Here is a 144179-nt window from a genome sequence, read left to right as displayed (position 1 = left end):
CTCAATTTTTAAAAATGTTAAAGTAAGTAAAACAGGGTAAAGGAATAGAGAGGGAAGCAGGGTTGCTGTTTTAGATAGGATGGTCAGGAATGATCTTATTTTGGGCAAAGACATAAAGCCACCCCTGCAAATCAGGGTGGAAGTTGGGGAGCAGAAAGGAACATTCCAGGAGGAAGAGCAAGTGGAAAGACTCTGAGTTACAGTCACACATGTTCTCAAGGAACAGCAAGGTCAGGAGCTTGGTTAAAGGAAGCAGCAAGGAGGTAAGACTGTGGGAAGCCAGGGTTCAGACTGTATAGGGTTGTACACTGCAGTAAGGACTGGATTTTATTATTTAAGAAGATTTATTTATTTATTTTAGTGAGAGACAGAGAGCAAGAGCAAGTGAGAGTGAGTGTATGGGGTGGGGGGAGGTGGGGTAGGCATGACAGAGGGAGAGGAGAGAATCCCAAGCAGACTCTGCAGCATGGAACCTGACACTGGGCTTGGTCTCATGACACTGAGATCATGAATTGAATTGAAATCATGGCCTGATGCACATTTTAAAAGGTTTGCCTCTGCTGCTTCAAGAGAAGCTATTGCAGTAATCCAAGCAAGAGAGATAACTTATGTTAGTCTAGATGGTAGGTGGTCAGATTCAATGTCTATCAAATCACCATGATGTATACTTTAAATAACTTAAAGTTTTGTATGTCAATTATACCTCAGTAAATCTGGGGGAAAAAAGCAACAGTTGAATGCAAAATATACTGAGGTTAGAGCCAAAAAGTTTGCTAATGAATGTGGGGTATGTGCACAAATGTGGTCAGAAATAGGCCTTATTGTGGATAATTTAAAGACAAACAGCTCAGGTGGCAAAACTCCAAGCAAAATAATCTAACTACCTGGGGGAAGGAACATTCCTGCAATGGGTATTACAAACTGTGCAACTGATGTAGCGTAAATTCTAGTATTTCCTGCTTTTATGGTTTGAAGAGCCTCAGCTTTCTCATCTGGGAAATGGAAATAACAGTACCTGCTCTATCTCTTACGGATTAAATAAATAAATAAAATAAACCAAGGTGCTCTGTGCACTGTATTATGCAGTACAGTCACACTACTATTATTTTCTTTGCAGGAAATGAATTTGCCAGGAAAATTTTTAAAGAACTACCAGGTGATCAAATCTTAGATGTAATAATGATTTATAATCCAGCTAAAAATGCTTGTAAAATTATTTACATACAAGGATGGTGATCATAGAATCCTTTTTTAAAGGTTTTTTTAAAAAGTAATCTCTATACCTAATATGGGGCTCTAACTCGTAACCCTGAGTCACATGCTCCACTGAATGAGCCAGCCAAGTGCCCCCAAATTTTTAAAAACAGCGAAAGACTTAAAAAAAAAAAAAAACAACCAATATGGGTGCCCATCAATAGGGACTACTATAGTCCGTCCTATAATGAGCTGTGACTGCTGCCCTTAATAAACAGAGGCAATGTTACATGCACTGGTAAGAAACAATCCTGGGGCGCCTGGGTGGATCAGGTGGTTAAGTGCCAGACTCTTGATCTCAGTTCGGGTCTTGATCTCAGGGCTGTGAGTTCAAGCCTGCATTAGGCTCTATGCTAGACAGGAAGCCTACTTAAATAAAAGATAAAAGAAATAATTTTAGGAGGTACTAGTAAATTAAAAAAGGACAGGTGCAGAATAGTGTGTAGAGTCTGCTTATATTTGAATAACAAAGATATGTACACATATACGTTTGTGTATATATGGAATATCTCTAAAAGGATACACAATTATCTCTTCCCTATATACCCTTTGTTCTGTCTGAATTGTGTTCCATGTGTTTATATTACTTACTCAAAAATAAAGTAAAATAAAATCTAACTACAGAACCTCAAATATCAGCAAGGTATGAAACAGAATGGGGGGGCGCCTGGGTGGCTCAGTGGGTTAAGCCGCTGCCTTCGGCTCAGGTCATGATCTCGGGGTCCTGAGATCGAGTTCCGCATCGGGCTCTCTGCTCAGCAGGGAGCCTGCTTCCCTCTCTCTCTCTCTCTGCCTGCCTCTCCATCTACTTGTGATTTCTCTCTGTCAAATAAATAAAATCTTTAAAAAAAAAAAAAAAAAGAAACAGAATGGGTAGTGGTTGTTATCTTTGGTATAAAAAGGGTTCCCCTCAACTAAGAAAAAGAAAAGCTTGCCAAAAGAAGCAGCTCCAAAGGGCACACGGGTGGCTCAGTGGGTTAAACCGCTGCCTTCGGCTCAGGTCATAATCTCATGGTCCTAGGATCGAGTCCCGTATTGGGCTTTCTGCTCAGCAGGGAGCCTGCTTCCCTCTTTTTCTCTTCCTGCCTCTCTGCCTACTTGTGATCTCTGTCAAACAAATTTTTAAAAAAATCTTTAAGAAAAAAAAAAAAAAAAAAAAGAAGTGACTCCAAGACTTGGAATAAGCATTTAAGCATTTCACACGAATGTATGTATATGTGTGTGTGTGTGTGTGTGTGTGTGTGTGTATGACCAACATTTTAAATGTTCATCCTCCTTAGAAACTGAACAAATTAAAACCAAATACTATTTTACCAGATTGGAAATTTAAAAAGTATTACACCTGACACCGGTGCCCATATATGAAAATCGAAATGCTTATGCTTTACTGGTGAGAGATGGCTGTTACCTTTCTAGCCATACATATATCAAAAGCCTTAAGACATGCACACACACCCCTTTATCTCACCCAGCAATGCCACATCTAAGAATGGAACCTAAGGAAATAATGCAACAAGTACAAAAAGATGTATGTAACAGGAATACTACTCACAGTTTTAATTAAAACAGCAAGTCATGGGAGGGAAGCCAATGTTTGCTCATAAAAGATCAGTTAATAAATTATGGTACAACCAAGTAGCTAAATTTAACTAAAAGTTAAGTTTCTAAATAACACATAAGTAATAAAAACTGTTCACAGTACATGGGAGAAAAAAGATCAGCAAAGGAGAACAGCATATAAATTCTGATATAACGGGTAGGGACAATAAATATATACCATAGGAGGCTGGAAAGATATATACCAAAATATTGTTTCTGGGGATAGATATAGGTGATTTTTGGCTCTTCTTTTTGCTTTTTGGTTTCTCCCAAGTTTTTATATAATAAGCATATATGGTTTTTAAAATGGGAAAAACAATAAATGGAGGAAATAATTGGGGCAAAAAAAACCCCCCCGTTATTTCTAAGTTACTAATGAAATCTAAAATCTATGTAGCGGAAGAAAACTGTGTAGGGGGAAAATTTTATACAGCAATACAAATATTTATCAAATACAAAAGGGTAGAAATATTGCTTTATTTGAGAAACTTACATCCAAATTACTTTTATGTGTTTAAAAAAGTCCTAACGTGCACCCAAGAAAACATATACAGATTCCACAATAATAAGAACCAAAAAATGGGGCTGACTGCCCCAAATGATATTTCCTAAAAGAAAAAAATGCAGTATTTAACTTTCCTTTTTGTGAGTCAGGGTATGTGAACTGCATACATCATAAATAAAAATTTTCTTACTTTACAAGGAGGAAGGACTGTGATCCTGTTTTTTATGCATATTAAATATGAAATACAAAATCCACTCTTCTGAACAAGGTAAAGGAAAAAAATTATTCTTTATCATTTCGGTTTTCATGCAATGAAATCCAAAGGTCTGTTGAATCCGCCTTTTCGATTCATGTATTGCCTATGATGAGAAGAGAAAACTCATTGTGTATTAAAAAAAATTCTGGACTCCTCTTATAAAAAAAAATAATATAAATCATCTTTAAATTGGCAAAGTCTAGGGCAAAAAGTATTCATGGTTATTTAATGCACATTAAGGATATTATGTCATTTTCAAGATAACCTAAAGCCTTTCAGATTTCTTTAAAATCCAAAGAGAAGGATAGAAATATACTTCCAAAATTATTTGGAAAGGTTCTACAGACTTTAAAAAAAAAAAAAAAAAGGTTTAAAATCCTTATTTACAGGTATAATAAGGAAATAGAGAAGAGCTCTAAAATAGGTACCCATCATGTAAATCTGATTGCATATTGTACTAGTTCTCCTCATTAAGACTTTCTTTGAAAATAATTTTATAAAGGGCCATTAATGATGATTCCTGTCCTCACCTTAACTCACAGCATTCTTAGATCACATTATACATATTCTAAGCTAATTGGAATACTAATCTTTTATCATTGGTGAAGGCTGAGAGAAAGGCATTTGAAGATGTCATTATGAATTCAGTGAAATTTCAGGTATGGATTGTTTATTTCTGTACTACTGATAAAATATGCCTTAATATACTTAATATACTCAACAGAAAAATACATTTGTAGCTGAAATCCTTACACAATCATTCTAGGTTAATAATTCAGGAGGGATCCAATTTAAATCTGTAAATGTAGTAAAATTAAAGCCCAAAGACTTGAGAATATGCTGTTTTGAAAAAAGAACAATGCTGAGTTTTAAAAAATTTACGCCAACAGTCTTCTCTGTAATAGAACTAATACTCTGTAATTAGTTCACATGTAAATTGGAAATTATTCTAACACACCAGAATATAAGCAAAGATCAAAACAAGGAACTATATGGAAACTGCTACATTTCCTACAAACACAACTATCTCATAAATAAATTCTTTCCCAAGTACCTAATTTTTATGATTAGTTCAAACATAGTCATGGGAGCTAAGCATACCTGTACTTCCTCTTCTGAGACACATTTATGGCATAGGCATTTACAGAACCATCCACCTTTTTCCCCTAGAGAAAAGCAATAAACAAATATAAAAAATGGGAAGGATATATTAAATGCCCCAAAGAGCTGGATCCTATAAACATACTCAAATGGCAAAATTCATTTAAGAATGGTGAAGCCCAATGAGAGAATTTTCAGATACTGATGATATTCCAAGAACTCCCATGTATTAAAACTCTGTTCCCATTTTTACAGTCACACATAATCTAACATATTCAAATATCCAAGCCAACAAACATTCATGGTATATATATATATTTCTATGCAAGGCATGCAGAGAAATAGGTTCTTAACCTTTTTTGGTCCAAGAATTCTTTGAAACCAAATACCACTTATGGATATTTTCCCTAGGAAAATTTAACTTGTAACCTTAGCTCACAGCTCAAATCAGAGCTGGAACAGTCACCATTCATTCAGATCTCCTTTCTTGCACAGGCCTTGAAATTTTGATTTTTCAATCAAGAATCAGAATACAGGGGTGCCCAGGTGGCTCAGTCGATTGACTAAACATACAACTCTTGATTTTGGCTCAGGTCATGATCTCAGGGTCATGAGATAGCCACACTTGGCTGAGGGTCTACTTGGGATTCTCTCCCTCGCCCTGTGCCCCTCTCCCTACGTCCCCTCTCTAAAATAAATAAATAAATAAATCTTTAAAAAACCCAGAATGCAGAATAACAGGTGTTAATGTTAAGTGTCACTTTTATCTTAGCCCTTCTTATGTGGCATCTACCTTCTTTTTCACTAACTCCTTTATGGGTCTTTTGATCTGGCCAAGTTAACTCATCATTTGCTGTTTCTCATGTCTAAACTGCCTTCTCTGGGGTGCTTGGGTGGCTCAGTGGGTTAAAGCCTCTGCCTTCGGCTCAGGACATGATCCCAGGGTCCTGGGATCGAGCCCCGCATTGGGCTCTCTGCTAGGCAGGGAGCCTGCTTCCCTTCCTCTCTCTCTCTCTCTGCCTGCCTCTCTGCCTACTTGTGATCTCTGTCTGTCAAATAAATGGATAAAATCTTTAAAAAAAAAAAATAAATAAAATAAACTGCCTTCTCAACCGTCATCCAAGAACCCCAACCATCTAGTTCTTATCCACCATTCAAGGGCCAATTCCAGTGGTTCAGCTGACAGAAAGCACCCTCTACCCTTCCCCAGGCTGTTAACTGTGCTTCCCTCATTAATACCTTCCATTTTCTACCTTCCATTTTCATGATGTATATACATGTTACTTTCTCTGAGACTGAAAGCTTCTTGATGGAGAGATACGGATATCAGTTACCTTTGCATTCTCACACCCTAGGCCACTGAACTTGCAGTGCTCAGAAAATGACTGTTAAATATATGAACACCAGAAATCAATGCCATCTCTTTCATACACATGTGACCTCCAATTCCCTCCCTCCCTCCCCCACCATTACTCATGGGAGTATCCCCTATCTGCATAGCACACTTACTAGGTATCTCTGTTAGGATAAAAAAAGAATTCTTTTCCACTGCCCTAAAGGAATGCACAGGTTGGGTATATATTTGAGGTGGAGCTAAAGTAAATGCACTTGGGGCTCAGTTGATCAAGTGTCTGACTCTTGATGTCGGCTCAGGTCATGATCTGGGGGTGGTGGGATTGAGCCCTGTGTCAGGCTTCACACTCAGTGGAGGTTCTGTTGGAGATTCTCTCTCTCCCTTTGCCACTTTCCTGCTTGCACTCTCTTCAAAACTGAATAAATAAATCTTAAAAAATAATAAATACATGTATTTGGTCTTACTTTTCTATTCCTGTTTTCACTATATTCTTGGGAGGGTGCGGAGAGTACAATTACTTGAGGTGTATAATTTTACCTTCCCAAAAAGAGAAAGCAGGCATGATTTCGAAAGACTGGCTTAGAAAAGAAAGTAATGATTCTAACTATTTTATTAAGTTCAATTCCTAAAGGATTATCGGTTTTTGAAAACTATTTGAAGAGTTGTACATTATTAGCGTGTTTTGATTTACATGCTGAAATAGAAAATTACCCACTAACAAACATAACCGAACTCTGAAACATTCTAGAATGTGAAAATTTAAGGGAAAGTAAGTGACCACACTGGTACATGAAAAAGTAGCACAGACCTATGATGAAATATCACAAGATACACCATTACTGAAAGGCAAATGAACAGAGAAGCTCTACAACTGATAGCCGTGAAACTAACTGCATATCAACTAGATTAACATCCTTGTAGATGTCCTTAAGGAAACAAATGACATCATTTGTTCTCATGGTAAGCCTTTATTTTTATGGGATGTATGAATTCTCACCTATTTTTTTCTTTTATTAAAGATTATTTATTTATTTATTTGACAGACAGAGACAGGCAAAGAGAGGAAGGGAAGAGCAGAGCACCTGATGTGGGGCTCGATTCTAAGACCCTGGGATCATGTCCTGAGCCAAAGGCAGAGGCTTTAACCCACTGAGCCACCCAGGCGCCCCTATTTTTTTCTTTTATAAATAAACACCTTCAGCACAGACTACATTTAAAAGTATGGCTCCAGGGTCATGATCCCACAGTCCTGGGATTGAGGCCCATGGGGGGCTCCCTGCTCAGCTGAGAGCCTGCTCCTCCCTCTGCTCCTCCCCACGGCTCATGCTCTCTCTCTCTCAAATAAATAAATAAAATCTTTAAAAAAAAAAAAAAAAGTATGGTTCCAGTTTCACATCTGATTCTCAGAATTTCAAACTTAACATCAAACAATAGAAACCTCTGCTCCAGCCCCAGCCCCCCAAAAATAATTCTGATAGATTCCCCTCCCTATTCTTCTAACAACAGCAAAATTACAGTTGCTTTACTTTGGAGATATTTTTGTTCACTCAGTGTACACATTAATAAACCATTTCACTTATAAACTACTCTTTGGCAAAACAAATAAGGATTTGGTGTACTCAAGGAAAAAAAACAGATACATAAACTGCATTAAATTCCAAAATGGGGAATAACCATTTGTGAGAACAAGAGCTCCTAATTTTCTTACCTCAAAACAGTCATGCCTGGGTATTCCTCTTAGGTTATATATACAATGTCATTTTAAAAACTTATGAGCTCTAGGGGCACTTGGGTGACTCATTAGGTTAAGCCTCTGCCTTTGGCTCAGGTCATGGTCCCAGAGTTCTGGGATCAAGCCCCAAATCAGGCTCTCTGCTCGGCAGGGAGCCGGCTTCCCCTTCTCTCTGCCTACCTACCTCTCTGCCTACTTGCAATTTCTGTCAAATAAATAAAATCTTAAAAATAAAAACTAAAATTTAAAAAAAAAGTGAGCTCTACACAATCACAACCATTAGTGAGAAACTTTTACAGATTCTGAGATTATCCCAATCCATTCACAAGATTTGGATTATTTTTGACATTTTTTTCTTAAGAACCTATTTCCATTTATAAAACTAAATGGACTTAAAATTCTAGAGAATGTTTTTAAATTATATTCTCAAAGAAAATATATATTCCTTCCACACATACTCTCTATTCTTACTAGCTCCTTCTCTCTCCTCTCCTCTTTCCACATCCTCTATCTCCCCTCCCCCCATTTCTCTTTCTTTCCCATCTCCCTATCTCTTTCTACGCTTTACCCCACCCCCAACCTATAATCCCTTCTCTTCATCATCATCTTCAAAAACCCTCCCTCTTTTTCCTCCCCCAGTTCCTTATTCTCTTCAGTATTATGATCAAGGTTAGCAAATTTCCTAGTGATTGGAAAATCACTTTCCAATTCTCCCCTCTTCTGAGCTTTAAGACATATATACAGCTACCCAATGTCATCTTCCTCTGCAGCTGAATTTCATTCTTGTTTAACAGCATTTCTCTGCCCTAGAACCCTTTCTTGGTTAATCCCATTTCCTAGTGTTTCAGCCTGTCACTTTGGAGTCCTCAAAGACTACTCACTCCCACCACCACCACCAAATCTGGCTCCTGAGTAGATTCAATATTCAGGCCTCAGTTCAGGCCTTCATCATCTTTCATTTGCATGACCCAGCAGTTCTCCTTGCCTCCAACCTAACCTGTCTCCTATCTGTCCTCCAAGTTGTCCTGGCTCATCTTTCTTTCTTTTTTTTTTTTTTAAGACTTTATTTATTTATTTGACAGAGAGGGATCACAAGTAAGCAGAGAAGCAGGCAGAGGGAGAGGGAGAAGCAGACTCCCTGCCGAGCAGAGAGCCCGATGCGGGGCTTGATCCCAGGACCCTGAGATCGTGACCTGAGCTGAAAGCAGAGGCTTAACCCACTGAGTCACTCAGGTGCCCCCTGGCTCATCTTTCTAAATGCACACATCATTGCTTCTGTTCCTCAGCACCTAAAGAATCAACTCTAAGTTTCTTAGCATGGCTGAGAGTATCAAAAGCTTCCACAATTTGCTCCCTATCCCACTTTCTTTTTTTTTTTAAGATTTTATTTATTTATTATCAGACAGAGATCACAAGTAGTCAGAGAAGCAGGCAGAGAGAGAGAAAGGAGGGAGCAGGCTCCCCGCTGAGCAGAGAGCCTGATGCGGGGCTTGATCCCAGGACCCTGGGATCATGACCCGAGCCAAAAGCAGAGGCTTAACCCACTGAGCCACCCAGGCGCCCCCCATCCCACTTTCTAACCTCATTCCTAGCCCATCAGCACCTCTTACTAGTCACTGAATTTGAAATTCCCACAACACACTATGCTCCTTCATGCCTACATACATTCTCATGAGCTCTTCCCTCTATTCAAATGATCTTCCTCCTCTTCATCTGATCACCCTGAAGATAAACATCAGGCAAACACTCCCCAAATTCTAATGGCAGCTTAGTGCTTCCTTCTCTATGCTCTCAATGCTCTTCACTTGAGTGAATGGAAGAAATTATGAGCAACAGTAAAATAATATGTTTAATTCAAATTGGAATGTTTAACTGGCTACATGTTTTACTTACTTTTGTGGAGTCAAAAGAGGCAAATCCCATTAATTTCATCATTTCTATTTCTTCCTCTGTTTTGCCCTCTAAGTCCTCCTCTGCAAAAAAATAACACAAAAATAAAATTTTTTTTTAACTCCTATCACTTTATATATAGACATCCCACCTTCCCGAAGTTTGTGGTATACCACTTTGCTTTTAGAAAAGACCTACATTAGGGGCACCTGAGTGGCTTAGTCAGTTTTAGTCAGTTAAGCATCCAGTTCGTGGTTTTGGCTCAGGTCATGATCTTGCAGTTGTACGATCGAGCACCATGTCGGGCTCTGCGTTCAGTGTGAAGTCTGCTTCAGATTCTTTCTCCCTTTCCCCTCCCTGCTTGTGCTTGCTTGCACACACACACTCTCTAAAATAAATACTTTAAAAGAAAAAAAAAAGACCTATGTTAGTACTTTTTTTTGCTAACCAAAAGAAATGTGAAGAGGATTTTTATTTTTTTTTTTTTTAAGATTATTTATTTATTTATTTGACAGAGAGAAATCACAAGTAGATGGAGAGGCAGGCAGAGAGAGAGAGAGAGAGGGAAGCAGGCTCCCTGCTGAGCAGAGAGCCCGATGCGGGACTCGATCCCAGGACCCTGAGATCATGACCTGAGCCGAAGGCAGCGGCTTAACCCACTGAGCCACCCAGGCGCCCCAAGAGGATTTTTATTTTTAAGAAAAAAGCAATTACTGTACTAATGTAGGTCTTTTTTGTTTTTTCTTTAAAGATTTTATTTATTAATTTGACAGAGAGAGACAAAGCAAGACAGGGAACACAAGCAGGGGGAGTGGGAAAGGGAAAAGCAAGGAGCCAGATGCAGGGCTCGATCCCAGGACGCTGGGATCATGAGCTGAGGCGAAAGCAGCCGCTTAACAACTGAGTCAACCAGGCGCCCCCTAATGTAGGTCTTTTTTAAAAGCAAAGTGGTGTACCACAAACTTTCAAAAAGCATGACTCTTTGCTTTATGCCATTTTAGCTTAGGAAAGGTTTCATAGGAAAGTTCAACTTTTGTACCCAGGGGTAGGGGCCAATGACATGGGACATGACCTGTATAAAAAGGGTGGTGGCAACAGATTAACAGTTATTTCAAGGTGCTTGGGTGGCTCAGTTGGTTAAGCTTCTGCCTTCAGCTCAGGTCATGGTCCTGGCAGGGTTCCCTGCTAGGCGGGGAGTCTGCTTCTGCCTCTCCCCTGTCTCTCCTCTCTGCTCATATTCTTGCTTGCCCCCCCCACTCTCTCTCTCTCAAAAATTACATAATATCTTTAAAAAAAAAGTTATTCCATCTCAGCAGCAGAGAACACACAAAAAATTAGCTAAAGACTTGGAAATTGGAAAAAAATTCCTCCTCAGTTTGGACACAGTGTAACTTAAGATGCCCAGAGGAAATATGCTCTCCATCCTCCATCAGAAGAGAATGCTTAAAAAAGGACATGCTTGGAGCGCCTGGGTGGCTCAGTGGGTTAAGGCCTCTGCCTTTGGCTCAGGTCATGGTGCCAGGGTCATGGGATAGAGCCCTGCATTGGGCTCTCTGCTCAGCAGGGAGCCTGCTTCCTCCTCTCTCTCTCTGCCTACGTGTGATCTCTGTCAAATAAATGAATAAAATATTTCCAAAAAAAAAAAAAAAAAAAAAAAGGGACATGCTTGGAGCCTTTGGGCAGGACCACTTTTAATGTCAGATACAACGCTACTTTTGAAGGTACTTCCAAAATAGAATATTCTCATTTTTAACTGTCCTTCTTATATCAAGAGCACCACAGAAAACCAGTAACTCACTAAGGTACAATAATAACAAAATCTCAATACCATATGCAATGAACACTAAAAAAACTAATACTTAAATGTCCCCAAATTATGCTTTTATAATTTTATCATGACTAAAGTTATATGAATACAGCTGTGTTTTTCCTACAGTTATTTATCTAATAACATTACCAGTAATCTGGCGTTCTTTGCTCTTTGTTTCTTTTGTTTCTTTCTTTTCCTCATCTCTTCTTTCTTTCAGTCGAGAAGGGGAAGGAGATGTGGATCTATGTCGTCTTGGGGACCTAATATTCAATAAGTAAAGATATCAGAAGCAGAGATATAACTGATGACTAGTGTTGACTGGCAAACATGTACATGAGCTCCAAAAAGGTAAAGGCTGAACAAAAGCCAGGTTCCGAGAATTCCATTCCCCATAGCAGAACAAGGAAGAAGGTTCTGCCTAGGCCCTCACTGTTAACAAAAAGCCAAAAGTGTAATTTATTGCTTTAATCATCAGTCTCAGTGCAGCCAGGGCTGAAAAAATTTTCTATAAGGCAGAAAAATAAGTTTCCAACAATTACAAACACACAAAAAAGTTGACTTAAACAGCAATTGATACTTAAGAATCAACAGTCCATTTCTAAGGTTCTTTCAAGATGTCACATTCTTGTTTATATATTTGAGTAAACCATCATCACCAAAAAGTTAGTAAAAACGAAACAGGGACACCTGGCTGGTTCAGTCCGTGGAACATGCGACTCCTGATCTCAGGACTGCGAGTTGGTGCCCACACTGGGTATAGAGATTACTTATAAAAATGAAATCTTAAACAAAACCAAAGAAATCCTAAAACCAAAAAACCCCAAAATACAAAACCTTTACTTCCTACTCCTGCCAAGCACCACGCTAGTGTTTTTCATGTATTATTTCTCACTGCCTCCTCAAGGCAACTCTATGGCATAGTGTGTGATTAACCCCGTCTTACCAATGTAAATGTTCAGTTTAAAATAAGGTGGGCTTAAGTTCCCCTCATTTCATCAAACTGTAAATTCCGTGTACGTGATAAAAACAAAACTAAGGGTAGCGACTAGTTTCTTTGGGGCTGGTACAACTTCTGGGTTGTTTCTGCACTCACCTGGAGCGTCTTCTGTGTGGGGATCGAGAGCGGCTCCTTCGCCGATCTCTCTCCCGGGACCGGGACCTTTCTCGGCGCCTGCGTTCTCGCTCACGGGACGTGGACCGGGACCGCCTGCGCTCTAACACAAACACACAAAATCTTTTTTGCAGAGGCAAAACATTACTTCAAATTTCTAGAGCAGCGCCGTCCGATGGAAATATAATGCCAGCCATTTCTAGGAGTCATATTGAAAAAATTAAAAGACACAGGTAGCATTAATTTTAATCTTGTTATTTGACCCAATATATCCCAACTATTCTCATTTCGCCATGTACGCGATATAAAAATTACTGAGATGACTTTTTTTTTGTGTGTGTGTGTGTGTTTAATAGGAAATCTGGAGTGTATTCTATACTTAAAAACAGCAGTTCCTAATTCGGACTGAGCACATTTTAAGTGCTCAATAGCAGTATGTGGATCGTGGCCTCATTCAACTTTGGAGTCTTGACTAGTTGAAAGTGATAAAAAACCAACCAGACGAAGAAGAACAGAGGGTCTAAGTGAGATCTCCCGACCGAAGTCCTGTTCTTTACTTCCCACTGCCTTATTTATGGGGGTGGGTGCCAGAAGATATCACGAGATACGCTCCCTGGACGCAAAATTCTAAATATCGCTTTCCCTATTACATAAACTGGGAAGGAAACGAACGATGAGCATTCAAGAACTAGCCATTACCAGACGCTGAGTGTTATGGAATGTGACATTAATTCTCAGGCCAGTTTTTAAGGATAGGTAGTACTACCCCCATGTCTAATTACGGTCATTCGGCCTCAGAAGGGCCGGATGACTTGCACAAAGCCACCCAGAAATTAAGTGAGGGAACCATGGTCTGATTCTCAATCCTTCAAGTATAAACAGGTTATTGTATGAGTCTGACGGAGAGTCCGCGAAACTCTAACTCAGAGAAGGGAAAACTGCCTTCACACCGGAGGGCTGAAAAGTACAGGGATCAAGTCTTCGTACCCCCCCCCCTTCTCCTCCTCAGGAGAATAAGGCCCCTTTCTCCGCTGCGCTCGTACTTGGGGTGAGAAAAGGGAAGGGGGGCCACGCCTCTGACCAAGGGCCAGACCAGCCAAATTCCTTCTGGACTCACCCCTCCGTGGGGAGCGGCTGCGACTGCGACCCATTCGTAATCTTCCTTCGCCTCACCCTGCCCCGGAAGCGACTGCGCAACAACTTCCGGGAAGATCGGGTACTGAGCTTTTTATCGCCGACTGGAAAACGTAGACACGACTCTGGACAGTTCCGGTTGTAAAGGAGGGAGGATGGGCTGAGCCCGCCTAGAATCGTGCAGTCTGCCGGACTGCCACGACGTCTGAGCGTGGACGTTGTCACCTGAGACTCTCCAACAAGCGCCATACAAGCTCCATAGCCCAGTTTTTGAGTCCTGCTTGCAGATGCTGCTTGCCACCAGAAACTGAAGCCAGATACCAGAAGCCATAGACTCCAAACAAGACCCCTTGACACAGTTTTCCACCGGTTTGGTTCAGTTCAGCCACGTGCTAACCCTCCACATAGCCTGCGGCTCACGACATCTAATTGTAGTAACAGAGAACACAGCTATCAGTGCCATGATAGATCTGACTGCACCCATTTTAAGGGAAGAAAAGATTGGCGCACTCATTCTGAGACGTCTCCTCTCCACACCCCCCACCTCAAAAGCCCCAAGGTCCACTTGCTTACCAGCCCCTTAAGTACCTTAACCCCATAAAACGCTGACCATGAGACCTAATAGGAAAAACGTGCCTATAGAACACGAGCTCCCCTTCTCTATTCTCTAGCTACTGAATAAATTACCTGCTTGCCCTCAAATACTGTTTCGTTATTTGGCAAACGGTATTGAGTAGGAAAAAGAAAGAACAAAACCTTCCATTTTGGTAACAAGATTCTGGTGAGAACAGAGTTATCATCTCTGCTCCTCTAGCCCCGCTTTCCCAGTGGCTTCCCATCTTTGCGTCCATGATGGGCTTTAAAATGTGCTATTGAAGGACATTTGGGTGGCTCAGTTGGTTAAGCGTCTGTCTTGAGTCAGGTCATGCATGATCCCAGGGTCAAGGGATCAAAGCCCACATCGGGCTTGTTGCTCAGCAGGGAACCGGCTTCAGCCTCTGCCTGCTGTTCTCCTTGCTTGTGTTCATTTTCTTGTTCTCTCTCTGACAAATAAAATCTTAAAAATAAATAAATAAATAAATGTGCTACTTGATATTATATAAAGGCCTGGTAAAAGCTGTATATATCCTCCACCCTGATACAGTTCTCATTTTCCCATTTTTCTTTCTAGTTCTTGCCCACACCCATAAAATATTTTATACCAAACCAATTCTAGACATACCATACACAAAGTTTATGTTCATACAGGGAAGCGCTAGGATGGATCAGGGGTCAGAAGGAGCAAGGGGAAAACATGGGTGAGAGCCTTTATTGTGGTTTTTGCATGCAGGAATAGCAGAGGTGGGGAAGCCTAAGAGGTTTTGTTTGTTAGAGAGGGAGAGGGAGGGGTGGGGTAGAGGAAGAGGGGGACAGAGAATCTCAAGCAGGCTCCGTGCCCAGCTCTCAGCTGAGTCTGATGCAGGGCTGCATCTCATGGCACTGAGGTTATGACCTGAGCCAAAATCCAGTTGGATGCTTAATTGACTGAGCCACTCAGGCACCCCAAGGTAAGAGATTTAAGAGGTAAGAAAAATTTCAGTGCGCTTTGGGACATAGGGGCTATCCCGAGTTGTTTGGTACCTGGTCCTGGGGTCATTAGAGCAGAGCAGTATTGCCTTGGCTTGTGAAACTTTGATAAAGAAGGTGGTTGCACACCTATATACCAGAGGATTAATCAGTGAAAAAAAACACAAGTCTGCTCCTGAGTAATTTGCAGTCCAGCGAGGGCTACACACACCTAAATAGCGTGCAAGTGCATCTATAGGGTAAGAATTAGATACTGCAGGACAGGTCCCTAACGGTTTCGAGGGGGAGGATTGGCAAGAAGTCTCTATGAGGAAATAATGACCAAACAAGACCTGAAGGAGTAGAAATTAGCCAGGAGAATGGAGTGACATTTGTGGGGAGAGATGGAAGAGATCGTCCAGGTAGAGACTGAATGTGTGAAGACAAGAAGCAAGAAAAAGGAAATGTAGAGGCTGGAGTAGGTTTGTAAACTGGGGTTGTGGTGAAGAGTTATTGTGAGACAAAGGCACCAGGGAGTCTTTGAGGGCTTTCAAGGATGGGAGGGAATCAGATTTGAGTTTATTCAGAGAACTACTGATGTGGATACTTGACTAGAGGGGGTATATAATAGGAGGCTGGTAAAATAATCTAGATTGGAAATTACTGGCATGTTCTAAAATGGTATCCGTAGGTAAGGTGGAAAGTGGCTCTATTTGAGAAATAGTTGCTAAAATGGGAAAAACTTGATGAGTTTGGATACAGATGATGGGAGAATTAGAAGATTCAAGAATGACGTTAAAATTGAATAGCTAGATGGTAGCATCACTTGCTAAGATTAAGACATACATGAAAAATTCAGGAGAAAGATGATGTCCAGATCTGGACATGCTAATTTGAGGTGCCTCTGTGAACACTCAGGAGGAGATGCCAACTAGATGTGTATCTGAAGCTCACTGGAGAGATCCAGGCTGGAACTACAGAAAAACAATCAATCAGAGGGGCGCCTGGGTGGCTCAGTCAGTTAAGGGTCTGCCTTGAGGTCAGGTCATGATCCCAGGGGTTTGGGATTGAGCCCCATGTTGGGCTTCTTGCTCAGTGCAGTCTCTGCTTGTCCCTGTCTTGTGTTTTCTCTCAAATAAATAAAATCTTAAAAAAAAAAAAAAAAGAAGGAAAGAAAATCATCAGAATACAGATGTTCATTTGAAGCCATTGGAGTACATGAAATCTCCTGGTGCAGGTTCAGGACAAAAAAGGGCCCGGAGACAGCCAGAAGAGACTAAGATGGGTCACCAAAAGAACACTAAGGAGTGGACAGAGAAACAGAATGAGCCAGGTGTGAAGTCAGAGAAGTTTAAGAGAAGGCTGCTTTTTTTTTTTTTTTTTTTAAAGATTTTATTCATTCATTCGACAGACAGAGATCGCAGGTAGGCAGAGAAGCAAGCAGAGAGAAGGAAGCAGGCTCCCCGCCAAGCAGAGAGCCCGATGTGGGACTCGATCCCAGGACCCCGAGATCATGACCTGAGCCCAAGGCAGAGGCTTAACCCACTGAGCCACCCAGGCGCTCCAGAAGGCTGCTTTTTAAGGAGGAGAAAGTAGTAAAACAAAACAAAACAAAACAAAAAAACCCTCATCTAACCTATAGAATTTAGCAACAAAGTCTTTGTTGACTCAAGTTTTAGTGGAGTTGAGTTGTGCATGGGTTTTTAAGTGGAGACAGAATTTGGAGAACCCTTATGAGTAGTTTAACTGACGCAGGGCAAAATATGGCAGTGGGTGGAAGTAAATGTTGGAAGGTTTTTCAAAGATGTTGAGAAACTTAACCACATTTAAATACTGGTATGAGGGGTGTCTGGGTGGCTCAGTGGGTTAAGCCACTGCCTTCAGCTCAGGTCATGATCTCAGGGTCCTGGGATCAAGCCCCGCATCAGGCTCTCTGCTCAGCAGGGAGCCTGCTTCCTCCTCTCTCTCTGCCTGCCTCTCTGCCTACTTGTGATCTTTGTCAAATAAATAAAATCTTAAAAAAAATACTGGTATGAATGAGTCAGAAAAGAAGTAAAGATACAGAAGAGAAAGGGAAAAACCAAAGGAGTAAGTTCCCTAAAGGAGATCAAACCTTATCTGAGGGCGCCTGGGTGGCTCAGTGGGTTAAGCCTCTACCTTTGGCTCAGGTCATGATCTCAGGGTCCTCGGATTGAGTCCCGAATCGGGCTCTCTGCTAAGTGGAGAGCCTGCTTCCCCCTCTCTGCCTGCCTCTCTGCCTACTTGTGATTTCTCTCTGTGTGTGTCAAATAGATAAACAAAATCTTTAAAAAAAAGAAACAAAAAACCAAAACCTTATCTGGGAAACGAAATGGTGTGTTTCCAAAAGTCTCCTTCCCCTTTAAATTGTGGGACAGAAATGGGTTGTGCTAGGGCTTCCTTACTTACTGATCAAACTGCCTTCTCTCAGGATGTAGGTTACCCAGCACTGTGTATCTCTCAGCACTGTACCTGGAAGAAAATCCTTTATATTTCTGATAAACAGTTTGAGGTACCCTCATTCCATTTTAATGGAATTCAAGTGGAGTAGGATCAACACTTGTGACCACACTTGCTTTTAAGTTCCCTCCCCAACCAGACAGTAGTTTTCCAATAAAGGCAAACTGTATTTAAAGTATGTGTATACCTTACATAAGAACCAACATTAGTAATCTGTGACTGTCCGCAAATGTACTATTCTCTAGCCTTGGTTAAATTTTGTTTTACTTTGCTAGTCCTATTTTTAAAAAATCACCAGCTTTTACAAAAGTATTGTACTTTATCATTACATGTGGGTGCATGCCGCTGAGTCAATAATCTTCCCCCTAAATTAGATGCAGTCAGACCTCTACTTAACAGTGATTGATGATGTTTGAGGCTTTTTGCTTTTATATCCCTGCATCTGGACCCTGGGAAAAATGTCAAACTCTCTGGCTGAGGAGGAATTGTACCAGGTCTTTTGTGTTTTTTAGGTTCACGTTGCTTGAAATTATGAACCAACATTATCATTTCAAGTATTTGATCTACCATTGGCACCCCGGCTCTAATAGCTATTATTAACATGGGTTCGTCTTTAAGGGAATATAACTTTTGACATAGTTTCAACATAAATAGTTCAATATTCTGGACCAACTATTCAACAGAACTTTCTGCAACAACAGAAATATTCTATATCTATCCCATCTGATACTGTAGTCACTAGGTACATGTGGTTACTAAGCACAATGTACCTAGTATACTGAGGAAGTAAATTTTAACTTTTATTTAATTTTTATTAACTTAAATAGCCACAAGGGCTTCTGGGTGGCTCAGTCAGTCAAGCATCTGACTCTTAATCTCAGCTCAGGTCTTGATCTCAGGATCTTGAGTTCAAGCCCTTAAAAATGGGATGAGTGCTGCATGTTCTATTCAAGTGATGAATCACTACGTTCTGCTCCTGAAACCAGTACTATACTCTATGTTAGCTAACTTGAATTTAAATAAATTTTAAAAAATAACCAGAGTGATCCTTGGTAACCTCACTTTTGCACTTGATACTGAAAATTATGGATATATACTGGTAATCCCATTGAAAGACTTAAAATGGGATAAAATGTGAGCCACTGAACAGTTACTAAAACTAGTGACTACCACTGTTCATTTAATTTTGACTGTACCTTGCTAAGTTTCAAGGGAAATCCATTTAAAAAAAGGTATTTTCATATTCCTCTTTGATAATTTAGCATGAGGCTCTAGAATGTTTTCTCTCTCTTTTTTTTTTTTTTTTTTTTTAAGATTTTATTTATTTATTTGACAGAGAGAAATCACAAGTAGATGGAGAGGCAGGCAGAGAGAGAGAGAAGCAGGCTCCCTGCCGAGCAGAGAGCCCGATGCGGGACTCGATCCCAGGACCCTGAGATCATGACCTGAGCCGAAGGCAGCGGCCTAACCCACTGAGCCACCCAGGCACCCCTAGAATGTTTTCTCTTAAGGACTGCTATTTTACTTTGAGTAAACTGATGCTAAAAACCAATTTACTGATAATAATTATTAATGGATAAATATAGTTTTCTAGCCTTAGTAACTGAAAAAAAAAAAGATCTGGCAATGGCTATGAGACAAAAGGCAGTCAAACAAAAGCTTTCATATAATGGTTTATATGATACTTCAGCTGATACTATTAATACTTTATGGAAAATATGCCTATTGAAAAGAATGAAAAGTTGCTGCTAAGGAAATAAAAACAAAAGCAAATTTCTACTATCAGTAGCTGACAAATTATCAATTTCTCTGATGAGAACACAACCTACTTGTGACTGAAGAAATAGCTCTTATTTGTGGATAAAATTCAAATAACCACATAATTCAAATTAAGGTTCTTTATATTTTTTAGCAAGGAACCTCTGATGCTAGAATAAGACAGAGAAAAAGCATCTCATGAAAGATACGTTACAGCCAAATATAAAAACAAGAAAAGCAGCCTCTTGATATAGCTGAATTATTGTATTTAAAACATTTAAACTAAGGGGCACCTGGGTGTTCAGTTGTTAAGCGTCTGTCTTTGGCTCAGGTCATGATCCCAGGGTTCTGGAATCAAGCCCCGCATTGGGCTCCCTGCTCAGCAAGAAGCCTGCTTCCCCCTCTCCCACTCCCCTTGCTTGTGTTCCCTCTCTCGCTGTATCTCTGTCAAATAAATAAAATCTTTTAAAAAAATAAAAAAAAATAAAATAAAACATTTAAGCTACAGTTTGGGGGTGGGAGAGGGAGAGGCATTTAAAAGTTTCCTTTAAGTCAAAGAGGATTAATTTTGAAAGGAGAAAAGCAACTTATGAACCTATGGGCAAATTACTGAGGATGAAAAACTATCAAATTCTAGAAGTTAAATCTAATTGGGAAAAAAATCTAACTAGAAAGAGAAAAACTCTGTTTTCAACAGAAGTTTGTTTGTTTGGTTTTGGTCCATTTTATATAAGAGCTTATTTATTCTTTTTCCAAATGGGTATTTATTATTTGTACAGACACATAGAAATGATTCCCAATTTTAAAAACATACTACAAATATACATTAACCACAAAAAGCATTTACTCTCACTGGAAAGAAGAGGAGCATGGCTATTTGCAAAATAGCAGTGAACACAAGAAGGAAACATAAATCATGACAAGTGTACATCCCATTTGTGACAAAAATAAGTTCTATTTTTACATTAATGCTTTACTGTAAGCTTCTATATGAGATCCTCTGACCTTATTTACATATACTCTGAAATTTCTATTAGCATGTATAACTCAAAGGCACTCAATTCAGAAGTTAAAAGGTCCTGAGCTTAAGTGGGAAATAGGATTCCCAACCAAAATTTGAACATAAATAATTCTGAAGATTAGAGAATATGAAAATGTTTAAAGTGTAGTATTTGATACATAAATAATCCATGACCTAAGAATAAAGTACAGAATGTCAAAAAAAAAAGACCATGTAAGGCAAAGAAATATCCTCAGGTTCCAACTGATTTTCTCCCCTATTCAAGTTCATTTGAAAGTCTAAAGCTGATTTTGTTAAAAATCCTGTAAAACCTAAATTAAAAGCAAAATAAAATAGCATGAAAATGCTTACGTTAAATAAAAAATTCCCCAGCTTTGTCTCCAAAACCACAAAAAAGTATTTAATGATTAAAAATAAGTACAGCTTGGAGGGATATCAGAATATGAGGAGGAATCATAAAGAGCATTTGAAAAAATTAAAGGACAGCTTTGAATGCACCAACTGAAAGAGGATTTATAATTTGCCATTCAATTGTTCCTTTAGCGTTCTTTTAGCCAAATAAAAATAAATTTACAGATAGGTAACTGACATTCACTAACATTAGGCAGGATCAAGGTTTAAACTAAAAATTAACCCTATATTGGGCTGCAATGTGAATTTACCTACAGCAATTTTCTACTGATGCTTAAAAATTAAAAGCATGAGTCAACATCTTTGTTACAAATGGTTCAACAGATATTTTCTTGGCTTTAAAATGTTTTTTTCATGTATGCATAGAAATGTGATGAGCATAAGAATAGTCTTCTGTATTATCTGTACAGTTCATAAGGCCTTTGTCATTGTTAGTCACCTTAGATGTGAATATCAGTAGGGCCATTAAATTAAAGCTGGCCAAAAAAGTTTTCAAAGTGCTACTGTTTCCAACTGATGAGATCCTCAGTTTTCTGCATTTTCTGGATGACGATTATTTTCAGTTCTTTTTTCTGGCGATATATACAAGAAGTTACAGCAGATGTATAAAGGGAAGATCAGAAGTCTGCTGTCCAAGTTCATCACTACTTGTTCCTATAAAACAAATGTATAGCTTTAATGACAAGACAAACAGAAAACAGAACACCAAACTGTTGAACTTAGTAAACTGCAGGAGATCCCATGGTGGTTAAGAGTTTGCATCTCAAGTCTCAAAGTCATTGTTCTAATCTTGAAACTCCCATCAAGTAGCTGTGACACTGGGCAAGTCAATGACTTGTCAACTGCAGCTTCCTTACTATAAAATAAATAAAACTACCCATCTCACATGATTATAGTGAGAATTAAATGAGACAATGCACACAGAGGACTCAGCAAAGCTGGCCAAGTATGAAATACTCAGTAATGGGAATTATTTTCACTACTGAAAAATTTCTATCAAGTACCTACATATTTTATGAACAGATATAGTCAAGAAATAAATGGCAATTTGGCTTCATTTCCTGATGGCCTTTAGGTAGAGCAAATAAATGGAAAGAAGGTGGGAAGCCATTATTAGCACCAACAAGCATGGTTCTCATGTTCCCACTCTTGTCTGAGATTTTCCACTGTCTCTAATGCAAACATATGATTTGTTTCTTGGAATGTAAAATACATTATCCTGTAAAACTTTCAGGCTCAGTTACATCAGTGCACAAGAGAATGCCCTGAAATCTCACGGAGACAGGATTTGATCCTATACCTGAGAGCCACAAATATAACCAACTCTCATTCTACAGATCTCCATTTGGAACCCTGTATGAACAGCATTTGGTGAAAAGAGTGAGCCTTTAGAGTAAAAGGAGCAGCACTGGAACTTCTACTTTTTGAATCCTTAGATAGATTTTCTGCAGTAATTTACATTAGTTTTGCCTTATTTTATGTATTTTGAAGAACACACTATTAAATATTAAACACTGTTTTTTATTTTTTACTACAGAAGATGCTCCTGCAATGGAGAGAGATTAACACACTGGAACATGTGAATGACTGATGTAGGCTTAATTGGATATGACTTCTGTATTGGGGGAAAAGCAAGAAAAATTGGATAAAGAAGGTAAGGAACACACACACATGTGCGTGTGGTATCTCCATATACAAGATAAACTGGATAAAGAGTGTAAGGAACACGTGCGCGCACGCATACACACACGCGCGCGGTATCTCCATATACCCCCAAACAGGGAAAGTGGTGTTTTAAAAAAAATGTTAGTGAATGAAAAGGGTGAGATGATGGGTCAAGTGAGGCAATCACCTGGGCTGATGGTATTAACAGGGTTAGCAGAGAGAAATGATGTCAAACATAGTTGGTCTTTAGAACCTTGAGTCAGCCTGGCCTAGACAAAGTCTGTAGCTACAACCCAGGTGAAGACACACTTACAAAATTTGTTGAGGACATTTGTTTTGTCAATTTGTGTATTTGATGATAAAAACCAAGATTCAGTGTTACAAAAAAACAAAAACTCCTAGGAAGATTCTAGTATTTCAATATAGTTAGGGCTGGGGGTAGGGGTAGGTCTAAGTGCCAACTTTTGGATAAGAGGGGAGCCATGTGGACATTACTTGAGAGCTGGAAGGACAAACTGATTTCTGAGTATTGGGTTGTACTAATTCCCAATTCCTATCCCCAAACTAGACAGATTTAATCTTGGCTTTATTAAACCTTTAATTCCACGTGAGAGCTCAGTTTATATCTATGTTCGCACTGAAGCACCTTAAGTTCCATTTTCTTTCCTCCACGACAGAGTGGAAGCTGAGAAGCCCACAGACAACAGCATCAGACAGAGTGGCAGCATCTTCCTAGGTTTCCATTTCTACTTCCAGACTAATTACTTCTCCATCTTCACAAATCCCTGCTTCTCTGAGGCTCACCACCTATTCTGTACTAGAGCTCCATTGCTGCTCCACATGCTTCATCTAGGTCTGAATTCTAGGATCTATGCACGTAACTCTCCACTGTAAGTCTTCACTTAGCTATAAAGCAGCTCCAATTCAAATCATCAGCTACTGGCTACTACCTCTTCTTTACGGGTCATCTCTTTCACTCTTGCAATTTGACTCTAACTCCCCATCCTAACTCTTGAATGTCTCACCAGGTTACTTTTTTTGCCCATCCCTCAAGTACCAGTGTCCCCTATGTTTCTGACCTGTTAGACGCCCTTACGTATTCCCTAGAAGGTATCTCATCCAGTCATTATTTCTTCCCCAGGCAATGCCTGTAAACCCCAGAAGCATTTATCCCCCACCAAACACACTTTTACCTCAATGCCCTCAAATTAAATATGGCTTAAACCGAATTCATCATCTTTTCACCCATACTTGGAAATGTTCATTTTCCTTCCTATAATTCAAATCAAAGGAAAAACTACTATAAATCAAGACAGTAGGAACATTAAAAAAAATATATTTTATTTTATTTATTTATTTGTCAGAGAGAGAGCACAAGCAGGGGGAGCAGCAGAGGGAGAAGAAGACACCCAGCTGAGCAAAGAGCCCGATGTGGGACTCAATCCCAGCACCTTGGGATCACGACCCAAGCTGAAGGCAAACCCTTAACCAACCAAGCACCCAGGCGTCCCTAGGAACTATCTTTAACTACTCTCTTACCTTCACACAATTAGGCACCAAATTCTATCAACTGCACTGCTTTATTTCTAGAACCCATCAACATGTCTTCAGCCCCACTGCTACCTTCCTTAAATTAAGGTTTTCATCCTTTATCTGGATTATAGCAATAGCTTCAAATCACCTTTCACCTATTACCATGTCTCTAATCCTTCACACACATTGCTGAAATCCTTCATCTAATGCAAATCTAGTTTACATAGTTCTGTAAGACAGCCAGCCATAAAATATACAAAAATCAGGGGTGCCTGGGTGGCACAGAGCCTACCACCCAGCAGGGACTCCAATGTTTCTGAATGAATAACTCAAGAAACACTTGAAATACAACTATTATCTTGGCCTGGTGTTTCCAAGTCTCTAGCTGCTTTGAGCCATGACAGAACTTTTTATGAAGTTCCAGGTAGAAGTAAAGACAGCCATTGCTCATGCAGTTCCAGAGGGTGCCAGGGGAACCACAGAGTTCTACTGAAGGCAGATTTGAATTTTTCTTATTATATATATCTACCTTCTCAAATATTATCTACCATGTGAGAGAGTCTGCTCTGTTGTTAGAACTGCAACAAGTGGAGGATCCTCTGTCAGAATGTGATTAAAGGAGTTCTCATACAGGCTATGTGAGGTTAGAACTATCACTTCAAGGTTCCTTGCAGTGCTAAATTCTGATATTCTGTCAGAGGCTCTTTGGTCTAAAGAAAACAGCTAATTTCTAATAATTTATGTGAACTATGGGCTCTGAATGCCTTACTAAAACAGTATGTCCCTTGGAATAATGATTAGTTTTAATAGAAGTAAACTTCCTTAATATTTTTTAAAGATTATTTATTTAGGGGCACCTGGGTGGCTCAGTGCATTAAGCCTCTGCCTTTGGCTCAGGTCATGGTCTCAGGGTCCTGAGATCAAGCCCTGCATCAGGCTCTCTGCACAGCGGGGAGCCTGCTTCATCCTCTCTCTCTGCCTGCCTCTCTGCCTACTTGTGATCTCTGTCAAATAAATAAATAAAATCTTAAAAAAAAAAAAAGATTATTTATTTACTTGGGGGGGCGGGGAAACTTGCGAGAGCACTCGCTCATGTGAGCAAGACACAGCATGTGTTCCCCCGAGGAGCATCGGGGAGAAGCAGAGGGAGAAGGAGACAGCCCACTGAGCAGGGAGGGGCTGCGGGGCTTGATCCCAGGACTGAGCTGAAGGTGTTTAACCGACTAAGCCACCCAGGTGCCCTTAAACTTCATTAATATTTTAACAGCTCTCACATTTCTTTTCAAAAATGGTTTCTTTTCTCATTATGACATTTTGGAAGTTCAGCATGCATGTGATATATGAAGAAACAAATTAAATAAACAGCTTTAGAGAGTGTTTTGGGAACATTACAGATGCTTGCTACTTTAGAAATCTTTTGTGCTAGAGGACAATGTTCTCTTTAATATTCAGGAACTATTGCAGACATACTGGATTATCTTCAAAGTGTTTGCTATTAATCTATAAATAAATGCACTTATGAACACAATGGATAAAGCAATTAAGATTCCTAACTTTTTAAAGAAGTTATTCAGGATAAACAATTATTTACCAATTATCAGTTTTTCCCTGCCCCTCAAATCATATTTTGTTTTTTCTTTTTTTGTCTTAGCTCTACTTCTAATAAAATGGGGGCAAATTATGCATATGTGAACATGGTATTTCCATTTCTACCTTCAAAAAACTTTTCAATCAATCTGGGGGCACCTGGGTGGCTCAGTGGGTTAAGCCTCTGCCTCCGGCTCAGGTCATGGTCTCAGGATTCTGGGATAGAATCCCGCATCGGGCTCTCTGCTCAGCAGGGAGCCTGCTCCCCCACCCATCTCTGCCTGCCTCTCTGCCTACGTGTGATCTCTCTCTCTCTCTCTGTCAAATAAATAAATAAATAATCTTAAAAAATAAACAACAAAAAAACACTTTTCAATCTTTAAATCAAATGTTAATTCTACTTAAGAATTTTTAAAAGAGGATTCGAAAGACAAATCTTATAACCATACAATAGAAAAGTAATCAATAGAGCTTGAAGTCCGGAATTGTGATGCCACCAACTTTGGCTTTCTTTTTCAATATCCCTTTGGCTATTCGAGGTCTTTTCTGGTTCCATATAAATTTTAGAATTATTTGTTCCATTTCTTTGAAAAAGATGGATGGTACTTTGATAGGAATTGCATTAAATGAGAAAGGGGAACCCTCCTACAATGTTGGTGGGAATGCAAGCTGGTGCAGCCACTCTGGAAAACAGCATGGAGGTTCCTCAAAATGTTGAAAATAGAACTGCCCTATGACCCAGCAATTGCACTACTGGGTATTTACCCTAAAGATACAAACGTAGTGATCCAAAGGGGCACGTGCACCCGAATGTTTATAGCAGCAATGTCTACAATAGCCAAACTATGGAAAGAACCTAGATGTCCATCAACAGATGAATGGATCAAGAAGATGTGGTATATATACACAATGGAATACTATGCAGCCATCAAAAGAAATGAAATCTCGCCATTTGCGACAACATGGATGGAACTAGAGCGTATCATGCTTAGCGAAATAAGTCAAGCAGAGAAAGACAACTATCATATGATTTCCCTGATATGAGGAAGTGGTGATGCAACATGGGGGCTTAAGTGGGTAGGAGAAGAATCAATGAAACAAGATGGGATTGGGAGAAAGACAAACCATAAGTGACTCTTAATCTCACAAAACAAACTGAGGGTTGCTGGGGGGAGGGGGGTTGGGAGAAGGGGGTGGGATTATGGACATTGGGGAGGGTATGTGCTTTGGTGAGTGCTGTGAAGTGTGTAAACCTGGTGATTCACAGACATGTACCCCTGGGGATAAAAATATATGTTTATAAAAAATTAAAAAAAAAAAAGTAATCAAACATACCTGATCTTTTTCAAGTGTAAGTATTTGATAGCCAGTTGTTCTACTACATATTAATTTTCCACTACTATCAAAAGAGGCCAAACGTAATCTAGGATTAAAAAAAATACAAATTAAAAAACAGACATATGGTGCTCAAACCCACAACCTAAAGATCAAGAATCTCATACTCCGGGACGCCTGGGTGGCTCAGTTGGTTGGACGACTGCCTTCGGCTCGGGTCATGATCCTGGAGTCCCGGGATCGAGTCCCGCATCGGACTCCCGGCTCCATGGGGAGTCTGCTTCTCTCTCTGACCTTCTCCTCATTCATGCTCTCTCTCACTGTCTCTCTCTCAAGTAAATAAATAAAATCTTTAAAAAAAAAAAAAAAAAAAAAAGAATCTCATACTCCGAAACATATGATTTTTGAACCACAGATTAATTTAAACAAGACCTCCCTCACTTTAATATTTACTTTTCTCTTCCATATACTTTAATTTGATAAAAGATTTTATAAGTCTCTTCCAATTCTAAACTGATCCCCTTAGAGATTTGTAAGGTGTGCTATTATACATATCTGGGATTAATTTATCTGTGTCTTTTTTATTGTGGTAGAATATACATAAAATTTACCCTTTTAACCATCTCTAAGTGTATAATTCTCGGCATTAAATACATTCACACTGTTCTAAAATCTCACTGCCATCCATCTCCAGAACTTTTTTTATCTTCCCATCTGAAAGTCTGTACCCAGCAAACACAAACTCCCCATTACCCCTTCCTTGGTCTGGGACAACCACCATTCTACTTTCTCTATGAACTTGTCTACCCGAGGTACTGCATGAGTGGAATCACGTAGCATCTATTCTTTTGTGACTGGCTTATTTCACTTAACATAATGTCATCAAGGCTCATGTTGGTGCATGTGTAAGAATTTCCTTCGATTTCAAAGCTGAATAAAATTCCACTGTAGGTACAGACAATATCTACATGGACATCCTTGATGGACAATTGGGTTGCTTTCAATTTCTGGTCATTAAATAAGGCTGCTGCAAAAATGAATGTACTAATAATATCTTTGTCAGTCCCTCCGTACAATTCTTTTATCTATCTATCTGTCTATCTATTTATTTAAAGATTTTATTATCTATTTGAGTGAGCAAGAGAGCACACAGGGAGAGGCACAAAGGCAGATGGAGAAGCAGACTCTCCACTGAGCGAGGTTCTGACATGGGGCTTGATTCTGGGACTCCAGGATCATGACCTGAGCTCAAGGTAGACACTTAACTAAGTCACCCAGGTGCCCCCCTTCTTACAATTCTTTTGGGTAATACCCAGAAGAGGAATTGCTGGATCATATGGTAATTCTATGTTTAATTTTTTGAGGAAATGCCATTTCATTTTCCACAAAAGATACACCATTTTACATTCTCACTAGCAACGAACAAAGGTCCAATTTCTCCACATCCTCATCAACACTTTTTGTTTTTTTAAAAGATTTTATGTTTATTTATTTGTCAGAGAGAGAGAGACAGAGAGTGCACACAGGCAGGCAGAATGGCAGGCAGAGGCAGAGAGAGAAACAGGCACGCCGCCGGGCAAGGAGCCCGATGTGGGACTCGATCCCAGGACACCAGGATCATGACCTGAGCTTAAGGCAGTAGCTTAACTGACTGAGCCACTCAGGCATCCCTGTTTTGTTTTTGATAATAACCATTCTAATGAGTTTGAAGTGGCACCTCATTGTGACTTTGATCTGCGTTTCTCTAATGATTAGTGATGTTGAGTATCTTTTCAAGAACGATCCTTTCATGTTTGAAAAGATGTGTATTGGCCATCTGCAGATCTTCTTTGGAGAAATGTTTAAATCCCCTGCCTATGTTTGAATGAGGCTGTTTGCTTTTTTGTTGTGGAGTTTTAGGAGTTCTCCAGGTATACAGGATATTAGCTCCTTATCAGATACATGGTTAGCAAATAATTTCTCCCATTCTCTCCACTGCCTTTTTACTCTTGTTGATAGTGTCCTTTGATACACAAGAGTTTTAAATTTTGATGAAATCCAATTCATTTTTTTTCTTTTGTTGCCTATGCTTTGGTGTCATACTGAAGAAATCATTGCCAAATCCAACGTCAAGTTTTCCCCCAGGGTGGCTCAGTCATTAAGCATCTGCCTTCGGTTCACATCATAATCCCTGGGTTGTGGGATCGAGCTCCACAACGGGCTCCCTGCTCGCAGGAAGCCTGCTTCTCCCTCTCCCACTTTCCCTGCTTATGTTCCCTCTCTCACTGTCTCTGTCTCTGTCTCTCTGTGTCAAAGAAATAAATAAATAAAATCTTAAAAAAAAAAAAAAAAAAAAAAGCTTCCCCCTATGTTTCTTCCAAGAGTTGTTTTATAGTCTCAGTTCTTATGTTTAGGTCTTTGATCAATTTTGAGTTAATTTTTGCATATGGTGTAAGGTAAGTATAAATAAATATATGACTTTAAAAAATTTCCTCATAAAGCTATTTTCCAACTTGTCAGCATCCTCTCCAGTAAGATAGCCAGCTCAACCACCAGGCGAAATTGGACAAATGAAATCCCACAGAAAGTGAAGAACAATCCCAGACATGTTTTCCTAGAAAAATATTTTGCTGTCTTTCCATTCTGGACCTTTAATTTGCAAGAACAGCACCAAGGCAACAGCGTCAAGCCTATTATCCATCTTATATCATTTATATTCAGCCTATTCTTTCTGACACACTAGATCCAGACTTTTTGATTTTGATTATTACTAACATTTCACAGGAAAAGAACCTTACTGTTTTCCTGCACTTTCACATATACTGTATCTTACCAAAACTCTACTGCTGCTGGCATAAGTTATCAGGTTTTATTTTACTTCTTGTATTTTTTTCTGGAGTGAGGAGGCGTGGGGCAGGGAAATTTCATCCTACCTAAATGCTATGCTCCTTCGAGGCTGTAAACTGACAGATCCACTACACGGCTGATTCAGCGTATTGCGTTTGAAAATGATATATCGATTCGTGTAAGTTACAAGCAGGTCAAAGCCGAAGTTAAAACCTGTCCACCGCCAGCAGTACTAAGAAATACAAAAGAGAAAGATTTACTTCAGTTTATCATACTAGCAAGTCAAAGATAAAAAGTTCAAAATGTCTTCTCTTTCTTTAACTCACTTCAAATATTTCTCTCTCATGCTTACCTTTCCCTTAGGGCTTGCTTACCACACAGAATATATTTGTGAATATATATAAAGGTTTACCACATGGGTACAGTACATTTCAGAGCCAGAAAAGCAGCCTTTATGATCGACATTCTTTAAGGTATTTTCCTATTATCACCTCTTTGTGATGTTTTGTTATGTCTTCACACCCAATTCTATCGTAAGTAATAAGGCTTTTCACTGCAACTCTATGGAGGTATAACTTAGGGAGCTAGGAGTCTATAAGGAGGTAAGAAAGTCCCACTAAAACCCACCTTGCTTTAAAAATACTCTAAATTCCTTAAATAACTAACTGACACATACACATGGGTACTTTATTTTTTAAAGTTTATTTAGCAATCCCTATATCCAATGTGGGGCTCATGACTCTGAGATCAAGAGTTGCATGCTCTTCTGAGTCTGTGAGGCACCTAACAACTGAATTATTTTAAATACCAACATGGGGTCCACACGTTTGTTTCATCTATCACCCAATAGTTAATGCAATATTAAGCAAGCTGGTATAGTATAGTAAAGGAAAGTTAGAGCTTCAAGTGTTTGGTCGACATTCTGAATTACAACGTATGTGCCAAGTCCTGCTCTAGGCATAGAAGAACAGCAAGTTTTTGCCCTGGTAGAATGTGTATTTTAATATGTGTATATGTTTGTTTTGGGAAGGAATAGATGGAATGGAATGGAATGGAAGAGAACAAAACAGAATAAAATGTCAGAGAGATTGACAGGATAGGGAAAAAGGACCTAGCTAGGAAGCCTGCTGGTTCAGACAGGTGGTCAGGGAAAGCCTCTCCATGGAGATACTAGGTGAGCCGGGCACTGAGTCAACTAAGGGGCAGACCAGTAACTATCTGGGAAAAGGGTGACTTAGGCAAAGAGAACAATAAGAAGGGCTATGTGACTAGGGCAGTCACGTGGGTGGACAGAAGTTCAGAGTCGGTCAGGGGTCAGAAAATGTTAAGGCCTAGAACTCCAAAGTAAGGAAGAGCATGCATTTCTTCTAAGTGCAATAAGAGGCTGATGGAAAGTTTTAGGGAGGGAAGTAACATGATCTAACTTGCATTTTAAAAAGATGACTTGGCTGCTATATGGAAAACACGTAGGAGAGCAAAAGTGAAAACAGGGAGAGCATTATGAGGCTATTATCATAGCCCAGGCAAGAGATAATGCTGGCTTGGACTTGGATGGTAGTGGCAGACAAGCTAAGAATAGATTTCACAAGTAGAGCCCGGAAGAATTTTTTATGAACACCAGTTGTGGTATTCAAGAAAGAAATATCCGAAGTTTGGAGCTTATTCAATGATTAACAGAGGGGCCATTTATGGGTTAGAGAATTACTTGGAAAGGAGAAAGTTTGGGGATGAAAATCAGAGTTCAGCTTGGGACTATTTTATTCAGGATGCCACTAGGATTCTAAGAAAGATGTTGAGTGAGTAGCTACATATGTGAATCTCGAGTTAGAAGTCATCAGTGTGAAGTCATGGGAACTAGATGATATCACTTTGGAGTGAGCTTCCACAAGGAAGAAGTCCAAGCACTGAGCTTCTAGTCATACCAACATTTGCTGAGAAAGAGAAGGATCTAGACAAAGACTTACAAGCCACTGAATTGGGAAGGAAACCAGCAGGATATGCTGTCCTGGAAGTCAAATGAAGAAAATCTCTAATAAAGCGTGAGTGCAGGGGCGCCTGGGTGGCTCAGTGGGTTAAGCCGCTGCCTTCGGCTCGGGTCATGATCTCAGGGTCCTGGGATTGAGCCCCGCATCGGGCTCTCTGCTTGGCAGGGAGCCTGCTTCCCTCTCTCTCTCTCTCTCTGCGTACTTGTGATCTCTGTCAAATAAATAAATAAAATCTTAAAAAAAAAAAAAAAAAAGAGTGAGTACAGATGTATCACGTCACCAAGAAATTTTGGAAGACTAAAAGCTAACTACCTGACCTGGCAATGTGGAAATCACTGGTGACAACAGCATGGCAGTTTCACTGGAGTTTACTGTGATAAATGAATTAGAGTGAATTCAAGAGAGCATCAGAAAACAGGAAGTATAGACAAATATGGGTAACTTTTGCAATGAGTTTTTTTGCTTAAAAGAGATGCACAGAAATGGGAGTGGTAGCTAAAGAAGAACGTGGAGTCGGGGTGTGGTTCCAGATGGGTGGTGGTATGGTATGGTATATGCTCAATGAGAATGACCAAGTAGAAAAGAAAAACTGATGATGCAGGACAGGGAGGTGAAAACTGTAGGAACAAAGCTTCTGAATAGGTGAGAAGGGATGGAATTTTTTTATGAGGGGAGGGGATGGACTAGGACAGTAGCAGATGGTTCATCCATTCTAATAAGAGGAAGAGCATGACACACAGCTATAACTGCAGGTAGACTGGCAGAACTGCTGGGTAGAAGGATATGTAGATTCTCTTCGTATTGCTTTCATTTTCTGAGTGATGAAAGAAACAAGGTCATAGATAAGAATGAAGGTGGTGGCACTGTCCCTTTTAATGGTCTGAGAGGTACTCAAAGACTGGCCGATGAATTCACTAGGGAAATACAGGAGGATCCCCATGCAGCACCTGTTTGAAGTTTACAGTTACATTCAAGTAACACCTGGTGAGGGGTACACTGTTTTTCTTTAGTCATAGCCATCTGTTTGGAAGCAGACGTGGAGTGCGTATCAAGTCAGGATTTAATAAGAATTGGAGTTTAGCTAGCTGAGCTTGATGAGAGTAAAAAGAGAAGTTAAGAGTATTAGCCAGGGACCAATTTTAAGATGGAACATAAAATATAAGTCAAGTAAAGAAAGAAGTAGCAAGGTGGTGAGAGGATAATGGGAAAATGGTAAGAACAACAATGTATTGTGCACCCCACTGGAGTTAAAAAATTGCTGGGAGTCCAGGTTCTAGAAAGAGAGTACTAGAAGGAAAAAGAAGTAGAGTGTGAAAATGATGTGCTTGAAATGGTGATTCTGAAGGGGATGTATTACTTAGTAGAGCAAAAACTGAGGATCTGTGTCTAGGAAATGGGTACTGGAAGTAGGGTAGAGCAGAAGATCACTGTGGGGAGGAAGGTCAGGGAACAGAGATGCTGAAATCACCAAGATTGGTGACAAGAACAGTGATAAATACAGATAGTCCTGTGAATGATGGCTACAATAAGGGTCATGACTGGTGTAGCAGAAGCATGTGCTTCAAAGGAGCTGTGGCTCAATGAAGGGTGAGGGAGGAACAAGTTGTGGAAGCAGCAACAAGGAAGACACCTACATATTCCCCTTTCAGATGCTGCTAACATTTATCACAATTATGAATGCAAACATAATTAACTTCTAAAAACAAAGAAGTTACAATAAGGGAAAACTTAGGAGAAAAATAATGGTTGTTTAAATTAGGCTGAATTATTATTATTTTTTAAAGGGAGGGGGGCAGAAGGAGAAGAGAGAGAGAACCTTAACAGTTTCCATGCCTAGTGCATGAGTCTGATGCGGGGCCTGATCTCACAATCCTGAGATCATGACCTAAGCTGAAATCAAGTCGGATATTTAACTGACTGAGCCACTCAGGCACCCCAGGCTGAATTATTTTTTAAGATGAAAACTACAATTAGAGTGGGATTTTAAAAAATGTAGTTCATGTCCCATTAAAATCAATTTAATGAGTCACAATAAGCTTTTTAAAAAAATTAAATACAAAATGGGACCTTTGGACACAGCAACAGTTAAGCACTATTTCACAGTACTTTTGTTTCACTTATATACATTTATATATGGTGATAATGAAAAACAGAAGTCTAAATGTGGGTAGCAAAGGGTTTGAATGTCTTTGATTTAAGGTAACTGTAAAATAGAAAGAATCATTTTTAACTATGTAATAGCTCCCATATAATTTCTTACTTATCTTAATTTCTGGATTGCTAAGGGATCTTCTTCTTCTTTCTCGTAGTGGGTCACAAAAAGTTCAACAGCCTCATGCAACACAACTGAGCACCTAACTTCCTGTCCAGGAGATCAAGCTATAGAAACTACCAAAAAAGCTCTTCTAAGGTATGGCAGGTGTCATGATTGTTACTGAAAGACTGAAAGTGTATTTTGCACTAATAGTATTACAATTTGCATGAGAATGTTAAGAGTCATAACCCATACTTACTTCCCCATCTTTGGCAAGCTTTCTACCACACCTCATGCTATTTCCCTCTAGTTCTTCTTTATTGATTTCTTGAGGCCTAGAAATACACATAAAATGTGAAATCTCATAGAAAATAGGCAACTAATAGTTTAAAAATAATTGTTAAGTTTAAAAGAACAGAAAAACTTGCTAATAGATTTAAAAATACCTTTTTGTGTTATAGATATAATACGAATACATGGATTAAATCTAGCCTATTGCCTTTGCTTAAAAAAAAATTAACGTTTCACTTATTGCCCTGACTTCTAGAATACTTTTTATTAGGGCTTGGCCAAACCAGAGAAGAGGGGAAAAATGTCTATGAGAAACTGTGATCAAGGAAATAAAATACTCAAAATTCTAACTACTAAGTAACGTAAGTTAAAATCTATTATTTAAGATGTGACAGTTTCAATCTATTATTTAAGATGTGACAGTTTCATCTACCATTGGACATTACTGTTTCATATCCAAGCCATCTTTTACGTAGTATAACCATGCAAACTCAAGATTTAATAGAAACAGCTGAAGAACTGGTTCCCTACTTTAAAAATCTAGAAACCAATCTAGAAAAGCACCTTTGTTTCAAGTTATGAGAACAAAAAATGCATTATTATTATTATAGCTTGGAATTCCAAATGATAAAAGCAATACAATATATTCATCATATACAACATTTATTAAGTGCCTAGATACTGGGGACATCATCATCAACAAACTAAAATACTGAAATACAATATATAAAAAATACATAAATGTATATAAAACGAATAAAACATGTCCTTGATACCCAAGAGTTTAGTCTAGTAGAGAACTAGACATATAAGTAATAATTAAAATAATGTGGAGAGTGTTGTGATGTTAGGAGCACAAAGAAGGCAGATTTACTGCCTGGGATTAGAGGGGGCTCATCACAGAGGAGGGTTACTTGTGCCTGAAAAGGAGATTGTTGTTGTAGAGGTCAAGGGTGGGATTCTATGCAGGTGAAGGGCATTCCAGATAGAAGGTATAGTAGGTAAGAAGAATCTGGAGCATAAAAAAATAATAATGTATGAAGAATTTAGTACAGCTAGAGCCTAAGATGAGCACGTGATGGGATGAAGTGAAAGACATTTGGGATGGACTATGGATGGGCCCCTCATGCAATGCTAATAAGAGTTTCAACTTTTCCTGTAGATGGTAGAGAGTTTCCAGGCATTAGTTCTGTTACTTTCACATTTTTTATTACGAAAAATTTCAAACCTAAAAGTGGATAAAACAGTATAATAGGCTTAATGTTCTAACCATCTAGCTTCATTAATCTTGTTTCAGTTTTATTCTAAGCCCACTTCTCCCCATATCCCTCCTGACTGTTTGGAGGCTAATTCTCCAGAAATATCCTTTAATCTGTAAATAGTTCAGTATGAATTTCTTAAGAATGAGGAATTTTAAAAAATGCTTAGATCACACACAAAGAATAACAACTGTCCCTATCATCAGATCCTGAGACACAGTTAAGCCAGGAAGTGACACAATTCTATTTCTGCTTCAGAAAGATAACCTGTCGGCAGTGTGGAAGAGCATGGAAGAGGAGAACCTTGGATGTAGACTTCACTACATTATAACCTAACACCCCAGAAACACACTTTCTCACTTTAGTAGCCCTGCAGCAATGAGGAGGGGCTCAGTATCTATGAAACAGAGCACTTTGTCGCAGTGCTATACACCTACATACACTTCTGAGGGGAGGAAACCCACTCAGTCCAGCTCAGTTTCTTAGTCAGATTCTATGTTCAGTTCATAGATACAGATAAGGGAAAGGTTAAAAAATAAGAACACCTAACATCTAAAAACTGAATATATAAAAGAATGAGGATGATTTTGAAAATATTTCATATATTACAAAAGGCTTCATATCTGAATTTCATTACATAATTAACTTTCTTTTTGTTGTTTTTTGATTTATTATTTCTATTTCAACAATCTTACTATATTTATGTAGGATAAGAGTGCTGTGAATATATTTGGAAAAAGATCGAAAATAAATTATCAATAAAGCAGAAACCAAGAATCCTGGAAAATAACCTCATAATCATTACCATGAGTTTATATAACACTTTCATACAGTCACTGTTTGGATATAAACATAACAGGTCATATATTTTAGCAGGTCTTTTGGTGTATAAAAATGGGTTAAAAAGAGATTGGGGCAAAAATGTCACATACACTCTCGGATGGACTGTCTGCTCACACGGTCTATACCAAGGAGCCAGTATATAGATCAAATAATAAGTGTGGAAGCACGTCTGTGACCTGCAAAGCACATCAAAAGAACAGATAATCTGCTTTCCCTTCAGATGAAAAAAAGCACAGAAATATTTTTTCGGGGGGGGGGGGGCATCTATAACTGGATTATGTCAACTCATTTCAGACTCAAAGATCTTCAAAACACTTATTAGCTAATTAATAAGAATTAGAATTTTATAATACTACCACAAATAAAAGTAGCTTTACCTACATAGAAATATGAAAATCAGGCTTGGTGGAAGCATTATTCCAAGTTGTATTTCCATATGTTGAAAGAAAATCATTATACAACACTAGGTGAAACAGTTTATGAATTACTCAATTTTTACAAATACAGCAAATGACTATTCAAATGTTCCATTAATTGACCAGAAAGATTATTAATAATACTGATCATGTTATAGAAATATAAGAATAAAAATTGATTAATGATCTTCTTTCTACTTTAACATCTCTTAATTTTTCAATATAATAAATGCATTTAAAAATTCACAGCAGAGGGGTGCCTGGGTGGCTCAATGGGTTAAAGCCTCTGCCTTCGGCTCAGGTCATGATCCCAGAGTTCTGGGATTGAGCCCCACATCAGGCTCTCTGCTCCACAGGGAGCCTGCTTCCTCTTCTCTCTCTCTGCCCTCTCTGCCTACTTGTGATCTTTGTCTGTCAAATAAATAAAATCTTAAAAAAAAAAAAAATTCACAGCAGAAAATCCCTGTTTGGGATTTGTTTGCTTTTTACCAACAGTGTTATGATCGAACATACTTACCCCACCTCACTGTCTTGTTCTGCCCGGAGCATAGCAAGCCACTGCTGTTTGTACACTGAAGACAGCCATTCTAAAATAGAAAAATAAGCATAAAAGAATAATAATAAATATTGAAGAACATAAAGCATTTAAAAATTTTAAGAACTTGATAAAATTGTTCCCTTTTTTTTAAAAAAAAGATTTTATTTACTTATTGGACAGACAGAGATCCTAAGTAGGCAGAGAGGCAGGCAGAGAGGGGTTGGGGAGGCTTCGAAGCAGGCTCCCGGCTAAGCAGAGAGCCCGATGTAGGGCTCGATCCCAGGACCCTGATATCATGACCTGAGCCCGAAGGCAGAGACTTAACCCACTGAGCCACCCAGGCACCCCGACCATTTCTAAACTCAAGTTTAAAATAGCAATAGGGACGCCTGGGTGGCTCAGTTGGTTGGACGATTGCCTTCGGCTCAGGTCATGATCCCAGAATAAAATCTTAAAAAAAAAAAAAAATCATTAAGCCCATATTGTTATAGCATTTTATAAAATAAAAACTACCAGCTTTATTTATTGCTTTTTTTTTTTTTAAAGATTTTATTTATTTACTTGAGAGAGAGACAGTGAGAGAGAGCATGAACGAGGAGAAGGTCAGAGGGAGAAGCAGACTCTCCATGGAGCTGGGAGCCCGATGCGGGACTCGATCCCGGGACTCCAGGATCATGACCTGAGCCGAAGGCAGTCGTCCAACCAACTGAGCCACCCAGGTGTCCCTGGGCTTAATGATTTTAGTGTGGTAAAGGCTATTTTGCTCTCCTTTAGGATAAACCCTACTTAGATTACATGCATTTATTATTTTCTAAAAGATTTTATTTATTTATTTATTTGACCAGGGGTGGGGTGGGGTAGAGAGTGTACAAGCAGGGAGAGCAACAGAGGGAGAAGGAGAAGCAGGCTCCTCACTGAGCAGGGAGCCCAATGTGGGGCTCGATCCCAGGAACTTAGGATCATGACCTTGGTCGAAGGCAGATGCTTAACCTACTCAGCCATCCAAGGTGCCCCAGATTACATGCATACAAATTAGGACTTAAAGTTTTAGTTAAAAGTAGATTCTTGCATTTCCTTTTCATAGATCATATTAATTTTTATAAGAAACATACCTAAAGTAATATTTTCAGTTTTTATGTAACTTTTATAGAAAACTGAATAAATTGTTTTATTAAATTATCTAATTAGTGGGAGATAAATTATCAGATATATCATGCACACTCAAAATATAATTTTGGGGGGTGCCTGCATGGCACAGTTGGTTTAAGCATCCAACTCTTGGTTCCAGCTCAGACTGTAATCTCAGGGTTGTGAGAGAGAGCTCTACCTTGGCACTCTGCGTGAAGTCGGCCTGAGATTCTCTCTTCCCCTCCCTTTGGCCCTCCTGCCTATTAGCTCACTCTCTAAAATAAATAATTCTTTAAAAAATAATTCTGGCATATTAGATTTAGGCAACATATTAAAAAGAGATTTTAATTCAGTCTAAATGGAATAAAAGTTATAATTTTTTTCCTTTAATAAAGCAAACCATTTTTTGCACAAGTCTATGTAAAACTGAAATTTTAAAGAAATTTATTAATAATATAGGTAGACTTGGCTTAGTACCATATTTATTTATTTTATTTTTTAAAAAGATTTTATTTATTTGACAGACATAGATCACAAGTACGCAGAGAGGCAGGCAGAGAGAGAGGAAGGGAAGTAGGCTCCCTGGTAAGCAGGGAGCCTGACGAGGGGCTCAAGCCCAGGACCCTGGGATCATGACCTGAGCTGAAGGCAGAGGCTTAACCCACTGAGCCACCCAGGTGCCCCAGTACCGTATTTATTTTTCTTCTTTTACTTATTCCCAACCAAATGTTGTATAAGTATACTTGAAATACTTCAACACTCTTTTTTTTTTTTTTTTTAAGATTTTATTTATTTATTAGACAGAAAGCGATCACAAGTAGGCAGAGAGGCAGGCAGAGAGAGAGAGAGAAGGAAGCAGCCTCCCTGCTGAGCAGATAGCCTGACTCGGGACTCGATCGTAGGACCCTGAGATCATGATCCGAGCTGAAGGCAGAGGCTTTAACCCACTGAGCCACCCAGGCACCCCTCAACACTCATTTTTAAAAGTCTGGTCTAGAGGTAAAAATCCAGAAAAAATAATAGAAGGGAAAGTCAAGTTGGGTCCAAAACAATCCTAGTGAAGCATCTCAGAAAATAAATCAAACTTATTTTGCATATTAATAAACTGCATATGGCCCATTCAAAAAATAAAGTAAAAGTCTGGTCTAAAATAGTGTACTATTACACTTTAATCAGATTAAAGAAAACCCATAATAATATATAAACTTGGTACATAGTATACTTTTGTTTTTATTTCAATGTATACATATTAATAAAGAGGACTAGAAGAATTCATCAAGATACTCATTCTAGATGATGGGATTAGTTTCTCTTTGCTCATATTTAAAACAAAACAAAACTGTATCACAAAAACTAGAGTCATTTAAATAGCCTCGGTAGTGCCTAAAGGGAAAATACTCAATATAGAATGTGAACACAGAAAATTACCTATGTAGTATGATTTCACTTTGGTACAAAAATGTGTAATCTTTTTGGGATTAAAGGTAATTTCTATTCTCTTTTTACTCTTTTCTATGACATGTATTACTATTATAATCAGAAAGATAATACTTAAAGTCATAATTAAGTCATGTTCTCTTACCTGAAGGTACTAGAGAATCTTGTTCAATAATTCTTGCAGAGGCCAAATCACTGATAATATACTGTAACCTTAAATGTCTGAATACTGACACAAATGGTTTTCCTTGTTCGGTTTCAAGGAAGGTCATACCTTCAAAATCTATTAAAAAACAGTTTAAATTCAATAGGCATTGTTTTCAAATCTATTTTATTCCTAAATGTTTTTATGGGCAGGGAGAGATACACACACAGACACACACAGACACACACACACACGTGCAAGCACATGCTCATACACACAGATATACACACATGTATGTCGATTAGAACACAAATAAACTAGTTTTCAAAGATTATATAAACCTGTGGTATATGGATAAAAACTTAGAGATTTAGGAAGAAGCCCCAGGAAATTAATTTTGGTCCCAAGTGGCCTCTGGGCTAGGAATTCAGGTGTACACCTAGTTCTGGGGTTTGGAGCTTCCAGTGCCGCAGGTTTGGGAAAGGATGGTTTGAGAACAGTAGTTAGGATTACAGTATCTCTCTAGAAACCCTCTTCCCAGGGACTGAACACTCCAGTGAAACTCCAGGGCTCAAATGCCAAACATAATGGTCTTCATAAGATTACGCAGGACATGGATTTGTCTCTTGGGGTTCATCTAATTTTTGTTTTATGATAAACACTACTAGCTAATACATTAACTCTCTTAAAATACAAAATAAGATGCAAAGACACTATAGCCATTGATCTGCAACATATGTATTGAAAGAGCAACTAAAATATACCAACTAAAATCGAATGATATACTGTCTAATGGTATGCTGGAGATGGATTGCACTGGCTTATAGGAGCTGATGGGTGCATTTCATCTCTCAACTAGGCATTCAGTGCCAATAATGTCATAGTGGTAGCTTGGAACTGGCCACACTGTGAGAATTTGTATCATGGAAATTTTAAAACGCTGCAAATCAGGGATTATTTTTTTCAGAGACCAGTATATTAAGACATACATTCGTTATGCAATAACATTTTTTTTTTAAGGGAATAATAAACACAAAATTCAAGATAGTGGTTGGGAAAGTCAGAGAGACACAACAGGAAAGAAGCACAGGAGTAGACTGAAGTTACAAATGTTCTAGTCCTTGAAGATGAGTTTGTGGGGGTTCAATATATTACTAAAAATAATAAAAAAAAATGTAGCCATGCATGGGCTAAAAATGACTGTGAACTAAGAAAATCATGAACTAAGGATTATGATTTACCCACTTCTTTGCACCTGAAGTTCCTTCCCTATTATCTGTTTTAGCAAAATAAAAAATAAATACATTGCATGTTCCACCTCTATCCCAGTAAGAGTTTAATGGCAGTAGATCTTTATGAATTTATTCAGATCAGTCTTCTCCGAGAATCTGACAAAAATTATGGAAGTTCTCACCTTGCAAAACAGATGCAACACAAGCATACACATAAAGTTCTGCATACACTTTTGGGGGTTAGTTACAAACTGAAGCCTGTAGATGGGACCCCCCCTTTGTTAAGAACTGTTGCCTGATAGACAGGGTTAATGTGTTACAGAAAATTCAGTGTGGACAAACACCTGTTGGTGATAAAATAGGAAAGGTGATACTTTGGGGAGTCAAACTATGGTGTTAGTTCAAGGAATAATAATTCAGTTAATACATGCAAGGCATTTTTTTCTTATCCAGCTTTACTTTTCTCAATTTAAATTAGGGGCTGAATTAGATAACTGCTTGAAGTCTTCACCAGATCTAAAATTCTCTAGATCTACCAATAAGTTAGGACCCGATTTTAATAAATTTCAATTAAAAAGACTCTCAAAATAAGTGCTTAATAAAAATTTCAAGCATACCTTTTCTCCTCTTAGAAAACCAGACATCTGTCTCAGTCAACAGTTGTTTTAAAGATCCATTCCATGAAGGCACAAGTTGAAGGAACATCCACTACGTTAAAAAAGCAAATTTAAGAAAGAAATTATAAGATTTCATCATGTTCGGGACGCCTGGGTGGCTCAGTTGGTTAAGCAGCTGCCTTCGGCTCAGGTCATGATCCCAGCGTCCTGGGATCAAGTCCCACATCGGGCTCCTTGCTCGGCAGGGAGCCTGCTTCTCCCTCTGCCTCTGCCTGCCATTCTGTCTGCCTGTGCTTGCTCTCTCCCCATCTCTCTCTCTGATAAATAAATAAAAAATCTTTAAAAAAAAAAAAAAAAAAAAAGATTTCATCATGTTACGATTTTACATTCATACTGCTTCCACCTTAAAACGTAATATCTAAAAAAATTAATTTCTAGTACATGAAACTGAAAGAAGTAGGACTGTTCTATGAATGCTTACAAGCTTTAAATTCATCATAGCTCTGGGGCACCTGGGTAGCTCAGCTGGTTAAGCATCTGACTCTTCACTTCGGCTCAGGTCATGATCTTAGGGTTGTGAAACTGAGCCCTACATTGGGCTCCACACTGTATTGAGCCTGCTTAAATTCTCTCTCTTCCTCGCTCCTTCTCCCTCGCTCTCCCTTTGCCCCTCACTCCCTTTCATCATGGTCCAAAGTTCCACAGTCCTTTAGTCGTTTTAGTCGTGGTCCAATGATAAAAACTAAAACTGTGTGATAAAGAATAAATGAATTCCTGAAGTATTTAAGGCCTCAAACGCAGTATAGTTACACAATTAAAATGCTAAAGGTTTAATATATATTACATTAGTGATTTTACACTCATTTATTCTACTCATCTATTAACTCAATTTTGCTAAGTATCATTAAGGTTATAAAATAATCCTAATTACTTAATATTAATTTAATAAATAATTTGATAATAATTTATTTAAAAAGGAAAAAGGAGTTTCTTATTGTTTTATTACTGTTGAGGTAGTATACAGACCAGTTAGGGGCATGGGTTTTTAAATCCTTCCCCTGCCAATTACAGCTGGGCAAATTACTTGATTTTTCTGGGCCTTAATTTCTTCATTTATAAAATGAACATGATACCTCATAGGACATTAAAAGAATTATTATGTGTAACTTACTTTGATCGTGCCTGGCACACAGTAAGCACTTATCACTACTGGCATAAGAGCAATTACAACAATAGGAAACAATGAATGCTACCACTGGCTCAGAGACAGAAATGGCCTGTCTACCCCTCCAACTCAGTTACTAAACTCCCCTGCGGCGCGGGTAGGGGGTGGGGGTGGGATGTGACGAACACAACCTTTTTCTTCTTTTTTTTAAAGACTTTATTTATTTATTTGACAGAGATCACAAGAGGGCAGTGAGGCAGCAGGTGGGGGGCGGGGGCGGGGGAGCAGGGCTGAGTAGAGAGCCCGATGCGGGGTTTGATCCCAGGACCCTGAAATCATGACCTGAGTCGAGGACGGAGACTTAACCCACTGAGCCACCCAGGTGCCCCAAAACACAACATTAATAAAAGTCATCTCAACCACAAAATAAGCAATTGCAATGATACAACTTAGAACGTGTCTCATTCTCAGTTTTTTTTTTTTAAAAGATTTTATTTATTTATTTGACAGAGAGTATATCACAAGTAGGCAGAGAGGCAGGCAAAGAAAGGAGGAAGCAGGCTCCCTGCTGAGCAGAGAGCCAGCCGACACTCGGGGCTTGATCCCAAGACCCTGGGATCATGACCTAAGCCGAAGGCAGAGGTTTTAACCCACTGAACCACCGAGGTGTCCCTCATTCTCAGATTTTGAAGCTGTGTTAAATGGAGACTCTGTTGCTGGTGACAAAAGGCTAAAAGCAAAATTATTCAGTGGGAAAAGCAATGAACTAGGACTCACAAACCTGGGTTCTACCTCAAGTCTGCCACTTAGTAACTGTAAGAGTTCTAAGTCCTATCATCTACAGAACAAGAAAGATAGCTGATTTGTCACTTCAGAGTTGTGAAAATAAAATCACTTTAAAGATGTTAAAACCTTTCAGACAATTATCATATGATCTCTCTGATATGAGGAATTTGAGAGGCAGGGCAGGGGGTTGCGGGGGGGCAGGGAAGGAAAAAATGAAACAAGATGGGATCGGGAGGGAGACAAACCATAAGACACTCTTAATCTCATGAAACAAACTGAGGGTTGCTGTGGGGTTGGGGTTAGGGACAGGGTGGCTGGGTTATGGACATTGGGGAGGGTATGTGCTATGGTGAGTGCTGTGAAATGTGTAAGCCTGATGATTCACAGACCTGTAACCCCTGGGGCAAACAATACATTATATGTTAATAAAAATAATTTATAAAAAAGAAAAAAAAAAAGGATGATTCAAAAGTATGAAATGAAACATATGCCTGAAGTGCAAATAAGGTCTTTAAAGAATTTTACCATTTTCTAGAAAAAGTGAAAATTTCATCATGAAGTCATTAATTCAACTTTGAAAACATTTCTGAAAACCATATAAAACATTTAACATTTCTGACTATGTAAATAACATAACAGCATGCTTGTTGTTGAAAAACATGTGGGAAAAAAACAGAAACATACTTCTAGAATAGAAAAGTATGTAAAACCAAGCAAAGGAAATAGGATGCAAGCTCTCATGGCCCACAGCTTGATATCAACTGCAGACCCAACAGTAAGAGAGGTACCTTGCATTCCCAATAGGAAGAAGCCAACTCTACCATTTTAGTAGGAGAAAGGAAGAATTTCTTCTTGGCCAGCAACAAGCTCAGTCAATAAGAAGATACAGGCAACACACAACTCTAGCTTTTCTCCAAGGGATTTTGATTCATTCAAAGCAGCCCCTCCCAACTTCCTCTTTCTCTTGATAAAGTAGTGTCCCTCTCCCTTGAGGTCTGGACTTGCTTATGGTTTGTTACAGCTTACATGTCCCAAAGTCCAACTGCTCTACTATTCCCAAATAAATCCATTTTGCTGGTAAAATAACTGGCTATTGTACTTTAAAGGTTGACAAGTATAAAGAATGAAATTAAAATCACTCATGTTAGCAAACAAAGTTTTTTTTAAACATTTTGGCATATTTCCTTTAGCATTTCTTATATTTACACCATACCTTTATCACTGGACACCAGCTGTGTCCAGTTTTTCACTATTATAAGTAATGCTGAGGTGATGCCCTTACATACTATTATGTCAATACCTTTTTAAGAGCTGTGTACACATCCATCTCCACTTGCATCACAAATAAGTTAGATGAACCAATGAGCTGTTTCATGACATTTATACTAGAAAAGAAAAAGAGAGGTATAGTGAGTTTATCCTCATGCACGGCTAAAACATCTTGGTGGAACTAAAAAATTTAAGTCTTTCTTATGAAAAGAAAATGACATCAGTCTTTTTGCCCAACACAAAGAATCTTAGACAGAAATAACCTATCTGAGCACAAGTATATTTTAATTCAGAGAGAATCCTCTGAAAGGTCTTTCTTTGAACTGACAGGAAAACAAAGAACTTTGATCTGCTGATTAATCAAGTTAAAAAAAGGTCTCAATGAGGTATCTTTTGTTATGCCCTGATAGAGTGGCAGTGTTCCTATTTTGCCTTTCCGGCCCATTCATTGTTTAAAAAAAAAAAAAAAGGCATTCATCAAAATTCACTGAAACATCTGTATGTTCAAAGTAACCTTTAACATTGAGGGTTAAGAGAATTGCTTAGTCTTAAAGCATGTTTTCATCACTTTTAAAGAGCAATATCAAGAAATATGTATTAGTTTAAACTTGGTATCACCAGCTGTTTCTCCCCCTTCCTTTAAGCCGTAAAAACCAGAAGAACCTCTAGGTTTTTAAGATGGCCACTACAATTTATCTTCTTTTTGAAAGACCTCAATGAGAAATTTAAAAAAGGAAAAAGATTAAACTGTTCCCAATTCTTTTCTTTCTTTTTTTTTTTTTTAAGATTTTATTTATTTGACAGAGAGAGAGATGGAGAACAACCTGGGAGAGTGACAGGCAGAGGGAGGAGAAGCAGCCTCCCCACTGAGCAAGGAGCCAGATGTGGGGCTTGATCCTAGGACTCTGGGATCATGACCTGAGCTGAAAGCAGACACTTAACCAACTGAACCACCCAGGTACCCTGATGATTTTCAAACCAAACATAATGCAGAGCTTTGTTTATACCTTGCCATTATTAGGTAATGATTTTTTTTTGCAGAAAAACACTTCTCAAACTTTTTTACCCGTTACCTCGTAAGGGCAGAGGAAAGGAAAGGACCCAGGAATCCAGGAAATGGGTCTTAGTCAAAAAAATAACATTTCTATGATTTCTTGTATTTCATCTTTAAAGCTCAAAGAAACTTGAATTCTCTCTATTCCATATTGTATTTAAATGTAAAAATGTTTATCTTTTCCCCCACCACTTCCCTACCCACCCTTGCAAGAAAAACAACAACAAAAAAAAACAACCCACAAAAAAAACCCCAACAAATCAGTGAAGTTGACATCACAGGACTCATCTCTTCGAGAGCAGAAACCATGACATAATCACCTCTGCATCCTTCACAGCACCTAACAGAGTACCTTCGTATATAGCGGACATTCAAGAAGTGTTTGTTGAAGGAAGGCAGGAAGGAATTATCAGCCGATGTTATTCAAAAGGCCAACCTCATTGTGAATTTGACTTCATCAGGCCTAGCAGAAAGTTTAAAACAACTTCCTTAATTTTGCAGGGGTGCCTGACTGGCTCAGTTGGAGCATGCAACTCTTGATCTCAGGGCTCTGAGTTCAAGCCCCACACTGGGTCTGATTACTAAAAATAAAATCTTTAAAACTTAAATTTTGAAATGGTAAAGAAGGTTTTTAAACTTTTAGATTCTCAGCGCACCTGGGTGGCTCAGTCATTAAGCAGCTGCCTTTATATCAGGTCATAATCCCAGGGTCCGAGATTGAGCCCTGAGTTGGGCTCCCTGCTCTGCAGGAAGCCTGCTTGTCCCTCTCCCACTCCCCCTGCTTGTGTTCCCTCTCTGGCTGTCTCTCTTGCTCTCTGTCAAATAAATAAAATCTTTAAAAAACAAAAGAAAACACAAAAAAAACAAACTTTTAGATTCTCTCAGAGCATAGCAAAGGTAAGGTAACACTTGACATTTTTCTATAGTTTTATAGTAACAGTGAATTATTCAATCAAAATTAGTTAAAATAGTAGACATAATACACATATTATTTATGACAAATTCATGAAGCATTTCTTCAGTTCATAGATGTCAAGATACCTTTCATGAAATTATTCACTTTTCGTAAGTAATATATTTTTGTATAAAGCAAATGCATACTTTAACAAATAACCATTATTTTAGCGTGATTAATTACAATGTTATTAAAAATTAAAATACCTGAGTTCCTTAAAAAGTTCAACATTCTGGTGAGTCATCAAATTGTTGAGAAGCCATTCTAGGCACCTGAAATTAAAACATGGCATTATTTATTATATGATACATAAAAAAAATCCTGTGTTTATGTCTTATGTAGTAGGACTTACAGTTAAAATAAAAACAATTAGTCTTGCCAGAACATGCTCAAATTTTTAAATTTAACAACCAAAAATTTAGTATTGTTTTTGTCAGCAGTTATTAAGGAAATATTCTCTTTATATTAATAAGAGCATTTCTAATTAAGAAAACATTTCAAGTTGGTGTTACATCATTTATGCAGGGGCCTTCACACTTCTATTACTTTCTTTCTAATTTGAAAATGGGTACTATAATACTCAGGAGTTAAAAACATTGCCAGTAGGTGTGCTGATAAATATGTCTATGATGCCTATTACTTAAAAACTATTAATAGAAAATACATGGAGTGACCAGAGTTTTTCTAAGCCACGTATAAGCATGTATAACCCACCCATGGTCATTTACAAAGACAACACTTTCAAGGAATTTACTAATTCATCCAAATGTAAAAAAGAACTTTTTATAACAAAATTCTAGTCCCCTATTTTTTTTTCTTTCTTATAGCTATACATTCTCTTAAGAAACGAAAGCAGCCAAATTCCCACAAGTGGGATGGGAGGAAAAATAAAAAAGGTAACTCACTTTTTCTTTACAGAATCTAATCCATAGGTCCCTGCTGATGTGTAATAGCCACATACAGTTTTCACATTAATTGTTTCCTTCATTGTCTCACCACACTGCTGTATTAAACCATCCTGTAAATATAAATAAGCACTGGAAAGGCCCATTTCACGTGGGAAAAATTAGCTCTGAATATGTGCTTTTACATATTAAAAAGTAAAAAAAAAGAAAAAAAAAGGAAGAAGGAAAGAAAAGAAAGAAAACTCATTAAGTGCAGCAAGCCTAAATTTTTAAGTCCAATAAAAATATTGAAAAAAAAAAAATCCAGCAAGTATTCAACTAAATACTTGGAATTGAAAAACAGAATGGAGGGGGTAAAAGCAGTAAGGCAGTAAAGTAGAGCTGAATATTGCTATTCTCTTTCTTTTTTATTCTTCCCCTCTCTGGGAACTTTGCAAATTTAAGCAGCATTATGTCTGGTTTGCCTGTTCTTTTAAAATTAAGATCTTTTAACATACTCAGGTGACCATGTGATAGACAAGTAAACAGTATGAATCATCAGAAAGTGTTTATTAAAGTATAAAATACTTATCAACTTCTAAGAGATGCACCTAAAACAAATACATTACTATTTACACTAAAATATTAATCTGAAATGTTTATATGTAAGATTTCAAATGAACTAATTTTATTCAATATATGGAAAGAATGTCACTTTTTACCTAAACTTCTGAAACATATTCATCATGCAAGTATATTATTAAGTTAGTACGTTAAGTCATAAAGATGATGCAGAAAATAGGTTTATGATAAAACCAAAAGGACTAATGTTAGAAAATAAAGTGTACTTGTTAAAAATAAGTACTGAAAGGATGACAAATTTAAAAAATTAAATGATCCCAGCTAAGTATATTGAGCAAGCTATTTACTAATACTTCAAATAAATAAGTATACAAATGTCACAGAAAAGGAAACTTAGTGAACTTTTTCTAAAGATCAAAATAAAATACTGACCGACCTTAAGGATTTTAAACTTACCTGAAAGTTATTTGAGACTACTCCCCTCTTAACCTCCTCCACTTTCCTCTTAACACCTTGTCACCAAGTCCAGTGGATTACCCTTGATTAATCTTTCTTTGATCCCGTTTTTCCTCCCCATGCTTATTGCTACTGCCCTACTTGAGACGCTCACTTGGACTACTGCAATAAGATTTTGTCTCTAATGTACTCATTTTTTTTCAATACATCCTTTACGTTATTTCTGAAGCATTCTTTCTAAAACTTCTGAAGTAAACTTTCTAAAACTTTTTGATTTGATCTAAAACTTTTGATTGTTCCCCTTTTCCAAAAGGGGAACATGGGTGGCTCAGTTGGTTGGGTGTCCAACTCTTGTTTTCAGTTCAGGTCATGGTCTCATGGGTCATGGGATCAAGCCCCATGGGGTCCTGTGCTTAGAAGAGAGTCCGCTTGAGGATTCTCTCCCTCTGTCCCATCCCTCACTTGCGTACCTACATATAAAGTCTAAAGTATAGAGGGATTTTCACAGTCTGGCCTCTGTTATGCTCTCTGCAACCCTTCTTTTATTGTGCTGGAGCTTCTTATCTCTGTGCTAGAGCCATGTTCCACTCAGATTCTCTGATCCTCTACTGTTTCACATCTCTTAGTATTAATTTGCTCTGTAGAAAATGCTTCCTTCCCCTCTTTTTTGCAAGATAAATACGTTTTCAGTTTTCAAAACTCAACCTCCTCCTTTGTACCACCAAGCTAAACTAACCACTCCCTCTGTTCATCTGCTAAATCCTACAGAATGTTTATTATCGTATCTATAATACTGGGCAATTCTCACTTTATCTTTGGGTCTATTTATCAACACTCCCTCCCCCATTTCACACACACATTATATTGTGAGTTTCCTGAAGGCGGGTACTATGTCTTAATTTACCTTTAAATTCCTATGCCTAGTTTGACACATTGCTCAATATACTTCTGTTGAAAGAACAAATCTGTCATTCTACCAATGGATTATATATATTTATGTGGTTTACCACAATTATTTCATAATTAAGAAAAAGTTGACAAAGTGGGCACTCAATGTTTTTCAAACCCATGACCTAAATAAATTTGTAATCGTAAGTGATCTGCTTAATAACAGTCAAGATAAATCATTAATGAATAGAGATATGTAAATGGACTTAAACAAGTAAACTCTTACATTATAGTAATTCTAAGGTATCTACACTGAAATAGCTTGCATTCATCTTACACAGACGGGATGACCCCCTGAGTTATAATAAATCGGTTTTCACTGAGCATTTTACTTTATATTTTTGGGGGTTAAGCATTTTAAGTGACTTATCACAAATGACATATTTACACATTTCATTTTTATTTTTAAAAATTATAAAAAGCTAAGCTTTTTGTTTTTAGAATAGATACTTTTTTTTTTTTTAAGATTTTTTATTTATTTATTTGACACAGAGAAAGATCACAAGTAGGCAGAGACACAGGCAGAGAGAGAGGAAGGGAAGCAGGCTCCCTGCTGAGCAGAGAGCCCGACACGGGGCTTGATCCCAGGACCCCAGGATCATGACCTGAGCCAAAAGCAGGGGCTTTAACCCACTGAGCCACCCAGGTGCCCCTAGAATATATACTTTGAAACAAAGATCCAACTGTGATCCTTTCTTTAAAGAATGTGCATACTCACCAACTGCAACATACAAGCTGCTGCCAAAATGGCAATAACTCGACTGGGCTTTATTAAGACATCATCTCTATATAGCGACCCAAAGGCAACCTGCAGTGCTGAAAGCCAAAGTAGACCCAGGGAATGAAATAACAGTGACATCTATAAAAGTATTACAAAAATAACAATAATGACCATCTTTATACTTGAAGACATATATCAAAATGTAGTATATACATAAAAGGTTAAGAGAAGTATCACTATTTAAAATGCTAGGAACGGTAACTGATTAATGGTGCTAATTTAATAACAATGTTACAAATTGCCATTTATTCTACCTAACAGAGTTGAATTCTTCTACAACTAATCTTGATATTAAGATACTCTTGGAAAAAGTTTTATAAAGATACCCTGAGTAGACCAATCATTAAGCAACACAGACCCCATGATGATCTTAACCCTGATGTTTCAGTGCTTCCTTCTTGGGGAGTGGGGAATAGCACCTGGTCCACTCCATGAAACACTCTCCCTGAGCCACCACAGCTATCTAGGCCTGTCCTTCCTTCTCTCCACTGTCACTCTTGCATGTGTTTTATAAATATCCTTAACTTTTCTCTTTGCCTATGTTGTGAGTACTGGGTACTTACACTTGGGCAATCAAAGAGGGGAGCAGAGAACGAGAAGTGGAACAGGAATTAGGAGAGTGACAGGACCCCTGAGGCTTACTAAACTGCTGAGGCCTAAAATAAGTCCCTAAATCCTCTGGGCCTCTCAGCTTCCTCATCTAAGAACTCAGAGCTCTTAAACACTGATTACATGATTCATACCCTCTTGTTCCCAGAGAAAGTCTTCATACATGGGAAATAATCAATAAACACTATATACCAGCTTTTCTTTTCTTTCCTTTTTTTTTTTTTTTAACCAGCTTTTCTATGTGATTTTTAAAAAGAGTCATACTCTTCCCTCCTTCACCCTACATCCTCCGTATCCCAGGCAAATATAATTATGAACAGTAAACAGTAAACAGATTGATAAGGCCTACAAGTAGATTAGGAACAGATAGAACAGAATTGGTAAAAACTATGGAGCTGAGAAAATGAATACAAAGCTGACACTCTGGGGTATTAAATGAAGCTTTCTTCTAGCCTATAAGGTTGGAAGAAAATATTTATTTTCTACCAAAAGCATAAAAAGGTTATGTTATAATTTTTAAATAATAGTAATTATAGTGATGGTTACCTTCTATATCAATATTCTGGTCCGGAATCTCCAGTTCAATAATATTCATGCTGGATTCTTTCCAAGAACCACTGAACATACTAGAAAAGTAGCCAGACTTAAAAAACAAAACAAAACACCCAATTATCCAGTACTTTCTGTGTCTTCCAAATTATTTTCCCATTTCTAATTCCAAGTAATTCTTCTAACAAAATGAATCCATATTATTTTAGGAGAAAAAGAATAGCTAAATTTGTCTATAGGATAATGAAATTAAGGATATTTTAGGTATGTCAAAATACTTTGGTTAGTATCAATTTAATGAAAATTAAACCAAATTCTCATATTACTATCTGAACTGAATTCCTATATTACTTTTGAACCTTACATTAGTTTTTTTACTTAGTTCAAACAATTTCTAAGTCTATTACAGGTATGTTTTCCTTCTCAATGGCATTCTAAATTTAAGCTTAGAAAATACAGCATATATTTAAGACTCTCATAAACCTATGACAACACATAATGTAAATACAAGATCATGCACTGAGAAGAAGTGAAGACTAAGAACCTTCCTACTGTTAAATCCTTACTGTTGGTGGCTATAAATGGGATGATCCCCAGAAATCAGGATTAATCTAAAGTTTAATCTAGTCAGAAAATTCCAGAATGGACCTAAATTCTTGGAAAGGTACCAGAATGGATGAAGCCTTTAGTTACCTTCTAGATAGCACCTTCCATAATTTGAATACTTTGGAATACATCAAAGAGTAACTAATTTTACTGAATACTTAGTATGTATAAGGCACTGTGAATATAGCAGTAAACAAAACATTGTTTCTGTCCTTAGGGGCTTACTATATTTCAGCATGTGGTTTATACTATAATCAATATAGTTGCTCTTGAGAGGGAAAGCCTTCACTGAGGCATTCTCATCCTTAAATCCACAAAACTGCTTTCAGTGATTAAAAAAAAAAGTTATGTACCCTATCCTCAAGTTGAGACCAATATTCTGATATATTCCCTGAGCTATATATTTCAAGCCAAAGTAAACTTGTTCAAAAAAATTAAATAAAAACCGCTATGATTAAATTCTTATAGAAAAAGTTCTTTTAAAATATTTCTACTGAAAATCTTATACTATACTGTCTTACCAGTAATTACTGTCAAACGGTGAAGAAGAGAGAAAATATAAACTCCATAGGATAAAAACTGAATTGTTCACTGTTCTATTCCCAGTGCCTAGAACAATGATTTGAAGAAAGAATAGATAGATTTGATGAAAGAATAAATGAGTAAAATATTTGAGCCAATAGAGCAAAATTTTCTTTCATTTTCAGAGTTCTGAACCTTTAAATTGGGGTGACAATATTACCAAAGTTGGTAATATTTTCAGCACACAAACCAAATAGGTATATCAGCTAAATGAATTACTCTGTATTTGCTAGGTCTTTAATTTAACTGCATTTTCCAGAAGGAAAGAAGAGTAAGTGTCAAGAACTTTCTATTAATTTTCAACCATATCTACAAAATAACATTTTGGCTAAGTTCATCTAGTTTAAATAATTACATTTAAAAAAAAATTCAGCCATCTTAACTTTAGACATTTTTCCCTAACTTTTTTCCCTTTTGTCAACAAAAGGTACCAAAATAAGAACCTTACTGTAGTAATGATCAAAAGATATTTGCTGGTCTGGTTGACAAGGAAAATTCAAAATCTGTTTTCTAGACTATACTAACTGTGTGCTGTATTTCTGATAAAACAAGATTTTGAAATCAGATGACAGGACTTATAAACAACTACTGTCCGTACAAAGAGACTGCTATGAAATGCAATTAGAAAGAACATGACTTGAAAGAGTTTGAGCTATTTTTAAGTAACTACCTTGTTTACTCAAACAGAAAAATAAAATACTTACTTGACATAAATATATTTTGTGTAAGTTCCACTCTTCTCCTAGAGCACAAATCTTAATGTCACTATTTTCACCATTCAAAAATAATGTCTGATAAATGTACTTGGATGTACTCTTTAATTTTTTCCTGTTAAAAGAAAAGCAAATTTTATTTTTTTTTAATTTTTTTTTTCTAAAGATTTTATTTATTTATTTGACAGAGAGAAATCACAAGTAGATGGAGAGGCAGGCAGAGAGAGAGAGAGGGAAGCAGGCTCTCTGCTAAGCAGAGAGCCTGACGCGGGACTCGATCCCAGGACTCTGAGATCATGACCTGAGCTGAAGGCAGCGGCTTAACCCACTGAGCCACCCAGGCGCCCCGAAAAGCAAATTTTATATATGTGTAAAACTGAATGTTTTACTGATTCTGCAACTCAAAATATTCCTTTTGTTCAATTTCTAAGAAATAGAGCCAACTTATCCTCTGTGTAAAAGGACAGAAGCATGTAATATTCAAATTTACATTAGTACCTAAGAAACTAATAACAGTAGTTATCTAATAGGGTACTCTATTCCTAAGAGGGTTAATGGCTAGATGGGACCTTTCATTGTGCATCATTTTTGCAAATCGTGATTGTTGAACTAAGTGAATTACCTGTAGATCAGCACAGTGATTTTTGCTTACCTCCTCGTTTAGAGAATAGTACTATGGAGGATCTCAATACAACTACAATGATACTTCTATGCAACTACAAAACTGAGAACAAGAGTAAAAATTTTACCTACCCAAGTAATTTTTAGAATAATTTAGATTTAATCTTATTTTGGTACCAAAACATTTTAAACTAGTTAAACAACATTTTTTCCCCCCGTTAGACCAATGATTTGCAGCCTTACATAAAAGGTTTTCAAAACTATGCTCAATGGAGAAGTGTCTTCAGGGCCACCAGGGAGAGCTGGGGAACAAACCCTGGGCATCCTCACCTAACTTCAACTAGAACAGCATCACAACTTAGGGATTTCTGCGTTAAGATTTCATTTAAAAGATGAATTATATATTTTTTAAAGTCTGATAATCATTGTTCAAGATGGTCCAATGAATAAGAAAAGCCCTAGGCAGAGGCCGATGAACACCTTTTTATATTCCTGGCCAATCCTGACAAGTTTTCTTGGTAGTTAAAAAATTTTAATCTTTAAGAAAATGAAGTGTTTCAGATGATGTTTTGAACCAATGTGTTTGACAAGTCTTTCCAACAGACAGTAAAAAGAGCACATGCTTTGGTAGTGGAGAGACTTGGGTTTGAGTCCCAGCTCCACCATAGCTCAGTTACCCCAGATATAAAGAAGATATTAGTAGTAACCACCTTACTGGGTTACTTTGAGAAATAAATGGGGCAATATAGCTTCCAGTCCCTGATGGCACCATCCCCAAATTACATAAAAGATTAAAAGAACAGAAAGGATTAAGCCCATAACAGCAGAAAGTAAGGGTGGGCTTATCACCTGAAAAGAGCAGCAGAAGCCACAGCCCGGAATGCATCATGAAGGTCTAGGATGGAGGCTGAAACCCATCTGCCCTTCAGAAGCCTGTGTGGGTTGAGGGGAGGGGTCTCAGGAGAAGCAAAAGGGTAAAAGTGAGGCTGAAAATGGGGAAACGTGTTCCTTTAATGGCCTCTTCCACAGTGTATGAACAAAGAATACAGACAACCAGAGTACAGATAATTCAGACATAAAGATTCCAAGGCTCTTCTAAGAAGGAGAGGACAAATCTCTCAGGAAAAGCCAAGATTTTAGTGTAGGTGTTGGCACCCGACAAAGCAATCCTCATTCTGGTGTTTGAGAAATCTGTAGCCTGTGAGCTCTTGACACATTCACCCTGAATCATGGTCCCCAAACTATGTGTCGAAGCACCTGGAGCACCACAGCAAACTCAGGGATGCGTGTAGAATATTTTATATTCGAGGGCAGCAATGCATCTTTCAGATACCATGCTATCTACTACTATTAAGCAGTAGTTTGAACCTAACTATGGGATATTTCTTTAGGACCAGAGGAACCATAGAAAAAATTGCTGTGCTGTGAACAAAAAAAGTTTGGGAATCTCTGCTCTGAACAAACTCACTCACCCCATCATCCAATTTAGTAGTCAGTCTTCCTACTTAAAGGGAAGGCTTAGTAGAAATAGGTTTACTCGATTAAAACACACACACACACACGTTTTTCATTCTTAAATATAAAAAGACAAGCAAGGATGACACAACATGAAGAGAATTAGGAGCACTGAGGACTATTAAAAAGAGAGAAACTGGCCCCAGAGGAAATATATTAATTCAGGGAAGAGAGAACTTAAAACACTCTAAAATTAGTGTAGCTAAATATCTGAGATTACTACATTTATAAAACAACAGGATACTACGATAAAGGAAACAAGGGAAAAAAGAGCTCTTAGAGACTAAAAACATGGTTACTAAAATTACAAAGCCAAAACAGAGGCTGACTGAGAAAGTTAAGGAAATTTCCCAGAATATAAAACAACAACAACAACAAAAAAAACTAAAAAGAAAAAAGAAAAAAAAAAAAAAACGAAAAGAGAGAGGTAGAATCCAAGAAACCCAGAATCTGGTTAAGAGGAGTCCACAAGAAAGAAAAAACAAAGATAACAGGAAAAAGGAAATCATGGAAGAGATTAATGGAAGAAAATTTCTCCAAACTAGTGTCCAGATTGTAAGGATCAGCCAAGTATTGAGGCATTAAAAAACCCACACTTAAGCACATTCTAGTTAAATTCCAAAATACCAAAGAAAAAAACCCCAAAATTTCCAGAGAAAAAAAGGTCACCTACAAAGAAAAAAGAATTAGACCAGAATCCAATTTCTCATCCACACTGTAGGCTAGAAGACAATGAAGTAATGTCCTCAATGGTATGAAGTTATATATGAAGTTATTGTAAATATCTATACTCAAAGGATGAATAAAGTGAAAGTCTAAATTCACATTTATTTATTTATTTTTAAGATTTTATTTATTTATCAGAGAGAGAGGGCGAGAGAGCAAGCACAGGCAGACAGAATGGCAGGCAGAGGCAGAGGGAGAAGCAGGTTCGTGGCCGAGCAAGGAGCCGGATGCGGGACTCAATCCCAGGACGCTGGGATCATGACCTGAGCCGAAGGCAGCTGCTTAACCAACTGAGCCACCCAGGCGTCCCCTAAATTCACATTTAGATAAGCCCGAATTACCTCCTTTTGCATCCTTCTGAGGAAGATACAGGAGGATGCAGTTCTCTAAAATGACCGAGAAAGAAAAGACGCAGAAAAGAAAAGACTACAGAAAAAAAGACTACAGAAACAGTAGATCCAATCCTAGAGATGTGGTAAAATTAAGTCCCAGGATAAGCTCAGACCTGGAGAGCAATGGATCCAGAATGGAACAGGAAGATGAAGGGACTCAAGAGCAGGGGTCTTGGGTTTGGAGGAGAACACCATGAAACTATGTTTGGAAAGATAGGAAAACCTGAATATATTATGAAGGAATATTACTCTTTTGTCAATGGTGAGAAGTGGGGAGGCAGTTAGAAACCAGGAAAATGGGAACTATTGCAATAAGATACAAATGAAAACAGGGCCTGAATTTGAGCACTTGATGGAACGTAGAAAAAAGATGGCACTTAAACGTGAGGTTAGAAAATGTCTCCAATAGAAAAACAAGGAGTTTTGACACTGCACCCAGGAAGGTATCATTTATAATCCTATCACACTATTTGACTTTGAGGTGAACAGTATTTACATAATTCTAACAACAAATACTGTTTACTGGTTTCAAAATTTAAAGACAGTCTAGGCACAGCAAACACAGAAGATCTGGGTACAGAACAGCCGAGTTTTAATAGTTATCTAACATAAAAGTAAAAAATACAGTTGTCAAAAGGTGTGAATGAAGTGGAAGTTTGGCTTGGAAGCCACAGTTTTTCATGGTGTAGTTGGCTAAGATGGCAGAGTGCATCAGACAACCTCAGGGAGCATAACTGGTGCCAACACACATATTTCTAGGTCTTAATATTTTCTTACACTCCTCATCCATGCCAGGCTGAATAACCAGGCCTCTTCCACTGATAACAAAACATACTAAATTCTCCATGTATTTTCTAGTAAGTATTTGCTTTAAAGACTTTCCATTCTAGCCAACTCGCGTAGTTCAGGGGTTGGCAAAGCTTTTCTATAAAGGTCTGGAGAGTAAATATTTTTGGCTCTGTGGGCCAGAAAGGCTCCAGGCAAGTTTGCTGGCATCCCAACAGGCAGCTGCCTGCTTTCTCACCGTGGCCTACCACATCACAGCAAACTTCTCTACCGTCTAGTGTGGGCTATAGCCATACCATCTCCAGTATCTGAATCTCTGGTGGGGAAAGATGGCTATATTCCAAATTTGTTTCTTTCTTGGGTATTCTGTTTCAGTCTGAGAAGTTGTGATTGCACCTTTAAATCCTCTATTCCTGTATATTTTTAGAGATCTCTTTACCTCAGTAGTTTACCTTCAGTAGTTAATTCCCCATTACTTGCAAATAATGGTTATATTAAAATTTCCCTGTTCAAATTACAGCATAATTTCTTTTTTGAATGGATCCTGACATAGATTTCAATAATGGCATTAAATATAAGTGGTCTAAAAAAATAATTAAATGGCAGAGATTATCCTAAAGGATTAAAAAAAAACCCCAATTACATGCTCTCTCCAAAATATCTATTATAAAGATACAGGTAAAAAAGGAAAATGGAAAAGATGTACCTTTTAAACACTTATCAAAAGAAAGTAATAATGGAAATTTACTAGGGACAAAGAGAGACATTTTGTAATAATAAAGGGTGCCAAATTATCAAGGAGACATAATTATTTACTGAGTGCTTCAACATCAGGGACCACGCATTATACACAATCAAGTATTCGTCAAACCCTAAAAGCCAAGTATTATCAACTCCACTTTACTTATGAGGAATTAAAGCTATTAAGCACAGAGTCCAGACTAGAATTCAGAATCTGAGCTCCTTATATTAGACTGACTCTCCACAAAGGTGGTGGGGGTGAAGGGGGAGGGGGGAGGTGAAGGTGGTGTTCATTTTTGTAAATAAATACAAGCACTCATATATAAAACTTATGAAAAAGATTGTTTAGATATCAAACTATTAACAGACATAATCCATAATACTTTTATTTTACAATAGTTAAGTTACACTTGTGTAGCAAACTTTTAAAAATATTTTTCTAAACTTTCATTTAATAAATTACATTTATGTGACCCCAATGATTATCTTTTTTTTTTTTTTTTTTTTTAAAGATTTTATTTATCAGAGAGAGAGAGAGAGCAAGCACAGGCAGACAGAATGGCAGACAGAGGCAGAGGGAGAAGCAGGCTCCCTGCGGAGCAAGGAGCCTGATGTGGGACTCGATCCCAAGACGCTGGGATCATGACCTGAGCCGAAGGCAGCTGCTTAACCAACTGAGCCACCCAGGCGTCCCCCCAATGATTATCTTTAAAAAAAAAAAAAAAAGGCAACCAGATTGCTTTATGTGAAAACATTCTACGCATAAGCTACATTCTGATTTTCTAATTCACAAGTAAACACCCTGTTTTTCAACTCTTTGAAAAAAGGTTAAGCAAGTTGCAGCACTGACTGACACACACCCACGGCCAGCGTTCAAGTACTAGAGACTCTGACTTTGTTCCTGGTAAGGAACACATGTACAGTATTGATAAACTTCGCCTTTACAGTTAAAGAGAACTCCTCATGTATGTGATCACTTCCCTTTACACTGGTGGAAGACAGCGGGGGGAGGCTTAAGGTAACCGGATGCAAAACAACTCATTCTCCTGCCACCCACTCAGGACAAAGGCCAGCCAGCCGTTCCAGTCTGAGGTTTAATGAGGCTTGGCGTTTACCAGTCTCATCCTGGGGCTGTAATGCCACTCGGGCAGCGTCTGTGGTTTATAATCCAGAACGCCAGGCGTCTCCTAAGGCGCTCCCCATCCGCCGCGCATCGGGCTGGCTCCCACGCTTCCCGGTCAAGGGCGCATCTGGTCCTCACCCGCTGGCCAGCACCGCACCCCGAAGTGCAGCCGGCGCCGGGCTTATCCGCAGGCGCGGCCCTGGAACCGCCCAACAGGTGCGGACGCGTCCCTGCACTTACCTGCGCGGGGTGTTGAGGAGCCGCTGCTGCTCGTCCCCTTCCTCCTCATCCTCGTCAGTCTCGGAGTCGGGGTGACAGTAGCAGAAGGCCCCGCTGCTCCGCTTGCGCTTGCGGCTGCCCGGGCAGTAACAGAAGCCGTGGCCGGCCGCATCGCCGCCAGCCTCCGGCCTGCGAGTCGAGCCCCCCGCCCCAGAACCCGGCTCCTGCTGGGCTCGGGCTCGTCCCGGGTGGCGCAGCACTCGGCTGCTCAGCGAGCCCATGGACCACGGCTCCCCGGGACTTCAGGGAGCGCACCTCAGGGAGCCCAACGGAGACCGTCTCCCGCCATGCCCCGGCCGTCGCCGGCCTCCAACCAGCCCGGGTGCCTATACCGCCACCTTCTCACGCGCAGCCCCAACCGTTGCAGCGGACGCTACCGCGTCCATCCTCCGCCCCGCCCGCCGCGCCTATGCGCGCGGCGCGCCGGGACCGCAGGACCTCGCCCCCTTGCTTTCGCAACAAAGCGCGGACGGGAGGGCGCGTGCGCACGGCGAGCCTCCGGAAGGGGCGGGGAAAGGCGAGCGTGCGTGGTGGGTGGGGCTGCGCCGAAAAGTACCCGGCGCGCTAGAACCGGGAATCGCGTAGGCCCTTGCTGTGGTGCTGTCAGCTTGGGACTCACACTACCGGGAACGTTGGGGCCAACCTAGAGGTTCGCCTTATTCTACACACCCCATTGTATTCGCCCGACCGGGAGCCCCTCCCCCCCCTCATTGATTCACTCTGCAAAAGTTCCTTGAGTTCCGAATACCTAACCTAGTAGGTTCTGTGCTAGGCAAGGGACAAAAAGGACGGTGCTGTTTGGACTCTTCCTTAGAAGGGCTCACCACTCGCTAGGATCACGCCTTGCAGAGATTTGGCAGGCTTCCTCAGGGAGGAGGCCCTGTAATGTGGAGTTTGCTAGGCTGTTGTGTTTCTTAAACATCAGCCTTCTGCTGCCCTAGACGGGTTATGGCAAGTGCTCCCTACACTCCTTACCTTCTCTCCTAGCGGCAGTGGAACGTCTGGGTAGGGTCTGGTACCGGCACCCGCAGGGCTTACAGTGCCTTCGGGAGGCCCGAGCAAAATTTACAGCTGTTTGTCTGGAGTGTACAGCCGTTGCTATGGACTCTGGACAGCCAGCTTTCACTCCCTGACTCCCTTCTGCTACTTTTTAAATAAAGTATTTTCAATGAATTACTCAGAGTAACACGGTAAACACCTATGGACCCACAAGTATGATGGAATTTAAAATTAAAACTGCATTCTTTTAAATAAAATAGAGAACGAGATCCTCCTCCATCCCAGTCTGTCTCTCCTCCGCTGTAACCACACCCTAAGGAAAGTGTGTATCATTTTTCCCATGCAATGTTCTTATACCGGTAAGTAAATGCGTTCCTTAGAACATTTAGGCATGTAATTAAGTGGAATCATACTGTACCTATCATTCTGCACCTTTCTCCTTTCTCAAAATTATACTTTCAAGACTTATCCAATTGACAAATCTCCAGTTAATCTTCACTGTTCGTTGTGTCACTAACCCATAATTTGGAAGTTAGGTTGCTTCTACTTTAATGTTCTTACAGAGTAGCAATTAACACCATGTGCAAAGATTCACCAAATAAATTCTTAGAAGTGGATTCCCTAGGAACTTTACAACTTTATTAGCTATTGCCAAATTGTTCTCTGAAATGATTCTGCCAATTTATACTCCCATCAGCAGTATGTGTAGTTGGGGCCCCAGTGCACGGGTGTCTGACTCGTTCCTGAGAAATCTGAAAGGTAGAGGCTGGTTGAGGCAAGTTGGTGGGAGGTGGGGAAGAGAGGGACAGAGAATGTCCGCAGCAAGGGGATCAGTGTTTGTGCCCAGAATTTGTCGGCATAAAGGATGTGCAAGTGTCTCCCATGTTAGAAGTGTGGGCCACCAGAAGATAGCCAGCCTCGGATCATCTTGGATTCTGTCCTAGAGAACTGGGTGGAAGGACACACTGACTTCAGCAAAGAACACTTGAGGGGGTTGCTGTTCGTAGGGGCTGGAAAAGGAGAATACATTTGCCTTGCTAAATGAACAAAAGAGGAGTAGTTCCCTGGTGATGAGGTTGATAAAGGAATCCAGAAGAATGCCCCTAAAAATCAGCGTTAAATACTTGCCTTTGTTAAACAGTGTTGATCCTCTACAACAGTCAGATAAGACCTTCCCTGCTCCCGTTTACAACACTGCTCCCTCCTGCTACAACACTGGCTAAGTTTGGGCTGGGTGTGGAAGGAAACTAAGGTAGAGAAAGAAGAGAAGTTCACCTTATTCTTTATTCCTGCTGGCAACAGGCCAGAGCTAAACAAAGGAAGAAGCCTCGACTGTAAATCAAGTTTGAAATTTTGACTAGACATATTAATTACTAAAATGACCTTAAGGGACTGCACAGTAGGACTTTTTAAAACCTAAGAGTGGCCAGAAAAGTCCCAGCTCTATCCTCTGACTCAATTTCCATCTAAAGCCAGGAGATAGGCCCATGAATAAATGAACAATGGGAGAGAAAAAGTTGCCTCATAATAATATTCCAGAATCATGCTGGTTTCTGACAATAAACCACCATTTTTCCAAGGTGGCCTTATCCTGCTTCCAGGCAACAAATGCAATTTGTATGAAAATTTTGGCTAAGTTATATATATAATTTAAAGATAAAACTACCAAAAATTTGTAATGCTTCCAAAGAAAATAAAGTTGGAGATTCCATACTTTTCTAGGTAGGTTTCAAAGCAGAAGTACTGTTTCCTATAATTAATCAGAATGACTAAGCAGTCATACAAGTAGCCTTCACCAGTAACTCAAGCATTTATAATGGGCAGTAGAAACAAATTGAAAAAATATCTTTATATTTCATCCATCAAAATACAATAGATACTATAGAATGAACAAAGAAGACAATTATTCTTACTAAATAAAAATGTTCTATTTAGTAGAACAGAGAGCATCACTCATTTCTGGAGAGAAAATACATTATTTTATACCATTAAGTAGTGTTTGGTATATGTGAACATTAGTTTTATAGCAATAAGTGTACATAAGACTAAATATATTGCTTTTTCTTAATTTGTAGTTTCTAATAGAAACTAAGTGACAAGTGTTTTTAAAGATAGTTGGAAAAGTCAGAGAAAGAATATACCTCATTTTAAAGATAACAGGTTTTATTAAAATTATTTTTCCATGTTGTATACAACTGAACTTTGGAATAAAATCAAGTACAACTTCAGAATAATTCTAGAGTTGAAAGGCACAATGCAAATGTAAATTAGTACAAATCAACAATATTGAAAAATACTTTAAAAATTATTTTTAGCACAAAAAAATTCCTTTAAGTGAAAGTAAATTCAGAATATTACACCCATCACCAAAATAGTACCTAGCTGGACACTTAATTTTTTTTCCATTCATCTTCCAGCTTGATTAAGATATTAACCATGATATTGTGGAATGTTCAGCATTTATATTTGCTAACCGCACAAACATGATCTGTATAACCACACTAAGAATTTAATTTGTTCAGACAAGTGGCTGATTTTGGTATACTTCAACCTGGAGAGAGTAAATAATCTTAATATAAGATGTGAGGAAGGAAGTCTCCCATCCAAACTTTCGCAGAGATCAACTAACAGTGCAGATAAAAATCTAAACAAAGGAGAGTATTGGATGTCTTCAAAGTATGACCATGTAAAATAGCAAATTGGATGGATATTCTTATGAGCTAGATGCTAACAATTTCAAATCAAGAAATTACTAGTAGAAATTGCTAGCCTTAGTAATTAAAGGCTAAATTTAGCCAATTAAAGGCTAAAACTAGTCAAGAAATTACTGGCCTTTCAAATACAAAGTATTTGAAAATACTTTGATTTTAAGACAATCTTTCAGTCTTCCACTTTAACAGTTTTTCACCAAAACCATGAAATAAATTTAATACATTCCAATTTCTAAGAAATACAGATGAGGAAGATATCTGTTTAAAAACCATGGAATACATTTTTATTTTTAATTTTAAATCTCCTTTTAGGTTTTATAAGCTTTGAAATGCAAGTATAGCTTTAAAGCATCATAATGAGTAATTATAGATGAATAGTAATATAGTCAGTCTATATCCTAGGAAGCATCTGTAGGCGTTTTAATTGGAAATAAGCATTCTGAGATAATGCTAATAGCAGTGTAGAAAAATGAACTTAAAAGAAGAAATCCAAAGTGCTGGGACTCCTCCTATCCTTGGATTTTATTTTAATCATCTCCTCCACAGAGAATGAGCAGTACCTTCCTGTAGTCTCCAGATGTGTCTCCCTGGGGGCAAGCAAAGCAAAGGTACAGTCAGATACAGGGAATACACAGCTCAGAGTCATCTGTGTTAACTTTTTCAGTCTTGTCTGGCTTTTTCTCAGAGAGGTGTTTTTTAAAAAACAGCATTTGTGGGGCATCTGGGTGGCTCAGTGGGTTGAGCCTCTGCCTTTGGCTCAGGTCATGATCTCAGGGTCCTGGGATTGAGCCCTGAATTGGGCTCAGCAGGGAGCCTGCCTCCCCCCCCCCCTCTGCCTACTTGTGATCTCTGTCAAATAAATAAAATCTTCAAAAAATATTTAAAAAAAATATTTCATTGCAAAATTAATACATGTTCAATGTAAAGAATAAAGACCTAAAAGAAGGGGTGCCTGGGCGGCTCAGCTGGTTAAGCATCTGTCTTCAGCTCAGGTCATGATCCCAGGGTCCTGGGATTGAGCCCTGCACTGGGCTCCCTGCTCAGCAAGGAACCTGCTTCTCCCTCTCCCTTTGCCTGTTGCTCTCCCTATTTGTGCTCGCTCTCTGTCAAATAAATAAATAAATAAATAAAATATTTTTTTAAAGTTTTAAAAAGACCAAAAAGAAGAACACAAAAATCCGAATTCCACCGTCCAGAGATTACTATTCTTAACAATTTGGTGTGTGCATATCCTTCAGGACTTTTTCCATGTATATAGGTTCCTGTGTGATGGGCCTATAGTGTTCTGTATTCTGCTTTTTTTTTACATAATGCAGACTATTTCCCTATTTTATTAAATATTCTTCTACAACATTATTCTTTAATAGTTAAAAGGAATTCCATCCTATACAGATAAAATAATTTATTTGGTCACCCTCCCCCATTGTTAGGTATTTGTTGTTTCCAGTTTTTCATTACTGTAAATACTGCGGCAATGAGCAATCATGATTAAATTTTTGTGCATTTCTTGATGATCTAGTCAAGATAAATTTTCATAAAATGGATATTACCACATTCATGGTCACGTATTCTCTTAAGCCTTTCAATATGTGTTGGAACATAGACTTCCAGAAAGGTGTCCTAATTTGTACATAAAATTTTTTATGCTCTAATTGATAGATCAATTCTTGTTTGTGCTTCATGGGCACTAGAAAAGAGGGAATCTCGAGGTGGCTGGTTGGGTAGGATAGTTAAGGGTCTCTCAGTTTCCGCTCAGCTCATGATCTCACAGTTGTAAAACTGAGCCCAATCCTGGGCTCTGTGCGCAGCAGGAGTCAGCGTGAGAGTCTTTCTCCCTCTCCCTCTTGCACTCTCTCTCTAAAATAAGTAAATATGGGGCACCTGGGTGGCTCAGTGGGTTAAAGCCTCTGCCTTCGGCTCAGGTCATGATCCCAGGGTCCTGGGATTGAGCCCCACATCGGGCTCTCTGCTCCGCAGGGAGCCTGCTTCCTCCTCTCTCTCTCTGCCTGCCTCTCTGTGATCTCTTGTCTGTCACATAAATAAATAAAATCTTTAAAAAAAATAAGTAAATATATCTGAAGAAGGAAGGAGGAGGAGGGGGAGGAGAAGAAAGGAAGATGGGGTATCTGGGTGGCTCTGTCAGTTAAACTTGTGTGCTCTCTCCCTCTCAAATAAATAAAATCTTAAAAAAAATAAATAAAAGAGGGAATCTCTGTCTATAGGATTCAAAGTTGATATATAAATCTGTCGAAATAAATCTTAATATATTCTTCTTTATGCTTTGCCTCATCAATCTGCCAAAGAATAAGGATGTGTTAAACACTATCTGGCATACTATTGACATCAATATCTTCTTTTGGAGCTTCAAATTTCTTATTTATAGATTTGAATGCAATACTTGTTTGACACCTAAAGTTTCATGACAATTTAATTGTTGTTGTGAACAGTTGCCTGTCTTAATATAAAGTCATCCATTTTTTTCCTATTTAATGCTTTTTCTCCTTAAATTCTTCTTTTTCCTGATAGTATAATCCCTGCTTTCTTTTCTATATTGTCAAATATTATCTGCCTTTACTTTAAGCTGGTTGTCACTGTGGTTTAGTTGTTCCTTATAAACAGCACAGACTAGGATTTTACATTTTTATATAATCTGAGTGCTTATTTATAACTCACATTTTTGTCTTACTTCTGTCATTTTCTTTTTTTAAGACTGTATTTATTTATTTGTTGGAGGGAATGGGAGAGATAGGGCGCACAAGCGGGGGGAGTAGCAGGTAGAGGGAGAGGCAGAAGCAGGCTCCCTGATGAGCAAAGACCCTAACTCAGGATGGGATCCTAGGACACTGCCATCATGATCTGAACCCAAGGCAGATGCTTAACCCACTGAGCCACCCAGGCATCCCTGTCATTTTTTCTATTACTGATGTATTTTATGTATCTGTTCTGTATCTTTATGTATCTTCTCACAACTGCTATTAAATGGACAATGTATTCTTTTTTTTTCTTTTTTTTTTTTTTAAGATTTTTTTTACTTACCTGACAGAATCACAGTGAAAGAGAACACAAGTGGGGGAGGAGGGAAGGGGGGGAGAGGGAGAGCGGACTTCCTGCTGAGCAGGGAGCCCAACCCAGGACCATGACCTGAGCTGAAGGCAGATGCTCAATGACTGAGTCCCCCAGGCACTCCCAATGTATTCTTTATTTTTAATTTTTTCCAGTGTTGTGTGTGTACACATATATATACATATAATGTAAATATATTTATAGTGATGTTGTCCGAGCCAGTCAATATTTTTGTACCCCGTCATTTTAGTGCCTGTATAGTACTATCTTGTATAAATTTTCAATAATTGAGTCATCGCCTATTAGTTAACAAAAATAATAATACATAATAAATTATGTACCATAAGTATATGCCATATAATTTATACAAATATAAACAACAGGGGCATCTGGGTGGCTCAGTGGGTTGAGCCTCTGCCGTCAGCTCAGGTCTTGATCTCAGGGTCCTGGGATTGAGCCCCACTTCAGGCTCTCTGCTCAATGGGGAGCCTGTTTCCCGTCTTTCTGCCTGCCTCTCTGCCTACTTGTGATCTCTCTCTGTCAAATAAATTTAAAAAATATTAAAAATACATATATAAACATAAGGTAATATAAATATAAATAATACTATGATAAAATAAAATATTTATTGACTTTTTTCACATTTTGTGAAATGATTTTATTCAGATTTGTTCATGTCTTTTTTATTATGTTAAAATATATATATCATAAATTTTGCCATTTTAACCACTTAAAGTGTGTAATTCAGTAACACTAATTACATCACATTGTTGTATAACCATCATCACTGTCTATTTCCAAAATTTTTTCATTTCCCCAATTCTGTAACCACTAACCAGTAACCCTCCATTTCCTATCCCCCCCACCCCTGGCAACCTTTAATCTACTTTCTGTCTCTCCGAATTTACCTTTTCTAAATATTTCGTGTAAGTACACAGAATCATACAGTATTTGTCCTCTTTTGTCTGGTTTATTCCACTTAGCATGTTCTGAAGGTACATCCATGTATCAGAAACTTCATTCCTTTTTATGAATGTATATACCTCATTTTGTTTATCCATTCATCTGCTGCTGGATACTTAGGTTGTTGCCGCCTTCTGCTCTTATAAATAATGTTTACACTGGTGTAGAAGTATCTGTTAGAGTCTCTGTTTTCATTTCTTTTGAGTATATAGGAGGGAGCAGAATTGCTGGGTCATTTGGTAATTCTAGGTTTAACTGTATTTTTTATGTTTAACTCTTTGAGGAAGTGCCAAACTGTTTTTCACAGTGTCTACACCATTTTACATCCACACCAGCAATGCACGAAGGTTATAGTTTCTCCAAATCCTCTCCAACACTTGTTATTTTCTGTTCTTGTTTTTTAAAATTATAGTCATCCTAATAGGTATCTCATTGTGGTTTTGATTTGCATTTCCCTAATGATTAATGATGTCGGGCATCTTTTCATGTGCTTATTGGCCATTTGTTTATCTTCCTTGGAGAAATGTCTATTCAGTTCCTTTGTCATTTTTTTTTTTAAATTTTATTTATTTATTTGACAGACAGAGTTTACAAGTAGGCAGAGAGGCAGGCAGAGAGAGAGAAGGAAGCAGGCTCCCCACTGAGCCGATAGCCCAATGTGGGGCTCAATCCTGGGACCCTGAGTTCATGACCTGAGCCGAAGGCAGAGGCTTTAACCCACTGAGCCATCCAGGCGCCCTCCTTTGTCATTTTTAAATTGGGTTGTTTTTTCGTTGAGTAGTAGGAACACTTTATATATTCTGGATAGTAAACCCTTACTAAATATTGCAAATATCTTCTCCTGGCTTCTGGATTCATGTACTTTTATTCTGTTATTCTGTTTATTCTACTTTTATTCTGTTATTTTCTCTAACAAAATTCCTAAACATGTAATAGCTAAGTAAGAGGTATAGTTTTTGTTTTGTTTTTAACATTTATTGCCAGGGCACCTTGGAGGCTCTGTCATTTAAGGGTCTGACTCTTGATTTTGGTTCAGGTCATGATCTTGGGGTCCTGAGATTAAATGCTCCATCAGGATCTGAGCTCAGCAGGGAGTGTGCTTCTCTCTCTCTCCTTTTACCACTCCCCGCCCCGACTCATGCACCCATGCTTTCTCTCTCAAATAAACAAATACATCTTTAAAACAAAAACAACAAACATTTATTGCCAACTTGCTTCCCAGAAAGGTTAGACCACCTTATAGTCCCTCCATAAGACATGGTGAATTTTCCTCAAGCCCTTCTCTTTTTTATTTTATTTTTTAAAATATTTTATTTATTTATTTGACAGGCAGAGATCACAAGTAGGCAGAGACACAGACAGAGAGAGAGGAGGATGCAGGCTCCCTGCTGAGCAAAGAGCCCAATGCGGGGCTCAATCCCAGGACCCTGGGATCATGACCTGAGCCAAAGGCAGAGGCTTTAACCCACTGAGCCACCCAGGTGGCCCCTCAAGCCCTTCTCAATGCTGGCTATGATCTATTTAAACTTTGTTAAGGTATGAAGTGAAAGATGGTGATTTGTTTTCACTTGACATTCACTGTACATTATTGGTATTAAACATTCTATACGTTTATTGTCCATTAGTGTTTCATCTTTCATGAAGTAAGTGCCTGTTTTCTTTTCGGATTTTTCTCCCTTTTCTTTGTGATTTGCAGCAGCTCTTCATAAAGGGATATTAATTCTATATTATATAGTATAAATATTATTTTCTCTTAACTTCCCCTATGGTCATCCTTGAATCTTAGAAGTATTTTACCTACAGCTAGCTATATTTCAGCTCTGCAAACTAAAGTTACCTCATAATTGGTCCAGAAATAGAAACAAGTTCCTAAATGCCTGTATACATAGTAACAAACTCAGCAGCTCAGACCACCTCATAATTATACTCTGCAGGCTATGGGTGGGATTCAGAATATTTAATTCACAGATCAAATCCTGATTTGAAGTTTACTGTGCAGGCAACATCAGCTTCTAGGGAAGTGTGTTCTTGGTTTCATATTCCTAAGGCCCTTCTGGCTTCCTCAGGAAGCAAAATCCCAGTAATGAGGGGTTTTAAGGGATGTGAGTCATTTCTCATCACCCCTAGGCCAGGTCCTGACTCCTGGAAGTCTGCTGCCATTGGGTAAAGAAAGGCAGCAATCCAGGGTAACATGCTTTCCCATATTTTCAGCAGACCTCAGCTGGCCCAGGAGAGAGTTTTGGATGACTGATTTCGTTGTGTCCCTTTCACCGTAAGCAGGTAGACAGGGAAACTGCATTGTTGAAAGTATTCATTAAAATATACTCTTTCTCTGTCTGCAGTCAACATGAAATAATTACTATATTTAGAAGGCAAACATTTCCAGCTTTTAGCCTGGCTGGGATTTAAACATCTGTGTGAAAGGGGAAAAACTGGAAATACCTGAATCGCAGTACCATCTTTAAAGGGGAGGCTATCTGCCAGGGAGTGGCTAAGAAGTGTCTGAATGCCCGGGCTGGACCCCCATTCTTTCCTCAGAGCCTTCCCCTGGCCCGAGGCCGGGCTCCTGTGACCTACCTTGATGAAGGAATACAGAGACTTTCCATAGAGCCTCTTAAAGTTTTCCCGAATGTCCATCATATCAATCTCCGCTCGGGAAACCATAACTCTGATCAGGGTGTCATCATCGGTGCCCAAGCCCTAAGGAAGAAAACAAGATCCATGCTGGTTTCCAGACGGTCTTCTTTGTTAGCTTATCAAGGCAACTCTCTGCGTGGCTCATCCTGGTGATGTCCTACCACAACCTTAGAAAGCGTGTGGAATGCCGCTCCTCACCAGTGTTCAAGGCTTTCCAACATTCTGTGTTCTGACCAGAGGAGACCCCTCCCTGCCACTAGAGACATAGTCCGCATTCCCAGCCAGCTGCCTCATCCTGCCTGACACGATCCCTCCCCCTGAATGTCCCCCTTCCCTCACCAGCCTCAGCACCCTTCCTCCTGTATGGAAGCCCCTCATGTAAAACTTCCTTGAAGGTCCTGCTCACAGATACCAACTTCTTTACCCTAGTCTTTTCTGATCCTCACCTCCTCAACAAATATGGGGAAAAAATAGTCTCTCTGTATTCCTATACATTTGGGTCCTCAACTACCGTCTTACCTTCTATTTTGTTCTTATCCGTGTTCTGCCCATACCTGCCTTCCCCTTCCTACCTTTTGATCTCTCCTGCACCTCCCATGGTTCCCAGCAAGGGTGTCCGCATAGAGGATACGGCACGGTTAGGAGCCTGGGCTCTGAGCCAGACTGCCAGTGTGTGTATCCCTGCTCTGTTGCGTTGTCACTGAGGACCCTGGGCAAACTGCGCACCTCCCTATGTCTCAGTTTTCTTATCTGTAAAATGGGGGTTAATAATAGTACCTGCCCCACACAGCTGCGATAGGCATAAAATTAATCCACGTGTATACAGCATAGGAATAGTGATCATGTTATAAGTACTCAATAATTATTACCTAGTATTTCTATTAACAGGCACTCAGTGAAGTATTTGATGAACTGAGTATCTCAGGCTTTTGGTTAATTTGTGTAGGAAACATAAGTAAACATGAAGGTAGACACAAGACATGCTGAAGTCATTCAGATGCTAAAAATAAGGCCATTTACCTTCATAGATTTATAAAGCCTTTCAGCAAAATATGCAGATTTGTTCCTCATGCACTTTACTGTTAAGAGATTAAAAAAGGAAATAGCAAAATTACAAATAAAATCTATGAGAAAAAAATGACAGTTGTTCCTTCTGTTTCTACAAGGTATGAAATTAATATCTCCCCATTGCTTTGTCGGAAAAATTTTAGCCAAACAATGTCTTATTAACACAGGCCATGGAAAAATAATTAATAAAGTAATTAATTGGAGAAATAATAAAGGCAATTAAAGCAAAAGGCAGCATACAGTTTAAAAATGATTACTATTCTGAAACTCTTATTAGTTCTAATCATTCATAGACTTGAAAAATGCAGCTACTATAGGGTTATCTTTCCAGTATACTGAGATATAAAGGCACAGAGGATATAAAATATAGAAAACTATATAACAGAGTAACAATCAGAACACATGTAATACTTCTTGTTTAAAATTCTGGATCTTATTATGGGTGATTTCAACTTTTTTTTTTTTAATCCCTGAAACCAAAAAACTGTATCTCCATGACAACAAACTGGTAAGAAGGAAAGTCTATAAACGTTTGTTTCTCTGCTCCCCACCCCATGACCAGCTTACCTATGGCCAGAAGAGCATCTTCAAAACTACCAGATGTTTCAGACTTAATACTCTGCTCAATATCCTTCTGAGATATCCTTTTGTATTCATCAAACACTACAAACAGTAATAGAGTGGAATTATAAATAATAAAAAAAAGAATATAGGGAACTAAAATTTATGGAGAGAATAAGCATCTTTCTAGAGCTCGCTCTTTATTCTTTGGCATATATCAGGAGGCAATTAATTATCAATGTCAGTGAGAACCGGGAGGCATATGGCAAGTGGAATGGATAAAGGAATATTGTGCCTCTTGGAGGGTATCAGGCAAGCCCTTTCCCTTATTTGGGACCTCGCTTTCTCACACATATAATAGTGATAATGTCTGGAGAGATTTGCTTTCTTTTCTCATTGTTCCCTTTAATAAGCAGACCATGTCTTTCTGTAATTTTGGCCTTGGCAATCACCTGCATGTTCGTCTTCCTTTTGGCTCATCAAAACTAGAGCAATTCAACCCTTTTAACTGTTGAATCACATTTGGTAACGAACAGTTGCATCTTTTAATAGACTGTAACATAATTTTTTTTTTACTTTTTGCCAAGTATTTTTGAATGTGATAAACCTATTTCCCTCTCAGAGCCTCCTTCTGGAGCCTCCTTAGAGTGGATTATTTGTTTTATTTTTTTTTTTTTTAAAGATTTTATTTATTTATTTGGCAGACAGAGATCACAAATAGGCAGAGAGGCAGGCAGAGAGAGAGAGAGAGGAAGCAGGTTCCCCGCTGAGCAGAGAGCCTGATTCGGGGCTCGATCCCAGGACCCTGAGACCACGACCTGAGCCGAAGGCAGAGGCTTTAACCCACTGAGCCACCCAGGTGCCCCTTGTTTTATCTTCTTAACATTAATTCTTTGGGGGTGCCGTCCCAGGCCCCATCAGGGTGATTCTCACAGGGCTGTCAATCCAGGGACACCCTGCCTCTCAACACAGACCATAAGCTCTACGAAGTGAGTGGAAAGTTCACTGGACCAGAACCAGTCTCACCCTCCTGGGGAAGGTCAAAAGCAGTGAGTCATCTTTCACCTTAGCCAATGTAAGAATCACCTGGGAAACCTGTGAAACTTCCTGGATGTCACTTTCAGGGAATCAGAGTCAGCCAATCTGAAGTAGGGGTTCAAGAACCAGCATTTTCAATGAAGACCAGACTTTGGAAACTCTGCCTTACAAATAAAATATGTGGGGGCACCTGGATGGCTCAGTGGGTTAAAGCCTCTGCCTTCGGCTCAGGTCATGATCCCAGGGTCCTGGGATTGAGCCCCGCGTGGGGCTCTCTGCTCCGCAGGGAGCCTGCTTCCTCCCCTCTCTCTCTCTGCCTGCCTCTCTGCCTACGTGTGATTTCTCTCTCTCTGTCAAATAAATAAAATCTTAAATAAATAAATAAATTAATTAATTAAATATGTGACTCCCTTCCACTAAGATCCCTAGATCTGCCTTGATTTCTGTACTTCCTGGAAATGTTCAGGTCTCCCTTCAATTCAATGAGTCACCAATATTTTCCATTTTCCTTCTTGTCCCATTCTGTATTATTTCTTCTTCTTACTGAAGTTGGGAGTCCGCATCTACTGCTTAGAATCAAAAGATCTAATTGATACATTTTCTAAGCCTCAGTTTTCTTCTCTGTGAAATGGTATAGATACTGGCTGCTCCAATGAGATGTTGCGACAAACAATGCTTATAATATGCTTAGCACTGGGGGTCCCTGGATGGCTCAGTTCATTAAGTCTCTGCCTTTGGCTCAGGTCATGATCCCAGAGTCTTGGGATTGAGCCCCACATTCAGGCTCCCTGCTCAGTGGGGAGCCTGCTTCTCCCTCTGCCTGCTGCTCCCCCTTGTTTGTGCTTGTTCTCTCTCCCTGTCAAATAAAAAAGAAAAATCTTTAATATTCTTAGCACTGTACTAGAAGATAACAAATAAAACCCTAGTTATTTGAATCCTCACTATTATTGTTGGTTGCTAAGAAAATTATGAAGTTTTATTTATACAAATAGTACTTAGATTTTCTTCCAGCGGTGTATAAGTAGATATTTTACAACGTCCCGACAACTGACTTGTGCCTAGAAGTGAAAATGGTTAGGTATTTGCATGTTTTGAGGACCTGTAGTTCTTGGAAAATACCACCAGGGGGAGATTTATGTAATAAGTCATCTGGCAAGGAAGGGAAGGCCAAAGAAATAGGGAGCTGAGTCAGAAGGTGGTGCATTTGACCGTAGCCCATGACATTTATTAACAGGTGTGATCACCTATTTTTAGTCACTGTGGAATATCTGAAGTAGCTACAACTTCCAAATGTGCTGTAATTTTCAATTACTTTATGTCTTCAATTTACCAAACTTATTCTTCCAAAATTTCCCATGGGTTTGGTAAATTGTGTGTGATTATAAGGCATGGTGGGTTTATAAAATTATGATGCAACACAAAGACCTAAAGAGCTTACATACAAGATGAAATATCTTATTAAACCCTTATTGCTGTTTACAAGAAGAAAATAAACCTGACGACAAATGTGCTACAATTTTTCCCCCATAGAAGTTAAAAGCACATTACAAAGACTAAGCATTATCAGAAGCAAATTAGGAACATTACACATAGGAAATAAAATTTGAAATTATCCACTATTTATTTTATACAACATACTCCCTAAAGAAATCACTTCTATTAGCTTTCAACTTGGATATTAACTAGGAATAAATGTCAACCAACAATTTTATTTTATTGCTCACTGATGTACTGAAGATTTCTTTGTATGTAATTAAAATTAAATGGGGCTGCTTTAGAAAAAGGACTGACCGTGAAGGTTGGTTTCCTACAAATAGAAATGCCAAACTTCTTTTTTTTAATATATATATATTTTTCTTTATTTGATAGACAGAGATCACAAGTAGGCAGGGAGGCAGGCAGAGAGAGGAGGGGAAGCAGGCTCCCTGCTGAGCAGAGAGCCTGATGTGGGGCTCAATCCCAGGACTGTGGGATCATGACCTGAGCCAAAGGCAGAGGCTTTAACCCAGTGAGCCCCCCAGGTGCCCCAGAAATGCCAAACTTCTAAGAATGTGTTGTGTATCTGGTAATTTTTCATAATTAATCTTTTAGCAGGCATCTGGGGAGTTCAGTGGGTTAAGGGTCTGCCTTCAGCTCAGGTCATGATCAAGTACTGGGAATCCCTGCTCAGTGGGGGGTCTGCTTCTCTCTGTCTCTCTCCTCTGCCTTTCCCCCTGCTCCTCCCCCTCATTTGTCTTCTCTCTCCCTCTCAAATAAATAAATGGAATCTTTAAAAAAAGAAAAAAGAGGGCGCCTGGGTGGCTCAGTGGGTTAGGCCGCTGCCTTCAGCTCAGGTCATGATCTCAGGGTCCTGGGATCGAGTCCCGCATCGGGCTCTCTGCTCAGCAGGGAGCCTGCTTCCTCCTCTCTCTCTCTGCCTGCCTCTCTGCCTACTTGTGATCTCTCTGTGTCAAATAAATAAATAAATAAATCTTTAAAAAAAAAAAGAAAAAAGAAATTGGCCTTCATGCACATTGTTTCACTCATGCATTTCCAAGTAAAACATCTAAGACAATTCAGTACAATCTGTTCTTTGTACAAATAAAGGGGGAGAATTCTTAATTAATTATGGACAATACAATTTTCATCATCTTTCAGTTTCTTTGAAGATGAGGCAAGCGCCTTACCATGCAACAGATGATTTCGGTTCCGGGAACAGAGAACAGTTAGAAATTTCACCTCATCTGTCCCCCATTTCTTCTCTCCAGCCTCATACAGGTCCTGAAGCCAAACAAAGCAAAAGCTTAAAACCATCACAGAGAAGGTGCCAGGAAACATGCAAATATTTCCGGAACATCAAAGAGCTGAGCTGGCTTTGTTTTATTTTGCTGGTGATGGGTGTGGAAGTGCTGCTTGTGGTTAGTAGCGATGACTCAAGACTTTTCCTTAGGTATACAAGTAATGGGACCATGGGGTGCCTGGATGGCCCAGTCGGTTAAGCATCTGATTCCTGATTTCAGCTCAGGTCATGATCTCAGGGTCTTGAAACTGAGCCTGGCCTCAGCTCTGTGCTGGGCGTGGAGCATGCTTAAGATTCTCTCTTTCCCTCTGACCCTTCCAGTCCCCAACCCCCGAAAAAAGACTAATGGGAGAGTCAGAGCAAGCACCAGCAGCTCCCAGTATAGGGCTAAATAGTTCTATCTTTATCCTTCTTTCTTTTTTTTTTTTCTTTTTAAAGATTTTAAATAGTCTCTGCACCCAATGTGGGCTCGAACTCACAACCCTGAGATCAAGAGTCACATGCTCCACCGACTGAGCCAGCCAGGTGCCCCACATTGTTCTACCTTAAGAGCCAAAAGAAATGCCCTAGACTGGCATTCTTTATAGTAGCCACCAACCAAATGTGGCTATTTATATTTTAACTAACCAAAATCAAATTAAATTAAAAATTCAACTCCTCAGACTAGCTATATTTCAAGTGCTCAGTGGCTACACGTGGCTAGTCTGACCCAGGTGTTGAGTTTTACATTTTATTTATTTAATTAAAAATAGCTAGTGGTTACCCACACTAGACAGTGCCACCGTATACACTTTTAGCATCATGGAAAGTTCTAAAGGACGACACTGCTCGAGAATAATCTGTGATTTGCTCCAGGATACGGAAGTTCTCACGGTAGAACCAGGACCCATTAGTAACTGCTTATAGTCCTTTTTTTCTGTAACCGCTTATTCCAAACGGGTAGGAGTATAAGAAATTCTGGTTGCTTTAACTCTGTGATTGACAAATCAAAACTATTACTCATATCACCTCACTACTATTTCAAAACGAAACAGCAAGTGTTGGCGAGGATGTAGAGAAACTGGAACACTGTGCAGTTGATGAGAATGGAGAATGATGAGCTACTACCGGAAACAGTAGGGCTGTTCCTGGAAAAGTTAAAAATAGAACTACCATAGGATCTAATGACACTACTCCTGAGTATACAGCCAAAAGAACGAAGACCAGATCGTATAGAGTTACCTGTGCACGTGTTCATAGCAGCAGTATTCACAAGGGCCAAAAGGTAGAAACAACCCAAACTGTCCACTGACATATGAATGGAGAAGCAAAATGTGGGTGAACGCGTGCCACGGAATTCTGTGCAGCCTGACAAAGGGCTGGAATTCTGACACATGCTGCACCATGGGCGAACCTTGAGGACAGTATGCTAAGCGAAATAAGCCAGTTACATAACACAAATACTTTGATTAACTTATTATGAGGCGTCTAGAGAGATCAAACTCTAGAAACAGGAAGCTGAACTGTGGTTGTCAACGGCTGGGGGGGAGAGGAGAAATGAGGAGTTGTTTAATGGGTATAGAGTTTCAGTTCTGCAAGGTGAGAAAGTTCTGGAGATGGGCCGCACAAGAATGTGCACAGAGTTAACACTACCGACCTGTACACTGAAAAGTGGTGAAGACAGCAAATTTTATGTTACGTGCATGCTGTTAAAACGGATGTCTTTAAGGCTCTACTGTTTATCTAGAATCTGCAGCTGGTTTGTTAAATTTCTCAAAATGCCCTTATTTGACACATCTTATTACTCCCTGTGGGCTCACCTCCATCTATCTCCTCATTCTTCGCTTCTTTGTCTCATTTCCTCCCTGCTTTAGAGTCCGTTCACAGAACCATGGAATTTTATTTATTTATTTATTTATTTTATTTTATTTTTTTAAAGATTTTATTTATTTATCAGAGAGAGAGAGGGGGAGAGAGTGTGCACAGGCAGACAGAAAGGCAGGCAGAGGCAGAGGGAGAAGCAGGCTCCCTGCTGAGAAAGGAGCCCCGATGTGGGACTTGATCCCAGAACGCTGGGATCATGACCTGAGCCGAAGGCAGCTGCTCAACCAACTGAGCCACCCAGGCGTCCCGAACCGTGGAATTTTAAAGCTCGGAGGACACAAAGGCTTCATGTAAGCTGTCAAGTAATAAACTGCAAAATTCAGATTTCCATCGAAGACCATTTCTCGTGAGTTCCTCTCACTCTATTTATCTCGTCTGGCTCTTCATTTGGCTCCATGCTCATCTGTTGTTTTCTCGCTTTTTATTTTTTAGCTGTTGTTTAATTGAAATCTGTTTTTCTTTCAATCTGAAATCTGTCTCTTCCTTACAGTGTGGCCCTGTCTGCCTCCCTTCCTGCTTCTGTGTCTTCATGGGCCACATGGTGTTTGGGCTGAGGCATTTGTGGCTTTTCATTCTTAAAAGACGAGCAGCCTATCTGGATGTGGTTTTTCCCTCCAGAACAAGGTGAGTGGAGTCTTCCTGGAGTTCCTCACGTTCTATTTGGATGGATTTCAAGCAGGAGCTCCAGTACCTCTTCCACAAGGTCAGCTGAGACACAGGAGTTCCTTGAGGAACGTCTTCCTGTTTGCATGAAGCCACTGTGCCTGCTTCCCCGGCTTGGGATTGTGGGCGTGGGGAGGGGGTCAGCCCCTTTTCTGGGGCAGAAATGTCCTTCTGGAGTCATTGGCCCAGGTTCACTGACCATCTGTCATTTTAATGGCCCTCCTCCATAGTTTCCAATGTTGCTGCAGATTTTCCCTTTTTTTTTTTTTTATATATTTGCTGTTTATTTATTTTTTTTTCTTTTCAGAAGAAGGGAATCAAAATGTGCCACCTAGGGGCGCCTGGGTGGCTCAGTGGGTTAAGCCGCTGCCTTCGGCTCAGGTCATGATCCCAGAGTCCTGGGATCGAGTCCCGCATCGGGCTCTCTGCTCAGCAGGGAGCCTGCTTCCCTCTCTCTCTCTCTCTCTCTGTCTGCCTCTCTGTCTACTTGTAATCTCTGTCTGTCAAATAAACAAATAAAAAAAAAATTAAAAAAAATGTGCCACCTAGCCAAAGCACTCAAGGGCATTTTTAATGTAGTTTTAATATATCACAGGTTTCTTTCTAAAGTGGGAATTCAGAGGGCTCCTGATTAGGTCCTTCGGTGCAAGTTTCATCCCAAAGACAGATACAATTGGATTTGTTGGATAACAGCCTCTGTATTTTAAGATTTCTACTTTCGATACATAACAATTACCTAATTCCAACTGCCCTGGTCATTCTTCTCATCTCAAACTCCTTTACTTTCCTCCGTCAGAATCAAGCCGTAGCCCCCAGTGTTTGCAAACACTCCCCCTGCTGTTGAGACAAGTCACAGACCAAAGGCTGACAAGGTTTTCCTCCTGTTTTATCCTAGAAGAGCTGAAATCTCAGCAGCAGTTGTTCTTAAATCCCTCACCTCTTGGTAAGACTTGAAAGGATCCAGAAAAACCTTCTCTGAGCTCTGCTCCCTCTGTCCAACTTCCCCAGACCAAACTTATTTGGAAACCCCTTTTCATCCTGATCACTCCCAAGGGGAACTGCTCCTTGGACAACCCCACCCACAAAACATTTGTTCATGGAATTGCATGGTTTTAAAAAATCAGACAGACCTGGATTCCAAGAGCCCAATTCCACCAGCTATGTGATCTGGGACAAGTTATTATGCCTTTGCATCGGTTTCTTTTTTTGTTTTAATTTTTAATCTTTATTAACATATAATGTATTATTAGCCCCAGGGGTACAGGTCTGTGAATCTCCAGGTTTACACACTTCACAGCACTCACCATAGCACATACCCTCCCCAACGTCCATAACCCAACCACCCTCCCCGCCCCCCCAACCCTCAGTTTATTTTGTGAGATTAAGAGTCTCTAATGGTTTGTCTCCCTCCCGATCCCATCTTGTTTCATTTTTTCCTTCCTTACCCCCTGAGTCCCCCACATTACCTCTCAAATTCTTCCTATCGGGAAAATCATATGATAATTGTTTTTCTCTGATTGACTTATTTCGCTCAGCATAATACCCTCTAGTTCCCTCCATGTCATTGCAAAGGGCAAGAGTTCATTTCTTTTGATGGCTGCATAGTATTCCATTGTGTATATATATCACCTCTTCTTTATATCCATTCATCTGTTGATGGACATCTAGGTTCTTTCCACAGTTTGGCTACTGTGGACATTGTTGTTAGAAACATTCGGGTGCACATGCCCCTTCGGATCACTACATTCGTATCTTTAGAGTAACACCCAGTAGTGCGATTGCTGGGTCATAGGGTAGCTTTATTTTCAACTTTTTGAGGAATCTCCATGCTGTTTTCCAGAGTGGTTGCACCAACTTGCATTCCCACCAACAGTGTAGGAGGGTTCCCCTTTCTCCGCATCCTCACCAATATCTGACATTTCCTGACTTGTTAATTTTAGCCATTCTGACTGGTGTGAGGTGGTAGGTATGTCATTGTGGTTTTGATTTGTATTTTCCTGTATTTGCATCAGTTTCTTAATCTCTAAAGCATAAGAAGTAACAGTATCTACTTCACCGATGTGTTATAAGGAAAAAGCATGAGGCAGTTAATGCAATGCCTGGCACCTAGGAGACCCACCAGAAAATGATGGTGGGTATTCACCTGGGCTATGAAGTCGCCCTCCAACATATCCAAAAATGCTGTCTTTGAGGTAGCTGAAATTCACCTAAGCATCCGGGAGTTCCAGCAGCACCTCCTTCCTCAAAGCTTCTGGATTAAAGGCAATTTCCTATTTCTCCAGTGTGGAATGGGCCTCTCTGTGTCCTGAGAACTCTTATGACATTTTTACCCCTCTCCCTTCTTGTGAAAGCAACAGGTTCTTTCCCACAGAAGCCCTAGGGTTCATACCTCACATACCTAATGGGACCAACCCTTCCCTATGGTTGTGTATTGATTAAGAGTACAGGGTCTAGATCCAAATTGCCCAGGTTCATATCCTAGTTCTGCCATGTGAACTTAAGCAAGGAACTGGACTTCTGTAAGCCTCAATTCCCTCGTCCATAAAAAGCGGATAGCAGTACTTGGGTCGTAGGGTTATTGCAGGATTCATACTTTAGGTCAACAGCTCTCAACAGTGTTTGGTACCTGGCAAGGCCCTGTTTTTTATTAGCTATTGTAATTAGTGTTATCTGGCCACAGTAAATCGGGGGTTGGTCCCAGGACAGCCATCAGTGGGCTGACACCAGGGAAACATCTACCTCTTGGGATTTGCCCAATAGGGTACACAGTGTGCCAAGCTGTTTTATACAGGCTCTATCAAATGTTCTCTCTGGGAAAGTAAAAATGCAAGGTAAATAAAGCACAGGCAGGTCCCTTCACCTCCAAGTGATTCAGAAGACATTCCATGGTTCTCTGGGGTGGCCATACCATGGTCCCAATGTCAAGAACCCAGGGATATTATATAATGATGCCCTGCATCACCCCAAGCCCCAGGTATATTTCTGCAAGAAATTTCTGCTATTAAAGGTCATCTGGGGGTCTGGGTGGGTCAGTCAATTAGGGGTCTGCCTTTGGCTCAGGCCATGATCCTGGTATCCCGAGATAGAGCCCTGTGTCCGGCTACTTGCTCTGTGGGGAGTCTGTTTCTCCCTCCCCGTCTCCCTCTGCTGCTCTCCCTGCTCATGCTCTCTCTCACTCAAATAAATGAAATCTTAAATAAATAAATAAATAAATAAAAAGGTCATCTGTGGGAATTTCTCCCCCCACCCCCACCCCAGAGAACATATCCCAGCTTGGCCAAAAATATACACTGAAATGTAAGAGGGGGTCCACCAAATAAGGCCTCACCAGCAAAAGAAAAAAGAGAGAAACTGCAGTTCTACTGACCTGAGCATCCTGTCTCATGAGAGCATCATCCAGGTAATTTCCTTCGTCCCTGCCACCCTGAGAAAACCAAAGAGAATGAGACAGTATCCATGAAGATTGGGTGGGGGGAGGGGCACTGTCAAGACAGAACGGCTGGAACCCAAGGACATGGTAGGGTAGACGGAATGCCAACAGGGGTCCCAGTTCCAGCCTAGGGAGGGATAACAGATGTCCTCTGAATTGCACCTCCATTATTCCTATGGCCCTAATCTGTGCATAGATAGCATTACCAACCAGAGAGCCAGCAGTTCCTGCATGCTGTGTGGGTGTCTCTGCCGGAAGAAGGGGAAGGATGACCCACCTGCTGACCGGCCCCCTCTCCTGCTGTCTCCTCCCCTATTTCCTTCCCTGTGCGGCGTCCTACCACTCCTGTGTCTTCCTGGCTGACCAAAGCCTTCCTAACTGACTCATCTCCATTGATCAGTTCTGCCAAACAGGGGCTGGGAATGGAAGAGAATTAGAACAGAAGCGAAGCCTGTAGTGGGGCTTAAGGAGCAGGTGAAAATGCCCCAACCCTCACTGACACCGGGTTCCGGGGAGGGTGGGGTAAAGGCCTGGAGGAATGCTAACCAGCCACAAAACAGGCAACTTTCCTCCGGTTTGTGAGCCTGCTTTTATCTGTCAGGCTGTCTCAATATTCTATGGTCTAGGCATGGCTTGGCAGAATGCTAAATCTGGCAGGCAAAGAAAAAATGGGTAGGAAGTAAGAAAAACAGGCTGGCATTTTAAACTATCAGAGACAGGGGACAGGTGGGGTTAGAGATGATTCCCAGGGTCCGACTTTGTTGGAAGAAGAGCAATAGGAGGAACAGAAACAGGCAGGTCAGGAAGGTGAGCTGGTTTGGGGCGCGGGGAGGGAAAGGAGTTCAGGTTTAGGTTAGGAGGCTCATTTGAGGAAGCACCTTAAAAAGCAGCGAGAAATCAGAGTCTTACACTCAGGAAGGAGGTTGGGATAAAGACAAAATTGGGAAGTCATGTGAAATATCTCATGTACGCAATTGCTATTTGCTGACGCCCCTGCTCCCACACTGACCCAGTCGTGCTTTATTTCTCATCTGGAATAGTGAAGTAACTTCCTACCAGACCTCCCAGCTTCCAGTTCAGCTGACCTTACACATCACGATTTATGTTACTCTTGCATTGAAAATGCAATTCACTCCTGTGTTCCCAAACCTTCAGTGGCTCCCTAGTGCTCTCCCAACAAGGGATTCCAGTTCATCCTTCCACCTGGCTCCTAGAATTACTGCCAATTGCTCAGTCATTTGTTCCCTGAACACACCCCACACCCTGTGTTTCCTGCCTCCTTGCCTTTCTCTGGCTGTTCTTGCCTGTGATGCCCCCAGCAAGCCCCCAGGTCCTCTGCGAACAGGCACCTCTGTCACAAAGGTTCTTCTCTGTTTCTGCGACCAGACTCTGTCCTTGAACCTTCCTTTAACTCTATTCCTCTCCATGTGTACTCTTCCTGACTTTATTACGGCAACCTGTGTACCTGATATATTCCTTTATGACAATATGAACTCGTAAAGCCTAGAAGCTGTCTCAATGCACTGAGCAGTAAGGATATCTGGCACGTATTAGGTACTGGGATATATACATTCAAATAACTGGGCATGCATGACTACCCAGAGTCTCTAAAAGAAAGATGAAAACAAACGACAGGCCCAACAGCAACACCTGGGCAATGTTCCCGTTTGGGAGGACAAAAGGATGGGAAAGTCTGGAAAAGGGGATCCAGGGTGAGCTCTCCAGCAGAACTGAACCCCTGTCAGAAGCAGCTCACAAAGGGAGCAACTCACAGCGGACAGAGACACCAGCACCCTCTGGAACATGAACGAAGTGTCAGAGCGAATGTCATCTTCAAGGCTCCGCCCGTATTCTGCAAAGAGAACAGAATGAGCTGCATGAGAACAGAGTCCTGCCCAGCCCTGTGTCCTGCTCCCCGGCCCTCTGCACCCCCAACCCCACACAGGATTAGCCAGCTTGCTAAAGCAGCTCCTCATGACGGTTTTCACCCTGCACACACTTCTGCCAAAACTGAACTCTGATAAAATGGTCAAGGTTAAGTTTAGGTTGTCATTATGGAGGAAGCAAAGCTGTTTCTGTTCCTTAACATGGGAGATCGAGGAAGACTACGGCTTTAACCCTCCCTCTAGGTTCCTACTGTCAGGACTCTGTTCTCACCATGGTTCCCAGTGACACAAAGAAGGGGGACGGTTGAAAGGAAAATGGAGCAGAGTTTCTGAAACTATGTCTGGGGACCATCAGGGGACCGTCAGGCCCAAATTTCCAGCACGTGCCTTCTCTGCCTGGGTGCTCCTTTGAGAGTTACCCCAGAGATCCTCTAACTCTTCACAGCCTCTCGGGGTTAGAAAACCTACATTCAGCAGATGTGGGGATCTCAGTGCTTGGGCCAAGCTCCCAAGGTCTAGCATCTCCTGCTCTGAAATCTTACCAAAAAACTCTTACTGTTTTGTTTTCTTTCTACCAGAGCAGTGCATATTCGCTATGGGAAACTTAGGGAAAAACAAATAAGTAAAATGAAGGAGGGAAAAAAAACACACCTACAAAACTCCACCATAATGAATTTCATGAAATTTACTAATAGCCTTCCACAGACAATTTGGGGACTACCTATCACTCCACTGTGTGGGTACACCGCAGTTTGCTTAGCCAATCTGCCGTTGCTGGACATTTTTAGCTATATGAACAAGATCAAATAAGAACTGTAGGCTAAACCTTTGTGCATTTTTAAAATCGCCTTAGGACAAAAATATTAACGGCTCTTCATAAAGCACTACCCTCTGGAGATTTTTAAGAGGGCAGGAGATGTCCATCTTACTGAGATGGCTGGAGGGCATAGAGTCCCGTCTGGAGGGAGGAAGTTGGGCTAGACAGCCCCTCCAAGCTGTTCCCTGGGATGCTAAGATTCAGCTGTCCCACCACTTTTGCACAAACACATTTGATTCTCTGCTTGGTAATAAGGAGCAACCTTCCAACTTCCCAGGTCGTAAAACGCTACACTGGGTGGCTTCCGTGGAGTGGCATCTTCACCAGAAAAGTGTGGAGAAGCCAAGAGACTCTCATCTCCCTAGACAGATATGCCTGGAACCGAGGGTCCCTCATGGTCAGCATCACTGTACGAGGAGAGTTTGGCCAGCAGGTAATGACCTGCTGCTAGTTTACTTCTCAAATCACAGTGAAACCTCGGGGGCCACGAAGGACACTACATACGAAGCTGGTAGGTCTGGTTTATGCGTCGAATCTCCTCGGGTGTCCGGGAGGCCAGGATCTCAATCAGGCAGCCCTCATCCGTGCCAGCTCCCTGCACACGAAACCCAGAGGAGAGGCAGTTAGGAGCCAGTTCACAACGCTGGATCCCAGACATGGAGGCATATATACCTAGGAATCCGCAGAGAATAAAGACAACCCACCAGGTTCTAGCAATTCAGGATTTGCTCATTTTTGATTGTCCTGCCCAAATTCCAAAGTGTTTACCGTAGTTGTTTCTAGTAATAACAAATATTTATAGGCTGTTGTTATTGTGCCAGATTATGGACAGTGTCTACCCTCTGGGGATTAATCTCTCCTTGACTTCTGTACTTTTCCTCTGAAGGGCAGAATCTTCTGGCAAAGACTGTTAACCTCTTTGCTTTCCTGGAACCTTCCATGAGGCTGTTTATACGGACATGGTTAGGGAGGGCAACTGTATTGGAATTTCATAGCTGGCCATTCAAAATTGGCAGACCCAGGACTAGGGCACAGTGGGCCCAGCACCGAGGGAGGCCAAGAACCTTTTCTGACAGTTCGGAGCCTCCAGCAGACCCAGAGGCCCCAATGCATTGGCCATAAAGTTTCATACCGCAGAAGCAGCTAACACGACAAAGTTCCTAGAGCTGCACTACAGACACAACTATCACCACTCCCTAGGGAGCCCCAGGAAAGAGCAAATGATCGGCTGCATCACTTTGTCGAAAACAGCTCTTAAGTGACAACTGCCGTAAGGTAATGTCACATTTTCTCATTGTCCTCAAGGAGGGGAATCTCTCTCCTGTGCCTCACCCTCCCCACTCTCACAAGGCTTTTGTCACTTTCTTGGGGAAGCTGGTCAGCGGCTGCAGGACAGGAGGGACACACACCTTCATGGCCCTTCGCAGTTCCTGCACGTCGTACAGCACGGTGGGCATCATCATTCCCACGATCACCCGCTCGAAGTTGCCACTCAGTTCTGACTTCAGGTCGTCTACCAGGTCCTGCAAAGCAAGCAGGGGGCTCTGTGTAACCACCATGCTAACTTAAACCAGCCACTCTCAAAGCGTGGGCCCAGGATGCCTGGGGTCTCCAGACCCCTCTGTGGGGCCTGCAAGAGCGGAGCTCACTTCACGATAACAGGAAGCCAGTATCTGCCTTTTCGCTGTCATTCTCTCACAGTTGTACAGTGGAGTATTGCAACGGCTACTGGACACATCTACACTTCCACAATTATGTTAAAAGGCTTTTATTTATTTATTTTTAAAGATTTTATTTATTGGGGCGCCTGGGTGGCTCAGTGGGTTAAGCCTCTGCCTTCGGCTCAGGTCATGATCTCAGGGTCCTGGGATCAAGCCTCGCATCGGGCTCTCTGCTCTGCAGGGAGCCTGCTTCCTCCTCTCTCTCTGCCTGCCTCCCTGCCTACTTGTGATCTCTCTCTCTCTGTCAAATAAATAAATAAATAAATTTTTAAACAAGATTTTATTTATTTATTTGACAGACAAAGATCACAAGTAGGCAGAGAGAGAGAGGAGGAAGCAGGGAAGCAGGCTCCCTGCGGAGCAGAGAGCCAGATGCAGGGCTCGATCCCAGGACCATGGATCCCAGGACCATGGGATCATGACCTGAGCTGAAGGCAGAGGCTTTAACCCACTGAGCCACCCAGGCGCCCCTTGTTAAAAGGCTTTTTAAATGCCCTCTTTCCAACTCTGTATCTGTACAAGAACGGATTTTCTTCCTATACTTCAACCAGAACCACGCATCACTACAAACAATGCAGAAACAGAGAATCTGACAATCCTCCATTAAGCCAGGCATTTAAGAACTTTGCAAAATGTGGAACAATGCCAATTTTCTTGCTACATGTTTTTGTCTTGGAATATACAGCTATTTTTCATAAAAGTCTTACTTATATTAACATGTAATATATTTACTGTTTTTTAAATAAGTTAACTTATGTATTTTTAGATGCCTCAGTTTTAATTTCTAATATGGCAAATCTCAATAGATATAATCCACAAGAACAAAAAAGTCCTCAGTACGTTAAGAGTGTAAAAGAGGGGAGCCCCTGGGTGGTTTAGTGGGTTAAGCCTCTGCCTTCAGCTCAGGTCATGATCTCAGGGTCCTGGGATGGAGCCCTACATCGGGCTCTCTGCTCAGCAGGGAGCTTGCTTCCCCTCCCTCTCTACCTGCCTCTCTGCCTACTTGTGATCTCTCCCTCTCTGTCAAATAAAAAAATAACACATTAAAAGAAAAAAGAGTGTAAAAGGGTCTTGAGATCAAAAAGTTTGTATACACTGACTTAAATGTATTCACTCAGCCATGTACTTTGAATACATTTCCAAGTTTATAATCACCTGTGACATTTTTAACGGCTGCTAAAATTTCTTTATGTAGATGGAATATAAATTCTTTCATCGGTCCCGTTTCTATTTCTGTACCATTATGTATACATGCATTTAGCTGTATCTTTGTGATCATCCACGATTATTTCTTAAGACTCAATTCCTAAAAAGAAATGTAATTCTAAAATTCTAAAAATGTTTATTCACATCCTCTCCTAGAACAGATCAGAATAAGAACCCACTTAAGTTCAACCAAAATAAAGAAGCTGAGATATGGTTCAAGTCAGATCTCTGATGCTCACACACCTGACTGCACAGCCCCTGTATTTCAATCTCTTGTGTATATTTTTATGTCAAATCCACACACATTCTAGGAAGGAACAAACAAATTAGAGCTTAATCCTTTAATGCTGGGCATCTTAACAAACTGCGACCAGATCAGCTTCATTCTGAGGCTGACTATTCCAGGTCACACATCACATATGTGTTCACACCAATTTGTGCTCATTAAATGTCTTTGGGTCAGAGAAGTGCTTCAAATGCCCATAAGACCGTCTGAGCTATGAAGAATCCCATTCCCCACTGGGGTTCCAGCCCAAGCTCGCACGCAGGCGCCCAAGGGGATCGCCGAGCCAGCTCTGTCCCAGCTTGTACTTCAGTGCCAGCCTTCGAGCAGCAGAGGCAGTCGGACTAAGGTCTCCTGAGTAGAAACACTTATCAATTTATCAGAGTGACTGTACTCCAGGACCTAAAACACTCATCAATGATGTTCTCTCAATGAAAAGATTCTTGCGAATCACACAGCTAGGTTTTCAGTGAGGAGGAAAGGCTGGGTGGGAGGCTCTGGTTAACTGGGTGGTTGAGAAAGGAGTTTGAAAGAGGGTCCCTGAGGGGTGCACGATTCAGACCACAAGGGGTAAGCGACCACCCTCTGAATGCGTAAGCTAAGGAAATATATACATGTTCCCAAGCACACTGGCCCCATTCTAGGATTTCAGAGCGTGTCCCTCAACTGAGGATTACCAAAGGGATGAATATTTGTGACAAATGGGTTTATGTGGAGGAGTTGGAATAGACTCTAAATCCTAGGAGAGCACCTTTAGAACAAACTAGATATAAATACTGCCTAAAAGGCAGCCTGACCAGGATCAGGGAAGCAGCGAGGGTGGAGGCGGAGTCCACAGAGGGACCAAGTCCCAGCAAGGAGCTGGATGGGACGACACCAAGAGCGCCACCAAGTGGACGGAACATGCTGAATTTAATTTTTCCCCCCCCCAAGAACATCTTTCAACAAGGGCAAGGATGCGCTTTTGAAAACCCAGGGCCACTTCAGTAATCTAGCTGGGGAAGAGACTGCTCCCTGCTCCCTGCTCCATGACATGTTCTTCGTCAGCCCCGAGAGTCAGAGAGGCTCCGTCCTACCCTGCCGATGGTGCTCTTGTAGGCCGTCCTGATTTCCTGGCGCTGGGCTGTGTTGCGGTAGGCGAGGACGCTGATGATGGCATCTTCGTCGGTGCCTGGTGGAGAGTGGGGACAGTGAGTGAGGTGATGAGAGAGGAGTGAGAAAACAGGTTCCCCCAGCGACACTAGCGTTACCCAAACGCATACAGAGACCTTTTTAAGAAAAGAGGTCCTGGGATGCCTCAGTGGCTCAGTCGATTAAGCGTTTACCTTAACCTCATTTCCAAGCAGGATCCAGGATCCTGGGATCAAGTTCCACATTGGGCTCTTAGCTCAGTGGGGAGCCTGCTTCTCCCTCTGCCCCTCCTCGCACTCATGGTCCCCTCCACCCCAACAAATATATAAATAAGATCTTTAAAAAAAGAAAAAAGGTCCTTGTTCAGTAGGCTTGTCTATTTTTTCAGGAACCAGACATTAGGTTTGAGTCTTAGCCTCTCTTTTAACCAACTGTTTACCACTGAACAAAAAAGCTAACTTCTCTGAGCATCAGCTTCCTAATTCACAAATGTGAGTGATCACAGCACTTTCCTTCACAGGGCGGCTGCAAGTGTTCAATAAAACAAGGAAGTGACTTCCTTAGCACAACGCCCCGCAATGACTAAATATTCACTAAATACTGACTGGGATTGTGCTTCATCCCCTTTCTGCAATTCTTTTCATGTCTTTTGGTTCTCCTATATCTTCTATGTTTTTTGCTTTTCTCTCCCAGACTTTTTTAAAAAAGATTTTATTTTAAAATCGTCCGGGGGGCGGGGGGGGGGGTCTATGCTCAGCAGGGAGCCTGCTTCTTCCTCTCTCTCTGCGTGCCTCTCTGCCTACTTGTGATTTCTGTCTGTCAAATAAATAAAATCTTTTTTAAAAAGATTTTATTTATCTATTTGAGAGAAAGAGAGAGAGCAAGAGTGACAGAGGAGGAAAAGGGAGAAGCAGACTCCCTGCTTCGCAGAGAGCCCAATGCGGGGCTCAATCCCAGGACACTGAGATCATGACCTGAGCCAAAGGCAGACAGATACCTAACCAAATGAGTCACCCAGGCGCTCCTCTCCTCATTTTTAATCTTGTGATCATTTCCTTTGAGTTTTGAAAACTAGATAGTTTCAAATTTGGACTCTTAATTCACTCAGCACTCTGCAGGGTTTTTTTCCCCTTAATTTCAATATAATTAGCAAACTGTATGTATTAGTTTCAGGTGTACAATATAGTGATTCAACAATTCTGTACCTCGCTGAGCGTTCATCACTAATGTACTCGATCGTCTTCACCCATTTCACTTGGCACTTGCCGGGTTTTAATGGGCTGTTCACTGCATGCACTATGCTTGGGGATCCGTATATGTGTTTCTCATTTCCAAGCAGTTCCCTGACCTGATCTCAAGCAGTTCCCTTTTGATAACTGCTGACAAATTCCCACTGGGCAACAGCCTACCAGAACTTTACGAGAATTCCACATTTTAAACATCCTAAATTTTTTTAAAAGATTTTATTTGTTTATTTGACACACAGAGAGAGATCACAAGTAGGCAGAGAGGCAGGCAGAGAGAGAGAGAGAGGAGGAAGCAGGCTCCCTGCTGAGCAGAGAGCCCAATGTGGGGTTCGATCCCAGGGTCCTGGGATAATGACCTGAGTTGAAGGCAGAGGCTTAACCCACTGAGCCACCCAGGCACCCCTAAACATCTGAAATTTTGTTTGCCTGTTTCTTGCAGCAACTTTTACCAGGAGGGCTTTACTCTGATTTTTTTCAAAATTGGTCCCTTGTCATGGTTAACAGCTGGAGGTTTGTGTATGTTTGGTGAGTTTTCTGCTTCCTTACTGTTTAACCTGTAGGGGGAATTGTGAGGTGACTACACAAGAGATTCTATTGGGATATTTCAGGAGAAATGAAAAAAATCTAGATTTACCATAGTTATTCTTTGTAAGATTAGAAAGCCAGAAAAGTGTGAGATGTAAAGAGGAAGCTATAGAACTTTGTTTACATATCTTAGGGACCTACTTTCTGCTCTCCTAAAAAAAAAAAAGAAAAAGAAAAAAAAAAGAAAGAGGCATCTATATGCAACCTTCCTGTTCTTCTTCAGAACTCTAGGGGGTGGGGGGGGGATCCCACTCTGGCTTACACTTATCCGTTTCTATAAAAGGCACCATCTTTCTTTCAGTCAGTCAGTCAGGTTTGAGCCCTCAAAATAGCCTTTTTTTTTTTTTTTTTTAACCTTCTCTCATCCTCCACATTCAACTTTCCTGCCAAGGCATATAAAGTCTAATTCTAAAAATCTTTTCTGCATCGGTACCCTCTTTGATTCCTACCACTTCTACTATAATCCAGGATTTTAGGGGCTTAGACACATGTAACATCTGTTAACTCATATTCTTATCTCCTAATTGGTGTTTCCCAAGTCTTGCCAGATTCATTTTCCTAAAAAGAAAAACTCTCAGAGGGCCCCTCCCCTGCTCAGGAATACACAGAGCCCCCCTGCCCCACACCATCTGCTGGATTCACTACAAGTAGAGCATTCTAGCATTTGAGACTTTCTACAATATCCCATTCATTGTTGTAAATATCCACAGGAAACGGTATCAGGCAGCCAAATTCACAGACCTAACTCTTCAATTATTGTACTTGATCCAACTGTACTGCATTCCTTTCTCCTGACCTCTTTCATTCCCAGTCTCCTGGTTTATATGTCCCTCTAGCCACCCCACAGAGTGCCATGATTGTGGCACTGTTTCCTGGCCAATGCCTTTGGGCCATCGCCCCATGCCTATGACTCTACAGGTGGCCTCCTCGGGGGCAACCCCAGGACCTCCCTTTGGTAGCAGTCAACTCTTGCTTTCTAAATATCTCCTGCTGCAAGGCACCTTTCCATGTATTTACTCTGACTCCCCTAAGCCTCAGCTAACCTGGAAAGTGGGACAATGCTCACAGCCATGCCTTTGCTCATACTGTTCCATTCACCTGAAATACATTCTCTCTTATCTCTATTGAAACAGCTTACCTTGCAAAAGTCCATTCTCAAATTCTATATCCACAGAGAAGTTTTGCCTGATGCCCCCAAATAAAATGGGATCTCCTCTCTGAATCTAATGGGATCTCATTTGTGCCCCTTCTATCACTGTCATATTCTGATAGCTATTACCACACTATCGCAGTTATTTCTGTGTACGCCTTACCCATCTAGCACCCATGAACTCGGAGGATTAGGTTTTATAATCATTGTCTCCTCCAACTGTCTGCTTTACATTAGTCCCCACACAGCAGAAACTGACAAGAATTGGTTGTCAAATGTCTCCTGACTTTTATTTTGAGACTTCTGAATGCCATGCGGTCCACATTCTGAATTTCAGTATTCTTGCTATATACCAAAGAAGTAGGAGAAAATGACAACAAGTGGGCCAAGCACACTTTCCATCTTATTTATGAAAAAGGGAAAAATGAGGAGAAGGACTATTGATTCAGAACAATGTTCCATTCAGAGGTGGGCAGCAGGACAGCATGGGGACTTAAACTCTAGCTCTGGAGTCACACTGTTTGGGTTTGGCCCCCTGGAATCACCTAGAATCCTGACTCTAACACCTACTAGCTCTGCGACATTGGGCAAGTTAGCTAACCTCCCCGAATCTCAACTTCACAGCAGTAAAATAAGCTGCTGTTATTGTTCTTGTCGTATTTGTTGGTAGTAACATTGGGCCTAAGTAAAATGAGCTCTTTGGGGGGAAAAAAACTGAGAAATATGGCTTCATGATCCAATGTTTTTAACCAAATTGCAAGGGGATTATTAACAGCAGCTATGAACCAAGGACACTTCTCTGGCTAAATGTCCACCCAGGCAAGAGTGGTCAGAGTACGCCAGTGTGACTATGCCCACTGGAGGCCTTTGCCTGCCAAGTGTGACTCAGGACTCAGTTCCACTTATTATGTGACTTCACTTCACATCCATGAAATGGGCTGAAAATATCAAGAGCAATTGCTGCTTTCACTACAATGCTGGGCTACTGTGTACACACCCATTTAAATAATATTTGTGAAAGGGCTTTGTACCACACACATACAGCACTACCTGGAAAACAGATACATTTCTGGAGTTTTACATATAGATTGGTAATGTTCTCATGCAAAACAGATTAAAATGGGAGAAATCCAGAATGAGTGAATTAAATGTTAATTCTATAAGAAAAATGAGTAAGGAATGCCCTCCCACCTAATCTGTCTTAAAAGCCAACTTGTTCCCACTGTCTTGTCTTAGAGACCTACTCATTTTTTGCCAGGGGACACAGCACCCTATGTGACTCTGTGATGCACAACATAGAAGGGCATGTTCCCCTCCAGTGGGACACTTACCAAGCCCCTTCATGGCCTTCCTCAGGGTCTGGGCATCTTCAGTGGCATTGAATGCCGAAGCAGCTTTGACGGTGCCTCCTTTGGCTGCCTGAGCACACAGAGAAAGATGTGACCGAGCGCCATCACCTCCTTCAACACCTACCATAGGACAGACACTATTCTAGCTGCTGGGGATATAGCAGTGAGCATGAGAGAGGAGACTCTCACTCCCACGAAGCTGATGCTCTAGTTCAGGAGCAGGCAGACCTAAACAGGCCAACAAATGAAGACACACTTGGTGTCCAGTGGTGGAAAGTGCTAAGGAGCAGACAGAGAGGTCCCAGAAGGGCTGCTCTGACAGTGACATTTACGCTGACATCTGAATGACATGAAGCAGCTGGCCATGAAAAGATAGGGGGCTGTGGGGTACGGTGGTGGTGGTGCTGGTAGTGGTGTCACAGGCAGAGGAAACAGCCAAGGCGAGGGCCGGAGGCTGGACCTAGCGTGTATTCCAGGAGCAGGACAGAAGCCAGAGTGGCCCAAGTTGGTGTGGGAAAGGGGGACAGTGATAAGCTAAGTTCCATTACCACCTGTGCCATAATCTTGTTCCCTGCCACCACCCCTCCCCGAGAAAGGAACTAATCAAACCCAAATCCAATCAAGCCCCTAGAGCCGAATACCAATGTACAGAAAATAGGAGAGGGAAATGTCAACCTACAGCCATAGGGTTGTAATCAGCAAATTCCAGACTGTGAGAAGCACTACTTGATGAATGATCTAGGTTCATTAAGAAATCAGTTGCAAAGAGAATAAGAAAAGAGAGAGATGGAGGGGGGTGGGGGGAATAATAGCTTAAAAGAGATTAAAAAGGCATATCAATAATCATAATTTAAATCCTAAACCAACACTAGAAAAGTAAGTTATGAGACAACTGGAAATCTGAACACTGACTTGATATTTGATGACATTAAGGAACCAGCATTAACATTTCTAGGTATGATAATGGTACTGTGCTTATCTTTTATTTTTAAGAGTTTTAATCTTATATAGATTGAAATGGTTTACAGATGAGAGGATAAGGTGTCTGGAATTTGCTACAAAGTAACACAAGTTGTGAATTAAGTGGAGATAAAGAAGAAACAAGGCTGACCATGAGTTAATAATTATTGGTAAGCACACAGTCTTAATTCTTTTTAATACTTTTTAATTCTTTTTAATACTCAGTCTACTTTCCGACATATTTATACTTTTCCATAATAAAAGTTTCAAAAAGGAAAAAGGAAAAAAGACAATCAGAGAGGTGGGCTGGGGCCAGAACAAGGCAGCCCTCACTGAGGTAAGGAGTTTAGAGTCTGTCCTAAGTGCAATCGAAAGCCACTGGCAATTATCATATGGGTTCACTTATTTGTGGAGCGTAATAAATAGCATGGAGGACAAGGGGAGATGGAGAGAAGGGAGTTGAGGAAAATTGGAAGGGGAGGTGAACCATGAAAGACCATGGACTCTGAAAAACAATCTGAGGGTCTTGAAGGGGTGGGGGGTGGGAGGTTGGGGGAACCAGGTGGTGGGTATTGGAAAGGGCACGTATTGCATGGAGCACTGGGTGTGGTGCAAAAACAATGAATACTGTCACGCTGAAAATAAATTTTAAAAATTAAAAAAAAAAAAAAAAAGAAAGAGCAAGCCACTGGCAGTTTAAGCAAGGGGATGAAGGGCTTGAGCTGATTTACGTGTTAAAAAGATCTCTCCGGGGCACTTGGGTGGCTCAGTGGGTTAGGCCTCTGCCTCTGGCTCAGGTCACGATCTGAGGGTCCTGGGATCGAGCCCCAGATTGGGCTTTCTGCTCAGCGGGGTGCCTGCTTCCCTCCTCTCTCTGTCTCTGCCTCTCTGCCTACTTGTGATCTCTCTGTCAAATAAATAGGTAAAATCTTAAAAAAAAAAAAAAAAAGATAATCTGGGGCAAGCCCCATGCATATGATATTAGACGAGGGTGACGTGAAACAGAAAGAAACAGGCAGACACAGCACATGTTTTGGAACAAAGGCAACAGAACTTACTAACGGACAGACATGGGAGGTAAGGAAAGAAAAGAATCAAGTGTAACTCTGGATCTCTCCCCTGAGCAGCCAAGTGCAGAGTGATGTTATTTACCTAGATGGGGAAATCTAGAGAATTACCAGTTTTGGCATCAGGGCCACAGGGGCTGTGGGGAGTGGGATTTAGAAGTTCTATTTTCAAAATGTTAAGCTTGGGATGTCCACTAAACACTCAAGTGGAGTTGTCAAAAGGACAGCTGATTATAAAATATAAGTAGAAATCAAGTCAAGACACATCACCACGTGGGTGGTATTGGATGAAATGACATAGGGAGAAAGTAGTTTAAGAACAGGGGTCGTAGGACAAGCCTGGGTCTCTCTAGTAGTAGAGGTCAAGCAGAAGAGAGTCTAGAAAGGATGATCAAGAAAGATCAGTCCTTGGGGTGCCTGGGTGGCTTAGCTGGTTAAGTGTCTGCCTTTGGCTCAGGTCATGATCCCAGAATCCTGGGATCAAACCCCACATCAGGCTCCCTGCTCAGTGGGAAGACTGCTTTCCCTCTCTCACATCCCCTCCCCCTGCTTGTGTTCTCTCTCTCTCTTTCTCTCTCTCAAAAAATAAAGTCTTTAAGGAAGGAAGGAAGAATGAAAGGAAGGAAGGAGGAAAGATTGGTCCTTAAAGTAAAAAGAAAAACAGGATAGCATGTTGTCCAGAGGCTAAGGAAGCAGGGAGGCATCAGTGGCTGCCAAAGGTAGTGGAAGAGGTGGACACAGAAGGGATGGTCAGATTTGGCAACGAGGTTTCTGGTGACCCTGACAAGAACTTTTATAGTGGAATGAAGGAAACTAAAACCTGACTGAGTAGGCAGAGGGGAAAATGGAAGTTATAAGGAGGAGAGAGCCACCCTAGACAATAGAGATGATGACTGGCATCACTAGAAATGATCAAATGTCTTAAATAGGTACTCTGATGTGTACAAGGGATTTGAAGTTAGTGAACGTGAGGTGAAAGACCTGTACTCTGAGAACTATAAAACACTGATAAAAGAAACTGAAGATGACACAAACAAATGGAGAGGTATTCCATGTTCATGGATTGGGAGAACAAATATTGTTAAAATGTTCACACTACCCAAATTTTAAAAATTTACCCAAATTTAATGTAATCGCTATCAAGATACCAACATTTTTCACAGAACTAGAAAAAATAACGGTAGAATTTGGATGGAACCACAATAGATCCCGAATAGCCAAATCAATCTTGAAAAAAAGAATAAAACTGGAGGTATCACCATCAGATTTCAAGATATACTATAAGCTGTAGTAATCAAAACAATATGGTACTGGCACAAAAACAGACACATAGACCAATGGAACAGAAGAGAGAGCCCAAAAATAAACCCATGATTTTACAGTTAATTGATCTTCAAGAAAGAATGCATGAATATACAATGGGGGAAAGTCTCTTCAACAAATGGTGTTGGGAAAACTATCCAGCTAACAATCAAAAGAATGAAACTGAGCGACTTTCTTACACCATACACAAAAATAAACTCCAAATGGACTAAAGACCTAAATGTGAGACCTGAAACCATAAAATTCCTAGAATGAAAACATAATCTCTTTGACATCAGAGGTAGAAACATTTTTCTAGATAGGTCTTAAAAGGGAAGGGAAACAAAAGCAAAATTAAACTCCTGGTACTACGCCAAAATGAAAAGTTTTTGCACAGTGAAGGAAACTGCCAACAAAACAAAGACGGGGCGCCTGGGTGACTCAGTGGGTTAAAGCCTCTGCCTTCGGCTCAGGTCATGATCCCAGGGTCCTGGGATCAAGCCCTGCATCAGGCTCTCTGCTCAGCAAGGAGCCTGCTTCCCCCTCCCTCTCTCTGCCTGCCTCTCTGCCTATTCATGATCTCTGTCTGTCAAATAAATAAATAAAACCTTTAAACAAACAAACAAAAAACACAAAGAGACAACCCACTGAATGGGAGAAAATATTTCCAAATGATATATTCGATAAGGGGTTAAGGTCCAGAATCCATACATAATCTATTGTAGAGATAAAAATGGAGTCTCTCATGTCAAGCAATGATACAAGCGGTCAAGGTACTGAAGCTACAAAGTATCAGCAGGACCAATGTCAGCTGACTCTCCAGAACTGATAAGCAGCAGAACCAAAGGAGGTCTGCAGAGCCCCAAAACTGATTAAATCCCTTTAAAAAGGGAAGGATTTTGGCAACTGTACGTCAGATTCTTCAGACATGACTCCTCTATGTCTGAACACTTAAAAAAGGTAACTGCTGACGAAGGCTCTCCCCATGGACCTCCAAACAGAACCGAGATCCTTCACCGCTTGAATATCAGAAGCAGTGAGTGCCGAGTGCTGACCTGGACCAGACCGAGGCCTTAGCTCAACTGTGCACCCACAGACTGACTTCATGTCTGGTTGCTTAACTTCCTACACCCTTCTGTTAATTTGTTTGTTGTATGGCTTGTCTTCTGTCCTGCTCTGCTATAGAAGAAGCCAAGTTTAATCACACATGAATTGTCACTGAGTTTGGAATCCTGAACCTGCTCTATCATTGGGATTTAACTTTGGTTTATGATTGAATAAAGCTGACACTGTGGAAAGACACAACTTGTGTGTGTGCCTTTATCGCATGCTCATAACATTTATACAACTCGACATCAAAAAAACAAATATTCTAATTAAAAATGGGCAGAAGACGTGAACAGACATTTTTCTAAGAAGCCATCTGTATGGATGGACACAAGAAGATGCTCAACATCACTCATCATTAGGGAAATGCAAATCAAAACCACAGTAAGATATCACCTCACACCTGTCATGATGGCTAAAAGCAAGAATACAAGAAACAACATGTGTTGGCGAGGATGTGGAGAAAAAGGAACCCTCACTGCTGCTGGTAGGAAAGCAAACTGATGCAGCTGCTGTGGAGGACAGTATGGAGGTTCTTCAAAACAGTAAAAATAGAACTATCATATGACTCAGTAATTCCACTACTGGGTATTCCAAAGAAAGCAAAAACACTAACTCAAAAGGATACATGCACCCCTATATTTACTGTAGCATCATTCACAATAGCCCAAATATAGAATCAGCCAAAATGTCCAACCATGTAGATGAACAGATAAAGAAGTTGTGGTAGATATAATATGATGGAATATTATTCAGCCATAAAAAAAGAATGAGGGACACCTGCGTGGCTCAGTTGGTTAAGCATCTGCCTTCAGATGAGATCATGACCCAGGGTCCTGGGATCAAGTCCCACAGCCGGCTCCCTGCTCAGCAGGAGTCTGCTTTTTCCTTTTCCTCTGCTTCTCTCCCCTGCTCATGTTCAATCTCTCTCTCTCTCTCTCTGAAATAAATAAGCTTTAAAAATAAATAAATAATACATTAAAAAATTTTAAAAAGAATTAAATCTGGCTATTTGCAGCAACATAGATAGATCTAGAGAGTATTATGCTATATGGAATAAGTCAGTCAGAGAAATACAAATACCATAATTCACTCATATGTGGAATTTAAGAAATAAAACAAATGAACAAAGAAACTCTCTCTCTCTCTGACAAATAAATTAATAAATAAATAAATACAAACAGAAAAACAGACTCTTAACTACAGAGAACAAACTGATGGTTACCAAAGGGGAGAGGGTAGGGATGTAGGAAACAGGTAATGGGGATCAAGAGTACTTATTATGGTAAGCACCGATTAATGTAAAGAGTTGTTGAATCACTATACTGTACACCTGAAACTAATGTAACACTGTGTGTTAACAACACTGGAATTTAAAAAAATAATAAATAAAAATTAAAATGAGTGAACCTGATCCTGTCAAAATAAAAATCAAAAAATTAAAAACAACAGGAAGCAAAACATAGGCCAGTGACCAGTAGGGACAACTTCAGTTGGATTATGATTTAGAGATAATTTGCTGATTAAGATCAAGGTGCCCTGAATATTCTGAATATATTTACTGATTTATTAATACATGATTTATGTTGTGGGAAGTAGTGTAGAGAAATAAAGACAATGCAATATAAAAAAATCGGGTGCCTGGGTGGCTCAGTCAGTCAAGCATCTGCCTTCGGCTCAGGTTATGATCTCAGGGTCCTGGGATCAAGTCCCGCATCGGGATCCCTGTTAAGTGGTGAGTCTGCTTCTCCCTCTTCCTCTGTGATCTCTCCTGCTTTGCTCTCTCTCAAATAAATAAAATCTAAATAAATAAATAAATAATAGGGGTGCCTGTGTGGCTCAGTCAGTTAGGCAGCCTGCTCTGGATTTCAGCTCAAGTCATGATCTCAGGGTTCTGGGACTGAACCCCATGTCGGGCTCCAGGTCTACTTAAGAATTCTCTATCCCTCGCCCTTTGCCCCTATCCTGCTCTCACTCTCTCCCAAATAAGTAAAAAAATAAACCTTTAAAAATAGGGGCACCTGGATGGCTCAGGGGGTTAAGCCTCTGCCTTCGGCTCAGGTCATGATCTCAGGGTCCTGGGATTGAGCCCCACAACGGGCTCTCTGCTCAGCGGGGAGCCTGCTTCTCCCTCTCTCTCTGCCTTCCTTTCTGCCTGTGATCTCTATCAAATAAATAAAAAAAAATCTTAAAAAAAAAAAACCTTTAAAAATAAATAAACAGGGGCACCTGGGTGGCTCAGTGGGTTAAAGCCTCTGCCTTTGGCTCAGGCACCATCTCAGGGTCCTGGGATCAAGCCCCACGTTGGGCTCTCTGCTCAGCGGGGAGCCTGCTTCTTCCTCTCTCTCTGCCTATTTGTGATCTCTGGCTGTCAATTTTAAGAATAAATTCTTGAAAAAAATAAATAAACATATAAATAAGTAGATAGGGAAATTCAGTGACAGGGCATAAAACACAGAATACTAAGGTAAAGCTAGGGGGTAGGAAGGAAACCAAAATTTAGACCGTAAGGGTCTGTACAGTTTTAGCGGGAAGCCACAGGTTTCTCTGCCTGGAAGCTGAAGAGGGAATTGTAAACAGTACTGAGATTCACTGTAAGAGGAAAAGAGACCAGTTGCCCAAGAAATGCCTTGCTTTTCTTTGTACTGAGTTTACAGAGAGACAATCTGCATTACTAGAGCTTTCTGGGCTCCCTCATTTAGCCGTAGAGATAGAATCAAAATAGCTTTGGGTTGTTTTTTTAAAAAAGATTTTATTTATTCATTTGGGAGACACAGAATGAGTGACAGAGAAAGAACAAGCTGGAGGAGGCACATAGGGAGAGGGAGAAGCAGGCTCCCTGCCAAGCCGAGAGCCCAAGGCAGGACTCCATCCCAGGACCCTGGGATCATGACCCGAGCCGAAGGCAGATGCCCAACCAATTGAGCCACCCAGGTGCCTCGCTAGCTTTGATTTTAAATATATCTTCCTCTCTGTATCTGACACTGAGCATTATTATAGCCCTTCAGTCACCCATGTTTTGATATTCTGAATTCTATTTTCTTGTCTTTTTTTTAAAGATTTTATTTATTTATCAGAGAGAGAGAGAGAAAGAGAATGAGAGTGTGTAAACAGGCAGAGGCAGAGAGAGAGAAGCAGGCTACCTGCCAAGCAAGGAGCCCAATGTGGGACTCAATCCGAGGACCCTGGAATCATGACCCAAGCTGAAGGCATCGGCTTAACCGACTGAGCACCCAAGCATCCCTGTTTTTTTTGTCCTTAAAAATGACCTAATTAGTCACTAGAACTGTTCCACCTCATCTCCTTTCCCTTAGTTAATTTGTCAGGTGTCTGCCATTGTGGTGTGCATTTGATTGGCCAAGGTTGTACATGGGGAAGGATCTAAATGACTTCTTGGCATCAGAAGGTCAATGGGGTTCAGACCAAGCTGGATACCTTCCTCTGTTCATAGCTGGTGCTATGTACTTTCACAATGCTAGGGTTCACAAGCTGAGGATAAGGTAAATTTAGGTCTCAGGTCACATAGTAGGTCTGTTTCTTCTGACTTTTCTGATAATGTCCTTTTTGGCAAACGGTGCTAGGATGTTACAGTGATGGGAGGAAACAGAACAGGGAGTGATATGAATTGTTGCAATGTGAGAATGGTTTTATATCTTATATAAGCCTTGGTTGAAATGTACCCATAGACTTGTGCCCACGATCCAGTAAAATCTAATATTCATGGAACGAGTTCCATCTCCTCTACATGACTCTTGGGGTCACCAACACTGTAAAGGGAATTCTACTACTGAGGGAAATTTCATCTGTGGGTCTCTGTGAAGGAGACACAGCAGGCTACAGTGCGGGGTAGTAAAGCTTAGTAGGGGGAACATGGATATTGGGAGTGGGATAGACGCAGCTTTGAATCTTGGCTTCAACCCTTTCTAGCTGGGCTGTCAATAGGGGGAGTTGCATTTTTCTCACCTGTACAAGAAGAATAATGATATCAACTCACAGACTTGGAATAACAAAGCAGATTAATGTAACAAAGCATTTAGCACAAAATCCAGCAAACAGTAAACTCCAACACAAAAATCCAAACTCAGTAGCTATCATCATCATCATCATAATCATTAACTATGACTTCAACAAGATCTCCACAATAAATGTAAGAGTGAAGATTCTTGTATCTATTTCTGATAATATCTCCTAGTGAAAGCTTATGGGGTAATGCCAAAGCAAAATCCAGAACAGAGCATTTGTACAGGTGGCAAAAGCAAAGTAGAATAGATTGAAGGCTCTCTGATTATTTAATTTCATGCAAGAATATAATATGGACCAACTAAACCATCAGAGAATTTTTATGCCCTTAGGGAAGCTCTCTAGGAAGAGACTTCGCTCACTGTGGCCCACATCAAGACCATCCAAAGGCCTCAGGCACAGAGAGTATGGGCCTTGTCAGACATAAGCCCAGGCCTTCACCTCCTAGATACTGTCAGCATCTAGCACTTAGTCATGACCTTCTATGCACTTGACAGAGAAAAGTAGAATTCCATGACAGTACCTTCCTTGGGTACTGTCACAGGTTGGACTGTAACCCCCCAAGAGATATGTTGAAGTCCTAGCCCCCAGGACTTCAGAATGTATCCTTTTTTTGGAAATAGGGTCATTAAAGATGTAATTAATCACATTAAGATGAGGTCATCCTAATAAGACAACACGTGCAGACACAGACACACAGGGAGAACACAACATGATGCTGAAGGCAGAGATTGTAGTTAAGCCTAAGACTGCCAGCAAACCCCCAGAAGCCAGGAAGAGGCAACAAGGAACCACCTACAGGTTGCAGAGAGATCCTGACCCTGCCAACACCTCGATTTTGGATTTCTGGCCTCCAGAAGAGTGAGACAACAAATTTCTATTATTTTAAGCCACCCAGTTTGTGGGACTTTGTTATGGCAGCCCTAGGACATTAATATAGCTTCTTTCATTCTTGTACTACGCATCAGTCATAATAAGCAAACTGGTAACCTGCTGTCAAAATTCCCACATGGCCTAACTCACACTATGAGACAGCTTTCTGAGGGAAATGTTTCACAAGGTTCTTTTGGAGCTTTACTGCAAAATTTTGGTTGATGCCCAGACACTGCATTCAACTTTAACACAAACTGCATTGCTGAGGGACGCTATTATGGGATTAGAATTAATATCTAACAAGACCAATCGATGGAGAGATCTACAAAGATGTTTCAGCTTATCAGTTACATTCTCGTGATTCTTCCTTCCAGGAAAAAGATAAGCTCAGGAACCTTGTTCCTGGTAGTGCTATGGTAACCGTATTGATCAAATTCCAGGGTATAATGTACCATTCTCTGTTCTGGGAAGGCGGGGGATTGTGTCCCAGGAAGGCTTCTTATGGCAGCAGGCAAAGGGAACAGGGAGGACGTAGGAAAGAATAACAAAAATGAATGACTAGACAAAGGCATTATATCGCTAGTGATGAAGTATTATTCCATTATCAGAATAATCAGGAAGATAGTAAATATCAAAAGTTGGAATATGATACAATGGAATACTGTAGGTTCACAACCCCCTTGGGAGCTTTCCTGGCATCATGTGAAGCCGACCCCAGTAGGCGGAGGGCACAGGGAGATTGAAGAGAGACAGGCTGCCCCACGTCGGTAGGTGGCAATTATAATAGTGGCAAAGGGAACTCACATACCAGGCTTGTCTTGAGCAGCAGCAAGACAAACTGATCACTGGACTCAACCTCAAAATCTTAAAAGTATATAAAGACGCCCTAAATGGGCTCAGGCACATACACCATGCTGCTCTCTTCAACCCCACATCATCATCTCAGAGGGACCAGACTCTGGAGCAGGAAAGGTAAGCAGAACTCCTGTTCCAAAGACAGGGGTGGGGATGAGGAACCTCCGATGGCCCAGGTCCAGGTAACCGGTCAGTCAGTGGTCACATCTTTTTTGATGACATTCTCCAACAAATACTCATCAGCAATTACAAAAAGCCTGAAGAACAGGGGCGCCTGGGTGGCTCAGTGGGTTGGGCCGCTGCCTTCGGCTCAGGTCATGATCTCGGGGTCCTGGGATCGAGTCCCGCATCGGGCTCTCTGCTCAGCGGGGAGCCTGCTTCCTCCTCTCTCTCTGCCTGCCTCTCTGCCTACTTGTGATCTCTCTCTGTTAAATAAATAAATAAAATCTTTAAAAAAAAAAAAAAAAAAAAGCCTGAAGAACAAACTGCTGAAACTCATAGCAACATGGACAGATTGCCAAAAATATAACGCTCAGTAAAAAAAAAGCCAGACACACAAGAGAACATACTCTATGGTCCCACTGATAGGATGTTCTAGAACAGGCAAACTAATCTATGGTAATGACAATCAGAACAGTGGTTGTATTTCTGGGGTGGAGTGGGTAGCAGGTAGAGGACTGACCTGGGAGAGGCATAAAGGAACTTCCTGGAGTGAGGAAATGTTCTATCTTGAAAAAGGAGTAGGTCACATGGCCCATAGGTTTGTCAAAACTCCTCTACCAGTAACCTTAAGAGTGGTGCATTTCACTATATATAAATTAAACATCTATTTTTAGGGGCGCCTGGGTGGCTCAGTGGGTTAAAGCCCAGGTCATGCGCCCAGGTTAAAGCTCAGGTCATGATCCCAGGGTCCTGGGATCGAGCCCTGCATCGGGCTCTCTGTTCAGCAGGGAGCCTGCTTCCTCCTCTCTCTCTGCCTGCCTCTCTGCCTACTTGTGATCTCTGCCTGTCAAATAAATAAAATCTTAAAAAAAAAAAAAAACACACACACACATCTATTTTTTAAAAATACGGTAAGTACTTGAATACAATAGCCTTTAAAACTTTTTTTTTGGAGATTTTATTTATTTGAGAGAGAGAGAGGATGGGAGAGGGGAGGGTCAGAGGGAGAAACAGACTACCCACCGAGCAGGGAGCCTGATGCGGAACCCAATCCAGGGACTCCAGGATTATGACCTGAGGCAAGGCAGCTGCTTAACCAGCTGAGCCATCCAGGCACCCAAAACATGTTTTCATTTTAGAAATGTATCATATGGTCATTGTAGAGATTTGGAAAATTTGAAAAAAAAAAGAAGAAAATTGAAACACCCAGAACTCCACTATCTAGAATAAATGTTTTTAATATGGCACAAAATATAATATAAACATGTTAGCAAAGCCAAGATTAGAGTGAATATATAACAGTTTTTTACACTTTTATTACTACTATTTATTTATTTATTTATTTAAAAGATTTTATTTATCAGAGGGAGAGAGGGGAGAGAGCGAGCACAGGCAGACAGAATGGCAGGCAGAGGGAGAAGCAGGCTCCCTGCTGAGCAAGGAGCCTGATGTGGGACTCGATCCCAGGACGCTGGGATCATGACCTGAGCTGAAGGCAGTTGCTTAACCAAATGAGCCACCCAGGCATCCCTATTATTACTATTTAAAAATCATTATACATGTGAGTAGGGTCTAAAATAAAATGATGGAAAGCAATTGAGAATTACAATATTGTGATTATTTTATTTTTTTCTTCCCCTTTAAAAATGTCCTTTATCTGTCCAATAAGTAACAGTGGTGATGGAAAAACAGGTACTAGGAGCAAAGATGAGAGCTACTGAGGTAATTTTCCTTGAATGGAGAGCACAGCAAAGGGTCACCAGGTTATAGGTTTCATATGTGAGAGGCCTGTGAGCTTGTTGCAGACAGGAAGACAGTCCCAATGATTTTGAGTCCCCAGAGCCAAGTACTACATCTGACACAAAGCTGGGACACTATATAAATGTTCTCCGTGTCTAGGGAGAATCAAGAAGAAATTAATATTAAAGTAAAGCATGGAGATTTAGAGCAGATATGAGTAAGGTTTTGACTGTCAAGGATGATAAAGAAAATTCTAGAATGTCTAATGTAAGACAATGTTAAGAGTATATTACTATTTGTTCAAGATAGTTTATACCTCCATCTTCCTAGAGGAGGCCATTTAGAGCTGGAAGATCTCCAGTTCCTTTCCAGGTATAAGATTGTATTTCTATTATTCCTTCCAAGAAGACCAGGGATCAGAATCACCTGTCAGTTCAGATAGGTTATTTGGGTGGGAGAAGGGGAGCAGATGGCCAGCCTCAGGTACAGCCTATTTGTAGCTAAGAGGCTCAGCTTCCACCTCAACACTGAACTTCATGGAACTCCCAAAGGTATCCAATTCCCTGCCTGTCCCAAAGATGAGATAATCAAGCTCTGAGGAGTCCAGTCACAGCCGAAAACAGGAGGCAGATGACAAGCCCATATGGCCAGCAAACACCCTTCTTGATAAGCCTCCAATGATGTTATACCAAAATGTGGATGGCACTGATTTCCCAATGGTAGGACCTGCGGGACTTCTGGATGTTAGAAGGACTCCAATGAGTCTCTTGTTGAATTAATTTTCAGGGTCAGGTTACTCACCATCCCTGAAAGAAATGAAAATGGCCTGGGGAAAAAAACACAAAAAAACCAACACAACTGCCTTTTCATTTCCTCCTCTCTCCCCTCTATTAAGCAAACAACCCTCCGTAAAGTCAACAGTCCTGAATACACATCCTGTACCTGTCCGTGGCTGACACCAGGTAGGGCGAGGCACTCCCCAACTTACCATGGCCGGGACTCTCTATCAAGATCAGAGTTCAGTCACAGGAGCAGAAGTTCCTCTGTGATAAAAGCAGAGGGGAAATTACTGTGATGAGAGATGCATCATTAAAATCATTAATCAAGATAACTTGTAGTTTGTAGAAGTTAAACAATTAGGAAATGACACCCACTGTCCTGGAAAGGCCAGCTATTGATTGGCCAAAGATACAAAGGCCGGGTTAATAATTAAAGAGAAACTGGCCAAGCAAGCCAAGTTTATTACTCCAACAGAATACTTTCCCACCTGCTCTTCTGTTTGGAGATACACATTGTGGAAATGGCTCCTATTGTTTGCTAGGATGCAGTACACTGCTTGTAGTCAAGGCAAACCTGGATTCTGAACAGTAAGCTCTAGTGGAACAGAAGTGCCTTCTTGGAGAGAAAGATAATGCAACTCTGTTATGGAAAAGGAAGGCTACCCAGCCCGTGCTCTGCGTGTGTGTGCACATGCATGTGTGCGTGTGTCCATGCGTGGATGTGTATGCGTGTGTGTGCGGGTGGCCAGTAGCCAGCCAGCATAAGACTTGTCACTTGCGGATGACCCACTCCACTCCCACTGCCACCACCTCGGGATGCACAAGTGCTTCTTCCCTCAAAGTGCAGGCTTACACACTCAGCTTTGTCCTCCATTCTCTTCAGCAAGGATGCTCGGTCATCGCACATGTACTCAGTCATTCAGAATGCAAGGAAGCCTTGACTCTGGGCCAAGACTCTTGGCCTCATGATTGACAGGCAGGCCTCTGAGGGACAGGCCAACTGACTTCCTGTTTCCATATTGGAGTCCTACAGAAAAGGCTGTTTTCCTAAGCAATTTGTTAGCTCCTTGATACTCAAAAGAATCATCCTGGAACCAGAAGCATGGGCATCCCTGGGAGCAGTCTCGGGCCCCCCACCCCAGACCTACTGCCAGAGTCTGCATTTTAACAATAATCCCCCCAAATTTGTTTGCACAGTCATTTGAAAATCACTGGCCAAGGCCACCCTACCAAGCAGCACTTTTCAATTATACCTAAGAATTACGAAATCCTCTCCACTTATTACCAACTGAGTCAGTCTGCTCACATTCATTCCATCTCCCAGCTGTCCTGAGGCTCAGCTCCATTCTTCCTTTTCTCCCATCACCCACTGCAGACTTGCCTTATAACCACATAGGGGGTCAATCCTTTCCTGAGGGAAATGCCAACTTGTTCTGGGGCACAGCCTGAGCAAGGGTGGGGAATGAGCAGTGGCCTCGGGGACAATGAGGAGATGAGGCTGCCAGGGCAAAGGGCTCATTTCAGGGAAGGCTCAGAGGTAAGGTTGGAAAAGCAGATACGGAACTTATAGGCAAGGCCTTGTATGCCCAGCTGAGGAGTGTGACTTGATGCTGCAGATAATGAGAAAATACTGGGAAGGTTTTGATTTTTGCAGATAAATGATATAACAAAAGACACACTCCTGGGACGCCTGGGTGGCTCAGCTGGTTAAGCAGCTGCCTTTGGCTCAGGTCGTGGTCCCAGCGTCCTGGGATCGAGTCCCACATCGGGCTCCTTGCTCGTCAGGGAGCCTGCTTCTCCCTCTGTCTCTGCCTGCCATTCTGTCTGCCTGTGCTCGCTTGCTCTCCCTCTCTCTCTCTGACAAATAAATAAAATCTTTAAAAAAAAAAAAAAAAAAAGACACACTCCCTTCCACAGGACACTATTGCACAGAACAGAAAGGAGTGAGAAACAGGGGGTCAGGAAGGCTTGAGGGACAGGCAGAGGCAGAGACCTAGGTGGGGTGTGGCCCCTGGAATAGGAAATACATAGGAAACATCTGGAAGGAATTCTTTGCTAGATTTAGTAGCTCACGGACTGTAGGGATTTATTCACTCAATCACCCAATACTCATAAGGTACTTCTATATTCCCAGCACTGTTCGAGTCGACAGAGATAATAGAGTGAGTAAGACAGAGAACAGGACTTCAAGGAGCTTACAGTCCACTAGGAAAGGCAGACAACAAATAAATCAATAAATAAGATGATTTCGGGATGAGTAAGGTAAAAATATGAAAGGACAATGCTATGGAACAGGAATCAGCATTCTACAGCTCATGGCCAAATCCTTTTTTTTTGGTATGGCCTACAAGTTAAGAATGCTTTTTACATTCTCAGTGATTGGCAAAAAGTCAAAAGAACATTATTTCATGAACATGAACATTATATAAAATTCAAATTTCAGTGTTCATAAATAAACACTCCTTGGAGCTTGGTTATACCCATTTGTTTACATATTATCTATCGCTGTTTTTGTGCTCCAACAGCAGAACTGAATGGTTGGGACAGACTACATGACTCACAGAGTTGAAAATACTTAATGTCTGGCCCTTCACAGAAGGAATTTGTTGAATCCTGTGTTGGAAGATGAGGTGATCAGGTCACTGGGACGGAGCTAGCCTGGACAGGGTGGCAAGGAGAAGACATCTGAGCTAAGAACTGAATGAGAAGAGGCTAGCTCTTCAGTGCTGGAGGAGAACTACTGAAGGCAGAAGGAACAGCTAAAGCAAAGGCCCTGAGGCAGTGATGAATTTACTGTGTTTGAGGAATGAACAACCACATCATGAACAAGGGCCAGAGTGGCATGAGATGGGGTTGGAGTAGGGTCAAGACTATCCGTGGAAGCAGGAAGGGGTATGTCTCATTTGCTCAGAATGTGCTAGGGGAAGCTAAGAGCAGGGCTCTTTGAGACTTAGCCACGACTTTGTTTGGAAGCCCTGTTTCACATCATATAAATGATCAAAATGTGCCAATATCTCTCATTAAGAATAATTTATATGTGAGTTAGATTGAGTTTCTGCCAATTGGTGGACCACCTAGCAGACCCACCTTTAAGGAGCAAGGGCCCTCCCTTTGTTTCTATACAGTTTTGGAATACGGAAATCCTTCCTTATCTGTGGTTTTCATCAATTGCAATCCAGAAGCAGGCGATTCTCCTTCTGAAATCAGGTCAGTGGTAGCCTAACACAACCTCACGACACCTACATCATTCACCTAACTTCATCTCATCACACAGCATTTCATCATGCCACATCATCCCAAGAAGAAGGGTAACTACAGGGATGCCTGGGTGGCTCAGTTGGTTAAGAATCTGCCTTCAGCTCAGGTCATGATCCTAGGGTCCTGGGATCAAGTCCCATATCAGGCTCCTTGCTCAGCGGGGACCCTGCTTCTTCCTCTCCCTCTGCCTCTACCCCTGTTTGTGTTCTCTCTCACTTGTTCTCTCTTGAGTAAATAAGTAAAATCTTTTTTAAAAAGGGGGGGTTAACTACAGTACAGTAAGGTTATTTTGAGAGAGAGGGATGCCTGGGTGGCTCAGCTATTAAGCGTCTGCCTTCAGCTCAGGTCATGATCTCAGGGTCCTGGGATCGAGCCCTGCATCGGGCTCCCTGCTCAGCGGGGAGCCTGCTTCTCCCTCTCCCACTCCCCCTGCTTGTGTTTCCTCTCTCTGTCAAAAAATAAATAAAATCTTGGGAAAAAAAGATATTTTGAGAGAGAGACCACATTCATGTAAGTTTTATTGTATCATTAGAATTATTGTATTATTAGTTCTTGTTGTTAATCTCTTACTGTGCCTAATTTATAAATTAAACTTCATCATAGGTATGTATGTGTAGGAAAAAACAGTATAAATAGGGTTCCATTCTATCTGCAGTTTCAGGCATCTGTTGGGGGCTCTCGGAACATATACCCCACAGATAAGGGGGCAGTGCTGTAGATGACAACAACAAGTAAGGAGGCAGGGAAGGGTAACATCTCCCTCAAAACCCAGCCTTTAATATAAATTCTTCCAATCCTCCTGACCACATCAAGAAGTGGGAAAAAAACGCTTGAGCAAAATCTTCTGGAAATACTGAGAGTCATCATTCAAAGAGCTAGAAATAATTTACTAAAGGGAAAAAAATGTATCATACTTGAACACAGGGTGCTTTCAGCCAGACAATCTATTTTGAAACTTGGACAGCACTCAGCTGAAGTCCGTTTATATAGAGACAGCTGTTGTGTATTTGTTATTTACTAGCACAAAACAAGTTTCTCAGTGGATTATAGAAATGAAGGCAGGAAACAGTACCCCTCGATTCTTTCATCAGTTAATACATGTAAAGTTAACCCAAGCTCATGCTTACGGGCCCAGTGTCTGGTGCCTAGTAAGGAGCAAGGATGGGTGGGGAGTGGGAAGGAGGGGACAGGAATCCTGTGGACCGCCCCCTGGAACAGAACTGTCACCGGAAGGCACTGGTGGTTCAGTGGTAGAATTCTCACCCCCCAGAATTGCCACAGAATTGCCACCTCCCAGAATTGCCTCTTCTTAACTTCCCCAAATGAGCGGCTCCCAAAGAATGCCACGCCCTTCTTCTGGAAGCTCAAACTCTAAAGTCCTTCCACATTCTCTTCCAGCCTGAAGAGCCAAGGACTCTTGAGAGGAACCCTTTTCTGTCTCAGCTTCCTGGATCCATTCATTCTTCCTCTCTGAAGGCCAGCCTACAAGCCCATAAACTGAACAATATCACCAGGTTCATAATGACTCAGACTTTGTGTTAGGGTTTCCAAAGCTTCTTGGCTGCTCACAGGTGGGGCAAACTAATTAGCAACTGTGCCCCAGTTTTAGGAAAAAGGGAAACCCACTCAGGCTTGGGCATGGCTCAGATGACCTTAAAAGCATCAAGGGCTCTTCAAGACGGGAAGATGAAGACTGGAGGGCCCATATGGTTCTGCAGTCTGTGGGGGGTGATGGGGGATGGCAGCTTCTTTATATATCTGAGCTCTACAAGCAGGGCCCATACTAGGGCTCCTGAAAATGTTAAGCCATTGTTTTAGAGCGACTGGAAGAAAGCTGGGAACGCAACATAAGAGATGGACCCCAAGAGCAGATCTTTAGGGCATGCTAAATAAGTTCAACTTATTTCACTTCAGATTACAAAATTCTGCAGAAGTAATTTATGATGGAGTCAGAAAGAAAAAAATTAGATACGTCGAGAACAGATCCGTATCATTTTCTGCTTGGTGTACAAGAGGGTCATTTTGACATCATTCCACAAACAGCCCTATTGTAACACTGCTAGAAATGCCCTCATGCAGGAAGTTCCTTATGTCCTTATGGCAGACACAGGAACCAGGAAATCCTATTTCGTGTGATATTTCAGGAGGCCAGATATGGAGTGCGGTGGATTCCTCCCCACTAAGCCAGAATTTGGAAAGCAGGCAAATTAGATCATTTCCTGCGCATTAGACTAGTAAAATCAGCAAATAACCATCAAAACAAAGATATGCAAATTCAATTTCAATAAGAAAGAACGGCTCCTGACCTAAGGCCACTTTGTTGAAACTATTAGCATATTGAACGAAAGATGGTGTCCAAGCTCCACACAAAATTGTCAGAGATCGTTACTTTGAAATATTCATCAAAGCCCAGTCCTACGGAAAGGGTGTCTTGGCCCTAGAGAAAATGGTCCAGGATCAGATACTTCCCACAGCTGTGTTATCTATCTAATACCCTTTTGTTCTGATTCTGTGATTGCCAAGCAACACTTGGACTAGAGTTTGGCTTCCCACGTGGACCTGTCTTCAAAGTCCGGAGCACAAGGATTTTTGTCTCAGTAACAATTACATTTTTTTTTCTTTTCTTTAAGATTTTATTTGTTTATTTGAGACAGAGAGCACAAGTGGGGATGGGGAGAGGCAGAAGGAGAGAGAAGCAAGCTCCCTGCCAAGCAGGGAGCCCCATGTGGGACTTGATCCCAGGACTCTGGATCATGACCACAGCCGAAGGCAGATGCTTAACCCACTGAGCCACCCAGGCATCCCGTATATTTCTCAATGTAATAAAGATATTATCAGCATGTGAGTGTTTGCATTTGAGGGCATGTGTGCGGTGAGCCTGTAGATGTGAACCCATCCTTGAGAGCTGAACCCCGTTTTAGTGTGCTGATGAATGCAATTTCTCGGGTCCTGCTGCATGTGGCACCACGCTGAATTCACCCCAAGTACTGGATGCCCCCCTTGAGACCCCACCACAACTCGGCCACCTCCATCCAGAATCATGACACTGACCCAGGTCCAGGAGGGGCAACCAGAATGTTCATTAGGAAGGGCTCTGCAGTCCTCGTGGCACATTCTTACTGAATCCCTCTCTTCCCCAGAAGATCACATGTGAGTGAGTCACTCACCATCCTACTTTGGTACAGGGTTTCATTTTACATCCCACGGGACGACAAATTTAAACTTCCAGCCTGTGGACTTCAGGAGGGTGTGCCCCACCCCGCCTAAGCACTGACGGCTTTCAAAACTGTCTACGAAATAGGAAAATGAATGCAACCCTTTTTTCTTTGGAGCTTAGATCCTTCAAAAAGTAAAGGAAGTTCTGTTGCCATGATGGGGTTTGCGTCTGGAGAAGTAAGCATTTTTGAACATTTAATCCAAGACAAAGTATGTCAGCCAAAGGAAGGCGGACAAATTTGGAAACCTGACTGCTAAGAATCTCAGGGAAGAACGTATTCCAGCACGGCACCTGACAAACAACTGATTAACAGTGTTCTGTCCAGATTTTAGCCACTTATTCACAGCAGGGTGGGGGACAATCATAATTTCAATCCACAACTAATTTTATTTATTTATTTAAAAGATTTTATTTATTTATTTGACAGACAGAGATCACAAGTAGGCAGAGAGGCAGGCAGAGAGAGAGAGAGAAGCAGGCTCCCTGCTGAGCAGAGAGCCCGATGCAGGGCTCAATCCCAGGACCTGAGCCGAAGGCAGAGGCTTTAACCCACTGAGCCACCCAGGTGCCCCAATCCACAACTAATTTTAAAACACCCGTTTTACATACAATTTAAACCATCCCCACTCCTCTGTCATTGCCACATCATGCCAAAGTTTTTTTTCTCTAGTCAAAGGATTCCTTGTCCAAAAGGCAGGGGGAAGGAGGGAAGGTACATTTATTAAGTACTCCTCTACATTATCTTAATTAATCTACCCAATAACGTTTGGAGTCACAACTACCACCTCCACTTTGCAAACCAGTGGGATGATATAATAATGAAAGCTGACTATGGTGAATTCTCTGAGATAAGATTAGAAAAATTAGAAGACAGCTGAGGTGGTCTAAATGCTTACTGAGCAAGGGACTGGGTCCTGTACTCTCAGTTCAACGCCTGCCTTGTTAGACATCTCTGTACTTCACATGATACCTCAGTTCCCCGGGCACAAGTTTTGAGTAGGGCACACTCAAAGCATATTGTGATAAGCTTTTAAATGTGTAGCTACCCTCCCTGGTTTCTCTGGGCACTGTATGCAGGTGCACAGAACAGTGCTTCGGGTTTTCCCAAGTGATGCCCTTCCTTGTTATCTGAGCAACTCCCAGTACCACACGTGGACAGGAGGTGGCATTCTCATTGGCTGACCTTTTGTTGGTAGCAGTGTTTTGTTTTGTTTAACTCTTCTGCCTGTTAACCGCAAACAAACTGTCTGGATTCCCCTCCTCTCAGGACAGTGACCATGGAAACAAGAAGCTAATGTAATGGGCATGCTGGTTATTGTTCACAATCATGGGACTGACAGGACAGTTTCACTGACGTTTCATGCACATTTGTACATTTAGTCATTCAACATGATCGGAATGCCCGCCCCAGGCCAGGTACCATTTTATTTATTTATATCTTAATTTCCACCTATCTACTCTTCATCCAGAGAATATCCGCTATGCTCTATTTGTTCAAGAGTAGTCTATCACTGGGGCGCCTGAGTGGCTCAGTTGTTAAGTATCTGCCTTTGACTCAGTTCATGATCGCAGGGTCCTGGGTTTGAGCCCCACATCGGGCTTCCTGCTCAGCGGGAAGCCTGCTTCTCCCTCTCCCACTCCCCCCGCTTCTGGTCCCTCTCTCTCTCTCTCTCATTCTCTCTCTGTCAAATAAATAAATAAATAAAATCTTAAAAAAGAAAGAGTAGTCTATCATTTAAAACAGAATTCTTGTGGGGGCACCTGGGTGGCTCAGCGGGTTAAGCCTCTGCCTTCGGCTCAGGTCATGATCTCAGGGTCCTGGGATCAAGCCCTGTATCAGGCTCTCTGCTCTGCGGGGAGCCTGCTTTCCTCCCTCTCTCTCTGCCTGCCTCTCTGCCTACTTGTGATCTGTGTCAAATAAACAAATAAAATCTTAAAAAAAAAAAAAAAAAAAAAAAAAACTCTTGGGGATGCCTGCATAGCTTTCTAGCTTTCTCGGTTAAGTGTCTGCCTTCAGCTGAGGTCATAATCTCATAGTCCTGGAATCGAGTCCTACATCAGGCTCCCTGCTCAGTGGGGAACCTGCTTCTCCCTCTGCCTGCCACTCCCCCTGCTTGTGTTCTCTCTCTGACAAATAGATAAAATATTTTTTAAAAAAGGAAAGAAAAGAAAAAGAAATAGAAATCTTGGAGGCTGCTAGAGATAAGTCTGTTGAACTTGCTTCTCATTGCAAGGACCCTCTACCAAACCTTCCCAAATGATCCCCTCCAGCCTTTAGTCATCCTCCTCTGGTTGTGGGCTCATCCTCCATGGGGCAGGTTCTGCCACCGCTGGGTAGCTCAACATCAGGAAAGCTAGCCTTGCATTCCTTGCTCTGTACACTGGAGCTATAGAAACTTAATTTGTGGGTAAATATTTGTTAACCACTTATTGTACTGAGCGCCTGGGTGCTTTCATCCATCTGGTATCATTTGCCCTTCCACTGTCCAGTGAATGAGGTCTGATAACATAAGTTTAGAAAAGTTAAACATAGTATCCAAGGTCACTCCAGGAGGAGGTGGCAGGAGCAGTTTTCTTACATGTCTGTCTGACTCTAGAGATCTTTATATTATACCAGGGGAAATGCATATATGTGTCCCTGTGTATACAGGCAGGTGACACCACTAGGAGCTCTCAGAGTAAAAATGGAATAAATACTGTAAACTGTCACATTTTTGCTGAGCTAGATGCATTCTTGTTCTTTGACTCTTTAACGAGCTGGGTGCAAAACAAAATCAAACAAAACAAAACCACGACAAAAATGTTCCTCTCCCAGACTTATCGGGCAGAAACTGGCTACACTTTGGCAGACAGCTTCCAACCCAAAGTGTTGAATACAAGACTACTGGCTGTTTGAAGAGAAAGCCCATTTCCTTTTTCTTTTTTTAAAGATTCATTTATTTGAGAGAAAGAGCACGAGCCTGTGAGGGGTTGGGGTGGGTAGAGGGAGAGAGAATTTTTCAAGTAGACTCCCCGTCAGCAGGGAGCCCCCCCCCCATGTGGGGCCCCATCGGGACCAATCCCACCACCCATGAGATCACAACCTGAGCCAAAACCAAGAGCCGGGTGCCCAACCAACTAAGCCACCCAGGCACCCCATGGAGAGAAAGCCCATTTCCAACCCACTTCCCCTGCTCTACTTCGGCCGTCCTGCCTTTCCGGTGCAAAAATAATGCAACCCAGCTCTGTGATAACGTTTTCTGAAATAGACACATGGTCAGAGTAGTGCCGTCCCCAGGGAGAGACACAAGGATCCTATCCAGGCACATTCTGTGCCCATCTTCCCCGCCCACCCCCGTATCAAGATCCAGCATCCTGTGCTGACTATGGTGGGGATAGAACATGGGGGTTGGGCATGGGGGTCATGGCTGATCCAACCATAATACAAAAGTGCCCAAAAGTGCAGCCTGCTTCAGAGACTGACTGATGCTCCTGGGGCAGTCTGAATCGAATATCAAAGGAGGTTAGAAACAATCCCTCCCCCCTTTGGTTGTATGTATCTTGATGCCAGCAATATTAAGACTATCCAGTGTAGGGGCACCTGGGTGGCTCAGTGGGTCTAGCCTCTGCCTTCAGCTCAGGTCATGATCCCAGGATCCTGGGATCGAGCCCCACATCGGACTCTCTGCTCAGCAGGGAGCCTTCCTCCCCCCGATCTTTCTGCCTGCCTCTCTGCCTACTTGTGATCTCTCTCTCTGTCAAATAAATTTTTAAAAATTTTAAAACAAAACAAAACAAAACAAAACTATCCAGTGTATACCGAAAGAGGGAGAAAGAAGGAATGCCAGAAATAGCTCGTCTGGCTTATGCTATGAATCAAGAACATTACGGGCTTTCATTCAAAGGGTTTGGCACAACTGTGACAGGTTTTCTCAAGCCCTAGATGGCCGTTGCTTATGTTCTGTGCTATGGCAGTGACTGTCTAGACTTAAAAGTATTCTTTTGATCTTCCAGAGTTTGTTTTTCCCCAATTTCAGTTCAAAACATCCAGCAAAGCACAGGTGAGACAATAATTCCAAGGTTCAGATGTAAGTGCCCCCAAGAAAGCAGGAGTAGAAATGTGGGGGTGGGGACACTTGTCTCCAGAAGGAGCTCATTTCTGCCAGTGTAGGACTGTCAGGGTAGAGAGGATTTCAGGGAATTCCCAGCCCACCCCTTCATGCTGCAGATGGAACGCCTGTCTATAGGAAAGTGGTGGGTCTGCCCTCTAGGTCATGTGCATGGTAATAACGTGTTGCGTTCCCTTGTCTGACCTGAGGTACGGCAGATGCTGGCATCACGGGCAGCACAGGCTCCCACTGGATGGGAGAATCCACGCCATTTTTTTGATGAGAATCACTTACACGAAGGTCCAAGCCTGACTGTGGTGCAGCCAACTCATGGTCTAGTGGCCATTTCACACGATGGCGGGAATTCCTCCCGTAAAGACCATGTCATCCTTCCTCCATAACCACATGGCCAGAGACTGGAGCCCAACTAACTTCTAAACTTGGGTTTAGAACTCTCTGACACACACTTTTAGCCGTATGACTGGGGACAAGTTATTCTTTCTCTGTACTTCAGTCTCCTCATTGGTAACACGGAATTAATAACAACAGCTACTTTATGGATGGTCGCAAAGATTAAACCAGTTATTGCATTATATGAAGTACTCAGAAAAGGGCACACATTATGTACTCAACAAACGCTCACTATTCTTTTTATTACTATTCTCTCCAGATAACCTTCGTCTGCCACATCTACATATTCTAGCATTACCTGTTCAGTGAGCTGTTCAAGGCGTGGGTTACCAACTCTACTTGTACTAAAAACATCTGTGGGGTACAGAGTTCAGGCTTTCACATCTACCAACATGTCAAACCGGATTTCCCATCTGGTTCTTTTGGCCACCAAGCCTGTGTGGGTCTGTACTCTGACAAGATCATTGTCCTCACACTACTAGGTATTTACCCCAAAGATACAGATGCAGTGATCCAAAGGGGCACCTGCATCCCAATGTTTATAGCCGCAATGTCCACAACAGCCAAACTATGGAGAGAGCCCAGATGCCCATCAACAGATGGATGGATAAAGAAGATGTGGTATGTATCTCCAATGGAACATGACTCAGCCATCAAAAAGAATGAAATCTGATCATGTGCAACAATGTGGAGGGAACTAGAGGGTATGACACTAAGCAAAATAAGTCAATCAGTGAAAGACAATTATCATATGATCTCGCTCATATGTGGAATTTAAGAAACAAAACAGAGGACCATAGGGGAAGAGAGGAAAAAATAAAAGAAAAAATCAGAGAGGGTGACAAATAAGAGACTCTTAATCATAGGAAACAAACTGAGGGCTGCTGGAGGGGCAGTGGTTGGAGCAATGGGGTAACTGGCTGATGGCCATTAAGGAGGGCATGTGATATAATGAGCCCTGGGTGTTACATAAGATGAGGAGTCACTGAACTCTACCTCTGAAATTTTTTAAGATTTAAAATTTTTTTAAGATTTGTTTATTTATTTGACAGAGAAAGAGAAGGCAAGAAGAGGAACACAGCTGGGGAGTGGGAGAGGGAGAAGCAGGCTTCCTGCTGAGCAGGGAGCCTGATGTGGGGCTAGATCCCAGGACCCTGGGATCATGACCTGAGCCAAAGGCAGACGGTTGCGGACTGAGCTACCCAGGTGCCCCATAGTTAATTGAATTTGAATTAGTTAATTGTAAAAAGATCATTGTCCTCACAGCTGCCTGAATGTTAAGACAGTACCTTCCTGGGTGCTCACAGGATTTCCAACCTGAGCCCCCACTTTCCAGGGTTTGGAGGTGGTGATGAGGCAGAGAGGATATTAACTATAGAGGAGCTTGAGAGAAGGAACTTTGGGTGGTGAAAGAAATGTTCCGCATCTTGAATCTTGATTGGGATAGTAGTACCAACTTACATGCATTCGTCAAAACTTATGCAACTCGCCTCACACCCATTAGGATGGCTCCTATACACACACAGAAAATAAAAGGTGTCAGGGAAGATGTGGAGAAAGTGGAATGCTTGAGTACTGCTGGTAGGAATGTAAAACTGTACAGCCACTATGAAAATCAGTACAGCAGTTCCTCAAAAATTAAAAATTGAATAATTACTATATGATCCAGCAATTCCACTTCTGGGTATATATATATATTCTAGGATACAAATTCATTCTTTCAAAAGAACTGAAAGCCAGGACTTGGGGAGATACTTGTACACCCACACTCACAACAGTATTAGTCACAAGAGCCGAAAGGTGGAACCATGTACAACCCATGTGTCGATAGACAGATGGATAGATAAACAGGATCTGGTACATACACACATAAAATGGAGTATCATTCAGCCTTAGAGAGTAGGGAATGCTGACATGTGCTACAACGTGGATGAACCTTAAGGACAGTGTGCTAAAAGAAAAAAGTCACAAATACTGCACAATTCCACTCCGAGAAGTCAAATTCAGGACACAGGAAGTGGAATGGCAGTGCCAGGGCATGGGAGAAGGGAGGAGTAAGAAATTCTAGTTTAGCAGGTACAGAGCTTCAGTTTTACAGAACGAAGAGAGTTCTGGGATTAGACGGTGGTGATGGTTGCACAACACTGTCAATGTGCTTGAAGCCGCTCAACTAGACACTAAAAAATGGTTAAGACGGTAAATTTTATCCTAGATGTATTTCAGCACAATGTTATATAATATTTTTTAAACATGAACTCCTTAAAAAAAAAAACTCACCAAACTAACCACGTAGATCTGTGCATTTTATTGAATGTAAATTATACCTCAATAAAATAATACACATCTATATAGCTTAAGAGGTCAAGGTCTCAGCTTTGTAGGTCGATAGTGGCCTCTTAGGGGAAGCACATTATTATCCTCATTGAGCAATATCTACTCTTTTTTGCCTTAAGTAATTTATTTAATTATTTTAATTTTAATTTTTAAAAATTTTTTAAAGAATTTTTTTAAGGATTTTACTTATTTTTTGACAGAGATCACAAGTAAGCAGAGAGGCAGGCAGAGAGAGAGGAAGGAAGGAAGGAAGGAAGGAAGGAAGCAGGCTCCCTGCTGAGCAGAGAGCCCAATGCGGGGCTTGATCCCAGGACCCTGGGATCATGACCTGAGTCAAAGGCAGAGGCTTTAACCCACTGAGCCACCCAGACACCCCAAACTTTTTATATTTTTTATTAACATATAATGTATTATTAGCCCCAGGGGTACAGGTCTGTGAATTGCCAGGTTTACACACTTCACAGCACTCACCATAGGACATACCCTACCCAATGTCCATAACTCAACCACCCTCTTCCTATCCCCCTTCCCTCGGTAACCCTCAGTTTGTTTTCTGAGATTAAGAGTCTCAATCGATATCTTCTTTTAAGGGAAAACCCAACTCAGTGAATCCAAAATTCCACATAGCTTTTGCACAGCATCATGGGTAAAATCACTTCTCCTCAGTCTAACAATGATTTAAAGATAAAATCTGTATCTCATGGTTAGGCTTTGCCACAGGTTACATCATGTTTACTGACCCATTACAATCAGAGCCCCTCAAGGAAATGTGAAAGGTCACTTTATTCCGCGTTCCTTCTTCAGAAGTAAGTAAACTATTCCAGACACATGAGAATCTAATGCAGAAACTTCAAGTAACTGGTAACAAGCTACTGCACTGATCTCCAATTCTAGTTTGTTCCAGCACCGTATTTTTCACATGCTCGTTTACACTTAGATCCCCTCAGCCTCTCCTTATGAATCACAAACTACAGGCTGCCATGTCCCAAGACCCAGATTCCAAGGTCTTGACATCTTCTCTTGCGTCCGCAAGCCCGAATCTTAGGGATAAGGCAAGAGAAGCACCTCACTAGAAAAAAGAACCCTGACTCTAGCATCTAGTTTTTCTCTTCTACACCTTCCCAGAGAAAGTAAAATGTACTCCATCTTTCTTTACAAAATCCTTGTGATGCAGGAAGGGAACAGACAGCCTGGATCTGAGTGAGAAACTGAAGCCCAGGAAGGAAAGGATCTCCAGTGAGTCGGTGAGAAACCAAACATGCAGCTGGGCCCCCTGTCCTCCAGCTAGTTTTATTTACTTACTTGCAGGTAGAAAAACAGGAATTACGCAGCCCACGCCTTTCCTTATCAACATCACCAATTCTTCTGCTTCTTTTATTTTGTAAGTTTTATTTATTTGAGAGACAGAAAAAGAGAGAGAGCCTGTGTGCAAACATGCGCGTGGGGGGATGGGGTGGGGGAGGGCAGAGACCGAGAGAATGTCCAGCAGACTCCCAGCTGAGCGTGGAGCCTGACACAGCCCCATCCCAGGCCCCTGAGATCAGGACCTGACTGGAAATTCAGAGCCGGCTGCTTAACTGACTGAGCCACTCACGCGCCCCTCGACACCACCACTTCTGTTTGCCCAGGAAGGAAGAAAACAAACTCTCTTCCCAGATGAACAGGAAAAGCAGCTGAGTTTTCCTTCCTAGATTTACACGGGCTCAACCTTGGAGATCTGGAAGTGAGGAGAAAATAAACACTGCTCTCTGAAATGTCACATTTTCTCCTGCCACCTCCCAGGCCTGGCAAATATGCAAGTTCTAGCTGTGTGGGCATCTCCCCCCTCCCCCTGGAGCAGCCACTCCCTCAACAAGGCAAGGCCGGGTTCTAGTTCCAAATCTTGCCAGCACTCAAGTTGACTCTGTCAGAACACAAAAACAGAACCATTAAAATTCTACCACAGTGGATTTCTGGTTCACATAGGGAACTTGCTGTTTCTGATGCAGCCTCTCTCAATTTTTTTTTTTTTTTTTTTTTTTAAGAATTTACTTGTCCTTCTTTATTTACTTTTCTTAGATATGGATACCACCTCATTTTTCTTTTCTTTTTTTTTCTCTCAATTTTTCATGAAAAACCTGATGGAGGCATGGGGAGGCACAAGAAGGAGCTCATGACAAAACCAACGACTAGTACTGACATGAGATTTTATCAGCAACTGAGAGGAACTGAAACTACTTTAAGACAGATGGAGAGTGGGCGCCTGGGTGGCTCAGTGGGTTAAGCCGCTGCCTTCGGCTCAGGTCATGATCTCAGGGTCCTGGGATCGAGTCCCGCATCGGGCTCTCTGCTCGGCAGGGAGCCTGCTTCCTCCTCTCTCTCTCTGCCTGCCTCTCTGCCTATTTGTAATCTCTGTCTGTCAAATAAAATAAATAAAATCTTTAAAAAAAAAAAAAAAAGACAGATGGAGAGTGAAAGTGTGTGTGTGCACGCGGGCAGGACAGTGGGGAGATGGGTGATACCTCCCTATCAGCTCTGTCTGTTAAGGGGATCCACCCAGAAAAACTCATCCCAGTCCACCCATTTGAGTTGAGGAGCTGTGAAGTGGATCCACTACTGGCCCTACTCACTCCCAAACCAGCAGAGAGGTGTTGGGAAGGACACTATGGTGGCAGAAAGGATGCAGGAAAAGGTGACCAGTGAAAAGAGCCTTGGCAGAAATGCATGCTGGGAAGCATATTTTAGGTATTTACATTTTATATATTATATATAAACTATATATATTATTATTAAGTTATTATATTAATCAATGCTGGTATATTAATTTATTAACAAATATTAATATTACTTAAAATTAGTATAATATTAACATTATATATTAATACTATATATTACTATAATTAATATAATTCTATACAATTATAACATGTTTATAATTTAGAATTATAATAAATACATATTACATCTATATAGCTCAGAGAACCAGCATTGGGAGCAGGAAAAGATGCCACCTCAGAGAAGCAGAGAGGAACAAAGAGAAAATGAGCCAGAAACTGGGAACTGGACCAGGCACCGTACCAACAACTTTGGCACCTGATGCCAACACAAATAGGTGCCCCGAGTGGGGGCCTCCTGTCTTTTGAAAGTCACAGCTTCTGTACCTGCCCAATACAATGCCATGAGGCCACGTGTGGTTACTGAGCAACTGAAATTTAGCCAGTGCCGCTGAGAAACTAAATTTTAAATTTTGATTTTAATTAAATTTAAATTTTAAAACTGATGCAGTATAAATGTCTTTCCATAGCACACAACGTTTTTTTTTTTAAAGATTTATTTATTTGACAGACAGAGATCACAAGTAGGCAGAGAGGCAGACAGAGAGAGAGGAGGAAGCAGGCTCCCTGCTAAGCAGAGAGCCCAATGCGGAGCTTGATCCCAGGACTCTGGGATCATGATCTGAGCCGAAGGCAGAGGCTTTAACCCACTGAGCCACCCAGGCGCCCTCCTAGCACACAACTTTTTTTTTTTTTTTAAAGAGTTTTATTTATTTATTTGACAGAGATCACAGGTAGACAGAGAGGCAGGCAGAGAGAGAGGAGGAAGCAGGCTCCCTGCTGAGCAGAGAGCCCGATGTGGGACTCGATCCCAGGACCCTGGGATCATGACCTGAGCTGAAGGCAGAGGCCTTAATCCACTGAGCCACCCAGGTGCCCCAGCACACAACTTTTATATTTTAGTCAGGCTGTCTTTCACTTTAACCCCCCGCACGGAGTACACACATCAGGCATGCTGCATCTTTTCTAGTGTTACACCTAATCTCACCACCCATCTAGTTGGTGTCAACAGATATGCTTACTCTGAATATTTTTCTTTGCACTGATGTAATTTTTTTCATGTGCTTATTTCAATGTTTTTTAGACAGCACCAGTTACAGTGCTATTTATGTAAATTATAATTTATAATTACATTTAAATTCTTCTAGGGGCGCCTGGGTGACTCAGTCAGTTGGACATCTGCCTTTGGCTCATGTCATGATCCCAGGGTCCTGGACTGAACCCTGTAGCAGGCTCCCTGCTCCATGGGGAGTCTGCATCTCCCTCTCCCTCTGCCTGCTGCTCTCCTTGCTTGTGCTCTCTCTCTGTGAAATAAATAAATAAAATCTTATAAAAAGGTTTAAATTATTCTTAATAAGTATGGGAGTGTGTGCTCTTTGGCACCTCTCCGGCCAGCAGCCTACCCGACACCCTCTCCTGTGTCCCCAGGTCTGCCCCTTCTCTTCCTTTTCCTCAACCTCAGGTGGAACAGCTGCCAAGGTACAGAGTTTTGTGAAAGCCCTTATGGAGAAGACCATCATTCTCAAGGCTGAAACCTTAACTACAATAGAAAATGTAAAGGTCAAGATCCAGGATAAGGAAGGGATTCCTCCTGATTACCAGAGACTGATCTTCGCGGGCAAGTAACTGGAACGTACTCTGTCTGCTACAACATCCTCTTTTTTTTTTTTTTAAGATTGTATTTATTTATTTGACAGAGAGACAGCAAGAGCTGAAGGACAAGTAGGGGTTAGAGGGCAAGGGAGAAGCAGGCTCCCCATTCAGCAGGGAGCCCCATGTGGGGCTCGAGCCCAGGACCCTGGGATCATGACCTGAGCTGAAGGTTTAACGACTGAGCCACCAAGGCACCCCTGACTACAACATTCTGAAGGAACTGTGTTGAGACTTCCTGGTGGTACTAAGAAATGGAAGAAGCCTTAAAGCACTCCCAAGAAGAATAAGCATAAGAGGAAGAAGGTTAAGCTGGCCGTCTTGTAAGGTGGAGAAGAATGGCAAAATCGTTGCGCTCCTCAGGAGCGCCCTTTGGATGAATATGGCGCTGAAGTGTTTATGGCTAGCTACTTTGACAGACATAATTGTGGCAAATGTCTGACCTATTGCTTCAAGAAACCTAAAGACAAGTAACTGTATGTGGGTTAATAAAAGACATGAACTAATGACGACAAAAAAAAAAAAAAAAAAAGGGACGCCTGGGTGGCTCAGTTGGTTGGACGACTGCCTTCGGCTCAGGTCATGATCCTGGAGTCCCGGGATCGAGTCCCGCATCGGGCTCCCAGCTCCATGGGGAGTCTGCTTCTCTCTCTGACCTTCTCCTCGTTCATGCTCTCTCTCACTGTCTCTCTCTCAAGTAAATAAATAAATAAATAAAATCTTAAAAAAAAAAAAAAGTATAGACACATTTTAAAATTTAAAACCAAGGCATGTGAGGGAGGTGGAATTGAGTGGAGAGGCAGGGGCATGATGAGCTGCGCAGTAAAGAAAAAAGGAGACTGAACTGGTAGAAAGAGAGACAGAGAAAGAGAGCATAAGCTGGGAGTGCAGCAGGCAGGAGAGGGAGAAGTGGGCTCCCTGCACAGGGAGGTTTGGGGGTTTATCCCAGAACCCTGGGATCATGACATGAGCTGAACGCAGACACTTAACCCACTGGGCCACCTAGGCTCCCCAACAAAAGCAGTTTTTAAAGTGTTACACTTTTCAGGAAATAATGTCCAATGGAATAAAGACAGTCTCTTCAACAAATGGTGCTGGGAAAATTGGACAGCCACATGCAGAAAAATGAAACCGGACCATTTCCTTATACCACACATGAAAATAGACTCAAAATAAATGAAGGACCTCAATGTGAGACAGGAATCCATCAAAATCCTTGAGGAGAACACAGGCAGCAATCTCTTCAACCTCAACTGCAGCAACTTCTTCCTAGGAACATTGCCAAAGGCAAGGGAAGCAAGGGCAAAAATGAACTACTGGGACTTCATCAAGATCAAAACCTTTTGCACAGCAAAGGAAACAGTTAACAAAACCAAGAGACAGCTGACAGAATGGGAGAAGATATTTGCAAACGACACATCAGATAAAGGGCTAGTATCCAAAATCTATAAAGAGCTTAGCAAACTCAATGCCCAAAGAACAAATAATCCAATCAAGAAAAAGGCAGAGGACATGAACAGACATTTCTGCAAAGAAGACATCCAGATGGCCAACAGACACATGAAAAAGTGCTCCACATCACTCGGCATCAGGGAAATACAAATAAAAACCATAATGAGATACCACCTCACACCAGTCAGAATGGCTAAAATTAACAAGTCCGGAAATGACAGATGCTGGTGAGGATGGAGAGAAAGGGGAACCCTCCTACACTGTTGGTGGGAATGCAAGCTGGTGCAACCACTCTGGAAAACAGCATGGAGGTTCCTCAAAAAGTTGAAAATAGAGCTACCCTATAACCCAGCAATTGCACTACTGGGTATTTACCCTAAAGATACAAATGTAGTAATCCGAAGGGACACGTGCACCCGAATGTTTATAGCAGCAGCGTCCATAATAGCCAAAATATGTAAAGAACCTAGATGTCCATCAATAGATGAATGGATAAAGAAGATGTGATACACACACACACACACACACACTCTCTCACACATACAATGGAATACTATGCAGCCATCAAAAGAAATGAAATCTTGCCATTTGCAACAATGTGGATGGAACTACAGAGTATTATGCTTAGTGAAATAAGTCAATTGGAGAAAGATGACTATCATATTATCTCCCTGATATGAGGAAGTGGAGATGCAACGTGGGGGGTTTGGGGAGTAGGAAAAGAATAAGTGAAACAAGATGGGATCGGGAGGGAGACAAACCATAAGAGACTCTTAATCCCACAGAACAAACTGAGGGCTGCCGGTGGGAGTAGGGTAGGGAGAGGGTGGTTGGATTATGGACATTGGGGAGGGTATGTGCTATGGGGAGTGCTGTGAAGTGTGTAAACCTGGTGATGCACAGACCTGTACCCCTGGGGCTAATAATACATATGTTAATAAAAAAAAAGTGTTACGCTTTTAGTTTCAAAGTCAAATCATGGATTCTAAAAGAGATGAGCCATTTTTTCCAATGTGGATGCAAATATTAAAAGGAAAATTATTTTTTGGCATTCCATTCAGATACTGGAAAAGTTCTAAATATGTTTAAAATGATTTGGGTATATGAATCTACATGAAAATTAAATTATATGAAATCTAAATACAGACCAAATATTTCTGATGGAAATTTAGCATTCAGATTCAGATGTTCTGTCAGTATATAATATTCACACGAGACTGTTAGGACTTAGTATAGTATGAAAAGAAGACTGTAAAACATCCCAATATTTTTTTCTATTGACTAGACATTGAAATGATAATACTTTAGATCTACTGGGTAAAATGTAAAATAATCCATATTATTAAATCTCATTTAACCTGTCTCTTTTAACTTTTGAAAATGTGACTACTAGGGGTGCCTGGGTGGCTCAGTGGGTTGAACCACTGCCTTTGGCTCAGGTCATGGTATCAGGGTCCTGGGATCAAGTCCCGTATCGGGCTTTCTGCTCGGCAGGGAGTCTACTTCCTTCCCCTCTCTCTCTCTGTCTGCCTCTCTACCTATTTGTGATCTCTGTCAAATAAATAAATAAAATCTTTAAAAATATAAAAAATAAAAATAAAATGTGACTACTAGATAATTCAGACCTATGTTTGTGCCTTGCTCTGCCCTTCTACTGCATACCACTGCTCTAGACACACTTGGCCTTGTTTAATAAAAATGATTACAGCTATTGCTGAATGCTTATTGTACTATGTGTCACTTACTGTTCTAAACACTTCACGTGAATGACCAGATGATTACTTTTAAATACCACACACACAAAAAAAACCTTGCTCATCTTCTTAGTGCTTTCATTTCCCCATGTGTTAAAAAAATAGAAAGAAAAACACAAAATGTGGCCTAGGACAAAATGCTATAGAGAAGAAGAGAAAAGGAATTAGGCCTCAGAATATTTAAAGGGATGGCCTATTCCTGGAAATAATCGGTGTAATTATTCAAAAGAAAGCTCAGGGAACTAAGGGGCACCCTCACTATTTGGCAAAATAATACTTATCTAAATTGGCGGGAGGGGCCCCGGGTGGCTCACTCAGTTAAGGGTCTGCCTTAGGCTCAGGTCATGATCTCGGGATCCTGGGATGGAGGCTTGGGTCAAGCCACCTACCCAGTGGGGAGTCTGCTTGTCCTTCTCCCTCTGTCCCTCCCCGCACTGGTGCTCCCTCTTTCCTAAATAGATAAATAAAATCTTTAAGTAATTAATTAATAGGAAGGGGGAAATGACTAGTGTAATAACATCAAGAAATCCTGTGAAACTAAAGAGTTTGGCTTAACTATTTTGTACTCAGCATATCAGGCCCAGGTAAATTTTCTATGATCAATTCTTTCCCTCCCTTTATTTAATCAAGAGGCAAGACATTTTAGATTTGTAAAACATACATATGTATTTAAGAGGGCTCACCAACTCATATCTAAATATCTTTCTTTTCACTATTGTTTGGTTTCAACTAAAGTGTTTTTGTGGGGTTTTTTGTTTTCATAAAAAATAGAATCCTCCAGCCAGGAATCCTTTTAAAAGAAATGGAGACTATCTGCAGAGATCATAAAAAATTTAGTATTACCACCTTAGGAAATATCACAGGAAGGATAAAACAGAAAACACTGGCTAGCTTTTTAAAAATAACCTTTCTTATTTTTGAATAGTAAAGATAATAAATGTACATGACAGAAAATTTATCTGCTTTATTTATTATAATTTTATTTCTGTTTTAGCAACAGAATATAGCAACAGAAGTTTAAATCTGGTAAATTTAAATTAAATGAGAATTTAATATAACATATAGTAAAATTTATTATTTGGTTTATTGATTAACTTTTATTTCTGTTTTAGCAACCTCAGGAATTTATAGTGGGTAACAATATAAGGCAGTTAGTGGTACTTTTACCTGTTACTATTAACCTCTCCTCCCCTCCAGCTGTTATTAAATTGCCTGGGTGAGCTGATAAACTTGTTTCATAAACCCACCAGAATACAGACAGAAGTAAAATTTTCCATTGCAATGCTGAAAATTATGGACCTTTCCATTGACAATAAATGGAAAAGACTAACTTTCAGAGAACTGTAGAGACTGTGAGGCCTTAAGCAATCCCCTATTTCCCTTTCCTTTTATTTTGTAAATTATTTCATCAACTTTCAGCACTGAGAAGGACATTTTAAAACAATGTAAATTTACCATCTATTATTACTTCTATTTGTGCCAATATTTTAATTGTAATCACAGTATGTATATGATATCGTGTTCTACTCTTTCCTCTTAATTTTTCATACTTCACACAATCACCATATGGGTCACTGTACTAAAATTATACTCTTCCATTATATTGATATCTTGTAATTTATTCAATGTCCCTACTATTGATTGTTCAGGTTTTAAAACCATAGCTACAATATTTATATTTAGCTTTGCAAGATATTTTATTTTTCTTTTTGATGTATTTCTTGTGATATCTGATACTTATGAATATTTCCAGTTGTCCTCCAAATTTACAAGGACATCCAAACCCCAGCTAGCCATAAACTTGCTTGCTTTATTACTTTGTAACATAATATTTGAGTATAATACTAATTCTTATTATTGATTTAACTTGCTTTTTTAAATCAGTAGTAGGAACACGGACTCCCTTTTTTCAACTCCCGTTCTTTGTGTATTACCTGTTTCTATTTTAGATAAGTCACCTATTTTTAGCATCTTGGTGCTTTACTAAAACTTACAGAAATTATTCCCATGTTATAAAATTTAATATTTTATGTCTAAAATGTATTATTAAGTATTTTACCAATTTAATACTATCCTTTTAACTCAATAAAGCCAAATTTTGGGAGAAAAACTTTCAATCATATCTGGCCATCTTTTCCTTTGTATTCCTCCCTCTTATTACTTAAATAGTTGGAAAGTCTCTTTTTTGGTGAAATATTGGTAACTGTTGAGCTGGGTGATGAATAAACACAGAGGTCCATTTTACTATTCTCTCACTTGGGTGTATTTTTTTTAAACAGTTTATCAAATATTATTTATTCAGAAACAAATACAATGTTTTAAGAACTTAATTCCAAAAGGGTGACAGAACCCAAAAGCTGAGCAGAAAACAGCCTTCTGTGAGCAGTACCAGTCTGCTGGCAGTACTGAGAACTGCCAGCAAGGTCTAGCACTGAGAGAAGGCTCTACCAGTCATACCAGGTATAAAGGACCCTATTAATTACTGATGCTGGTGGTCCCTTACTCTTCCCAGGCTGCCCATTTGCTCTACTCTGGGTTCCTGGTTGCAGCCAGGATAGCCACTCACTCATGAATCCGCAACTGTCAACTAACACCCTGTTATCTCATCCAAAAGCAAATCTACACATGTGTAACACAAGCACCTGTTATCTGCAACAAAATTTAGTGCAGCAAACCATAGTCTTAGTCTCTGAAATAAGTTGGGAAATGTCTGTAATAAAAACTTTCTTTAAAAAAAATATTTATTTATTTGACAGAGAAAGAGAGATCACAAGCAGGCAGAGAAGCAGGCAGAGAGAGAGGGGAGGAAGCAGGCTCCCCGCTGAGCAGAGAGCCCGATGTGGGGCTCAATCCTAGGACCCTGGGATCATGACCTGAGCCAAAGGCAAGATGCTTAATCCACTGAGCCACCTAGGTCCCCTAACAATCACTTCTAATAGGCTAATAGGACGCTCCAGCACACTACTGGGAGACAGAATAGTAAAGAAAGCAAGACTTTTTTCAAATTGTGATAAAATAAACATAACAAAGTTTACCATTTTAACCAGTTTTAAGTGTATAATTCAGTGGTTTTTTTTTTTTTTAAGATTTATTTATTTATTGAAGAGAGAGAGCATGAATGGGAGGGGTGGAGACAGAGGGAGAAAAGCAGACTCCCTGTTAAGCAGGGAGCCCAATGTGGGGCTTGATCCCATGACCCCGAGACCCTGAGACCATGACCAGAGCCAAAACGAAGAGTTGGATATTCAACTCACTAAGCTACCCATGCACCCCATTTCAGTGGTATTAATTACATTCACCATGTCATGCAACCATCCCCACTACCCATTTCCAGAACTCTCCCATCATCCCAAACAGAAACTCTGTACCCATTCAATAATATCTCCCCATTTCTCCCTTACTTCAGTCCCTGCTAACCATCATTCTACTTCTTGTCTCTAAATTTGGCTAGTAGGTATGTCATATGTGGAACCGTATCTGATTTCAACTTGTGTGTCTCAGTTATTTTACAACCATGCCTGGCCCAGAGGGAGGGTGTGTGGGTGTCACCCTCTCAGTTCCAAGGAATAAGCCTTCCACAGATTCACCAAAACACAGAAAACACAAGGAATCCAGTCTCCTCCTCTGGGAGGCCCCAGGGCAGCTATAATAAGGAGCTCAAAAGAACCTGGAAAGAGTAGAATATGCCAAGTCCACAATTATGTTTATCTTTTCAATAAATAATAGACCAGTATTTCAACCTAAAAGAAGTTCACACAGTTCAGTGTTTATGAAAGTGTGGTTTCCAGACCAATATCATCAGAAACTGGGAACTTGTTAAAAGTGCACTTTCTTGGGGCGCCTGGGTGGCTCAGTGGGTTAAAGCCTCTGCTTTCGGCTCAGATCATGGTCCCAGGATCCTGGGATCGAGCCCCACATCGGGCTCTCTGCTCTGCGGGGAGCCTGCTTCCTTCTCTCTCTCTGCCTGCCTCTCTGCCTACTTGCGATCTCTGTCAAATAAATAAATAAAATATTTAAAAAAAAAAAAAAAAGTGCACTTTCTTGGGCCCAACACCACACCTACAAAACTCTGAGGGTAGGGTCTGGCAATTTGGTTTGTAAGAAGCCCACCAGGTGGTTTTTTTTTTTTTTTCAAGATTTTATTTATTTGACAGAGATCACAAGTAGGCAGAGAGGCAGGCAGAGAGCCCAATGTGGGGGTCAATCCCAGGACCCTGAGACCATGACCTGAGCAGGTCAGAGGCTTAACCCACCAAGCCAACTAGGCAGGTGATTCTGATGCATTCTCAAATTTGAGAACTACTGCTCTACAGTAATGATTCTAGATTCTAACTACTGATGCTCAAAAAGGTCCTCAAAATGCTCCATGGTCATTCCTAAGTGTAGATTCCCATTCCTGATCATACATCAAGTGAGTATAAGGGAATGGGGGTAAAAAACAGAAAAAACTATATTAATGGGAAGAGTCATAATTAACACTTTTTAAAGTATTTGTATAAATATGAGTCAGGAAATGTGTTTGTCAGAGATTATTTACATGGAGTTCTTGAAACCATTCACTGCAAACATGCATTTCTCCGGGCAAACCTGACCTGTTATTTTATGATTTCTGTGACATTCTGAATTCAATTCTCTTCCCACATGCTAGCAGAGGCTGTAATGGAGATCATTCCAAGCTGGACAGAGGAGGCTGGGAATCCAGAACATAAGCCAAATTCCAGTCTCTGCTCTGCCCTCCAGATTTAACTCCACCTAACACAGCTACTCTATGCTGACATATAAGTGACATAGTAGTGACTATTGTGCAGCATTTCTGAGAAGATCACTAATATGTCAACCCCCATCATACCTTCTTTCCTCATTAAGAGAACTTTCACTGAGTCTTCATGGTTTGGAAAACCAGGGACGTAGTACTCATCCCAGGAAGAAATAATGATTGGTCCAAGGCAACCCCATTCCAATAGCAACAAATGGTTTTCAAGTGGCCAGCGGACCCACTTCAGGCCAAGGAGAAATAAGAAGAAGCCTACTAAGAGGCTTCAGAGAAAGACTTCTGCCAGATTAAAAAGACAGAGATTAGCCTTCCTTCTTTCTTCTAGCCTTGGATGATATCAGGACACCATGTCTGGAGCTATGCTTCAAAAGGATCCTAATTGTAATATAGACTGTAAGACACCTAACACGATACCTAGAAAAAGTTCTCAAATTTTAGTGTGCAGCAAAAGCACCTGAGTAGTGTTTAGACATACAGATTTTAGGGATGCTGTACTCAAGAACATGAATCAGTAAATCTCGGATAGGGCCCAAAGACCTTATTGAACCCATTTTCAGTAAGCACCCCAGGTGATCCCCCTCACATCCTGTTCCGGGCCCTGGTTCTCACACAGGTGGTCCCTGGATGAGACCCCAGTTCCAAAACTGCGGCTCACCAGGTGTACAGACCTACTCATAGTCCTTCCTTAAATATTGATTTTGCCTCATCGGGTACCAGGCACTGTGACAGAAACAAAGATGGAGGAAACAGTATCTTGCTACCAAAGAGCTTTGTAAGCTAGTAAGACAAACAGCCGATCCAAAGACAAAGCAGCAGGTGCTAACTATTGTCAAGAGTTGCAAGGTGGGAGACAGGAGACTGAGCCCGTCCCCACCCTGCCCCACCCCTAGTCAAATGTTCTCATTTGACTTAGGCTTCCAATGACAGATTTCAAGAGTGAAAGGTTTTGCCGGCAGAGAGAGAACAGTAAAAATGAAGCTTCAGCTATGATTTGGAAAACACTTCATTTGGAGTGGGGCTGGAGACTTAAACCCGGAAGAGAGTGGTAGGAGACAAAATTCTGGAAAGGTGATTTTCACAAATGGGTCATTTTGTGACAGGTTGAGCTTGGACACTGGACTCAATTTTCTAGGCCATGGGAAATCATACATTCATTCAGCACACACAGTGACACACGCCCTCTGTGCTAGGCCAGGGGACGGAGGCTGTGTAGTTCCTGCCCTCAGAGGAGCTCAGCTCAGAGCTGAGAGGGTGGCCCAGGCTGGATATCAGACACAGTAGGCGTGAACATTCCTGTGATGGGAGAATGACAGGGAAAGAGGAGTATCCATACTGGAGAGGCCCCTCACTCAGATTAAGTCAAATGGGGAAGAAGACTGTGTCCATGCCGAACCTTGAACTGTTGGCCATGTGTAGGACAGGGAAATAGGGAGTCTTGTTTCTCCAAGGCTCAGTCTCTGCCTGGATTTCCTTCCTGGTACCCAGCACTTCCATTTTATTAAAACAAAACATGCATTAGAGAAATGTACTAAGCAGCAGAACAGATACAAAGGAAAATGAGGATCTCCATAGGGGACAGTAGTTCCGACTGTGGACCCTCCAGGACCTGTCCCCCAAGACTGGTTGGTCCTGTCCCCCACAGGCCTACAGAATGACCTTCATTTCTGAGAGTCCTCCCACTCTCCCATCTGGAACTAGCCCTGCTCTCATCAACAGGCCATACTTCCAGTGAATAACAGCCTTCCTTTGTCATCCCTGTGACTGTACATAAATCTCTCCTCTCCCACCCCCAAGAAGCCTTCTCTGCCCGCCCCTGAAGGAGTTAGGCGCACCTCCTCTATTGTTCTGTGGTCTGTGCAAAGTGTACCAAATCATTTATCATACAGTCCTATGAGTTTTGAATTATTGATCTGCTTGTTTACCTCCCTAAGGAGAGGGTCTGTGTTCTACCTTCGAATCTCTAGGGCCTGTCACATTATATGATAGATGGGTGGCCCTGTATTCATTGGGCAGGAGCTGTTGACATCCTGCCTCGCCCCTGAAGCCCCTTCCCCAAAGGGCTGGGCTGTCTCCCCTGTCTTTAAATGCTGCCCCAAGTCTTGCTACCACCTGGCTGGGCCCCCGGAATCAAGAGCAGCACATTGTCTTGGTTCATATCTGCTACACTCCTCACTCACTTACTGCATGGGACCCCCCTGGATATTTAGAATGACCCAGGTCGGCATCAAGTTCATCTCAGACAAGTGGTACGGACACAGGTTTCTACCTCTCCCCCTCTGAAAGAGTCCAGCCCCACAGCCAGCTTAAACTCCCAGCCCTGCCTTTTCAGGCTGATTCCCCATTCTTTTTTAAGATTTTATTTATTTCTTTATTTGACGAGAGATACAGCAAGAGAGGGAACACAAGCAGGGGGAGTGGAAGATGGAGAAGCAGACTTCTCGCTGAGCAGGGAGCCCGACACAGGGCTCAATCCCAGGACCCTGGGATCATGACCTGAACCAAGGCAGATGTTTAATTGAGCCACCCAGGGGGCCCCTGATTCCCTGTTCTTACTGCACTATGTAGGACAACAGGGTGGTAGAGCACAGGAAGTTGAACCAGACTGCCAAATTCAAATCCTGACTCTACCATTTGCATGTAGCATGTGACCTCCAGCAAATTACTGAACCCGTTTGTGCCTCAGTTTCCTCACTTACTCAATGGGGATGATAATGGGAGCACCCACGTATTATAGATGAAAATTTAGTAAATAACATGCCAGTTGTTTGGCACAGGGCCAGGCTCCTAGGACACACGAGCAAACATCAGCTATTCGTATCTGTGACATGGACCCTCCAACAGGAAGAAGCAGGGGCCTCACAGACTAAGACATAGTCTAGCTCTGAAGCCAAGGCCAGGTCCCTCAGTACCCAAGTTCTGATAGCACTGCTGGGACTTTGACCAAGGGCCCTATCCCAGCAAGTCTATCTAGTCTACAGGTTGGGACTTATCCCATCTACTCCTGTCTCTGTTTCTGCAGCTAAAAAAACATATGGAACTGATCAGACCAAGTAAATTCAGGGCTTTCTCTATCAGGCAGTTCATAGCACCTTACATTCTTTTTGGAACTAGCTGGAGTGTAGCCAAATGAAAAATCAGCCCAATTGAAATGTGTAAGAAACGAGCGATTGCTATTATAGCTCACTGGAGACCAAAGCATCATTCTTTGCATACAAATAAGAAAATATAGGGGCGCCTGGGGGGCTCAGTGGGTTAAAGCCTCTGCCTTCAGCTCGGGTCATGATCCTGGGGTCCTGGGATCGAGCCCCTTATTGGGCTCTCTGCTCGGCAGGGAGCCTGCCTCCCCCTCTCTGCCTTTCTGCCTACTTGTGATTTCTGTCAAATAAATAAAATCTTTAGAAAAATTAAAAATATATATATATGATCATGTATTAATTTTGAGGTTGGAAAATTTGATAATATGTATTTATTTTCCATTTCTACTTCATTCTCCCTCTTCAAATGGGTAGGTGATATCTGTAACTATATGTTTTAAAAATTGATAATATGTGAATATGATTTTAAAAATTCAAATAATAATAATAAATGGTATAAAGTGATAAATCTGGATGAACTTTGCCCCCCCACCTTGTTTTGGCAACCACTGTGATAATTTTCCTATGCACACTATCAGAAATATTTAATGCATTAACAAGCATATAGACGATAGTCTCCATCATTCTTACAAAAAAAGTAGTAGCATACTATGCAATCCTGTATTTTACTTTTCTTAAAAAAATATTTTATTTATTTGACAGAGAGAAACCCCAAGTAGGCAGAGAAGCAGGCAGAGAGAGAGGGGGAAACAGTCTCCCTGCTGGGCAGAGAGCCCGATGCAGGGCTTGGTCCCAGGACCCTGAGATCATGACCTGAGCCTACGACAGAGGCTTAATCCACTGAGCCACCCAGGAGCCCCTATATTTTAATTTTTTTAAAAAAGTGTTTTTTAAAAAGATTCTTTGATATCATCCAAATCTATTCCTGTCAAGCTGCATCATTTTTTAACAGCTGCACAATACTGCACTGAATGGATGTTCCATAATTTAACCACCCCTTGGTGACAGATATTTAGTTCATTTCCAATCTGTTGCTATAAACAATGCTGCAATGTATATATATCCTTGTACACAAGCCTCTACACACATATCCAAGTATATCTTTATGATAAATTCAGAATTCAAATTGCCAGAACAAAGGCAAATCCATTCTAAAATTTTGACAAGCCACCAAATTTCAGAGCAAATCCATCTACGTACCTGCTAGGTACCATGATTGGGTTTGGACAGGTGTCCATCCCCTTGAAATTATACGAACACTGTCAAATATGTGTTTCTTTTTCTCAAGAGACAATCCATAGCTTTACTGAGATTCTCAAAGGGGTATGTAACTAACAAGGATGAGAAGTACTGAGTCAAACGGATTCTTGTATAGCATCCAAAAGCATCAACAGCAGAAGCTGAAGCAAGGTAGGACCCAGAAAAGACCTTCCTAAATGCTCCCTGGAGAGACGTGAGAGGGAGGATGCCAGGGACTGATTATACTAGCAGGGCTGTATCTAGTAAGGACTTCCTAAAGGGGAGATGACTCAAGTACACATAAATCAGGAGAACTTGTTCCCACTCACAAACCAGCCCTTCTATGTTAGTTTCTGGTAATAATCTAATGTTACCTCTGATAGGGGGGCAGGACAGGGGGGACGAGAGCCTTAACCCAGAGAAATGAATCCACAGGGCAGGAAGGTCTTTCTACTGGACCTGACAAAAGGCCACTCTTGAGACCTGTAGCTCTGTTAGAAGTCGGGCCATTCATACTGTAGGCCTTAAAGGATTAATGATGGGGGGGAGGTTTGATGAAGGTGTTTTCTAGAGCAAATTATAGTCTGGCCTATAGCTGCAATTTATCTCTCCAGCTGATTGCGGTTCATTCTGCTAAGAACATTCCCTCGGGTTCTTTGTCTAGCAATCTGGACCAAGAAACAATATGGCAATTTACTGACCTCAAACATCTTGAACCTTTAAAAACAATTCTTCAAAGGTGATGGTTTAGGTTCCTGTAACAAAAGCTCTTAGTCCAGTGCAGACACAAGTGAACACTAACAAGCTACTCCCAATAAAACAAGCAACAGGCCTAACAAATCCTAAATTCCTAGGTACATTATTCTTAATATAGTAATCCATCTCAGGTTCAATTAAGTTTTAAAAATAAACAAGGCCTCTTTGGTTTAAACCCTCTATTTGGTCTAGGGGTGTCAAACATTGTAAAACTATGGGGGGAATTTCATGTGATAGGGCATAATAAAAAGCTGTCCTTGAGAATGGGAACAATGTCAGCTTTTACCATATTATTTACAGCATAATAACGACAGGCCTAAGTTCCTTTAAGCCCCATGTTTTCGTTAATACTTTACTCAATTTATCAAGCATGCATATATTCATATAAGTCTTTCTAAAGCTTAGTTTCTCAAAGCAAGGTCCAAGAAACATCTGAATCGCAATCATCCAGGGAGCCTATTTAATATGCATTTTCCTGGGCCCAATTCTGTCACACTGGATGAGAATCAGGGGTGAGTGGCATTAAGAATATGCATGTTGTTGAGCTTCCTGAGGAATTCTGATGTACCCTGAAGTGACAAAGCTATGATTTCAGAGGTCATCTTAGTTTAACCTTCCACCCTTAACAGCCCCATCCAAAAGGGGCTACAAGGCCCCCACCTAAACACCTCTTGTTGAGAAAGCTCTCCATCTCCAAGTCCACCCAGCCAAGGGGTTTCAAAAGCCACACTCTTACATCCAGCAGAATGCACCATCCAACCCAGCTCTGCCCAACACCACAAGGAGTGAGTTTATTCTCTGGTCCACATGCCAAGTCCCTCAAGAATTGAGGGCCATTAACTTGTGTCCCCTCACCCACCTCATCTGTGAAACAAGGTTAGGAACCCGCAAGTTGAAATAACAATTAAATGAGGAACCAAGGATGACTGTTATTCAAAGTTCCTCCAGGTAGGACATGGTGGCACCCACTGCCTCCACAGTAGCCCTAATTCTAGTGAGAGCAAACCCTCAAAGGCTAGGTTTGGGCCAAATCACAGCCCCCAAATAAATTTAAGTTTCTTGTTTTATAATAAAACATATAAATTCTGAATTCTACTCCAAAATATATCTGGTTGTTCTTAATCTCAAAGATCGAGGTAAGAGTGACCCACCCCCCAACCCCAGGCCCTTGGTTTATTCTGAAGCTTCAGTTATTCCCTGGCAGTGCCTGGCACTCATTATTAAAGACGACTGGGCTTCCCTGACAAGCAGAAGATCAGGATGGGGAAAACAAGTAAGTGGATAGACATAAAGAAATGGGCCAAAGGCCGTAAGTCTGAGGGTAACCAGGGAGCTCATTCTTCAGATGCTGAGAACTGGTGTGATTTGACTTGACTGTGCATGTTACTCTCTAACTTGCTTCCAGAGAAAAATGATCCCTAGCCAAATATTAAAATATTTAGGAGGGAAATTCGCATATGCCCTTGATCTAACAGTCATGTGCCTCTGTGTGTGTGTCTCTGTGTGCGCGTGTGTTTCCCCCAAAACAAGAGAAATATGGCCTGAACTGAATCTAAGGGATCTGGCCTTGACCAGATAGGGCTGGGCTCTGGAAGGAAGCCCGTTTTGGGTGGCTGTGATTGCCCATCTCATTCCTGCTTCCTCTTCCACCTGTGTCTTCTGAAAATTCCCTGGGAAGGAAAGGGCTAAGGTTTGGCAATCAGAAGTGTTACCTGCAATGTAAGGAGGAGGTGGGATGGGTAATTTGGAGGGGGTGACCCTATCCATTCTTTCCACTGTCAGCTGGAGAAAGCAGAAGTGTCATGGAAGGTGTGGGTTACTCAGTGCTGCTCACAAACGCGCATCACCCCAGAGAGCACTTACAGCGGGCCAGATTGTTGAAAAGCAAAAGCCTCTTTGGCCCCATAGTCTCCCACTAGTCAAAGCCAAGACAAAACAGTGAGACGGCCCCTGGAAGACTTAAGTCATAGATCTCATAAGAAAAACATATTCCCGGGGCTCCTGGGTGGCTCAGAGAGTTAAGCGTCTGCCTAAGGCTCAGGTCATGATCTCGGGGTCCTGGGATCAAGCCCTGCATCGCTCTCTGCTCGGCAAGGGGCCTGTTTCCCCCCCCCCCGCCCCCCGCCGACTGCCTCTCTGCCTACTTGTGATCTCTCTGTATCAAATAAATAAAATCCTAAAAAAAAAAAAGAGTAACAGATTTCCATGCGCCAGCCAGCCAGTCTACTGAGGGCATTAGATACATGAGGAGGGAAAGGGTAAGAAACTAGGAAAACTGAGTAAGTGTCTTAAAAGGAGAGAAGAAAGAAGTAAAAAGAAAACTTGGGTATTAGACTGAGTCATATGCAAGGAGTACTAACTCAGTCCTTTCTTGTTAATACCTGAAGCCAGCACAGTTCTTGGCACATGGAACTCAATAAATAACCGCTGTGGTCTCCGACCCGTCTCCTTCTGGACGGTGCCGGGGGGATACCCGCCGGGGCTGCCGGCGCCCGCTCCACCCCTTTGGCCGCCTAAGCCCCGCCCGCAGACCGGCGGCCGGCACCCCCTCCTGGGCGCGGCACAGGGCTGTCCCCCCGAGGGTGCTGCGACCCCTTCCCCGAGCCCAGGACCCCCGGCCCGGGTCCCCCCTTACCGCTCGAGCCGAAATGCGGCTGCGCTCGTCCCCTGCGACCGGTCAGATCACACCCTAGAGGGGCCGGGCAGCGGGTCTTATCCCGGGCGGACCCGCCCAACTTCGGGGTGGAGACTGAGTCCGAGTTCCTGGTTGTCCCTCTGCACACGGGACCGGAAAATCCTCCGGGTGGGGTGGGGTGGGGACGAAGCGCACCTGGAGCTTGGGCCCGGGACCACAGCGCCTGGCGCCCAGCTGGGGACCAGCCTTGCCCCTGAGCCTGGGGCTGCGCCCCCGGCACGTGCCCGAGCCCCGCCGGGGACCGGACCCGCCGTCCAGGCTATGCGGTCTCGTCGCCCTCCGGGATAGCACCGCCTGCCCCGCCCCGTCCAGCCCCGCGCCTCCCTCGGCGGAATCCGAGCACTTGGACTTTCCGGGTCTGCGGCTCCAGGTGCCCCAACACTCTCGGAGGTGCGAGTATCCGCCCTGCGGCCGCTGGGGCCAGAGTCCAGCCGCGAATCGCAGCTTCCTCCCGAGGAAACTGCATTTTCTCTCGCCCCGTCTGGGCCAGAGCAGTGGGGAGAGAAATCACCAAGGCACATTGTTTCTCTCTTGCACATTAAAACAAATACCCACCCAAAGGCCCCAGCAGCTCCCCATCTCCCTTGAGGAAATGGAGTTCCCTTTCCTTTGGAAGGAGACCTTCGGGAATAGGAGTGCAGAGCAGCTCTTTCTCTTCTCCCCCAGTAAATGACCAGAGTTTGGAACTGGTGGTTAGCCCCTAGGTTGGGCCCGGGAGAGGCGCTCAGGCCCTGTAGACCTGTTGTATGTGCTCCTTTCTGCCTCCCCGAGTGACGCTGGCCTCTTGAAGGCACCTACTAAGCCTAGGTCGTCCTGGCACTCGTGCTTAGTATCGGTTTCAGCACATAGTAGGTGTTTGGTGCTTGCAGAATGAATCCTTTGAGCCTACCCGCAAATTCGGATATTATTTAACAGAGGGAGGGTAGCTTGGGGGAGTGTGTTTGCTATCCAATAGAGCAAAATCCAAGTGGCTACTGCACCCTTAAAGCCAGAGAGGTTACGTTAATTCGGGAGGATTTAGCAAAAGGAGGAGTTTTGACATGGTCTTCTAAGAACATGGCTTTTAAAATCAGAGTGGTTTAGATTCTAGACCTCGTTCTGCCCCTTTTCTCTGCTTTGATAACTTAAAGTTTCCAGCTTCCGTTTATGAACTAATCTAGAGGAAACAAAATCAGGATGAAAAAGAATGAAACAGGATCATTCCTTTCCTCAGAGTAGAGTAATTAGAGAGACTACTGCATTCCTTAAAAAGTAACAATTGGGGCGCCTGGATGGCTCAGTTGGTTGGGCCTCTGCCTTTGGCTCAGGTCATGATCTCAGGATCCTGGGATCCAGCCCCACAGGGGGCTCTCTGCTGAGCAGGAAGCCTGCTTCCTCCCCTACCCCTCTCTGCCTGCCTCTCTGCCTACTTGTGATCTCTCTCTCTCTCTCTCTCTGTGTCAAATAAATAAATAAAATCTTAAAAAAATAATAAATAAAAAGTAACAATTAGGCTACTCTAAAAATAAATAAAAGGTTTGAGAATGGAGCTGATGCTCTCTGCCAAGATCACCTTTGCCAGGCAGGTACACCTAGCTCACAACTGCCCTTTTCTCCTATAAATGCCCTCACATGGGGTTGAAGAGCCACAGTCCAAAGCTAACTTTCTGGGTACAAAAGGTCAGAAGTAAATCTGTGATACCCTTCCTAGTCTAGAGCTCCTGTGGGCTTGGACTAGAGCTAAATTTCTATAGAAACTACATCTGTGCTCTGCTGCTTCTTTGCACTCTCCTGCTCGTGTCAAGTACAGGGTTTCCCAAGAATGAGCACATAAGTTAAGCACTTACACAAGAATCTCCATCTCGGTCTCTGCTTCTAGGGAGACTGATCTAAGACAGAGTATTAAAAAAATTAATACCATTGTTGAAATTAAAGACTCAAAGGAGCCTTTTTTAAAAAAATTGTATTTATTTTTTTAATTTCATTTCAGTGTTCCAGAATTCATTGTTTATGCACCACACCCAGTGCTCCATGCAATACGTGCCCTCCATAATACCCACCACCAGGCTCACCCAACCTCCCACCTCCCTCCCCTCCAAAACCCTCAGATTATTTTTCAGAGTCCCATCTCTCACGGTTCATCTTCCCTTCCAATTTTCCCCAACTCACTTCTCAAAGGAGCCTTTAAAGATAGCAGAATGAACACATGCTTTTGCCTCCCCTCTCTTGAAATTCAAATAAAACAAGAGCAGATTTTTAAAAAATCTCACAAGAACAAGGTAATAAGAGAAGAAAAAGAACGAGATTTTGGAAGGTGGAAAGCAGATAGACCTAGATCATGGACCTAGCAGACCTGAGAAAAGAGGACTCCCGAGCCCAGAGTAGATCAAGCCAGGTCAAGTAGGTCAAGAAGTGACATAGTATGGCAGAACTTCTCAGACTATGTAGGTCTTGCTACATCAGGGTGCTTCTGAAAGTGGTTATAGACTTAAGAATAGAACCAGCGGATTTTGTCTAAGTCTCTAGAATCCCCAAGACCACACCGCGGCCACCACCCCTCTCCCACTTTGGCAAAAGATTGAAACTATATCTCTGGAGGGCATAAAGCAGAGGGTCTCCTGAATGGGGCATACTGGATGTAGTCAAGTTGTTCTGGTTATTTAAGTCTCCTTCCCAAAGTACCTCAAAACTTGGGGGACTTTAAACAACCACCACTTTATGGTATCTCATGATCTCATGGGTTGGGCAATTCTCTGTTCCACATGACATCAACAAAGGTCACCTTGTGGTATTCAGCTGACAGGGAGGGAGGTCAGTCTGGAGGCTTCACTCACATGTTTGGTATCATGGCAAGGGGAGTTGGGAGGCTGGCCTCGGCTGGCACTGGCCACCAGAGCATCTGACTAAGCATGCTCTCTCCACATGGCAGTTCCGGCGTCGTCGTATTTCCTACACGGAGGCTCAGGCTCCCAGAAAGGATGGTCCAAGAGATCCAGGAAATAGTAGGCTTCTTACATCCTATAGGTCATGCAAATCACTAAGGCCAGCCCAGACTCAAGGGAAGGAGAATTGGGCTCCACCCTGAATGGGGGAACTAACAAAAATTTTGCAGTGTTAAATAACAAAAACTCAGCCAAGTACATTTTAAAGATCCCCTTGGCTTTATTAATTGATTCGTGAATCAGGCAGTGCCCTATCTAGCACTGAGAAGGGCTAGAGAAAGGGAAAGATTGTTAAAGGTTGGGAGAAAGTGGAAAAAAGGAAATTATTAGCAAAGAATCCATTGTTTTAGAGAAGGTTGACCTCCTAAGGGGAACAGATGAGGTCTATCAGTAAATTTCCTAGTGTTAATCAGGAAATTCCACGACTGGTTAAAGGTTACGTTCCTGGGGGTGGGGGTCTGGTAGAACTGCAGTCAGGTTAGGTATTAAGTCTTGGTTTAATGACTTGGAGGCTCATCCTAAGTGATGCCATTTTGGGCCTGTGGTTTTCTATTTAAACAGCAGCCACCCTTAGCAAGGGAAATCGCACTGAAATTGAGTATCTATATGAAACGTAGTATGGGGCGCCTGGGTGGCTCAGTGGGTTAAGCCGCTGCCTTCGGCTCAGGTCATGATCTCAGGGTCCTGGGATCGAGTCCCGCGTCGGGCTCTCTGCTCAGCAGGGAGCCTGCTTCCCTGTCTCTCTCTCTGCCTGCCTCTCCGTCTACTTGTGATTTCTCTCTGTCAAATAAATAAATAAAATCTTTAAAAAAAAAAAAAAGAAAAAAGAAACGTAGTATGAGGAATATTGAGCTGGTCAGTGTTCTTCCTTATGTGGTTTCTGCACTACTGGCAGCCAGAATGTGGAGTTTGGAATATTCTCCCTTGGGGAGAGTAAAGACCTACAAAGACCATCAGGTACTCCATGAAACTAGAGCAACCCTTTAGTGAACTTATCCTAGTGAAGACCTACCCACCTGCACATAGCGTACGGGTCACATTTAAGATCTCACTTTTAGGGGTGCTGGATAAAATCGAGGACACCTTGTTAAATGGAATTCCAGGTAAACAATAAATAATTCTTTACTAAAATATAGAATACTTACATGCCATAAGTATGTCCTAAATATTGCATGGGATACACTGATCCAAAACATTGTTTATCTAAAATTCAAATTTAACTATGTATCCTGTTTCGTTTAGTTTTGCTAAATCTGACACTCTTCATTAAGAACAGATAGCTGAAAGTCATCAGAATTTAAGAGGGGGATCTGACATAAATCAGAACAGGAAAAAAGAAACTTCAAAGAAACAGAGTATGTAGAGAGAAGAAAACTTCTAAAAATCGATTATCAATTTCCCTTGAGAAATAAAAAGAACTAGAATAAAAACAGAATAGAGTCTCTAAAAAAAAAAAGAACACTCACAGCACCAAACTGAGTTCTTGTAAATTAAAAATATGATAGCAAGGGGGCACCTGGGTGGCTCAGTCGGGT

At 41.3% G+C, this 144179-nt stretch overlaps 3 protein-coding genes across 8 annotated transcripts; all 3 read right to left on the bottom strand.

Annotated features, from left to right (window-relative positions):
• Window positions 1–2781: 2781 nt before the first annotated feature.
• SNRNP27 (small nuclear ribonucleoprotein U4/U6.U5 subunit 27) lies at window positions 2782–13819 on the bottom strand. The gene is made up of 6 exons (XM_059187903.1): window positions 13730–13819; window positions 12595–12715; window positions 11649–11761; window positions 9695–9774; window positions 4716–4780; window positions 2782–3717 (listed from the first exon to the last, which is right to left on the bottom strand). The coding sequence occupies exons 1-6, from the start codon at window positions 13761–13763 to the stop codon at window positions 3663–3665; spliced, it is 468 nt and encodes a 155-aa protein (XP_059043886.1). The 5' UTR covers window positions 13764–13819; the 3' UTR covers window positions 2782–3662.
• A 6530-nt stretch (window positions 13820–20349) lies between these two features.
• GMCL1 (germ cell-less 1, spermatogenesis associated) lies at window positions 20350–60635 on the bottom strand. Its single transcript, XM_059187901.1, has 14 exons — window positions 60134–60635; window positions 53981–54104; window positions 52086–52182; window positions 50868–50965; window positions 48185–48297; window positions 47486–47551; window positions 45302–45386; window positions 42051–42141; window positions 40202–40339; window positions 37471–37540; window positions 34404–34479; window positions 29992–30137; window positions 27080–27167; window positions 20350–21613 (listed from the first exon to the last, which is right to left on the bottom strand). The coding sequence occupies exons 1-14, from the start codon at window positions 60391–60393 to the stop codon at window positions 21485–21487; spliced, it is 1581 nt and encodes a 526-aa protein (XP_059043884.1). The 5' UTR covers window positions 60394–60635; the 3' UTR covers window positions 20350–21484.
• A 2678-nt stretch (window positions 60636–63313) lies between these two features.
• ANXA4 (annexin A4) lies at window positions 63314–139822 on the bottom strand. 6 transcript variants are annotated; one of them, XM_059187896.1, is made up of 14 exons: window positions 139664–139803; window positions 125144–125227; window positions 106397–106451; window positions 93305–93392; window positions 88937–89031; window positions 86060–86173; window positions 85155–85245; window positions 83720–83799; window positions 81885–81941; window positions 75879–75972; window positions 72181–72276; window positions 71566–71624; window positions 70486–70608; window positions 63314–64469 (listed from the first exon to the last, which is right to left on the bottom strand). In XM_059187896.1, exons 3-14 carry the CDS (start codon window positions 106397–106399, stop codon window positions 64410–64412), a joined length of 960 nt encoding a protein of 319 aa, XP_059043879.1. In that variant the 5' UTR covers window positions 106400–106451; window positions 125144–125227; window positions 139664–139803; the 3' UTR covers window positions 63314–64409. The 6 variants fall into 6 exon arrangements, with proteins under 6 accessions (XP_059043879.1, XP_059043878.1, XP_059043882.1 ...); XM_059187895.1 differs by lacking the exon at window positions 125144–125227 and having other exon boundaries at window positions 139664–139821; XM_059187899.1 differs by lacking the exon at window positions 93305–93392 and having other exon boundaries at window positions 139664–139806.
• Window positions 139823–144179: the final 4357 nt, after the last annotated feature.

The sequence above is a fragment of the Mustela lutreola genome, chromosome 9, assembly GCF_030435805.1.
Source record: "Mustela lutreola isolate mMusLut2 chromosome 9, mMusLut2.pri, whole genome shotgun sequence".
Classification (NCBI taxonomy): Eukaryota; Metazoa; Chordata; class Mammalia; order Carnivora; family Mustelidae; genus Mustela; species Mustela lutreola.
This window is presented reverse-complemented; position numbering and strand designations above follow the sequence as displayed.

Excerpts from the sequence above, each read along its gene's own strand:
- GMCL1 (XM_059187901.1), bottom strand. The coding sequence starts at position 60,393 with ATGGGCTCGCTGAGCAGCCGAGTGCTGCGCCACCCGGGACGAGCCCGA. Across the intron at positions 52,183-53,980 it reads ACAAAATATATTTATGTCAA|TCTGGCTACTTTTCTAGTAT; the intron begins GTAAGTATTTTA and ends TTGTTTTTTAAG. Across the intron at positions 42,142-45,301 it reads TGTACACAGCTCTTAAAAAG|TGGATGTTCCTTCAACTTGT; the intron begins GTATTGACATAA and ends TTTTTAACGTAG.
- SNRNP27 (XM_059187903.1), bottom strand. The coding sequence starts at position 13,763 with ATGGGTCGCAGTCGCAGCCGCTCCCCACGGAGGG. Across the intron at positions 4,781-9,694 it reads CCTCTTTTGACTCCACAAAA|GGGAAAAAGGTGGATGGTTC; the intron begins GTAAGTAAAACA and ends GCTTTTCTCTAG. Across the intron at positions 3,718-4,715 it reads TCTCAGAAGAGGAAGTACAG|GCAATACATGAATCGAAAAG; the intron begins GTATGCTTAGCT and ends TTCTCATCATAG.
- ANXA4 (XM_059187895.1), bottom strand. Across the intron at positions 86,174-88,936 it reads ACAAGAGCACCATCGGCAGG|GACCTGGTAGACGACCTGAA; the intron begins GTAGGACGGAGC and ends CTTGCTTTGCAG. Across the intron at positions 85,246-86,059 it reads AACTGCGAAGGGCCATGAAG|GGAGCTGGCACGGATGAGGG; the intron begins GTGTGTGTCCCT and ends TTTCGTGTGCAG.